The 143,842-nt window shown below is 42.6% G+C and overlaps 6 protein-coding genes across 12 annotated transcripts in view; 5 read left to right on the forward strand and 1 right to left on the reverse strand.

The window, feature by feature from the left end:
* The first annotated feature begins 13,226 nt into the window (after positions 1–13,226).
* On the forward strand, positions 13,227–59,801 carry ptprsb (protein tyrosine phosphatase receptor type Sb). 3 transcript variants are annotated; one of them, XM_076098146.1, is made up of 33 exons: positions 13,227–13,353; positions 14,373–14,514; positions 21,530–21,718; positions 29,163–29,273; positions 34,854–35,123; positions 35,741–36,120; positions 37,904–38,105; positions 39,359–39,495; positions 39,732–39,876; positions 41,931–42,248; positions 42,449–42,642; positions 42,784–42,810; positions 43,052–43,169; positions 43,396–44,058; positions 44,755–44,849; positions 45,414–45,667; positions 45,914–46,001; positions 46,182–46,400; positions 47,139–47,296; positions 48,182–48,193; positions 48,427–48,539; positions 50,170–50,267; positions 50,633–50,756; positions 51,245–51,420; positions 52,003–52,122; positions 52,828–52,982; positions 53,322–53,607; positions 54,123–54,301; positions 54,658–54,784; positions 54,894–55,019; positions 55,820–55,974; positions 56,107–56,242; positions 56,796–59,801. In XM_076098146.1, exons 3-33 carry the CDS (start codon positions 21,565–21,567, stop codon positions 56,862–56,864), a joined length of 5,409 nt encoding a protein of 1,802 aa, XP_075954261.1. In that variant the 5' UTR covers positions 13,227–13,353; positions 14,373–14,514; positions 21,530–21,564; the 3' UTR covers positions 56,865–59,801. The 3 variants fall into 3 exon arrangements, with proteins under 3 accessions (XP_075954261.1, XP_075954260.1, XP_075954262.1); XM_076098145.1 differs by lacking the exons at positions 42,784–42,810; positions 48,182–48,193 and having other exon boundaries at positions 48,424–48,539; positions 50,137–50,267; XM_076098147.1 differs by lacking the exons at positions 41,931–42,248; positions 42,449–42,642; positions 42,784–42,810; positions 43,052–43,169; positions 43,396–44,058 and having other exon boundaries at positions 13,228–13,353.
* A 2,323-nt stretch (positions 59,802–62,124) lies between these two features.
* LOC142956035 (uncharacterized) lies at positions 62,125–66,905 on the forward strand. Its single transcript, XM_076097331.1, has 12 exons — positions 62,125–62,165; positions 62,775–62,912; positions 63,017–63,074; positions 63,517–63,589; positions 63,807–63,910; positions 64,364–64,453; positions 64,905–64,976; positions 65,064–65,126; positions 65,266–65,365; positions 65,542–65,586; positions 65,702–65,801; positions 66,809–66,905. The coding sequence occupies exons 1-12, from the start codon at positions 62,125–62,127 to the stop codon at positions 66,903–66,905; spliced, it is 981 nt and encodes a 326-aa protein (XP_075953446.1).
* A 3,623-nt stretch (positions 66,906–70,528) lies between these two features.
* LOC142956474 (alpha/beta hydrolase domain-containing protein 17A-like) lies at positions 70,529–77,553 on the reverse strand. Its single transcript, XM_076098081.1, has 6 exons — positions 77,360–77,553; positions 76,530–76,615; positions 75,533–76,071; positions 75,117–75,311; positions 74,277–74,456; positions 70,529–73,745 (listed from the first exon to the last, which is right to left on the reverse strand). The coding sequence occupies exons 3-6, from the start codon at positions 76,066–76,068 to the stop codon at positions 73,520–73,522; spliced, it is 1,137 nt and encodes a 378-aa protein (XP_075954196.1). The 5' UTR covers positions 76,069–76,071; positions 76,530–76,615; positions 77,360–77,553; the 3' UTR covers positions 70,529–73,519.
* A 13,790-nt stretch (positions 77,554–91,343) lies between these two features.
* On the forward strand, positions 91,344–104,871 carry LOC142956445 (semaphorin-6B-like). The gene is made up of 16 exons (XM_076098049.1): positions 91,344–91,464; positions 92,364–92,475; positions 93,292–93,352; positions 93,464–93,526; positions 96,198–96,296; positions 96,385–96,475; positions 96,741–96,860; positions 97,441–97,529; positions 97,612–97,829; positions 97,918–98,049; positions 98,346–98,495; positions 98,561–98,737; positions 99,986–100,126; positions 101,010–101,087; positions 102,488–102,549; positions 103,886–104,871. Exons 1-16 carry the CDS (start codon positions 91,344–91,346, stop codon positions 104,869–104,871), a joined length of 2,700 nt encoding a protein of 899 aa, XP_075954164.1.
* Positions 104,872–121,762: 16,891 nt separating this feature from the next.
* On the forward strand, positions 121,763–137,073 carry LOC142956098 (nuclear receptor ROR-beta-like). The gene is made up of 10 exons (XM_076097419.1): positions 121,763–122,263; positions 129,249–129,334; positions 129,447–129,588; positions 129,957–130,478; positions 131,748–131,869; positions 132,214–132,346; positions 132,898–133,005; positions 133,679–133,789; positions 134,319–134,431; positions 134,536–137,073. The coding sequence occupies exons 1-10, from the start codon at positions 122,257–122,259 to the stop codon at positions 134,695–134,697; spliced, it is 1,506 nt and encodes a 501-aa protein (XP_075953534.1). The 5' UTR covers positions 121,763–122,256; the 3' UTR covers positions 134,698–137,073.
* Positions 137,074–137,651: 578 nt separating this feature from the next.
* The window catches only part of LOC142956099 (endophilin-A2-like), a 10,026-nt gene continuing 3,835 nt past the window's right edge, over positions 137,652–143,842 (forward strand). The window contains exons 1-7 of one of the 5 annotated variants that reach the window (XM_076097424.1): positions 137,652–137,848; positions 141,064–141,132; positions 141,307–141,523; positions 141,697–141,830; positions 142,063–142,221; positions 143,146–143,249; positions 143,525–143,669. In XM_076097424.1, the coding sequence (XP_075953539.1) occupies positions 137,804–137,848; positions 141,064–141,132; positions 141,307–141,523; positions 141,697–141,830; positions 142,063–142,221; positions 143,146–143,249; positions 143,525–143,669 (873 nt within the window). In that variant the 5' untranslated portion in view covers positions 137,652–137,803. Of the gene's footprint in view, positions 137,849–138,094; positions 140,546–141,063; positions 141,133–141,306; positions 141,524–141,696; positions 141,831–142,062; positions 142,222–143,145; positions 143,250–143,524; positions 143,670–143,842 lie in introns of those variants that run through there. The other 4 variants (XM_076097422.1, XM_076097423.1, XM_076097420.1 and 1 more) reach the window with 4 other exon arrangements.

Here is a 143,842-nt window from a genome sequence, read left to right on the forward strand (position 1 = left end):
AATGTGAGGAAATACAGTATATGTTGTTTGCACTTTGTTTGAAATTAAGTTAATTGTATTTACAAATTATTTTATATATTTTTTATTTTATATATATTTTATTATTGCTATTTTTTTTCCCAGTTAAACAAACTGAAGAATAAACTGTGAAGTGATATGTACTTATTTTAGAAAGAAATAAAAATATTTTATACAGTTCATGCATTATAATGCAATTCATTAAAAACCAAGAAAAATTTGGGGTCGGGTTGCGGGGGGGGGGGGGGGGGTCGTCCAATGTTCCTATATCATCAAAGGGGGTCTTGACAGAAAAAGTTTGGGAACCACTGGCCTATTGGATGGATTGCCATTCATTTTTTTAAAAGACATTAATTTCCTCCTCAGGATGAATCACTTTGCTGACACCTTAACTTTTCATCTAGCGCCATCATCAGCTAATTAGCACGTGTTAGCATGCATATGCACTCAACTAACATCCTACGTGCTTGACATCAGCATGTTAGCGTCGTCATTGTGAGCACGCTGATGTTAGCGTTTTTGCTCAGTACAGTCTTGGTCTTGGTCTTGTTTAAACATGTCTTACAATACAGTTTACATTTTCAAATATTCTAACAAATAGACCTGCTGCCTCTGCCTGCCTATCCGAATCCAAGTGCACCATATGTTGTCGTCAGCTCTGCAGAAGCAAGAAAAGAGAAGGTTTTGGCATGCCTCCATTTGCCGGTTAGTGAAAGAACATCTTTATTGCATCAGTGCAACAGTTCTGCTAAAGACCTTTACCAAGCAGGATGGAAAAGGGACAACGTCCAGGAAACTTACAGCTCTGTCCCATCACCACAGCTCACAGATAGAAAACTTAAAAGCTAGAAGATTAGCCTCTTTCATCCCTCAGTCTGTGACATGTTTGTGTGTGTGTGTATGTGGGGATAGTGGGGACTGGTTGACATGCAGCCTCACATTTGTTTGTGGCATTTCATGATTACTCTGTCTCCGCGGCGCTGAAGGATGCCAGGTTGGATGAAGTATTTCTTTGACGGAGGTGAGAGTAATGGCTAGTCATTGGTGGAGAGCATCCGTGCGCAAGTCTGTTACCGTTGACAAGCATTTCATCTCTTCACTTACCGAGACGCACTCTCCGTCTGATTGCTGGAATCAGACGGAGGACAAATGCAGTTTTTCTACCCCATTACTCCGGTTTTCAATGCTATTCACAACTTTATCGTCCCTCAAGGAGAAATTCATTTGGCGTCACAAATCTCATCTCCATCAGGAAGTCATGCAATGGCTGGTTAGTGACAGAGCGGCGAAGGCTGGTCTGTTTTGTAGCACCTAAATGGGATTTGTTCACCAGCACACACATGCAGCCTCAGAAATCATTTCTATTCAGCAGTGAATTCTTCAGCTTAATGATCATTTAAGTTGTCGGTAATCGACTTTTATTTTATTGGCTTTACTAAACACCATATACCAAACATTAAGTGGTGTGAGATGTGTGTTATGTCTATAGGTGATCTCAGTATTGTTGCAGAACAGTGTTGCAGTTGTGAGTTAATGAGCTCTCAGCTGACGACATATCATGTGACCAATCCAGACAGGTGATACCATGGCAGCACAAATACACAGGAGGAAATTGGATCATGGGCAAACACAGCAGTGTGTCTCCGGAAAATGAATAAGCACCTCCCAAAGGGGCTGGAGATATTTTACACAAACAAAGAATGAATAAAGCGTTACTCCAAGATTGATGCACGCGAGTGGGCAACAGTGAACGGGGCAGTAATGTGCCTGTCGTACGTTGGTATTTCAAATGTCTGTTGTGTGAATGCAAAAGGATGCTATTCATTTTATAAATCAATTAAAGGACGTATCCATTTTAAATCCATTTACAGAGCACTCAAGGCTCCCGTTATCACTCTCAAGACGAGCTTATCAACAAGCCCCGAAATCTGCTTTACACCGCCCATCTTTGTCTCCTGACTGATCTGTAGGTTTTGCTAAACAGCAGAAAAAGGGAGGGTAAACATGGCTGGCATGTCTCATTAAAGAAGCACAATTGAAATATGTTGATGGATAGGGATGATGTCAAAGACGTCCAGGAAGATGAAGGTATTCTCTGTTGTCATGGAGCCTTATCCTGCTCCAGGAGAAGCTCACTAATTGGCTGAGGTGTCTGTGGCTGACAAGACACACCGCTTTCCTGTGTGTGTGTGTGTGTGTGTGTGTGTGTGTGTGTGTGTGTGTGTGTGTGTGTGTGTGTGTGTGTGTGTGTGTGTGTGTGTGTGTGTGTGTGTGTGTGTGTGTGTGTGTGTGTGCGCGTGCGTGCGCGTGCGTGTGTGCACTGCTCCATGGAATTTTAATCATTCATTTTATTGAGAAATGATGGTGAAGCAGACAGACAGATAGATAGATAGATAGATAGATAGATAGACGGACAGACAGACATTAGATTCATGCAAAGACGCAAAGGTGGGGCTTACATTTGAATTGGGGAACGGCCCTGCAATCGTGTCCTTTACACAATGCCTCTTCTCTCATGTGTCAGAGCTGTGTAACAATTAGGGATGTACATGCAAGTGCATAACTATGTGGACATCAGTATGTAAATACAGTTCTCTCTCCCGCCAGGATAAGAGTCTGTGCCAGCCTTAGATATGCTAATTGGACAGTGAGTTGACAAGGACTCAACCATCAGCCTGCGTAATGAGTCGCTGCACAAGAGATCGGCTGCCTCCGAGGAGCAAGCAACAGGGAGAGAGAGGTTGCCGAAAAGAAATTACGAAATATGTTTGGGTGTTTGGGAGCTCTGAGTCGTTGTTTCAGTTGGTGTGAACGTTGCGTAGGTGTTTATATGTGGCGATGCCGCTGTTGTCAGGGGGAAACCTTCACCTGTCGGGTGAAACTGTATCTGCAAATTGTCGATTTGTTTTGTAAGAAAAAAAAAACAACCCAGCCATGTCTTTGCTGGATGACATTGCATTTTTGGCATTACCCCAAGGGAGTTTGAAAGAGGTTTATGAGCCTAAGGGGTTGAAAAATTGACTCAGCTCATGGAGGAGAAAGTAATCCTTCAACTTATTTCAAAGCATGAAAATTGTCGTAATAGAAGCTGTGAGGATTTCACCCAGCAGTGTGACGCATAGCTCCCGTTTGAACCAAATTTGGCACATGTTAAAGCATATAGATCGTGGGCACATCCACACTGACTGCTACATAACTTCGTACCTTTCTCACCTTTGTTAAAGAAATATAAATATTATAAACAACATTCAGCTGTTTTTGCCACTGAGTACCAGGCAGATTTAGCTTGTGTTTTCAAAGCAATCTCTTTAAGATTTGAAAGTATTTACAGCTATATATAATATGCTTTTCTTATCCCTTTTCAAAATTGTTTTTACATTTAGTTAAAATTTTTCCAAGGTAAGCAGAAGCAGTTGGTACGTGAACGTAATGCCTCAAAAAACAGGTGGCGTTACATTAGAGATTAATTAAAGGACCATTAGTTGTTGAAATAATGGTTAGAGAATAATGCACTGTAAATTAATGTAACTTAAGCCAACATTGTAGTACAATATGTTCGAATAATAATATGGCCATATTTAATGATATTACAATATCTAATTTAAAGGAAATATAAAGATTTACTGAAGCTGACTCTTCATCAACATTAACTGTGACTTTCACTTCACTTCACGCCTATAAACACTTTTACTAGATTCCCTCTGGTCTGATCCCCTTCGATAATCTGCCCTATATGTACTTTTACACCATTTGGGTAATACATTTCCTGCTTAGCGGGAGCCAGTCCATCTGTTGCTGGGCTCACACGAGGCCAATGCATCCATTACTGGATGCCTCTTGCTAGCTGCGTTGGTTTATTTGACCTTGGAGCCCCTTTAAGATGCGTGGGTGCACATTTGCAGCACTATTGTTGGGCTGCAGCAGCTTTGCGATGTCCTAGACATGCAGAGATTGAGGTCAACGAGAAACTTAGTTTGGTTATTTTTACACATTAGGATTGGGGAGGGGGACGATTTCAGTCACGCTTCTCTCACCAGCCGTCCCTTTGTTCCTCAATCACAAATCCATGTTTTCTTGGCTATGAAATGCGGTTGTGATTAACAAAAGCTGAAGCACATCCAGAAGGTTTTAGGGGCTTTGAGCGATCTAACCGCAGAAATGGTCAGAAATACTGATATTGCTGGTGTGTGATTCTATTGGTGTGCAGTGTGAAAGGCTGATAGCTCCTTCACTTCTTGGTAGGATTAGACAGAAGTGTCAGACAGCGAGGATGTTGCTGTAAATGTGGCCAAAATGAAGAAAATCAAAGCTTAGAGTTAAGAAAATTGTACACTCTTACATCAGCAGCAATGGGCCATTCTAGTGTCATATCCTTTATACCCTGTTAGCTGCAGGTGATCAGTTAATTAAATATTGACCTCAAGCAAAACTGCCAGAGAAAGCCAGAGAGAGGACGTGGGTGGATACAATTTTTCAATTCAGTTTTCACATTATTCCAGGAAAGCTATTTTCATCACTCGGATATCATTATTTCATGATAATAAGAAAATCATGCTGGTTGTCTGAAGATCACATAATAAAGTATGAAAGCAAACGTCCCACTGAAGACACAGGGGACATATGAGAGAGATTTGAAAGCTCTGAAACAGAGACACACACACTCCACGATACCTGAATATCTACATAGACTTTCATCAAAAAAGGGAAATGGAAAACGCACAGCTCTTTGAAGAAAAGGAATTTTAAAACCTTCATTTATACAAATAATCAACGCAAATAGTCTGTACTCTTACCTCATACTTACTTACCTCATACTTCGATCTATGACTGAAAGAAATAATGATACAAATAAATAAATGAATATGATTTCATCAAACCAATAAAGTATTCTCCCTCTATTTCAAACATGAAAATAAAAACATATTTCGTTCGATAAATAGATAAATCAAATATTCTTCTTCTTTATGTATTCATTTATTTAACCTTTAATTAACCAAGTAAGTCTCATTGAGGTTGGAAACCTGTTTTGCAAGAGAGACCTGGCCGAGACCGCAGCATTAAAATACAACGCAAAATCAACCAGCAGATTAAACAGTACTAAAAACCAATAACACAAGAGTCAGCTAAAAGCAAACACACCTAAGAACGGAATCATTTATTATTTCACAAGAAAATACACCTTGGTATGTCAACTTTATTATTCATTTTTGTAATCAACTAAGCTATTATTTTTTTGTGTTAGCTAATGATTTAGTGTGTAATTAGTCATTTTATTCATAATTTAGTTTAGTCATTAATAATGCAGTGAGGAGAATTGCAAATCTCAATTCACCACAGTTCAGAGTAATGTCTTAAAATGGCCTTTTTGACCAACAGTCAAACCCCCCAAATGATTACACTTAAAGTGACATGAACTGAAAAATAATCAAGTAATCAATTAGTCAAACTAAAGAATTACTGATAATGAGGATACATATACTTGAATGAATACATAGCTAGAATAATTGATGAATGAGAAATTGTGTTAGCGGCATACTGCTTGATCATGAAACGCATAATAATGAAATAGATGGGCTTTCCTTTCGTACCTGCAGGATTGCTGTGAGATTGCTGTTTAAGTCATATTTGCTCTCAGCAGTGTGAAGATCCAGCAGCAACCTTGATTATAGCTTCAGATCAGTGATGTTGCCTCTGCTTGGGAATCGTATTGCTATTTGTCGATGCTTCCCGTGATAACATTGTTTGGATGTTTACTGTATCGGGGAACCATAGTTTAATTTCAGCATCCTGCAGCATTATGACTGATAGAGATTTAGTTCAAGCGCCCAAGTCTCCTGATTCATTTATATTCAGGGCAAAGAATCGCAGTATTTGAGTGACAGGTGTGTTTTCTTGTTAGAGAGGAGCCTCAAATAGTTTATTTTCACTGCTAAAAATGTAACCGGGGCGGTGCAGCTCATGCCTGCAGTAAGCCGTGCTCCATCCTGTGCCTCTGATCCTCAACGTGTGTGTGTGTGTGTGTGTTCATGCGTGTGTGTGTGTCTGTATATTAGTGTGTCTCTGGGCTGTGTGTTTTAGAGAGTGAGAAGGGACGTGTGAGAGAGTGAGTGCCAATCTCCCCCATGATGCTTTGCCATCTGCCATGTTTGTGTTTGTGTGTGTGTGTGTGTGTGTGTGTGGGTGTGTGGGTGTGCATGCTTTTTGTGAGAGTAGTGTGCCTACAGGTTCCAGGGTCATAGGAAACGTGAGGTAATATCAGTCCCAGCCCTTCCTTGTGTCCTCTTGCAATCTACGGCCCCTACAACTAACTTTTTCCTCTCCAAGCTGGCTCACAAAGCCATACATAATTTAACACAAAAATATATATGTGTATGCTAGAAGTTCAGGATCATTGGTAAAAAGAGGACAAATCACAGTGGATGTAATTTTATTGGTCAAACCCTAAACATCTCTGTGGTGCACTGCACAGCCATAGGCTGGATTCAGTTTTTCCTCCCATTGTGTTTCCCTTAAATATAAATAAAAAAGCATGTTTTCTGAACTCTTTTTCTTCTGCCGGGTCCCCCAAGCACCATAACACACATTTGCTCACAGCACTGGATCAGCATTACAGCTTAAAGACATAAAAAGAACACAAGCCTCCTATCAGGTGTATTCTCTCACTGATAGCAGGAAACAGATCTGGTCTTTCCATCGTAACTCGTCGTCATGGAGACAGGCCCTGTGAGACCATCTCAACCCACTTGTGGTGAAAGGCATCGTGGGTAAAAGGGGGGAGGGGGGTTGGGTGAGGTGAGAAAAACAAAACATGTCATCTTCCAAGGGACCCAGCGGAGCAGGGGCAGGTTGGATGCCACCTAAACATTGTTATTTCATCAGCCTGATGGAGCACAATAACCGGTGTACATTTCACCACCTGAGCTATGGTGTCATTATCAGGCTCCCCGCAATAAATAGCACATGTACCCCCATCAATCTCTCTGTCTGGCTGACCATCTGTGTTGCCACGCTGAAAAGGCAATAAGACCAACGCCTGCTGCCTTCGGATGCTGAGCCAGATGATCGAGGAGAGCATGTTGTCATATCCGTGGGGGGGCTGTAGAGGCAGTAGGTAGGTCTGAGTCATGAGAATATTCATGCTCACAATGGTTACGCCTTTTAATTCTACTTCTGCGACAAGCAAGAGGGCATGGCCGTTGTCTATTTACATTTGCGGAGAGGTGGAGCGTGCCCGGAAAGCGTTAAATACCATTAGCACAAGCGCAGACGTACCCAGACCGGCCTGGTCTGCCGCTGCGTCTGTATCTCTTTTGGCTCGCTCCTTCAACATTCACAGCTGTGGGATGCTCGAAGCCCTTTTGTTGTGTCAATGGACCAACAACAGCTGGAGCAGCCGGCTATGGGGCAGCTGGGGGAAAGGAAGAGGATTTGGATACAAGCAGGGGTTAGAGTGTGTATAGAAAGAGAAGATGAATGACAAGGTGCCAGGGAGGAGATGGCATCCAGACAGAAGAGGTTACCAACGAGGGAGTCGAGGAGGAGAGTGGAGAGGAGAGGGGAGAGGGTAGGAAGCAGATGAAAGTAGATGGGAGAAGAGGAGATTTTAGGAATATGGCGACTAATGCGGGAGGGTAAGATTAAGGATTACGTATAGGGTGAGCATCTATGGTAGAGATAGAGTAGAGAGGGCTTTGTCAGCAGGTGATAGACAACGGGGAGGGGTGGATGAACTGAGAATGATAGGGTTAGACTGAGGTCACAGAGAGGTATGAAGGCCCCAGCAAATCCAGCACACAGGACAAAGGAAGCAGACACTGCAACATACGAGGAGTACCTAACGTTTCAGCGGCCGTGCGGCTCCACGCTGAGCAGTCCTCCTAGTTAGATTAAAAGCGGCAAATTGAGTTTCCGTAAGAGGAGAATTTACTTAACATGCTGCCAATGGTGCTTGAATGAGCCCTGATCAGATTTTTCTTATCACATTGTTCAATTGAAAAAGGGGACGCTGAAAGCTTTTCTATTCAACGTCTATTACGAGGCGCTTGATAAGACGAGGGCAAAGCGGTGCGAAAACGAGCCCCTATCAGATAGGCGGCCATGTTTTCTGATGAGCTATTTTTAGTGTAGGAGCCGGCAGACAGTAATGTGTTTGAGCAGGTCATTAGCTCAATAAGTGGCTGGAGGAGTCTTTGAATATGTATCTTACCAGATATGCCTCTTCCATTTAATAAAGGGTAGGTCGTAAAGGAAGGGTCGGCCCCATCGCCACTACTACTCCATTTCTGCCCCTGTATCGGGATGTCAGGGTGAAAGTGCGCTCACGGGTGTTTGCACATATTTATGCGCCGATCACAATGTGGCCTGTCACCTGTGAATACATATTGCGTCTCCCCCGAGAGCATATATGTTATCCTGTGCTGGTACTTGAGGGGAGATGTGAATTTGTGTAGATATTTGACAGGTTAACAAAGGCTCCCTTCTCATTTGGCTTCCCCACCTGCGTTCTGACACATCGGGCAGAGGGGTGGCGGTCGGCAGAGCTCGATAGGACTAAGGAGTTATTGAATCCCAGACAGGGAGCTTCTGCACAGCTTGTCTAAATCTCTGTACGCAGACAGAGCTGAATTATGTTCAGACTTCCAGATATGTGCGGCATTGTATGTGTTATGTGAGGAAAGAGAGCAAAATACTGACAGAGATCCCCCCCCCCCCCCCCCCCCCCCCCCCCCAAGGCTAGGGGCTTAACAAGAGGGGCAACATCTATTAAACCAGCACTTTATGATACATTTGGTTTTATTGGATTTTGCCGCATTCCTACCGTCCCCTCAATCCTCTCTGTTTAAGTGTTTTGCCTTCTTGGTCTGTAGATGTATTATTATTGCATTAACTCTTTTACATGCCATCAGAACAGTAAAATACTGAACGCTAAAAAAGGAATTAGGCCAAAGCTAAAGTTAAATGAAATTATTAGGACGTCGGAGGACAAAAAAAAAAACCTCTTAAAAATGTACCATTGCGGCTCATTTCACGGCTCACTAGAAAAAGGATTCTTATTAATACAGAGGCAGTACGCAGAGAACTATTTCGGTCTGTTTCTTGTCTTAGTTGTTGAGCAGTGGCTCCTTTGTTCTGGTATTAGTTCAGTCAGAGCTTGGCCTGCTTGAGCTGTTAATCCCAAATCAAGTGCTCTGGCTAAATCAAAAGACCTAATCCTGCATTAGCATGAATTTGTCTTTAATTTTCTTCATGAGGATGTTCTCTCTTCTTATTGTATGCTTTCCCTCTCCCCTCATGATGCGCTGACATTTCAGCTGCCGCTCCAAAGGCGGCACGATGAATCAGAGGTGGAGGAGACATGCCTTTCATTGGTTTCAGCTGACCTTCATGTTGTTGTTTTGTTTTTTTGTGTCTGCAGAGTGCCCACCCTTGTTGAGTGAAGCCCAACCTGTATCTCCGTCATCTCCAACCAACCCACGGTGGTGCCATGCCTCTGTCCGGGACGGGTGGAGTTCTAGTCCAGACCAGGAGGCCTAACCTGGGGCTCCGCATTTGCCCCTCTCCCCTGAGGGGTCTGCTGCTGTCCTTGATTATCCTGTTAACCAGCCCTTTGAGCAGTGTGTGTGGAGCACCAGGTATGACTAACTTGATCTATCTGTCTATCTATCTGTCTGTCTGTCTGTCTGTCTAGCTAGCTATGTCAGTATTTTGCAGTGATAACACATTGCTAGCTGTAGGCAACCTTTCTTTCTCTTTCATAGCTGAATGGCAGCTGGTATATTGTCAGCAGTAAATGCGGTGAACAAAAGGTGTGAAGACAAACGTGTGTGTAGGCACCTCCTGTGCGTGTGTCAAAGGAGTGAAACCAGGCCTGCCAGTCCATCAGCTCTGGACTGTGGCGTTGTTAATATGTTTTGATAACCCTGTAGGTCACATGAGCATGTTCCTCATCATCTCGTTGATTGCAACATTTCCACAGATTACCTGCCTCGGTAGTCCACACACATACACCCACACATACACACACATACACACATGCTCAGACACACCCAGCTGTCACTGCTCCGAAAATATAACCAAGCTAATTTATTTGTTTGGAAGAGGATGCAGGCTAAAGATGGGGAGAGCACTTCTCGCTGTTAGGAATGGGGATTGTCTATTTTTCATTTTCCATTCGTGTAAGCAATCGGAGGCCATGATCTTTTGAGAAGACCGACGTCATATCGGAAATATTTTTGTATTCAGTGAAGAGGTAGAATTACACAACAAATAACTCTCAGTTGAAGATCTCTGCCTTTGGACCACCTACAGACAGTGTGTCTCTGCAGAAGGGATAGTGCTGTAAAAAAGCACTCTCCCATATCTCCCTAGCGTTCTTTAATAAAGAAAAATTGAAATAAACATGTTTTTTTCTTCCATCAGCAATTCGTTTTGCAAATCTTCACCGTATTCTTTACTGTTTCTCCTGCAAAGTTTATCACATTTTTATGATTTTGCACACACACAGAACGGGAACATCCTAGTTCACGGGTGTACAATAAACTACGCTGTTAGGCTGTGTTGACTGTAAAGTCACACAGATATACGGAACAAAATGACCCAAAGGTATCACAACTTTTCTTATCTTTTCTGAATTATTGTTTCCACCCAATAGGGCCTCCTTAAGGAAAACAGACAGTAGTCCTAAAAGGTGAGATTTCTATCTCCTTAGACTAGATGGCTCAAATGAAATCTCTTTCACCTTTTTGAAAATGAATGAATTCATTACAGAAATGATACTGTTTGAATTCTATGCAAAACATGTCTATTATTTCCCCCACAAAAATGATCCATATTCAACTTTCAGACACAAACAATGTCAAAATCATGCAAATCTAGTTATGAATAATTCCTTTTAATTGTTTATCCTATGTGTACACATTTCCGTCATTCAACTTCACAGTCTACTCCAACCGTCCTCATCATCTTTGTATCACATAATTTGTTTTGTTGGACACATTTGGCTGTGAGATGCAAAACAGATTTGACAGCAAAGACACACAAACAGGAAGAGATGCGTTACTAAAAGAGGCTAAAAGGCTTGTCAGGCCACGGCTGGTTTGTCATTAATACTGTGTCTTTAAAGCACCAGTTAATGGAGCATTTTAACTGGAGTTACACTATTTTCTCCAAAATAACTTTTCCAAAATTGACAAGTTAAACCTGTACAAAATACATTTCTCTTTAAATGGCATGCTAACTACACTATTATACTATACCTGCTGGTGGTTTCAGTCACATCTGAGCACATCAGTACGTGAGTCAGGTTACAAAGGTGTTTCATTAAAAACAGACCAGTGGTAGATCAGTGGTAGACCTGCCTGGTGCGACAGAGTGAAACCTACTATTAAAGAGACAGAGGTCCTCATTAGTCCCTCGTTTTCCATTCAGCAGCTTTCTATAACCTGCAATTCATTACAAGTTTCTGTTCAGTGTGAATCCATCCACAGCCAGTGCCTTGTAGTGCTTTCCCCTGGCTTTGAGAAGAGGCTTAAGTGGTAACATTGCCACTGGGCTCCATTTTGCACGAGGATTGGTGGTGAAGCGCATTTAAGAGAACACAGTTTTGGACTCAATATAAAGCCACTGAAACCCATGTAGAAGTCGTAAGAAGAACATGAAATTCATTCATAATCCCACAGCCAGGAGAAGACAGTTTTCAGCCATGACATTTATTTGGGGACTTTTGATATTTCACATTCTCGCATTGTTGGCAGGGGGAAAAGGGCAATTTGCTCAACACTTAGTGTGCTTTTGTAAAGAGTCGAAGAAGCAGGAAATATCCCGCACTTGAGTTCTAAAATGGTGGGCATAAATTTGTTGTGATTGACTATACTGTGCCAGCTTTTTGCTTCTTCCTCTCGAGGATTATGGCAAACATAAAATGAAACCACTTTATTTCTGACATTCAGAGTTTGTCTTTCAGAGGCACACATTGCAGCATGCATGCACAGGAGAAGTCTTTTGACACAGTGTTATTCCACTTACTGTCAAGGCATTGCGGTGAAACTGGAAGGTAGTCTGAGTGGCTGTTAGCCAGTGAAGTGAGCCGAAGTGGGAAAATGTGCAAACTGGTGGCGATTGTTTGATAGGCAGTTTTCTGTTCCTGTTCTGTCTTGAGAGCAGAAGTGAATCAACACAGCAGGACCTCACCCACCCAGACACAGGGGGAGGAGAGATCCAGGTTGCTATGGTAAGGGTCATTCTGATGGATGGCAGTGATTCTGTAGCTGAGGTGGAGTTAAGCTGGGCACCATGGCAACAGGCCACAGATGGATAGCGCGCGCGGGGGGTGGTGGGGGGGGGGGGCATGAAGTTGTTTGATTGATCTGACTCAGCCACTGTGAAAAATATAGGTTCAGTACTGTTGGCTCAATATCGGACTTAGAAATTGCTATTTTCTTGCAAAAGGTAACAGCTGCACTTATATATCCCACATTAGATGCGTCATAGCAGAAGACAAATAGTTCCACCGCTGAGGCAGAGCTGGGAATCAAAACAATAAGTGTTGGTTCATTGTACTTGTTAAGATTATTAGAATTTGCAAAAGAAAAGTGCAAATCCCCTCATATTATTTAGAGAATGCAGGCACAACATGGCACCTCTGATATTTATACATTTAAACCACTTATATGCTGTGAATGTGCAGCTAACACTTTTTCTACCTGTGAAACACTCATGTGTCATGACAGCCTGTGCTGCATGCAGTACAAGGATAGCCTGCCCTGGAGGAGAGAGAGAGAGAGAGAGAGAGAGAGAGAGAGAGAGAGAGATGGACAGACAGAGAGAGAGAGAGAGATGGACAGACAGACAGAGAGAGAGAGAGAGATAGACAGACAGAGAGAGAGAGAGAGAGAGAGATGGACAGACAGAGAGATATTCCTCTGAAGCCCAACCCCATCTTTTATTTATGACCCACAGGAAGTCCTTCAGTGTGTCCTCTAGATGATACCCAGGAAGTAAGCACAACATGCAGCCATCAGAACACAAGTCAGCCTGACCGGTCACTGACTGAGTGAGATGGGGCGTGGTCAGCAGGGGGTCGTTGCCGGCTTTGGAGTCAGTTTGATGTACTCTGGATGTTAGGGTATCAATTTTCACACTAGTGTTTGTTTGTTTTCTCTTCCCCTCTTCCTCTCTCTCTGTCTCTCAGCTCCCCCAAAGTTCACCAAGATTCCCACAGACCAGATCGGAGTGTCAGGGGGTGTGGCATCATTTGTGTGCCAGGCCACCGGCAATCCCAAGCCTGTCGTCTACTGGAACAAGAAGGGCAAGAAGGTCAACTCCCAGCGTATCGAGGTGGTTGTCACAATGCACAATGGTCAACTCCTACTGCGGAAGCATCATGAATACAAAGCAGTATATGATAAAGACATGTGGATATATACTATTGGTTATCCAGTATATTTCGAGATAGATAGATCTTTCAATATTTATTCGTGCTAGATCAGATATTGCTCTTTAAGGCGTAGTTCAACATTTTTTTGTGAAATAGAGTTTGATGATAATATTGGCACCTCTCTTGTCTGTAAGCTGAATATGAAGCAAGATCCATGCGTTGACAAGTTTAGCATAGCATAGCGATCAGTAGCACCATGCTACTAGTTGACTAATCGACTCCTGTCGTTAGCTATAAAGTTAAAGCACAGACATGAGGGTGGTGCAGTTTTCTCAGCTAATTCTCGTCAAGTGAGTTCAAGCACATTCCCCAAAAATGATATTAAGAATATTAATTTGACTTCAAAACGACACAAATTGCAAATGTAATCATTGTAGACAAATGTATTGCAACATAATCACAGAGCATTTTTCAAAGGTGTCACATAAAAATGTGGATCAGATTGCATATTGAAATGCACATATTGTTGTCCCTAAGCTATATGCTGTCAGGCAGGCTATTCCACAGGGCCGTGCAATCACATTAGAGGACTGATTTTGTATTGATGAACTAATAAGACCCAATGTTTAGAGATAATGTATTTCAACCAGAGGACCCATATTTAAGCTCCCCATGTTGGTAAGTGTCTACCTCGCTGCAGTGTCTTTGTGCAAGGCTCTGAATCCCTGCCAGCTCCAGGAAGATACCTGAGCCTGACCTCGTGGAGGGGAGGGCAAGTAACAAAAAAAAAAAGAACAAGAAAATCCTTTTAGGAAATCAACGAAGTATCACAGTATGATTGTTATCACATTATTACGGTAAAACAAAACTATGCAAAGTTAATGATTTACAACATTGTAGTTTACTATTCTTATAGTTCTCCGTCTGTTTACTCTGCTGTGACTAATGTGTCTTCTCCTGTGGTTCTGTGGCCGTCCAGACTGTAGAGTTTGATGAAGGTTCAGGTGCTGTGCTGAGGATCCAACCGCTCAGAGCACCTCGAGATGAGAACATCTATGAGTGCGTGGCACGCAACAGTGAAGGAGAGGTGTCTGTCACTGCAAAGCTGGCCATTATCAGAGGTGAGACCCCCCCCCCCACCCTCCACGCACATTTCCACTTGCACACACCTGGTTGCAACCGTCGTCTCCGGTTCCCTGAGCTGTCACTTGTAGATGTGACAATAGAGCCATGCCACACCCTGCCTTCACAGCAGGCTGCAGTGCACTGTTCTTTTTATAGTCCCTCTGAGTGCGACAGAGCGTGATCTGGCCACAGAGAGCGCCAGCTAGCCTGCTAGCTAAAGGGTACTTCAGCATCCCAATAGCTGGCCAGAGTGAGGGTGGCAATCTAATGTGCACTGCCTCCTAGGAGGGAAACGTATCCAATGTGGTGCTCCAACATGCTATGAGCTAAAGTTTGTAGCATGTGGCTGCAAGCCTGGGATCTGAGCACTTGGCTTTCGCACAGCACAGCTGCAAAGGATGAGGAAATAGAGGGATGACCGATTGGGCTGGTACTACATAAAGAAAAGTCAGGGGATTAGGCCCCGGTTTGGCAGACAACTCATTTCTGCAAGGGGGAAATTGAGGAAGAGAAAGCAAGAGGGAGGAAGAGGTCGAGGAGAGGTGAGAAGGAGGATGAGGAGGTTGGAGGCGAGTTAAGTAACACTACAGGATGGTGTGAAACAATACAGATGAAATGGGATGTCGGAGGAGTGGTGGAGGGGATGTAGAAGTGCAGGAGATGGATGAGGACTGTGGAGTTGGCAGGGCTGTGTGGTAAGCAGAAGGCTGGTGGCCCAGGGAATAGACTGCTGTCCATCTGTTACCCAGCCCGTCATCTCTGCACACACAGCCCCAATCTAAAGCGCATTACCACATAAACTATACCTCGAGGGCAAGTCTCTCAGTGTGTGTGGCCGTGTGTGGCTCTTACTGTTTGTGTAAACTGTTCTCTTACTGAGATCTGTGTACCATGACATCCCCTGTCCCCTCTGTGACAACAGAATTTACTGTCTTTGATTCTTCCTCATCAGCTGATAAATACATGACATGACTGTGGTGAATTAAACAATATTTAAACCAATCTATCGAGCATTGAACGATGTTAGTAGCCATAGTTTGCTTTTTCAAACACCGTATACGGATGCACAGATGCTCTGCAGACAGTTATCAACAGAGGATATGGTTCTGGAAGTATTTCTTCCCTCTGTGTAGAGTGGGCGATACAATATATGCTGGTTAGAACATATAAATCTGTCAACCAACAGATTTTATTTTTGCCATATGGTGTTATCTCTGGGTGAATCTGGGTTATTGTGGGCAATGCTGCAAATCAAAAAGCAGGTTGTATGGCAGTATTGGATTTTAAATAGGTATTTTAGATATTTAATTTACTGGATTTGCCTAAAATACATTACTTTCTGGTTATTTTATCCATGAACAATTTCGAAAAAATTGCCAAGAGGCTCCTTGGGAGTCATAGTTGACTTTACTTTCCTTTTTGCATGTAAAAGCAAAAAGTGACTTTTTTTTTTATTAAAAAAGCAAATATTTTCTTCTTTTCTTCTTGTTGCTCAATGGAAAATGTACTTACATTTACATTTACTTACGTCCACTTCACAACTCTATTCCTTAAAAAATATAACTCAGTGCTTCCAACTATTTGACAGTTTGCTCCCGAAGCCATACACCTCTGCAATCAACTATAGTGATAAACTGATGTGCTGTTTGATAGAACAAGCCATCAAAGAATGCTGTTAGTGCACAAATGTCGTGTTCTTTTCGTAACACGGTTCAATGGAGAAAAGGTTCAGCAGCCACTGACGACGAAGAAAGGAGACTTTCCATTACTGACCAAGAAAAGTCTTTTCATCCCCTGATGTGTTTCATCGCATCATTTTGTATCGTGGTTGACCGACACTAATAGCAACGTTGTGCAATGTGAGGGGCCAGTGGTTGGCCACAGGATATGCGCTACTGCTCTGTAGGTTGCCTAATGGATGGAGATGTGGTAGGTTAGGGTCAGGGAGGCTTTTGTGCCTTCAACATCATCATCACACATCACCCATCCCGTCCCATTACCTTCTCGTCTTCCTCCTTTCTCTTTTCACTGAATATATCTTTCTGTCTTTGGCTAGCAGCCTCTTTTTTGGCCCACAGCGAAGTCCGTTTCTAATTTCATCTCTCTTGTTTTATTCATTCTTTCATTTTCTCTGCCATCTATTCTGCCTGACCCTCACTGTCTATCCGACTCTCTCCCCCCTTCTCCCTTTGCATTTTACAGGCTCTCTGCTGCACCTCCCCCCCCCAACCCGCCCCATCCCCTTTCCACCCGAACTGCTCTTTTCTATGGATACTGCAGTTGTGTTGTTCTGCCTTCAGGAGATGTGAATATCTGCAGTTCTGCATGTTTGAAAAACCTCTGGTGGGCGAGAGATTCTCATCATTGCAGCAGTGTATGTGTGTGCATGCTCATGGATTTCTTTGTTTATGTGTGTGTGCGTGCGCCTATCTGTGTGTTTGTGTGTGTGTGTGTGTGTGCGGCTGGTTTGTGCAGAGTAATCCTGATTATACTCACCTCTCAGTGTCCCATTTTAGGAGAAAGGCAGGCAAGGGATGGGGGAGGAAGAGGGTGAGAGAGAGAAGGGGGAGGAGAGATGTTCTGCCACCACGGCACACACCCTTCATATGAACAACAAAGTCAGATCAGTGATTCCCCCCAGGCGGCAGCTGCATTGGCAGGCCGGCGGCTCAAGCAGCATTTCGGTCTGGAAACAACTGAGAGTATCAACTCAGCCTGCAAGAGGATTACACTCCTTGAGTGGAGAACCGGCTCTTTCATCATATGCACCCTTTCGTCTGCACAGTTTTTATTCCCTCCCTCCTTCCTCTTATTCTTTTTTCCTGCAGTCTATTCTTCTAGTATGTTTGTATGAAACAGAGTGTTATGTGTGAGATCATCAGGTTTTATGTGTCTAGTCTCCGGCTGCTGGATCTGTGAGGAGGGCCAGAGTGGGGCTCAGGGTGGTGGGGCACATGTGGGTATTTGGTGGGGTTCATCTACGATGCTAAGTCCGATTCGGCATTGTATTGTGATCTATTATCATAAAGGTCCATTAGCATTTAAAGTGCTCCCCTTCAGCCCTTCTGCAGTCTATAGGAGTCAAAGCATTACAGCCTCTGAAGACTGCCAAGCACTGGCAGATTAATCCTGAATCAGGCTCCCTCAGATCGGCTTTTATTTGGGCTTCTTTCATCCACGTGGTCATTCCCCGCTGAAATGAACGGAAAGATGAATAGGCAACCGGTTTCCTTAACCAGGACAAATGATGATTTTCTGTGGGGAAGCTAGTGTGTGTGCGTGTGTGTATCTGTCTTTGGGTGACTGAGGGAAATACAAAGAGAGACAGGAAAAGAAAACCTGGCTTCATGTTTGTTTGTTTGCATCAAATGCATTATGTGTTTTGACTCCGTGTGTGTGTGGGTATCTGTGTGTCTGTTTTTCCTAGTATTTGTGTTTTTGTGTTGCTTGCACGCGCATGCATGAATCGCATATTTGCCCAGATTCGGTTGGCTCCAACGACTGTTTTCGGGCACCAGGCCTGATTGCCCTTCTGCAAACATAACCAGGCCAAAATGTGAGCTCTCAACCTCTTGATGCACACAAACACACACAAACACAAAGCTGCAGGGAACAATGTCCGTTGGTCATTGCCAATGTTCCCCCAAAAGCTGTTGACACACTCAGTGTTTATACACACATGGCGCATTTTTCCATAGGCCGTCTTATCAATTTAACTAGGAGATGGAACATGAGCGGTGCTTTTGTGCAGCTCTGTTTGTGTTTGATAAATGATTCATTTGGTGAAAAGTGTGATCAAGGCCATGCCCGCAGTATCTATTTCCAGCAGTCGCTGACTCATCTAGGAGCCTGGCTGAATACCTGTAGCCCCCTATTCTCCTCTCCAGTGAACTGTGCGTCAATGTCCAGTGCAACTATGTGTCTGCTGGGTTATCTCTATCTGCAGAACAGCAGAACAACTGCTGTGTGTTAGTTTACATTTTCTATCCATCCATCCATCTGTCCATATTCAAGTGTGGCTGTCAACCCCCAGAGCTTCACCATCATTTCTCATTTTTACATTCCATGGAATTTTCACCACACACAGTTGATTCTAAAATAATTATATTAATTGAAAACAAAACAGAATTGAACTATAAATTATTAACACGTTATATAGAATAATTTCATATATCTTTAGAATATATTTCTATTGTTTTTTTTTAATCAATATCTAAAAATAAATCCATCCATCTCTCTCCCTGTTTCTCTTACCTCTCTCTAATGTTTCAGTCAGAGGTCCACCTTCACTGTATTTGCAGCATTGATAAAGACCTGACTGGAATACTGAGCCCACCCACCCCCACACACACACATGCACACGCCCCGAGCCCGATGCAGTGGTGTGCTCTAATTATCAGCCAGGGAGTCCATGTAGAAGTAGCCGGAGGGGTGATAAAAAGACCATCTGAACCCTCTCATGAGAGGGCTGTGGTTGGGGAGGGGTGGGGGGGGGCAGAGGGGAGCAGATGTAGGTCTGGCATTTTTCTCGCCTCGGGGGAGCTCGCCTCCTGACCTCCCCATCGATCTACCCCCTTCTCCTTGCTTTCTCTTCCTGCGTGTTTCATCAATGGCCGTACCACTGGCCTCCATTCAGGAGGACCATTAGTATTGATCAGTCGGGGACGGTGAAGAGGGAATGCAGAGGTGTCCCCTCCTTCCACTTGGGTCTCCGTTGGCTGATATCAGAACGTTGCGTGCTGCAAGGCCTGATCTCCACCTAAGCTCTAACCACAGCATTCAGACTCATCACCAGACTCTCCTCTGAGCTTTGATTGCTCTCTTGCTTTTTGTGGCACTTCTCCTCTCCATCCTTCTCTCCGCAAGCGGCTTGACAATCCTATCTGGCAGGGTCGCTCCAAAGCTGATGACTGTAGAACGAGAGAAAGAGAGCGATAGATCCTATCGCCACTCAGCCTCTCATCCCCATCGCAGAGTGTTTGGAGACAGATGGTACATGTCTGTCATGTGGTTAGGTAGCAGGAGGCCCGGAGAAGGAGAGGAGCAGTTGATGCGGCCGCGGTCTGCGTCTCGGACTGTTTGGCTCCAGATTCGTCCAAGATGCCCGGCTTGAGCGAGCAAACTTTTAGGTTTTTTTGCTGTGCTTGACAATCAAGGGGCTCTTGTGAGTTTGATTTATTAGCCGAGCGAATTGCCATCTTCATAATTGCTTTGCAGCTGTAGGAAAGTGGAATATATAATTATAGTTCCAGGTATGGGGGAGGTGTCTGTGTGTGTGTGTGTGTGCGAGAGGGATAGAGTGGTTAAAAGGGTAAGGAGAGGAGGAAGCAGGAGTGGTGATGGATGCTTGATTACGTGGCTGGCCATCTGGACTGTTGTCACCGAGCCGCTTAATCCCATTCACCACAGAAAGTGTGTGCGAATGTGTTTGTGTGTATGTGAAATAAAAAGCAACTGCTTTTGTGCATGCACACACCTTGATTTTCCTGGATATGTGTGGATGTGTCTGTACATTTCTCTACCCGTATCGCACAAATCTGTGAAGATGCAAATGAGAACATAGCCATAGAAACAAATATGTACACACACAGAGACACAAGAAACACACACACACACACACACACACACACACACACACACACACACACACACTCTTATTCACTGCCCCACAACACAATCAGACATATCCAGACGCTATGCGGGCATATCCCAGACCGGCCTCTCTAATCGTTGGTACATTTTAACAATTACTGCTAACAAGTCCTTATTACCCCCAGTGCCCTGCCCCTCCTCTTGATCCCAGCTTCTAATTGCTGCTGCTGTTTCTGAGCAGCACTCTGCATAGTTATTAGACAGGAATCATTACCACCACATAACACAGGGCCACACCATGGGAAACTCACAGTTCACTGCCACCAAACACCTGTTTTTCTAGGTAAGGAGTGTACTGTATGCTTGTGTGTGTGTGTGTGTGTGTGTGTGTGTGTGTGTGTGTGTGTGTGTGTGTGTGTGTGTGTGTGTGTGTGTGTGTGTGTGTGTGTCTGGCTGTGTTTATATGTGTGTGCATGCAGCACTTAAGTAGCTCCTGCTGACTGGGCGGTATGTTTATACTCTTTAAGAAAAGGCCTGTCACACACACACACACACACACACACACAGTAAAACCTAGCTGTGGCTGTGCCGCCTACTGGTACAGTAGGTCATATGTCCTCGCCCCTATCTCCACTTTCAAGGGCCTGCAGGTGTTAAAGGCGGGGGGGGGGGGGGGGGGGGGGGGGGGGGGGTTGTTCAGTGGCTCTCACATCACTGTGCATGTGTGTGAGCAAGTCTTATGTTTCACCTTGGAAGAAGGAAAGTAAGGATTCAATGCATGGCAGGGTTTACTCTGTCTCTCTGTTTAAAAAAACTGCAGATCAATTGTCCCAAAGATTTATGAGTAAAGACATGTGTTTATTATTGTCCCAGTGGATTTGCTCCAAAATATGAGAAATCCTCACATTGTGTAAGCCGACCCACGACCACGAGCCTCTGTCTCTGCCTGTCTTTATCACTTGTCTTTTTGTCTTTATCACTAGCCGCGTGACTCTAGGCGTGGCATTGTCTGTCTGACAGTGACTCAGTCCAGCACTTTGCTCCAGACTGAATTTGAACTCTTGAACCTTTGCACAGGCATACATGGTCCCCAAATGATGCATCTGAATAATGTTGGTGATCACTTTTCCTTTAACCACCACCATGAGGATATCATTTTATGTTTTAAGTGAAATAAAAGAAACAACTACTGGATGAAATGTCATGAAATCTGGTACAAACGTTCCCATCAGGATAGGAAGTGTAATAACTTAAACATTTTCATTTCTCCAGTACTTTGGTTCATGACCAAATACCTGTAAAGCTAATGACATTTCCATCGACCTCATCTGTACTTCGTGTTCTGACTGCAATGAGTTTTGAATGCTGCCTTCGCCGGTCAATTCTGAATACTTTATTTCTTTCTGTTCATCCTTCCAGAGGACCTGTTGCCATTTGGCTTCCCCAGTATAGACATGGGTCCCCAGCTGAAGGTGGTGGAGAGAACGAGGACGGCCACCATGCTGTGCGCAGCCAGCGGCATCCCCGACCCAGAGATCTCCTGGTTCAAAGACTTCCTCCCTATCGACCCCATCGGCAGCCAGGGGCGCATCAAACAGCTCCGATCAGGTGAGATAGACGAGCAGTTATGGTCAGATTATTTCATTTGAAAATAAGTAAACAAACAGTGCTTCTAAAGCTTAGCATTGCTATCAGGTGAAATCCCTGTTGCTCTAAATTCAGTGATTATCATGTTTTAATTATGATTGAGGGATTACATGCTCCACTCTGAGTTTATCTACATCCTTTGGGGGTGTAAAACCTTTTTAAAGCCAATTTCATAAAAAGGCTAATTGTGCGGCCCTTAAGCCAAGAAAAAAAAAAATGCTGTTTTTATGAACATTTGGGAGAAAAGATTATAAAAAGATGACATTTTAAAGGCACAAATCTCTCTCCATTCTCCATTGTGAATCATAAATGTAAAAAAAAAAAAAATACATGGCAGCATGCAGTTGAGAAAAGCCAGGTCTCTACACTGTAAAGTTCGTAAACAATTATAAAGTAAATCATCTTTGAAATAAATGCTTAATAATATAATAATCAATGTACCAAAAAAAAAACAAGCATAATTCTCTTTTCTCAAAATCAATAGATGCAGCCATGATAATGTAACTGATGCTCCTCTTATCTCTTGACCCGCCCAGTGTGAAATGAGCTCAGTCTCCTAAAATCTGAATGTAAGATCCCTTAAATTGCCGGAGACAGTAACGGGCAAAAGAGGGAGGGAAGCGCTTTTGCTGCTACAAAAAAAAGGAGAAGACGAGTGTGTCTGTGCAGATAGATCGAGGAATAAAAACAGAAGAATCACATTTTGTGCTTACGACCGTTTGTTCAGCTTTGTTTACGCTCTTCTGTATAGATGATACAGTGTCTCCTAGAGTAGGCAGATATGTATTTTCTGAGCCATTCTCGCTCCGCCGTCCTCAGGGGGAATGAAAGTGATGGTGAGGCGAAACCATTTTGTTGTTGCTTCATCCATATTCTCCGTGCAGTGCTCCTCCGTCCTGCCAGCTCTGATATCTGCCTGCTGTCAGCCAATATCCTTCGCTGATCACTAGTGTCCTCTGTCAGCCTTGCGGCTGCATCTCAGTTTGCACAGTTTTGCCATTAAGCTGTTGAAACAAATTTAAGTCTCACACTTCCAAAATTGTGGTTACTGTTTGCTGCACCTGTCAAGCACAACGCATGCAGTTTACAATGACAGCGGTGTCAGATTGAACCACATGAATCATTAAAAACAAATCGAGAATCCCCTCATTTCTAGCTGGTGAGCGCAGATTTTGCCGGTTAAAGTGACAATGGTAACCGTCAGATTTTGGTCGAGTGTAACTACATTTGGTACATTTGTTCAAGTACAGCTTTTAATTATTTTTAGGTTCTTGTATTTACTATCAACTACATTTCAGAGGGAAATATTGTACTTTTTACTGCCCTACATTTATTTGATAACCTTAGTTATTTTACAGATTTAGATTATTAATATAAATTCATTTATAAATAACGTAATGTATTATTACCCAGCAGTATGAAGTAGCCCCAGCCTTTACCAGCTGCAGTAGTGATAAATACATTAATATCAATAATTATAATCCATTGATTTAATATATATGATTCTGAAATGGGCCATTCTGTATAATGATCCTTTTTACTTTTGGTACTTGAAGTGTACTTTGATGCTAAGACTTTTGTACTTTTACTAAAATAAGAGTTTGAATGCTGGACTTTTACTTGTAACTGAGTATTTGTTTTTTTACACTGCAGTTGTCACAGAGCAGGCAGCTAGCAGATACAGGCGAGGGAAACCTCCTTCCAGCACAAAATACAAACCAACAAAGGAACTGAGGGGGTATAAATAGTGACTGACTGAGATGAGGTGAGTGGAGGACTAACGAGGGACAGGTGAAACTGATCAGGACAGGGCAGACAATCCAAAAGGTGAGAAAACTCACAGAGACAGGAAGTAAAACCAAACATGAAACATGAGGAGTTAACTTCAAAATAAAGCAGGAAACAGGCTAAACAAAAACCCAAGACCATGACAGTAGTATGTACTTATTTTACTTTAGTAAAGGATCCGAGTACCTCTTCCATCACTGGCTATAGCTCTCTGAGTGAGTTTGAAACCCTGTATCTGGCTTACTCAAAGCTAGACACACATGAAAGAAGACATGGAAATAAAGGTTCAGCATTGGTTTGTATTGCAAGGTAGCACTATTAGACCGAAATATAAAAGTGTAAGATCAAATTATTTCGATGTTGGGCTTATAGACTTACTGTAGGCAGTCAGCTAGTTTACCGAACATGCCAATGTTCGCAGCCTTCTTTAGCAAACACACTGTTCAGTCCATTTTTTTACAATGTTGTTCTTGTGCTTTTGTTTTTAATGAAAAAAGAAACCAAAAGAGAGAATGGCTGTTACTACACCGCATCGACATGGGTAGAGATCCAAAGCATGGCACGCCTGCCGTGTCTATTTACGGTTGCTATGATAATGTATGCTGATATGATTGGGGGGAAGCGTTTAATGGACGGACAATTGTGTTTGCGAGTCGGCAGGTTTTCTGTGCCGAGACCAGTTTTAGCTCCTACACCCATTCCTCGTATATGATTTCCAGTCACCCACTGATGTGTACTAAAAATGGATACTCACCATCGTGATTTACAGGGTACCGAAAGTGGAATTGCTTCTGTGTAAAATGCTCTGCAGTGGGTGGGTGTGGAATATAGCCACCAGCCAGTCTTGCTACTGCATGGATGCAGGTGAGACAAACTTCTAAAGCTGCAGTGTGTCCAGTGGACACCTCATGCCAGAGGGAGCAGTGTAGTGATTCATAATTATGATAAACACTATGCAAATGTTTCTCCATTTTCTACTTATAATTTATGAGAAAGCGTTGGTGGCCTTGGAGCTAACAGAAAAGCTCTCCGTTTTCACTGTTTTCTCTCTTAGTAAGTGCAGTAATATCATTGGTATATAAGGTCTCTATCATAATAAGTTTCACCTGGTCTGCTCTGGGAGGGTGTCACACAGAGACATGACACTGATTCACCGGCACAGAACATGAGGCCACGGAGCAAGACAAATGGCACAGTTAGATTCACTTCAGGGCTTAATAGGATTTCAAATCACCTAAAGCATTGCAAAGCTGAACAACAAAATGCGCTGTATAATGAACCAAACAATGCAGCGCAATGATTTGGAGGAAATCAATTTCACCTGAGCAACACAAAGTAGCACCGAGATGTGTTATGGATGAAACGCTCCTTTAAAATCTGTTTAATGGGGGCACCTTCCAAACATCGCCTCTGATTTAGTGGACGGCTGCCAGCTCTTGTTGGACCGCAGCCAGGGATCTGTTTTGGGACACAATTATTGTTTTCTCGCTGTCTCTTTTCGTTTCTCTTTCTCTTGTTTGGTCCTGGAAATATGTTTATGGCCCATTTGGGTGAGGATGAAAAATGATATTGAGAATGACTGCACTCAAATCCCACAAAAGACGACTCCAAGCCATTTCACAGCCCATAAGTATCCATCACCTGGGGTGTCCTGCCAATGCAGGTAACTGTCCAAACGGTGGCCATCGACCCGCATGAAGCCTGCGCACACACACCATCCGGTTTCCTGAGGGTACAAAACATATGGCACAGTATAGAGCTGCACTTTTCCTGACATCTTTATACCTCAAACAAGGCATCCATCCATTTTTCCATGCCATCTGCTGCACCAGTTGAGATGCGCGTGAGGAGAACCACGACACGCTATCTGTCTATCTCTGACATTTGGGACTGAGATCTGGAGAGTTTACCTAAGCGCTCAACGGCCGTCGTAGAACAGATGGTGTGCAGTAAGGCCCCCGAGGTTGACTGCTGGGGTAATGGATGGACCTGTGTTTACCGAGAACTGTGATCTGATCAAAGGTTGTGGTTATGGTAACGGTTTAGGTCACTTTTACCTAAAGCAAAAAGGAAGTGATTAAAACAGAAAGACACCATTTAGTTTCTTTTAATTACAGTAAAACAGCGATATTTGGACTAACCACGAAAATACATTTGTTCAGGCACCCCTCAAAACTAGTCATGACTGTTGTTATTGAAGGCAGGCTCGCTTATCTCAAAGTGTTGCCTGTGCAACATTCGAGCTGCTGATTAACAGACAAACTGACATTTGATAGGAAATTAGGACACTGACCATGGAAACAAAGGATCAGTTGTTGGTGAAGATTCTGGATGTTTTAAAAAGGATTTCTTAAAATGGCGAGATTAAAAAAAGACAAATCCTTTCATAGATCATGTTTCTAGACTGACAGTGGAGTCATGCTGTGATTTGTTATACTTTCTTGTAAAATATAACTTAACTCAATGTCCGTTTGTGAAATAAATTAGGGCACAAATATATCTGCAAATAATCTATATAACAACTAATGATTATTTTCATTATAAATGAATCTGCTGATTATTTTTCATTAATCGATTATTGCTTAGGTCTGTGAACTGTAAGGAAATGATGAAGAATGCCGGTCACAATTTTCCCAGCCCGAAGTGCCATCCTCAAATTTCAGATTTGGTTTGATCATCAGTTCAAAACCTAAATATCTTCAATTTATTGTTATAGAAGACTAAAACACCAGCAAATAATCACTTTTGAAGAGTCAGAACTTTAAAAAAAAAAAAGACTTAAATAATTAACCGGCTAATCACAAAATTGTTTTCTGCCCTGAATGGACTAATTGTTTCGAGGTCAATATGAAATACACTCTATACTCATCAGCTAACTTGCTTTAAATATCTTGTCTTGTCTTCTGTTTGTGTTTACCTCCCAACGCTTTGCTTTTTCAACTGAGTTGCGACTGTGGCTAAGGGGATAGCCTTTCAATCAGAGGGTCGGTGGTTCAATCCCCGGCTCCGGCTCTGCTAGTCGCATGTCGATGTGTCCTTGAGCAAGACACTTAACCCCAAAATTGCTCCCGTAGTTGTGCCTGCGGTGTAGAAATGTAAGTCGCTTTGGATAATAGCGTCTACTAAATGACTGTAATGTTGTGTGGTAAAAACAGCATCCGTCTGTCTTGATTGTTGGTAAATGTCCCATCCAAGTTAAAGTTAGTGTCTCACCTCGTGGGAGACGGGACTCCAGGTGATCTGTTTGACCTAGATGTTCTGGCAGAGATATCGGGTTAGCCGTATCTGACCGGCTGAGTCTCAGCCCAGCGGACATTATACACATTCCGCAATTTCACATCTGAATTTACTGAAGTCACATCTCATTCTGGGTCCGTCAGCAGCTTCCAGACTTACTAACAAACTGCTCTCTCTTCTTCTCTGTTATCTTTCTGTTTCCCTTTTTACTGCTTTTTGTCCCGCTTTTCCACCCTGACTGTCTTTATGTTTGTCCACTGCCAGTTATCTGTCTACGCTCTTTGTTTATGTATAGATGTGGTGGCCTTTAAACGCGCATATATACTCAACGCCTGTCGTTTTTTCATGTATGGTAACAACATGTTTTGCATAAAAGAAGATTTCAATCGCCCATTTTCAAATTCGTGCTGATGTTTAGCCATACGAGCTGCTTCCAGCTGTCAGATGAGTTCTTGTTTGCAAAGCTCCACCTGTCCAGCTCCATCTCTCCTCCACTCTGTCTTTCCCTCGCTTCTCCTTCTCCACCTATTTCTGTAGAGGAGGCTCGGCTTGTAGAGCAGATAATTTATTCCTGTTTATCTCCCAACTCTGCCCCGTACCGCGGGGAAATGAGAGATGAAAAAATAGAGAGGAAGAGGAGGGCACGAGCTGTTTTCCTTTCATGTAGCTGCAGAAGACAGAAGCAAATGGATGACAGCTTCAGCTAGCAGGGCCTCAGCTCACTAAACACACTCAGGCACACAGTCGTGCCCTCGTTGTGTTTAACAAGTCAGACATTCTCTCCTCTGAGAATCCAAAAGCATGTTGTTTAGACTTCTGCATATACTGATCAGCTATTGTGTAAACTGTGGTAGACTGTGAACCGCACGCACGCACACGCACACACACACACACACACACACACACACAGTGTTTTTCCCTGTGGAACCTTTTCGTGCTTAACTGGACGGGTTTTTAAGATTTAATAATTAAAAGCTTTTTTCGCCATCAGGATATTAACACACCATGTATCTGCAGTGAACTAGTAAGTACATTAGCTTAAGTATTAGACTTCTGCTTTCCTTAAGGGCTGCAACTAGTTATTATTTATTATCTTATTTTGCCTGACCAAAACTAAGAAAGGCAACAAATCCTGTATCATAATAATTATTCATAATAAAGCACTTATATAATGTATGTAAAATAATCGTACATTCTGAAAAGGATTATTCATTCTCATTTAATGTACATTTTTCTTGTAATACGTCTGTACTTTCTTTAGAAAGCAGGACTTTTTGTAAGTGTTTGTAACTTCTTTCACCACCGTGTATCTGTGTGTGTATGTGAAAGGTCAGAGCATGCATCTTCTGTTTCCCTATATATCTCCATACATCTCTCACAAGCCAGTTCCCTTTTATCAGTCTCACAGACGATCTAATACAAAACACTGGGCTTTGTGTGTGTGCGTGCGTGCGTGCGTGCGTGTGTGCGTGTGCGTGTGTGTGTGTGTGTCGTGTGCGTTTTGAATTGTGTCTTTTTCATCTACTCCTGCAGCAGAGTGTAATCCATGGTTTTGTGCTTCCTCCTTAGGCTCCATGTCAAAGTCAGTTTCAGATGAGATGAATGTGACAGAGCAGGCTGAAAGAGCAAAAAAAAATCACTGCTGGTAATTCAAAAGGCCGTTAGCAAAAAAAAAAAAAGTAAGAATAGCACCCTGTGAAACAAAAGAATACCTGAGGAACAGTGTGTGTAATTATAGCGCGTTTAGGGAGACACTGTTTACCACGATGGGATCAGAATATAGGAGGATAAGAATTGAGCAAGTAAAAGAAACAAGTTGAGGAGATAAAGAGCGTTGTCGGTTTGTTGCCGTGGGTTAAAGCTTACCAAGATAGAAACTTCTTTCTTCATAGCAGCAAGTGAGCCTGCTGTAGGAGAGGAATCACGAGCTTGTGAAGCGGTGTGCAACAAAAGGTCCTTCAAGTGTCATCTAAGTTTTTAAAATGTCATTTTGAGACTTGCTTTTGACTTCCAAACTTTTTGGAAGGAATTTCAGTTGGGTTTTTTTTCTGTGTTGCCGAGCACGGAAAGAGAAAATACATGGTTCACTAAAAAATGCAACTGCTGGTCTATGAGAGCACGGCCCATTCAGACGCTGCCTCACAGATATAACATCAAAGCTGACTTTATTGGATGTTGAAGCAATAGAAGTGAGGATGCCCTAGGGTCCAAATATAACAGACAAACATCCCAGGGTGAAAGGGAGATGAAGCAAAGAAAGATAGCAGCGGAAACATTTTCTACAAACTCGACTGAACATCTTTATTCCTTTTTCTCTCTCTCTCTCTCTCTCTCTCTCTCTCTCTCTCTCTCTCTCTCTCTGTCACTTTTTGTCTTGCAGGAGCGCTACAGATTGAGAACAGCGAGGAAACGGACCAAGGGAAGTACGAGTGTGTGGCCACCAACTCTCAAGGCGTGCGCTACTCCTCCCCCGCCAACCTGTATGTGCGAGGTAGGACCTGAACCCAGAAACGCACGTGCACACGCACCCACACACGCACAGACAAACACACAGAAATCCCTATGATTAAGTCGCTCTTGGTATAAATAGAGTCTTCTTTTATTTCTGTGCTTTTAAATAAGTATTACTAACTCATCCATTGTCTACAATACATGTTGACCCTGTTGTTTTGGTATTTCTCACAATCACCCTTAACAAGTCTACCTTAAACCTCGGTGCGAGCCCCCACAGTGGCATCAAATTGAACATGAAGTTGGGAACACACCTTGGTTTAACTGCATGAAACGTCACTGATCTGTCTACTAAAACGGCTTCTGTACGAGAGGCAGATTAAGAGCGAAAATGTTTCACAAAAGATGCACAGATTTGATTGGCAGTTTGAATGGAATTGGAAACGATCAGGGTATAGTTTATTCTTAAGGATGTTTATATTAATGCCATAATTCTGCACATAATTGTGCTGATGTATCACCGGCTTATGGCTGAAAGACCACGACCAATGTTGAGATTTACAAGTTCTAGTCTCTCTGTTAAGTGGGATATCGTAGGAGTGTGTCTGCGATGTGTGCGTGTTGGTGAGTGTGTGTGATGCAGTGGAGTGAGTGGCTTTGCGCTGGCCGTTTTTATTCTCTCTGTGTTTCCCCGTTCTCTCTCTCCTCCCCCCCCCACCTCCCCTCACGTCATTGTGTTCTGCATCAACCCCCTCTCATCCCTCAGAGCTTCGAGAAGGTTGGTGTGCTCTTTCTTTTCTTTTGTTACTCCTTTGTTTCAGAAAGCTTCACTTATTGAAACAGAGAGAAACAAAAAAGGAAAAAAAAAAAAAAAAAAAAAAGCGTTTAAAGGACACCGGTGTAGATTTGAAGTTAAATGATATTGTCTCCACAAATGAAGAGAGTTGATTTCTCTAAAGCTGCTACGGTGATGAAGCGGTCTGCCTACGCAGCAGAGTGCATTGACTGCATTGTGAGGCCTTGTGTGCAGAAACCCTCGGTATTGCCTTCACTCCCCGATCAATGTTTTCTGCATGGTATGATCTTGTTGTCATGGAGACCCAAGAATTGGAAGATTAAAAAGAGGCGATGTTTGCATGGAAAGGAGTGAGAGAGAAAGAGAAAGGAGCACCGCTTGCATGTCTGTTGACTGACGGACTGACACAAGAGCATGGCTCAGTGTGTGTGTGTGTGTGTGTGTGTTCAGGCCTATTGATATGCTCGGATTGTATTATTGAACGTGCTGTCCTGCCATGTCTTGCTACTGTCTCTCTTTTGTTCTTCTTCTTTTGTCCGCTCATTTGTGTACGGTTGTGTCTCAGCTCTCATGTCCTCACATCTTCTCCGGTGCTGCACTTGTGTTGCATTTGGGTTGAAAATCTTGCACTCACAGTCACGCTTGCAGATGCCCTTCTGTGTTGATGCTTCATGTGATGTGCAGGTTTGTAGGAGGAAACATCAGTTATTTGGCCGGATTCATGCCATCAACTCAAGATGGAGAACCATCACATCACCTGGGTTTGGAAACGACGAAATAGATTTACTCAAGCACTGTACTTAAGAACAGATCTGAGATACTTGTGCTTTACTTGAGAATAATGCTTGTTGGAATACTTGGAAATATTGTGTTTTTTACTCCATTATATTTATTTATCAGCTATAGTTACAGGTTACTTCACTAATTTACATTTTACACACAAAGAATAGGATGACCTTGTAAATGATGATGCATTGTTATAGATTAGTCTACACAACGTTATTTAGATAGTTCAAATTAGCGCCACCTCATCCAATTACAACGGTGAAATTATACTTTTACGCGAATGCATCAGTAATTATTATACAATATTATAATTATTAACAATAGCCTCACTGGGTCCTTTTATTTGGCATTGGAGTGCTTTTACTTTAGATACTTTACAGCGATAACGTTTCGAAAGCAATGAAATAACAAATTCTTCTCTTTCAAATTTGAAGTTCAGCAATGAAATCAGCCCTTTCTCAATTAAAGTCTCTCTTTAATGCCACAGCGCTACCTTGTCCTGGTGTAACTAATGTCAGCTAGCTTTAGCACACATTAGCTAGATATTGCTATCTCACTGACATTACTGAGGCAGTGCTCAGCATTTTACTTTAGCCACTTCTGTCAAAAGTCAAAAATTTCAATTCAAGTATTTCTTTAAAATATTTACGTAGTTTTTAAGACATGCAGGACTTTTACCTATAATTGAGTATTTTTACAGTGTGGTATTTACTTAAGTAAAGGCTCTGAATACTGCACATCTTCTAGATTCATAGTAACACTATACTTTACGTGTTTAACTCCACTGTATTACAGCCTGTGCTGTATCTCCGGCTGTTGCTATCTTCCCCCAAACACTCCGATACGCCTCTATTGTTTGACATTTGAAATTAATCATATCCATTCACATTTTTAGATATGGAGGGGATATTAATGATTCCCTCTTATTACAGTGGATAATAAAAGCAGTGTCCTTGAGACTGACTGGATGGTGCAGCGTAAATGTCAGCTCAGTGACGGAGCTGAACGGGTATGAAGCAGTGCTGAGACGCCGCGGTAATCCTTATGGCTGTGCCAAGGTCCCCCCAGCCTGTAGCCTCCAGACTCCCTGCAGAGGACGGGACTAATGATATCCCCGCTAATAAAGATTGAAGCTCCTGGCTCTCACAAACTGTATATAAATGGAGGGCAGTCATGTGGCCCGGCTTGATTAACTTAAAGCTAGAGGGTCTGTGAGCATGTGAAGGATTAGCCCTTGTTATGAGCTCACTTTTTTGTAAAGTACTCGGCGATGTGTCTGCAGTGGATTCCTCTTAGAAATACTGCGGAGTCCATGTTTCAGATTACTAAACGAACATCTTGAGTCTCCACCTTCATCCTGTTGTTGCTCATATGACCAAACTAATCCATAAGCTAAATTGTCTTTTTAGTTGTTGTTTTATTTTGCCATATTGATAGGTATAAAATAACTGAAGGAATGAAAGTGATATAGTGTTGCGTGATGCTGCATTGCACCTGCTGTGTTTGTCTTGTGCATGGCGCTGTCATTGGTGCAGTCTGTCTGTCTCCAGCATGCTCAGATGAGGAGATGCCTGCCTAATCATGTCTGTTTTCTAACAGATCTACCTGTTTTTGTCTCTTTGTCTCTTTCTTGTCTTCAACTTCTGTATCCAATTCTGGGTATCTTCCAAGTATTCCAAATGCATTGCACTTTATCCTTATTTATGAAATGATAGTGACGTCACGGCAACTTTTCTTTTTTTTCAAATTTGTTGAAATCATGCAAAAATGTTAACTTCTATCCAATTGTCTCTAGATTCTTTGAGTAGGGGGGATGTGGCCCATGAAGATTCCAAGTAATGATGTTACACATTAAGGAGTGGAGGTTATGCAGAAAATTTACCCAAAGTTATTTATTTATCTTTATTTTATTTTTATATATATTACAATTACTGCTGGATTTCCAAGTCATCTAAAAAAAAAAAACTCATTGTTTTGCTGCTGTAACTTTTTATTTTATTATATTTTTATGTTAAGTCTTTTGGCACACTTTTAGAACATTTGCTGCTTCTCATGTTCATGTTTTATTATACATATGAGCTTCCTAGTGTTGAGTTTAGTTTTAGGACAATGTTTCTGCTCTCTGTCTGCCTTCCCTCTCATTCTCTCATGCAGAGATGTTTGTCCGTTACTCTCTGTCTCTTTCTGTTTCCTGTGTTGTGACCCTGGGGTATCCTCTTCTTCTTCTGTTCCTTCAACATCTGATCTCTACTAGTCTTTTATCTTACTTTGGAAGCACCTACTTTCTGAATGGGCCTGACTCTGGTATATAGTCGTGTTTTTAAATAGATCCATGTGTTTTCTTCTTCCTCGCTCCTCTCTTCTTCCCCCTTTTTCCCTCCTTCCCCTAAAACCCTCTTCTAATTCTCTCTTTATCCCCACTTCCCTGTCTTTTCCCCTCCTCTCCCTTCCCCTTTTTTTCTCTTCTTCTTCTGCATTCTGTCTGCCACCTGATGTGTAGGAGCGACAGACACATGTACATAAGTTTGTTAACTTATAAACATGCACATACTACCTCACATATCTCTCTTTTTGCTCGCACTCGTTCTTTCCCGTTCTGCCTCTTTCATGCTGTCTTGATGTTCTTTACTTAATGTGTCCAATGATCACTGTAATTTGCCACAACACCCTATTAGAACCCTCGATCCACTCCTGTCTGCATTTCCAATTCATTTGACTACACACTGTATCAGTTATGAATCCTATGTATTGTACAGTATCTTGTTGTACAATGTAGCTGTCCTTTGCTACATTGCCTGTCATTGTCTGGAAGAGAAGCAGAGCTGCCTTTTTCTGTCTCTCTCTCTCTCTCTTTCTGTCTGTCTGTTTGTCTCTCTCTATCTCTCTGTCCCTCTCTGTCTCTCTCTATCTCTCTCTCTCTCTGTCTCTCTTAACTTCCTCTCTCCCTCTGTCTATCTCTCTGTTTCTCTCTGTCTCTCTCTCTTTCTGTCCCTCTCTGTCTCTCTCTCTATCTCTCTCTGTCTCTCTTAACTTCCTCTCTCCCTCTGTCTATCTCTCCGGTGTTTCTGCTCTTGTCTCGCTTCTCTCTGTCTCCCTCTCTTCAGTTCTTCGTTCTCTTCTTTGTGTTTCTCCACCATTTTATCCCTCTTGAGTCGCCCAGGCATGCGAGTGACCTATGAGTTCAGTTTCTCGATGCATCTCTCCCTAATATATAGTCAACCAAGCGCCTACAGATCCAGTATTGGATATAACTTGCCACTTTACTTGTACTTCTTGTGGGGACACAAATAGCTGGCAGGGCCTATTGATCGGCCCCTATGATGCATACTAGCTCTAAAAAAGAGCCCAGCGAATGCAAAAGCACCTCAAGGCTCAGAAATCTCAATGAAGTAAAGTTTCTCACTGACGTTTCTGGTAAAGTTTAACATGATTAGTCAGTGCTTGGAGGGGGGAAATGTAATAATAATACAACTGTAATCAAAACGCCTGAATCAGAAAGTCTTATTTATCTGCTTAAATGAATGATAGCCAATAAGAAAAACATTAGTTTTTTTAATTAAGAAGAGAAACTGACTATAGGTGTCATGTCCTGGTTCAAATGATACTCAAGAGTTTGTCACTATATTATTTTGAGTAGGCAGCTCACTGAATGGTTGAGCTCAACACACGATTTGTGTCTTTCTGTTGGAATCATCAATACCATGAAGGAATTGGGACTAAACTTGAAATATCCCTTTGTAATTTTCTGTAAAAACCCTGAAGTTCATTCTCCCCCCTTCCTGTTACCTCTCCTCTCTTTTTCTTTCTTTTTTTATCTCTCTTGACCTCACTTTCTCTCCCAATCTCAATCTTGCTCTCTGCCTCGCTCTTCCACTCTTTCTTTCTCTCTGATTCTCTCTCCCTCACTCCTCCTCCCCCCTTCCTTCTTTTTCTCCGCCCTTTCTCCTCCTCAATCCCTTCCTGACTTTTCTCGACCCCCACCTTACTCCTCAACCCCCACCCCCCTTGCTTTCTTCCCCGACTCTCCTCCTTTCCCAGTGCGCCGTGTGCCCCCTCGTTTCTCCATCCTCCCTTCCAACCATGAGATCATGCCAGGAGGGAGCATCAACATCACCTGTGTGGCCGTGGGTTCGCCCATGCCCTACGTCAAGTGGATGCTGGGCAGCGAGGACCTGACCCCAGAGGATGATATGCCAATTGGACGGAACGTGCTGGAGCTCAACGGTGTCCGGGAGTCCGCAAACTACACCTGTGTGGCCATGAGCAGCCTGGGCATCATCGAGGCCACCGCTCAGGTCTTAGTAAAGAGTAAGAGATGCTCAAATTCCCAGATAGAGTAAACGGTGTGGAAGAGTACCTCAGTTGTTGCTTTATTGAAGGATGAATCCAGTTTGATTGTGTTTCCTCTACATTTATTAAAATATGTGCATTTCTAGGATGATAATGTTACATTTGACAGCTGTCAAGCTCATTGGTACCATACTTTAACAAAGAATTATACTTATTAAATATGATTAAGGCAGCCTCATTATTGTGCGTTTATCATTAGGCCATTGAATATAGCGTCATTGAACAGAAACAGCTACCAAATGAATGTACTGTCATGTAAATAGTGTATCCTCAAAATTATAATTCAATTAGATTCAACTTTATTGTCATTGCACACAGTGAGTACTTGTACAACATAGTGCAGTCTAGCATCTTAGTAGTGTAAACAGTACAGTGCAAAATGTACCTAGATGTTTACAAAGTATACAGAATAGAAGAGATGTCACTGTGATATGTACAAATAGATGCAACGATGTACAACATGTACAATATGAATGAATGTACTAGGACTACATGTACTGAATGGACAAAAAAACAATAAATTGTACATAGTAAGTAATGTGATTCTCTTCTTCTCCCCTCTCTCCAATCCCCAGCTTTGCCAAAGCCTCCCGGCACACCCATTGTAACAGAGACCACCGCCACCAGTGTGACCATCACCTGGGACTCCGGTAACCCAGACCCTATCTCCTACTACATCATCCAGTACAGAGCCAAAGGGCCGGACAGCAAGTACGAGACAGTGGACAGCATCACCACCACCCGCTACAGCATCGGGGGACTGTACCCCAACACAGAGTATGAAATCAGAGTGTCAGCCTTCAATAGCATCGGCCAGGGCCCCCCCTCTACACGCGTGGATGCCCGCACAGGGGAGCAGGCCCCGGCCAGCCCTCCCCGAAACGTCCAGGCCCACATTATATCTCAGAACACAGTGATGGTCCGCTGGGAGGAGCCGGAGGAACCCAATGGACAGGTGGGTCCGAATTTGTTGATTTGTTATCAATAGAAGAAAACATACGTTTTACTTTTACTTTTATGATTTTCCTGCCAAACAGCAAAACGTTCTAAATATATTGGGAAATGGCTGCTGCAAATGTTCAGGATAACAAAAGCAGAGTTTCTTAGTCTGTATTCCCAACGTCCAATCTTCATGCGTCCCACTGCATCTGCTTATGAAAACACGCCGGCAGTTAACTAATGTTTGGGAAGTTTATGCGCTTCACAGGCATCTATAGAGGAGCTACATCAATTACCACAGCGCCATTATCGAAGATAATTAAAAATACTAACTTTTCAAGAAATGTAAATTTAAATTTAAAAAAAATCGAATTTAAGACATCTTAAAAATCCGTGGTGACGCTGTTAAAACAGACAGGCGTATTGTTGTAACCTATTGCATGCTCGCAAAGACTGATGAATGGAAATGGAAATGTCAATCAAGATGTTGTAACAGCATGTTTCACATCCCAAACACTGCGTGAAGTAGAAACTGATGAGGTAATGCTGCTCATGGCTCACTGAGTGTGCCACCATGCTGTGATGTCAGGTTTGTTTATGTCAATGAGCTTGGACTAGATGGATCCTGCCCGAGTTTCCGACTCGGAATATCGACTTGAATGAGTATCCATTGCACTTTTCCCTGTTGGGTTGTTTTTTTTTTTGTTCGGGTACAATGGATGGCGACACTGATTCTCTGGTTTCTGGCTTTGAGAGAGAGAGAGAGAGTAGCTCATGTTCACAAATAGTGATTGAACGTTCTAGGCCATGGAAATAACAGATTGGAAAAGTTTCCCTTTAAGTCTGTTAGGAAACATGTAATATTCAGTGCATATATAAAAACCATTAATCCATTTCTACTAAACTCTTCATGTCCTTCTTGTGTTTTCTGTTTTACGCCATCAATTGCTGTTTGGGGACATATAACAAATGATTGATTAAAAGTAACATTCTAACTGAATCACTTGCTGCGGACTGGCAACGTTTCAAAATTACACAAAGGTCCACACGAGGTTAAAACGATCAGGCCTCAATAAAAGTCACCATTGGGAGCTGTTTGAGTGTGCTGGTTCATGTCCTTTGCAGGGATTGTGTCTTGCCAGAGATTTCCCTCCTGTAACTCCCTTGCCACCTTCCCCATTCTCTAAAGAAAGAAAATGTAATTGGACTGCCCGCTCTAAGTTAAGAGCAGTCCCTCTTGAGGCTTATTTCCTTTTCTAGCCTACCTAACTGTATAGTAGGTTCATAAAAATGCAAGACAGAATAGATTACGGGGATTATAGATATTAAAGAGTAATAACAGGAGAGGTGGTAGAGGTGGAGGGTGATGGCATAGCAGCAGGATTACATATACTCTGAACTACCCATAAACAAATCCCCCTGGAGGGTTAGGGGAGGTGATTAAATCGTATGCTCTACAATATGAGGGCTGGTCTAAAAACGGGTGTTAGAGTGAGATTTGTTTATCAGGGTCAACTGAACAACAGCTCCAGATGTGAGGACATCACCTTGTGAAAGTGACCACCGGTAAACACTGAACCAACAAATCCACGGGACCATCTGGACTAAAGTAGAAAATAATTCATAAATGATGACCTTAGCTGTAATAAATTGTGGTTGTGTACGGAAGGTTATGGTGTGTGTTGGGGGGGGGGGTCACCTAGTACAGCCCAGTACTGGTGACCTTACAATCCAGTCCCAATCCAGAAACCGTGCTCTTCATCTAGCAGCCTTCTTTTCTCTGTGCTCCTCTGTTGTAGGTGAAAGGCTACCGTGTGTACTACACCATGGACCCATCCCGGCCCATGAATGAGTGGCAGATCCACAACGTCCAGGACAGTGTGATCACCACCATTCAGAGCCTGGTGACCTCGAAGACCTACACCATCCAGGTCCTAGCCTTCACCTCTGTAGGGGACGGACCCTTCTCAGACCCCGTCCATGTTAAAGTCATGCCTGGAGGTCAGTGTGTGTGCGTGTGTGCGTGTGTGTGTGTGTGTGCATGCAAAACACAACAATCGGTAGAAGTTTGTGCATGCTGGTGTATCGATAACAGCTAAGTAGTGATCTTCATTTATTCATGTGCACGAGTAATGGTTGTTGTTCAGATGAGCACATGCAACAGAGCACAAATGACTCATTATTTGTGTGTGTGCAGGTATACAAAGTTAAGTAGCTTATTCCAGTGTCTTATCTAAAGTTTTTGAGGCAATCCACCACAGGCTATATACGCAAATAAGCTTGACCTCTCAGGAAATATGACTTCTTCAGAAGGAACAAATTCCACCTGCTGGGATTGAACTGCGGAGACTTCTGAAAAGGAAACAGGGATTAGCTCGGTGCTGCTCATGTCACTGTCACAGCTGCTGTGAAGTCGCAGGTTTTATGTGATGGGAGGGACAAAGAGATGATTACTCTGATGGTATTATTGGTTTAAATTTCTGCAGAGCCTGAGCTCCTGCTACGCCATCAGATGTCTCATGAAAGCCTCCCGGTTTTCCAGCACACAAAAGGAATGAGATATTATAAAAACTGCACAAAAATACAAGTGTTTTTGAGATTTATGGGAGTATGTTATGACATTGAGAGTTAGTACATCATTTTTTAATTCCACTAAGACTTCATATCACCTGAAAAATTATGTCAGGTTAGAATTGATTGATTTCCAGCTTGGTAATTTCTCTGTAACATTAAATAATTATGACTTAACAAGCAGTGATTACAGCTAAAGTTAGAAAAATTAATTTATATACAATTTTATATATAATGTAATATCATTTAACACTCAAAAACAAACGCTCCCAAACAGTCCTGTTTCATCAGATTTGATTGTGGCATTTCCACAAGATGCAAGATCATTTCAATTGTTATATAAATAGTATTGAAGAATAATTCTACGAGCATAATAAAACATGTTCAAAAAATAAATGTAATGAATTAAAAAGGAAAAACAATCACAAGGTGTAACGTAACTAAAATTGACGTAGTAAAAAGTGAGTTTTAAGAAGTGATTTAATAGATAATTGCTAAATATTTTACATATGTGAATAACCAGTATCATTCCAACTTTGTAAGATAATATAATGTTAATGTAGAATCCTTTCACAGTAAAATGCTGTGTAAGTAAAGAGGTTTTCAGGACCTTTAACTAAGAAAAATGCACAAGAATGTTTCGATATAAAGACTGACTGACATTTTGGTCTTGTCCCCTTCAGTCCCAGGCCAGCCAGGAAAGTTTAAAGTCGGAAAGGTGGCAGACACCAGCATTGAGCTGACCTGGGAACCTGCTTACACAAAGGAGGGCATTGTCAACTATGAGCTGCTCTACAAACCTGTCAAGTATGGCGGCTTGGTAAGACCTCTTACTCTTCCCTTACTCTCTTCTTATGAACCTGTCTGCTGGGTGGATTTCTTAACAAGACAGAGGGATGAGAGGACAGATAAAAGTAGGACGTTTAAAAGATTAACCCCAGTGTCCAGTGCCACTGTGTCTGCTAGTGGCAGTCTCATCTCTTTAATGATTTCTTTTTCACTCCCCTCACTTCACCTCTCGTCCTGTCCTCTGCTCTTCTTTCTTCTCTCTCGCAGGAGAAGCTGACCTTTGGCCCGAGGAATTCTTACACAGTTGAGCGTCTAAAAGCGAACACAGAGTACTCCTTCTCCCTGGCCGCCATCTCAAACAAAGGCATCGGAGCTTTCACCAACGAACTGGTGCAGAGGACGTCACAAGCCAGTATGTCTCAGTTCGACTGGGTTCACATTCTGCACCTGCAGGCACTCACAGACGCCGCAAATTTACATCGTATTGTGTTTCAGTCTTGTACCCAAATCTCATGCAAAAATGTGTTCTCTAAACACACACACACACACACACACACAGGTCAAAGTACATCAGCTCCTGAACCGGTAAAACCTGGGAACCATTTTCACATCTCTCCATCTATCTCATTTATCAACCCATCTGTCCAACCCCACCCCCCGTCCATCCATCTATGTTTGACTGTGCCTTTCTTCCTCCGCTCAGCCTCTCGCTTTCTTACACAACCACAACATCATGACAGATGGAGACGGAGCACCGATTAATGTTTCACTCTTCCTTTTCTTCACCCTCCTTTCACTTTTTCCACTCTATCAGTGTCTAATGTCTTTGAACAGGGGAAAATGCTCGCCACGTATTGGCTAGCAGCCAGTGGCGAGGAGCACTAAAGGATGGCGGTTGGCCTGCTGTGTTGACAGGTAAGTGCCAGTCTGTATTCTGTCCACGCTGAACTTTGATTCTCTTCCTTGTCTCCTTTTTCGCTATTTCATTTTCTGCGCAATCACTGATTGCCGACAACGGTCAATTAAGTTCTACTACTTTGCTCTGACACTATCGAGTCAACTCATATCTGCACACAAGACGAAAATGCAGATATAATGGAGAAAATGGTGCAAGGAAAAGAATCAATTAAGTAGTCGTGGTCGAGAAAAAAGCAAGTCCTTCAGTGAATGGCGCTCTACTGTAACGCTTCAACGGTAAGTTTTTGTCAAGTATTTATAATCTCTCAACAGACTCAACGATTCTTACTGTATATTCACAATCAGATCCTTTTCTAGGACCAAGTACAAAATGTGCTAAACACTTTTAGATGGTTTCCTTTCACTCTGTACCTCCAAAAACAAAGAGGGGGGGGGGGGGGGGGGGGTTCAGGAAGGGGAAGGTGCCAGATAAGCAGACTATTTCATGCAGCAGAATTCATTTCCCTGGGAGGTTATGTGCGCTTTGTTATCGCCAAGCTTTGGTGCACATCTAGATTGTCCCCCGAGGCCAACAGAACAGTGGCTGTACGGCTGAGTGGATAGATGCTTGAACCTGTCAGCTATGACTATTACACTCCCACACATACACACACATGCTATTCACTCACACACAAGCTCAGACGCCTCAGCCATGTTCCCAGCTGTGCGGTTGTGTTCACGCTCTTTTATATGAACATCTCATAGGGCGAGGGATACCGACAGTTCAGGGATCTATGGTGATGAAGGTGTGTGATTCTTGGCTGGTTTGTTACAGTACATATGCAAGCCATCCTTCTGATTAATTTGTTGTCTGCAATTCTTCATTCTAGCCTGACTTTCAACATCCATCTGAGTGCCTTTCTCTCCCGGGCTCCTTGTTCTTTTTTTTAAATTAATTTTTAACCTGCCTCCTAAATCCTTCCAGCACTGTGTGAGATCTGTAATAGTTTGTATTTTCCTCCCTTTGTGAAGCCCAGGACCTTCCCCTATTCAGCAGTAGAACGCTTCAGACCACTCTATTATCCCGACTCAAGGATTATGCCACCATGGGCGCTGGTGTTGTGAAATGTGTATATTTGTCTGTGCTCCTGTGTACTGAGCTGTGCATCCCTGCTTTAGAAAGAAAGACTTGTATCTGTTTTTCATTCATAAATCTGGATCCTTTTATGCCATTAGTACACGGCTAGAGGATAAGATATAATCATCGGGTATCGGATGCACATTCTCCTCGGGTGTAATTAAGTTGTCCACTCAGGGTCAATACTCTCGTCTCTGGTTTATTTCATTAGGCTAACATTATGCTTTTATATAATGTGGTTGCTCTCCTTTAGTGTCTCGCTCATGTTTGTCCTGGCGTTATCTCTTTCATTTGAGTTTAATTTCTTATTGTTTCCTTTTTTATCCTTATCTCCTATCCTCCCCCCCCCCCCCCTTTCTTGCTGTTTTCAACCCCAATGGGTGTCTCCTAAACTTTTTGCCAATTGCCCTCCTTGCCCCATGTCCAATCAGAGCCCTCAGCTGCCCCCGAGGGTGTGTCGTGCGAGCGTGCCAGCTCCACCTCGCTGAGAGTAAATTGGGAGCCGCCTCCAATGGAGGGTCAGAATGGCGAATTGGCAGGTTATGAGCTGAGGTACCAGAGAGTTTCTGGGGCTGAAGGTGGAGGGCAGGGCCAGGAGGTGAAGGGGCTTCCTATCCCCGCCCAGCAGGGGCAGACAGTGTTACAGGGGCTGGAGAAATGGAGCTGGTACAACATCACCGTGGCAGCCTTCACTGCAGAGGGGACCGGACCCAACAGCCCTGTTGTGATTTGCAGAACTGATGAGGACGGTAAGAGTGAGAGCCATCGATCAGACTTAAACAGAATTGATTGTTTAGTTGATTATTTACTGGCTAGACTGTTGGTCGCTTAATTAACTCTGTATTGTGTGTGTGTGTGTGTGTGTGTGTGTGTGTGTGTGTGTGTGTGTGTGTGTGTGTGTGTGTGTGTGTGTGTGTGTGTGTGTGTGTGTGTGTGTGTGCGCGATTAGTTCCCGGTGCAGCCCCTCGTCAGTCGGATGTCCAGCCGCTCAACTCCTCGGCACTTCGAGTCACTTGGCGGTCGGTGTTGCCGCGGTTACGGCAAGGCCAGGTTCGTGGGTACCAAGTGCGTTTCAGCCGCGCAGAGAGCGGTGAATCACGAAACCTTCCCCGGATCAAAGACCTGTTATTGGATGAGTCTCAGGTGATGTCATAACCAAATATTTGATCAAAAGATTTATTTTAGCATTAAACTTCCTCCCTCTCTCTCCTTTTTGTCCTTTGACTCAATCCTTGTGTCATCTGTCTCGGCTGCCTTCGGGGTGTGTCTCATCTCTGGGATAAGATGGAGGAGGGTGACTCAACTCAATATGTGAGTGCAGACTAGCCGTCCCAGCACAATGCATCCAATACATTACACAGAGACAGCTATGAGGTCCTTATCGAGTTTGACCACTTGAGATTTGCTTAGCCTCTTGTATGTAACTTTTTGATTATTCCTCACTGATGCATCACTCTAAAGAAAGGAAAGCAAGAGATCTGTGTAACATCTCACATTAAAAGGAATGAGTTAGCAGCATTTTTATGGTGCTGTTATGTGTTTTCCCCCACAGGAGCTGATTTTAGGAGGTCTGAAAGCAGAGACGTTGTACTCCATCTCAGTGGCAGCGTACACCACCAAAGGGGATGGAGCGCATAGCAAAGCCAAACTGGTGCAGACCCTGGGGATTGGTAAGCATATGCCAAGTATACAGTTCAGTGCACTGGATTTAGTAACTTACTCAAGAATTGATCTTACAGTAAGCTGCACCAGCCAGCAGTAAATAAACAGCCAAATCAATTCTAATTCTTAAGATTTACATGATATATGTTTGTATATATATATATATATATATATATATATATATATATATATATATTATGATTGATTTTCTGCTGCCTACACTGTTGTTTGCAGTGCCCGGCCCCCCCTCACTTTGGGTGCGTCCAGGATCTGGTCCATCAGTGGTGGTTCGGTGGGCTCCTCCGGTGGAGTGCTCTGAGTCAGGCTCTGATAGCCGAGGGGCCCCAGTGGTAATCCAGGGCTACCGCCTACAGTTTGGCCCGAAGAATACCTCTTTAGACGCCACAGTGGATTTCACAAATAAAGAGAAAAACTTCACTGTCAGAAACCTTTCCCAAGGTTCCTCTTACGTCTTCGTCCTCTCCGCAAAGAGCCGAGCGGGCTACGGAGACGTAGTGCAACAGGAGATAACAGTTCCCATCTTCCCACCCTCGGGATACCCCAAAATTCCTGACTTTGTTAATGCCACCTGCTGCTCCCTCCAGTTCTCCTGGCTGCCCCCTACCCCAGAGGAGTGCAACGGTGTCATCACAGAGTACACCATATCTTACAAAGAGGCTGCGGGCCCCAAACCCTCTAGCGACCCCGGCCCGTCAGCCGTACCAGCCCCCACTGCTCCCCCTTGGCTGATCACGTTACCAACGAGTGAGTCCAGCTACACCATCCTGGGCCTCAATCACAGCACGGCCTACGAGGTGCAGCTAAGAGCCCACAACAAGGCAGGGCCAGGCCCCTTCAGTCCACCTCTGATGGGCCGAACCCTGGCCTTTGAAACAGGTAGGGCTGGCCTCAGCACCTTCTAAGCACTGGTTCAGCTTCACATCTCCGCTCCCTTTACTGTGGATTTCACTCTAAACCACTAAACGATATGAAGTCTGGGCCAACTGCAGAGTCTAGGGGAACACGACTACTCCCCCCCAATCTCCTCCACTCTTTCACTTATACCTTCATCACCTACCCTTCACCACCAGTGGAAGCAGGCTGAATGTTAATGGATGTTTGCTTCAAGAGCACTGCTTATCACAAACCTTCAGGTAAAAGTCAATACAGGACTTGGATATACAGTATCTAATACGGCAGGTAAGTGTGCAGTCTGAATTCAAGGGAAAACCAGCGTCTGGGGCCGTATCTGCAGGTAAGCTCTTTTTGTCTGATAGACCTCCACTTCCACCTTTTCTGAAGCCTTTGCTGACATGCTGAATTCTGAGTCTAACAAACACACCCTTACACTCTGTGAATGTGGCATGTCAGATTCCTGCAGCCGGTCTGTCTGTTATCTGTACTTATTACTCTTGACATCCACTCTCCTCATCACCTGCCCATCCTCTCAACCATCATGTGTTCTTCCCCCAGTAAGAAATCTGACTGACGTTTGTTTTTTACCGGTTTGCAGAAGGGCAGCAGAGGAGCCGCTGATTTGAATGAAATAAGTCGCCATGTGTGACTCTGTTTTTCTGTTTGTTTGTTTCCCAGATGTGCCGAGGAATTTTTCAGTCAATCTGGCCACTAAGACCAGTGTTCTCCTGACCTGGGAGTTTCCAGAGAGCACCAACCCCTATCGCTTTACTGTATGTCAGATGCTTGATTATAATACCTGACATTATCATAAGTTTCTGTATTTTATATGCATGGTTATACTCCAACTGTTCCCAAGTGGGATGTGGGCTTTATGTAGGATTTCATGAAAACTTTTACTATAAATAACAAAATCAAAAAACCAGCTCAATAATTGACCCGTTTTTTTGGGTGGATGGATTAAACAAACAAGATACAATGTATTGATTAGTGAGCTAAGTTAGCCAGCTGCTGGTGGTAGCTTCATATGCACCGCACAGACATATGAGTGATATCAAGCTTCTCATCTAACTCTCATTCAAATATGGTGTAAAGTGGGGCAGTGGGACAGTGCAACATTGCAATTAACCATGGAAAACTTCAAAGAAGAAAATAATTAATTTCCAGGATCACATGATGATAAAAATTAGTTTTAATTTAGGCCGACTGCCCTCTAAAGGGGGCATGGTGTCAGCGCGTTAAAGTACAATAGGATATCATCAGCATGCAGTGTATAAATAAGCATATTTGCCTTTTACCTATTGTTCTAACTTCACTACCCGTCTCCCATCCTCCAGGTGGAATACAACCGACAGAAGTTGGAGGTGGACGCTCGTCTGAGAAAGGCAGTCATCCCAAACCTTCAGCCTGACACCAGCTACGACTTTAAGATCACCGCTCCAGAGGGAAACATGGGAGGCCTTCGCCACCGCATCTCCGCCAAGACCTCCCCGCCAATCACCATCCGCCGCCCTGAGATTGATCACACCCGTGACACTGAGACCACAGTCACCATAGTCCTGCCGTCGCTGGAGACTCGCTCTCCTGTCAAGTGAGATGGAGTTTTAGATGTTGTCACAGTTTCTGAAATCCTCGCCATGGTTTTCTTAGACTTGTTGTACTCGTCTCAGATGTTCTCTAAAGGTGTGTGGCATGATGATGACACTACCTGACTTACAAGATGTTAGTCTTCCTCTGTAGTGCAACAGGTTGGCAAGGAAAGGTGGAAACGGTTACATGTTTGCTGTTGTATCAGTGCAACCGGTGTTATGTTGTTTGTCCTCCTCTGCCCCCGCAGGAACGTGTATGTTGTTGTGGTTCCACTGCGGAGAGCCCGCGGCGTTATCAGACTCCTCAAGAGCCCAGATGAAATGGACCTTGAGGAGGTGAGAACCACAACAATGACAGCACCCACTGATGTTTGTGCCTTGAAGGAGGAAAGGACCTATAAACATACGCACAATCAAATTGCTAAGAACACCTTACTTTTTATAATTCCACATCGGTGTTTAAACATTAGTCATAGATATTGGAACGTCTCATTTTGTCCTCTCTCCATCTCTCAGCTGTTAAAAGACATCAGTCAAAAGCAGAAGGATTCTAGGCAGCAGAAGCAGGTGGACCTGCGGCGGGCTTACATCACCGCCCGTTTCACACCTGCCACCCTACCGGCATTCTTCACCCTGGGGGACCAGCTGGACTACGGAGGCTTTGAGAACCGAGCTCTAGAGGCGGGACAGGAGTACGTCTTCTTCATCCTGGCTGAGCTCAACTCCACAACCGGGGTACAAAAGCCACCGTGTCACTTCTCTTTTCTTTCTGTGTTCATAACCACTCCCTCGTTCCTCGCTGCCTGTGCTTCTCTGCTGCAGGCTGTCACTATACATTGTAATCAATATGGACTGGCTGCTAAAACAATAAAATGTACGTCAGTCAAAGTGGTGTAAGCAAAAGGCAATAACCTTTGCGTACTTCCATCACCACTGCTAATTAAGAGTGAGTGTACTACTGTGGCAGTGTGTGATATACGCTTTGTGCAGTGCACTGGATCGTATGCGCATTTGAATTGAATCAGACGTCAATAAATGACTTGAATTGGGATAGATTCATTTCTTTTTTTGATGGGTTTTATTAGGGACACTTAGATTAGAGGAGGCTCTTAAAAAGTCCTTTAGAACTAATAAAAAGGCAGTTTATTGTAATTATCCGGACATATAATGTCAGTAGGCTCAGGTACATTCTTCATGTGTTTTCTAAAATGCAAAGACAGATCATATATAATCTAATATACACAATTACAGAAACACCCTTTCAATCTAATGCAATCCAATGCTGCAGCATTTTGTTGACATGCGTTACACTTTATTGAGTCTTGGTAAAAGGGCCGTGGGATTCACTCTTTTGGACTGTTGTAAATAATTTCCGCTCTGATTTAGTCAGGTATCTCTAAAATAGACAAACAAACAGAAGAACACTTCCAGTGTCTTGTTTTCCTGACTGTGTGCCTGTGTGTTTGTTGACAGAAAATGTACGTGGCCAGCCCCTACACGGACCCCGTGATTGCCCCGGATTCAGATCCCCAGCCCCTCGACGCAGGTGATGGTCTGATATGGGTGGTTGGACCCGTCCTGGCTGTGGTCTTCATCATCTGCATCGTCATTGCTATCCTCCTTTACAAAAAGTGAGTGGGGCAGCTTTGAGTAGGACTCTTAAAGGATATTTGTCATGAAAAGACCAATAATTCTTCAGACTATCTCGCAATATGTTTGGACGTTGTTGTTTGTGAGTCAACCCAAGCCACTATTCATCCTACTAATGATATAAATCTTTAAAATGGGTCACAAACCATGTCATGTTTATAAAAAGGCTTAATAATTTACTAAAACAGATGGGAGGAAATAATGTATTTATTAGGGAATATTTTCAGCAACGGATTAATACACATTTGTTGCTCTATTGAGTATTTTTGGCACCGGTATGGCATAATGTGGGATTCACTCACAGTTAACTGCAGTGTCCATGTTCATGGCAATGAAGGAAAATCTATCCAATTGTGTAGCTTATTGATGTGTTTTTTTTAATATTTTTTGGACAACCATGCAGCTCTATTGACAGAGGAATAAGTTGTTTCAGGCTTCGGCTACACAGACAATACTTGTTAGTACTGTGGGATTAATTAATTGTTAGCTTTGAAAAATATTGAATTTTTCCAGCCTCATTCTTTTAAGATGCATTAAGATTATGTCTAGAATGCTCTTGTGCTCACATTCTGCCAGCAGCTCCCACTTATACTGTTTTTACCGGGATTGTTTAATGTTCCACTATCCTCCTACAAACTTTCAGCCTGATATTCATCAAATTTGTTCCAATTACGAAGTTTGTTCCCCCGTCCCCACAGCTATGAAACAGTCTGCCCCTGCTATATACGCCTGTGATATCTGCTGCAAGCCATCAACCTTTTGAATACTAATGCAAAATATTGATTTTCCTCTCTAACAATCTGTCCATTTCCTTCCTTTTCTTCCTCTAATTATTCCTTCCCTTGCTCTTGTTTCACTGGAAGCAGCAAACCTGACAGGTAAGATTAAACCAATGTCAAGCTCTTTGTTCGTTTTAACCCACAGCAATTACATGATACCAGATGCTGCCTAGAGAACATTGTACAAAGCTGTAAAACACCATATCTGTTAATGCACTATTTACTCCATTTAAGTAGCTATGCTAATGACACGTCACTACTGAGTTTTGTTTTTTTCTCCCTGGTTGTTTGCATGTGCTAATTGTTCTTTTGACTCACTGGTGTTTGAGCAGCAAGCGCAAGGACTCTGAACCCGGAACCAAGAGCCTTTTGAGCAACGCAGAAATGATGGCCCATCACCCAACCGACCCTGTGGAGATGAGACGCATCAACTTCCAGACTCCCGGTATGAAGCGTGGACCCACACAGGCACCCAAACACACTTTGTATTTGGATACTGGAGTGTACTTCCGATTGCTCATTATTTGATGATGAAATATTCATGCGACTAATTTTAATTTTGGTAAGATCATGCAGACAAGATTGTGAAAATGCGCCTCCGCACCACAACCAACCCGACAGCTGTCAGTCGTTTTTCTGAGATAAAAATGGCCTCTGCCCAGGTAGGACAGTCAGTGCTTAATCACGGCTGAGTCGAAACGGTGTGACAAAATGTAATCATCTCCGCTCGCCCACAATCCACATGCCAGGCTGCAGATAGCACATGAGAAAAGGCAGAAAGCTGTTCTGTGACTCTTGGCTGTTTCTGAGTTGGGTTTAATGGTCACATTGACATATCAAAAGGTGAGTTGTGGGTTGACTGATCATTTATAAAGGATTAATTCTGTCCTTGCCAGCTTAACCAACTAAAGCCCCACTGTGAAGTACGTACATGGATTTTGCCGTTCCCCACCCCCCACAGAGTGAGCTCTAACAACACAGCTGCTTTGGTTGTGGCACCAGGCCGAGGATGCTTTGCTTTCACTTCTTCCCTTAAATTGGCCGCATCTAAAAAACACACTGCCTGGAGGAATTGAATCACTGTTCTCACTATATTTCCATGGTTGCAGTTTACAGAGGTCTCACAGGGTCCTTGTTGAAAAGGTGGCAAGATGTGTCACCATGGAGAGGTGTTTAGTGCTTTATCTGCCAGAATATATAAAGTCAAACGATACCACTGGTTATTCCATAGTTGAAGGTCTGGGGTTTTGTTTTTCTACATGTTCGTGGGAGGCAAAATAAACCCACAGAACAAAGTACTTGAGCGCTTCTCTTCTATCGTATGAGTTTTTTACTCTCATATGGCTGCAAACCTGAAGCTCCCACCGCACCCACATCTTCTCTCCTGAGATTTGTGCTTTTGAGATGCTCCTCAAAGATGAAATTTGTTTCCAGCTACACCGGTTGATGCCAACTGAGGTCATTTTGGTCGTGACAGGAGCATTTTGTCGTGATTACTGTGGGTGCTGCAGTGCTGGGCTGAAGGAGAAAATAGCCGTTATGAGCCTGTTTTTGATAGCTGTCCCAGCAGAATGAGTTAAAGGCTCTCGCATCGAGATGCATTACAATTCTAGAAACGTCGAGAATGTATTCTGACTTAAATACTGACTTGTTTATTGCCTACAAAGCAATGTTTCTTTGATTAATTGTAGCTGCATGCCTTTTGAATGGGCAATAGATCGCTCCAGCTGTGAACAGGAACGACTGTACGAGGCATAGGTTGCTTCCTTTGTGTGTGTCTGTGCTCCTAATTAGTGTTCTGTCTGTGTTTGTTTTCTCTGAGTCGCTGCTCCTCTGGTCACAGAGAAAGCAATTTATCAAAGAAAAACAATTTACAAGCAAACGAGACTCTCCTCACTTTGTCCTTGCACATGGATCAAAATTGATTTTCTGCCTCGGCGTGTTCCTTAATGATATGTGATGTTCTCTGATTGTAGAACTATCTTCACGTCTTTGCATGTGAGTGATGCTGACCTGCAGTGATTTAGGTTACTCAGCTGAAGTCTGCGTCACCTCTGACCCTTGTTGTCACGCAGGAATGATGAGCCATCCTCCCATCCCCATCAGTGAGCTGGCTGAGCACATCGAGCTGCTGAAAGCCAACGACAACCTGCGACTCTCTCAGGAGTACGAGGTGAGATACTTCATTATTCCATATGAGCATCCTTATTGTTTAGAGATGTTAAGCCTGTTAAGACGTCGCTTCATGAGGCAAATCTTACTTAACATTTATATCTCTGTGTGCAGATTATATTTTCATGATTTATTCAGCACTGCAATTTGTTGTGGTAGCTCGTCGACATTACAGAGCACTCTCTTTCCATTATCCTCAAATGCACCACTAAATATGCCACCATGCACTGTTAATGTGTGTGTGTGTGTGTGTGTGTGTGTGTGTGTGTGTGTGTGTGTGTGTGTGTGTGTGTGTGTGTGTGTGTGTGTGTGTGTGTGTGTGTGTGTGTGTGTGTGCGTGTGTGCGTGTTTGCTTTTTCTTCCCAGTCAATCGACCCCAGTCAGCAGTTCACCTGGGAGCATTCAAACCTGGAGGTCAACAAGCCCAAAAACCGCTACGCTAACGTCATAGCCTACGACCACACGAGAGTCGTCCTGGCCCCCATAGAAGGTGAGGATGAACCGGAAGAGAACGGCAAGTTAAAGAAGATGTTTCGAGATCCTAATGGGAGAGAGAATGGGGGAGAGTCTGATCGTATTCGTGTTCAGGGGGGGGGGGGGGCACAAAGAGAGAGTGGAGAAGGAGAGGGAGAGCTGCATGATGGATGAAATCTGAAATTGCAAACAGTGCTCAAGACTGGCTGTGTGCAGTGGCATGAGACTGACAAACGGCGCGAGAGCATTCAAGTGCAGCCAGCACTCCTCCAGAACAAGAAGGGGGAGAATAGATTTGATCTGCAGCTCATGAATTTACACCGACAGAGTCTTGTTTGTTTGTTGTCGTCCACTAGTCATCCAGCAGTCGTCTGCTGGAAGCCGGCGGCTGCCAGATACGAACAGTTCGTCAGGCTGTTTGATGTCATACATGCAAGGTTAATTTATTGTGTCGCTTATGCAGATTGCAGTTTAGCAAGAGCCTCACAAGTGTCTTGTTTGCAGGTATCCTGGGGAGCGACTACATCAACGCCAACTACATTGATGGCTACAGGAAGCAGAATGCCTACATCGCTACGCAGGGGCCCCTGGCGGAGACGTTCGGGGACTTTTGGAGGATGGTGTGGGAGCAGCGGGCCGCCTCTGTGGTCATGATGACGCGCCTTGAGGAGAAGTCACGGGTAGATAAGCCAGTCACAATTAGAGATGCACCGATACCAATAATAATATCAGATATCTGTCCGATGCCGACTCAAATATATGGATCGGATATCGGTGACAATAGGCTGATCTGGTAATGGGATACCATTAATTTAATAAATACCAATCCAGTAGATTCATATCTATGCTTTTATTTGTTACATTTTGTTTTACAAACTTAGGAAAGCAATGTTTAAGTCAAGCCTGGTGTTGCCCTACACATAAAAGATTGATCCAATATGGGTTTACCATTTCTTTCATCATTTTTATAATGCCTATGTATTTATAGCTTTTATTTCACACGGAATGTGCAATATTTTACATCTTCTTTGTACGTGTTGTTTTAAGTTAATGCAGCTGTTTGTAGCACTATTGCCCAAGAAAAATCCCTGCTTGGGGATAATTAAGTATATCTTATCTTACTTTACCGGCAATCTATAGTTCTAGGAGCTGTTTGCTAAAAACAAATAATGATGAAACTGAAGAGCAATGTGGCTTTAGTTCAGTCTGAAAACTATGATGGTTTTAGTGATGACGATGATGTGTTTCCTTTATCCGTGTAGATAAAGTGTGACCAGTACTGGCCAAGTCGCGGCACAGAGACATACGGGATGATCCAGGTCACCCTTCTGGACACAATGGAGCTGGCCACATTCTGTGTCCGCACCCTTTCCCTGCATAAGGTCAATTATTTCACTCTTTTTTTCCGTACCCACCCCGCTGTGTCCTTTCCTCTAGTAATTACAGTCGTATCCAGTGAAAGCTGCTTTGATCTCTCAAGTTTACAGTTAGGAACCAGGAGCAACTGGAGTAATCTCAAATTTCCGTCTGTCACTGAACGGGACACACGGAGGAGGAGAGATTACTCTGAGCTTCATGGAGTGTTCAAACCAGGCCAGCCTCCCTGTGTCAGGCGCTAACATTTGATCACTGTTGGAAGCGGAGCACTTTCTTACAGCACACGGCTAATCTAAGACCGCCAGACTAGCCTGTCTCTGTGGCCTACTTACAAACACAGAAACTAGGCCAACTGTAGCTTCCGAGTGTAGCACCGCTACTCAAAATTTTTGTTGATATGTTGGGAAACGTCAAGATAGGAGATCTGTCATACAGTAGAGAACAATGCACATGAAATATTTCGCAATGTGTTATTCCTATCTTCTGTGTACAATATAGTTTGTGTACAATGTAGGAATATTTATGGTCTAAAATAAAAGTATTCCTTTAATATATACAGTATATATAGGAATTATTTTTTTGTACGAATGTTTTGTACGGTTTTATGTTGCAACCTTCAATAATGCAAAGAGATGGAGCTTACACATGCACATGTACAGATCATTTCAGTGATAGTAAAGCCATTTTTTATTTTTTTTTGCTGATATCAGAGTGGCAGCAGTGAACGGCGAGAGGTGCGCCAGTTCCAGTTTACAGCCTGGCCGGATCACGGAGTGCCAGAGTATCCAACCCCCTTCCTCAACTTCCTCCGCAGGGTCAAAGCCTGCAACCCTCCTGACGCCGGACCTATCATCGCACACTGCAGGTACAGCACACACACGCAAGTTCACCTCGAAGGAATTTATTAATATTTTGGGAAATACGCTTATTTGCTTTCTCACCAAAGTTAGAGGAGAAGATTGAGACTACTGTCTGTTCTTTCTGGATAACCATAACTTGTTGTCTTTACATACAAACAAGATTAAATGTGTTAATTAGTGTGCAGTTTTTTCATGCTAAACCAGCTGCTGGCTTTAGCTTCCTATTTGACAGACTAATAAGCCCATTTCCAAAAATGTTGAACTGTTCCTTTAAATCAAATATCAGAACTAAAATCCTCCCGATTAGTCGACTGATATCCCACCTATACCTCTCCCTCTATTAGTGCTGGTGTTGGTCGCACTGGCTGTTTTATTGTCATCGACGCCATGCTGGAGCGCATTCGACACGAGCGCACTGTGGACATCTACGGTCACGTGACCCTGATGCGCTCACAGAGGAACTACATGGTGCAGACGGAGGACCAATACAGCTTCATCCACGAGGCCCTGCTGGAGGCTGTGGCCTGCGGGAACACCGAGGTGGCCGCCAGGAGTCTGTTCTCCTACATGCAGAAGCTGTCCAAGGTGGAGCCGGGGGAGCACATCACCGGCATGGAGCTGGAGTTCAAGGTAAGGGAGAGGGCAGGGGGAAAGGTTGTGTACCAAATTACATTCTGATATTTTGTCTAAAAAGAGGAATAGAAAAGTGGTTCCAAATGTTTTTGTTTCGTGGCTCCTTAAAACTAAGCTATTTCTACTTATGATCTCTTGTTGCACGTTGCATAAGTCTATGAGAAGTTCAACATGAGATTGCTTTTCCGTTCTAAAATAGTTTGACTTGATTAATGTGACAAACACATGAAGAATAAAAATTTAAAATATAAAAATAAGTAATTAATTAATAACATTTTATGTAACAGAAAAAATACAAATACAACAATATTTTTCTTAACCCCTCAGATTTATTTTGCAACCCCCTGAATTGGGGAACCACTAGAGTGGCCTTGTACATTAGCTAACCAGGCAAATAATCCTGAATAATCCTGCAGTCTTGCATGTAAAATCAGTTTTGGTTAGTTATATACTTTTCTTTAGATTAGTTTATGAAACATCATCACACATTCACGTTTTCTCGCACCATCCAGCGGCTGGCTAACACCAAAGCCCACACGTCCCGGTTCGTCACAGCCAACCTGCCTTGCAACAAATTCAAGAACCGACTGGTCAACATCATGCCCTATGAAACCACCCGCGTCTGCCTCCAGCCAATCAGAGGCCTGGAGGGCTCCGACTACATCAACTCCAGTTACATAGACGGATACAGGTATATTTTCATCCCGAAAACACTAACATGACCTGATCCCCTTGTCCTCTTATGATGGCTTGATGAGGGAAAGGATTGGATAGGTTTTCACCACAGTGCTCCCACCTGTCACGTCCTGTCAGATCTGTCATTACTGTATACATGTTCCCACTATTTGTCTCGCTACACAGCACTCGCTTCGGTCGCAGTGCTTCTGATGATTCAGGCATTCAGAGTGGTTGTACTCACATGTTTTGACTGTTCCTCTTCTAGCCTGAAGCTGACCCCCTTTTCATTCTGATGCTTGACAGAGGGAAAACAGGAGGAATGAATGGAGGAGATGGCTTCTTAATGTATGTGTGTTTGTGTGTGTGTAGGCAGCAGAGAGGCTACATTGCCACCCAGGGCCCACTGGCTGAGACTACGGAGGATTTCTGGCGGATGCTGTGGGAACACAACTCCACTATCGTGGTCATGCTCACTAAACTGAGAGAAATGGGACGGGTAGGGGTAAATTAAGCATACATGCACACCCAAAGTGATACAAATAACAGCAAATGTCAGCCCTGTACACAATGTCACCAAACCTTTCTTTTCTGTCCTGCTCTCTCAGGAGAAGTGTCACCAGTACTGGCCCGCTGAGCGCTCCGCCAGGTACCAGTACTTCGTGGTGGACCCCATGGCTGAGTACAACATGCCTCAGTACATCCTCCGGGAGTTCAAAGTTACGGATGCCAGGGTGAGTTCATGGCGTCCGTGTGCTTAAAGACTTGTCCTCCCGTTGTATGTTTTATTCAAACAGCAGTGTAACATTACACTCCTTGACTTCTCCGCTCTGTACCCAATCCATCAGTGCTGCTGGAAGGCAGCGGTGCGAAGCGTGTCCTATCGACCTGTAGCGTGTGTTGCTTAGCGTGTGTTTTGTATGTGAATGTGTGTTACACAAGAGATTAGCGCTATCAGCAAGCAGCCCCTAGATTACTCATTCAACCATGCTGTCTCCAGATCACCTTGACAACATGTGTGTGTGTGTGTGTGTGTGTGTGTGTGTGTGTGTGTGTGTGTGTGTGTGTGTGTGTGTGTGACTGTGTGTGTACGTCCTCTCGCGCATATATCAGCCAGTCATAGATAACTCCAGTTAAGCCTGTCCTGCCCTGACGCCACATCGACAGATGCTCTATTGATCTCCATTAAAGGGGAGTCAGAAAGGCTGAGCAGAAGAGAAAAGATGTAATTGCCTACTGAGTGGCTGACAATAGCAGACGTACTGACGTTACAACTTGAAGTTAACCACAGCCACTGATCCAGCATCAGATAACAGTAATCATTAGAAGGGGAAAACAAGGATATTGCCGGGCAGTCTCACTCCTCAGTCAATACAGCAAGAGCTCTTAAAATAATCACCTCACATGAACAAAAACTACACCTTCCAAACATAAACATACCAGTTAAAAAGACATCAGATACATTCTCAGATCAACGAAACCCGCAGGTTTTTAATAAAATCGTTCTTCACTACTCATTTCCTCACTCCCTCAGGATGGCCAATCACGGACAGTGCGTCAGTTCCAGTTCACTGATTGGCCAGAGCAAGGTGTGCCCAAATCTGGGGAGGGCTTCATCGATTTCATTGGCCAAGTGCACAAAACCAAGGAGCAGTTTGGCCAGGATGGACCAATCAGCGTTCACTGCAGGTAAGCGGCTCATGATAAAACCCTTCATTGCTAGTTAAAAGTGCATTTAATTGCATATTAATAACTGCAGTAGGTTGGTCCGAATGTAGCACGTTGTAAACTATAGTCAAATGGTTTCTTTCATGGCGGCAGTGCTGGCGTGGGGCGGACAGGTGTCTTCATCACTCTGAGTATTGTCCTGGAGAGGATGCGTTACGAAGGGGCGGTGGACATCTTCCAGACTGTCAAAATGCTGCGCACACAGAGACCAGCCATGGTGCAGACTGAGGTAAACAGCGAGCAGCATGTGGGACTCACTGATTCATTAGGCAGGACAGACACGAGCAAGGAAAGCCCTGATACAGCACACTATCGGGACTCCTCAATGCGATATATTTATACAAATCCAGTAATATTTTATGAGGAAGGCTTGACTTTAAAAGCTCTACCTGTGTTGTTTTGATAATGATGATACTATTGAAGTAAAAATATCTCTCTGACAAACGTGCATAGTTGCACATCAGTCACCTGGTGACAAGATATAGAATATTTGTACCTTCTGTCTTCAAAAGAAACATATCATCCCTCATATACACTGATGAACATGCATTGTACCACCTAAAAAACTTCTAAAACATGTAGCTTTATCTATTTATCTATATCATATTTCAAAATGTGCTTCTTTTATTGTGCATTCTTAAATATCATTATTACTTTTTAATTTATTTTAATCTTCCCAGTTGAGTTTATAATCAGCGAATAGGAAAAAAGGTGTGTTTAAAGCAAAATACAAACGTACCTTTTTTTTTCAATGCCCTTCTCCCTCTCACTTTGTCACCCAGGATGAGTACCAGTTCTGCTACCAGGCTGCACTGGAGTACCTGGGTAGCTTTGACCACTATGCAACGTAAGTGAAGAGACAACCACCCATCCATCTTTCTGCTTCGAGGTCCACAAACAAACCGACAAGCGACAAACGAGAGAAAGACGGCTGAAAATAACTTGAACATTTGACCTTTTTCCGGGAGCAAGACTCAAAGATGAATTCTACACCAACAAGGACAAACAAGCAACAACAAAAAACAGCAACAAGAAATCTGTGTCTAACAACACCCACACCCATCAGGGGTTTCTCTGAGGAGCTGGTGGGTGTGGAGACTATCCATGTGTAATCCATATACTTACCTCAGTGTTCCAGTGTGAAGGACGTATAATACATGTGTGTTGTGGTCAGCTATCTCCAATATGAACAAGTGAAATACAAACAGCTTCTGAACAGGAATTATGATACTAAATGTGTATTAAAAAAAAAAAACACACAAAAAAAATAAACACAAAGAGCCTGGATATTTGCTGCACCCTAAATGGGCTTTTTATCCTCAACTTTGTATCTACTGGTTTGGTGTACTAAGGGGTTACAAAGTGCAAAGGTGAACATTTCTATGTGTCCGTGAGTCTGTTTCAAAGGTGTCTACTGCTACCACAGATGGCTCTGATCATATAGTTTAAAGCAGATGACAAGGTAAGGCCTCAGCAGAAGCCTAAAGTGGAGACTCAACACCCTGAGGACGGTTGGAGAAGCATGTGGATGCTCATTTACCCAACGCACAGTGCCAAGAGAACCCATCCAGCGTGAACGTGAACTGTGGCCTACGAGGAGAGGTGGCTTCCTCTTTTATCCAGCATAACATAAAGTCAGACTCCGCTCTTAACACACTGGCCAAGGATCAGTTCACGCTCCCTAATCGTGTGGTCGCTGTGTAACAGCTGGCCTCAGAACAGTGATCAGAGCCCGTCATATCCTCAGCTGGGCCGAGATTCGTCGTCCAGTGCATTCTTCATTAAACAAAGCTTGCTTGTTATTTGCCGTAGTCCTTGTTCATCCTCCAACTCATCTCCTCTTGAAGTCAGCCCCTTATTGTGTCAGCTCAGCAGTGGCTTAATGAAAGAAATGCTAACGACAGAATTGAGCTTCAATTATCTGTTAAAACAGTTCTCGTCCCATTTCTGCCGACATGATTTCTTTCTGTGTTTTTACTGTACGTCTTTGCCTTATGCTGACTTCTGTCTTGTGTTTAAACATGCTGCTTAATGTTCATGCATTGTGTGCTAAAGTTTTATTGTCATACAGTATCTTGAACTGAGGAGGAAAGTTTGTTTCTCAATCATCTTCCTCCTCTGAAGCTAACCTACTTGAATTGCAACACTTTGCAGTTAATTCAATCTGGTGTTTTGCTATTTAAGGATATTGGCAGTGAAAGACAATGAGAGAAATCCCTCAAAAAACATTGAGCGCATTTGGTGAATTGAACAGTCCTCTCCCGTCACCCAACTGTCCCACCTCCACATAAACTCCATTTAAAGTCTCTCTGTTGCTAAATCACGCTGTACAGAACATCCCAACTTAGCCAAATTATGTTTTCCTCTTTGACTCCTCCGTACAACTGCACAAGTCCGTGATATCGCTATATATATATATATATATATATATATGTGTGTGTATCTTTTATTAATTTGACATATAATCATAATTGGTCCCACGTGGTGATTGAAGAGCACAGCGATGTTCCAGATGTTCAGACATCCCGGGAGGTTTCACACATTTTGTACATACAGTCTATCATTGGAGTCCTATACAGTACAGTTACATACGTCTGAGCACAAGATATAACGTGGGATTGGATGTGATGTAGTTGTTATTGTCGCAAAAAAAAGCCTTATTGTTATTGTTCACTTTGTCATATTTATTTCATATGATTTTTTTAAAAGATATTTATTATTCTATTTTGTTACTTTTTACGTTTGTTTTTAACCTATTTATTTGGGATATCTAGCAACTATAACCAATAAGACGTTGTTTACTTGTTTCTTTGGCGAGCCAATGTTAAAGTATGATATTGTCACTGTTTGTTTTTTTATTTTTAATGGTCAGTTTTGGTGCTTTTTTATTTGCTTTATTATTATAAAGTATGCCCTCTGTGTAGGGTGCTATTTGATACTGATTACTGATGTCCGACTAGTTAGCTAGAGATGTACATTAGAGGCAGACCTAGTTTAAGTTTACAGTGATGCCCTCCTGATGCCCTCCCCCACTCAACCTCCATAGCAACAGCAGTGGTGTGATCACAGCGACAGGTACGCTCAGCCCCACTGTGATAGGTTTAAGGGCATCCGAGAAGATAGATGTATAGAGCAGACTTTCTGGTGAGAACCTCAGACAAGCTGTTGGTATTTAGTTTGCTGGAAAGCGAATGGTAGCAAGTGTATTTTTGACAGAGAGTAGGTTAACAATGGCCCAGCTACACACACCCTCAAACGTTATTGTTTGTATCTGAAAATATTCTGATATGAAATCGATGTGTGGTCCAGAAGTCTTGACAGTGTGCGACATATATGACATATGTTATTCCTTCGATTTCTAATGATTATTGTGTCGAGAGAAATATAAAAGCCACACACATGAAACATAAAATGAAATGTGTTGAGGGCAAGCTCTGATGATGCCATCCCCCTCACTTGTGTACCTGTTCTTTCCTTTCAAAACCATGGATGTAGATATTGTATCTTGACTTTGTATTAAAAGCAGGATGATTGGATATACAGCACAATGAGCTGCTTGATTTCACTGCGGTTTTTTTCTTTGTTATTCATTCTTCATCCACTAGATGGGACCAGCGTAAGTCTAAAGAGAAATGTGCTCCTGTCACTGCAGCAAGCTTTTACTAAATACACTTGACAAACAGCCACAAAATGAACTTGCACTCAGTTTTACTGTAACTTCAGCTGCAGCATCACAGTACAGGACAGAGGGATAACACCACATCCATGTCATAGATGGGATGGATTGAAGAGATGGGAAAGATTCCAAGGTAGTATGATAATTAAAATACTTAACGTTACTTTCAAAGTAAGATATTATATATTACAAACTTTCAGATGACATGAGCATTAAAATGTGCAATCTAGTGCACGAAACTTCATTCCTGACATTTGACACAGTAATTTGACCAAAACATAACAAACAGTGCTAGCCTCTGAACGCACGCACGCAGGTGCAGATAATCTGGTTGATTAGATCAGACCTCTTCTCAAGTGGCTTTGTTGCACCTGTTAGGGCGGGACAAATTATACCTTCATTATTCTAATTGGTAGATGAAGATTTGTGACCTAATGAATTCCCATCAAAGCTTCAGCACACCTTCAACCTGAGCAAGAGGTTTAATAAGCAAGAATAAGTGGAAACACCTGTATGTGTACAGACACTGTGACAGTTAGGTGGACACAGCAGGTAATGCTAGTTTTGCTCTGTCCAAAGGTAACAGAAACCCATGTCATTGTTACACTTTTTTTGTACAGATTAAACTAACACGATATAATGTGTTAATTAGACAGCTCTAGAGGTGTTTGGATTTTGCTACTTTTGGTTAAAGCTAGCTAGCTGCTTCCCCATTTCCAGTCTTTGTGCTAGGCTAAGCTAACCGGCTGCTAGCGCTAGCTTCATATACACACATGACAGTCAACTATCTAATTTATGACAAGAAAGCAAATGAGTCTGATCACACAGACAGTACAAAGAAAGACAGTGTGATTATGAATCCGACTACATTTCAAAGACTGCTTTTGTTTACCCTTTCTTTCAATAACATTCTTTAGACTACTTGCGTTATGTGTGTGATTGGGAGATGAAGAGGAATGTGCTCCTTGTACAGCATGTTTGCAGTGAATGCAGGCACACCCCCATGCATGAGGACATGTAATCTGTATTTCACTAAAAATGAAACTCACACTGGATATGTCAGATCTCAGTCAGAATAGCTCTACACGTGTTTCACTTTTAACTACCACATGCACGATATAAAAGCAGCATCCTCATTTGATCTGACTATGACCAAGATGGTCTGTTAAGAGTTGCTGAGTGTGATCAGCTGACCCTTTACCTGCTACAACCTTGAAATCTGTCAGACAGCCAACCTCATTTGTATTTAATGTTACGAAACGAATGTTATATAACGAAAAGGAAGAGGGTGTGGGGAATACATTGTTCGGTTCCATCACGGGAAAATGCATTCATGTTTGTTTGAGTGCTTTCATAACTCTTACCGGCAGTTGTTCCTTCTTGAGGTGCGTTGAGACAGGCACAAGGAAGTTGTTATGCAGATAGCTGTTTAGTTTTCTTTCAGCCTCACATGGTGACAATTCATATCACATCTTCAGACCATCACTGTCTGCAACACAGTTCATAAATCACTGACAAAAGCACAATCAAATTCTATTGATGGAAAATGTCTCTCTTCAAACATGACTTAAAAAAATTCTATCTGGGTAAAATACAAATAGAACAAAAGAGCATAACTCACTTCACCAAATGATATAGCCCACACAATCCTCCTCAGAGCTGTAAGGTGTGGAGGTTGAGGTATGGAGGTCAAGTCTCAACTTGTGACCTGTAGCCAAACCCAACTGTATTTTCTCAAAGCGCTGCATTTCTGTTATTGTACCTCTGTTTGGCAAATAGCGTAATGATCTTTTGCAACAAAGTCCTGTGTATGTACATGAGCCATGAGTGTAAAAAAAAAGCGTTTTAGTTCAAATGATATCATGCACAAAGCTTACATTTATTGTTGAATATGTTATATATTCTTAATGTCTTTGAGAAATGGAAGTACTGAATTTGTAATGTCATGTTTGGTAAAGGTTGGGTTTTTGTTGCATCTCTGTGTTGTAGGTTGTTAATCCTTCCTTGATCTCAATCTGTGCAGGCTGGGCAGTTCACATGACTGTGGCGATAGCTATCTCTGCATACCTGTGTCACGTCGTGTACTTTTGGTCCTGTCTGTGTGTCTGTATCAAAAGGTGAGGGTAGTACCACCCATAGCGACTCTTCCTGCCATCACTGATTGGTTTAGTTTTGAGTGAAAAGAACTCCCCCTCAGAGCTGATTGGTTGACTGAACATTAAGAAGCCAGTCCTAGAAGTAGGCTGCTGTAATGTTTTGTGTCTTACCTGCCTCTTACTTACTAACTTGCGTGAGGATTACTTCCAGGAAGCAAAGCCAACAAATCACTCAAAATTAGTTTGTAAACTTGAGAGAGCTAAAGACATTAAGTAGAGACTTTGTGTGAAAGTGTGTGAGTGTGCATGTATACGAGTTGAAAGTGTTTATTTTCCATCATGACTGTGAGATGTAGGAGATTGTCACTGGACAGCTCTATGTAAGTATAGATACATAATTGTTTCTGAACATGTTTCCTTTCTCTGCACTTTTCATATATTTCCTGATATATTGTTGAAATTAACTTCAATTTTTTAAGTATTGCATATTTTATATATTATCTTTTACAGTTGAAAAACAGTGTACATACGTCTCCCTCAATCTCCATAATCTTGTTATGTATCCAGTGTTTGTAGCTGCTGGTTTTTAAAATTGAAACCTCTGTCCAGACATCATTTGTGTTGCCTGGAAACAGCAGAGTAACCACAGGTCTAACAAGCTGACAGTCAGCCCAAGCAGAGTCAATACAGCTGGTATTCAGTTTGGAGCTTGTTTAACTTTTGCTTCCACGTAAAGGAACTTCTTAAACTGAGCTATTAGACTGGCCTCACAAACAAAGAAGAAAAGCGTATTCACATCTTTTACCAACCAGATATAATGAAATGTTTACCATCAGCACCTCCACACATTCACTCTGTGAACTAAATCCAACACATTTACTGACGTTCCCACCGGAGAGAAATCCATTTCTTTTTATATATATATATATATATATATATATTTTTTTTTTTAACTTTATGTTGTTGTTTACTTTATGTTCTTTGGACAGCTGTCTGGATGGAGTTGAAGTCCTTGGAGGAAGAAGAGGCAGCAGCATGTTTAGCAGTAAGAAATCCAGACAATGTGAAAGTCTGGACGATGCCCGACTAGAGATCGAGGAGCTACATCACAGCCTCAGCTCCAGCACGTCCCCCAGGTACACTCTACCTTCAACACTACACTTGGATTAAGAAAAACAATTAAATCTTGTATCCAGACAAAGTACTGATGTGGTATCTTTAGTCTCCTCAGGCAGCAGACCATAACAGAGGAGAACATTGAGCGTTCAGATGGGCTCGTCCATAAAAATGTAAGACTGCCACTTCCTGTTCCTTACAACATAAATGTTTTATCTTTGCAGCACAAGGAGAATTAAAGTGGCTATAATCTGTATTTTTAATAATAGCAATGCATCAAATGACAATGTGAAAACAATGTGACAGCATGAAGACCTCTCGTAAAGAGGGTGAATATTGGACTGACATTCATCAGGTGGACTGAAACATGAAATGAATAATAATGTTGCTAGATGACGTGTAAGTTAGCAATTGTTTGCACAAGTTCCCCAGATCAACTTCAAAGGGGATGATATGTCAGTATTGCGTTCACAACTTCTGCTGCCCCCAAGTGGCCAAAAAACATAATTTTAAAGTCAATTATTTCAGATAACGAACACCAAACCTGTTCCTTATCTAAGAAAAAAAATCCCAGATACATACTGAGTATTATTTTACACCATTTTCCCCCTACAGAGCTTCCTAAAGCACAGCAAAACCTTCCACAAACTGTTCCAAAAGATTCCCGTGGGGGAGAACCTCACACACAGTGAGTTAAGAGTCACTGTTACTTATTCCGTGATATTGATTATGGAAATGACATCACGTTGTGACCTTTTCTCACTTTGTCCCTGCTGTTTGATTAAGTGCTGCCTAATAATTTATATGTGTGTGTGTGTGTGTGTGTGTGTGTGTGTGTGTGTGTGTGTGTGTGTGTGTGTGTGTGTGTGTGTGTGTGTGTGTGTGTGTCTTTGTCTCTATTGTAGCATTTACCTGTGCCTTGCAGAAGGAGGTACTGTATCACGGAAAACTCTTTGTCTCAGAGAACTATGTGGGTTTCTACTCGTCAGTGCTGCTGAAAGAGACCAAGGTAACAAACTCAGGTACAATAAGGTGAAGCATTAGTCACACCGGTGAAATCATTTAACACTGAAATGTCACAGCAGTGGTGGCACTACTTGGGTTCTCTCACATGTCAGGCTAATTAAAACAATATGTTTAATTGTGTAGGTACAGTGCAATTTGGCAGAGCAGACTTTTAAGCATACACGTCCCAGAAGAGGTAAAAGGAGACGTTAACATTAGCTATCCTGGGAATTCACTTTCAACTCCAGTATTTGGGCTTTTTGTCCTAAAATCAAGGACTTCACAGAGGGAAATTATTTAAGGACCCCTTATAGAAAATAAAATAACAAGCTGGTGGTTCTTTACCTTGGTCATCCATGTTTCAGGTCACATCGAGGACAAGTGAAATATGACTGTAATGTCCTCTTTAAGGCGGTGGAGGCTACAAGAATCAAAGTATTTTGTTCACATATTCCAGGTGGTGATTCCTGCGTCCAGCATCATGGGGGTGAAGAAACATAACTCTACTTTATCCATGTTGTCCATTCAAACTGCTGATGGAGAGAAGGTCAGAAGACACACTTTAGAGATGTATTTATTTTATTATTTAAAGTTACAGTCTCTCTGATTTGTTCTCTTTTCTTTTGAGCTCTATAAACTATAACTATAACTGCTGTGGTTTGTGGCAGTGGGCAATACTATGTCCCTATTAAATCAAACATTAAATGTAGTAGCAGTAGTGTCTTTATTAATCAAGTTTATAAAGTAATTATTAATAATAATCAATTACAAATTAATTCAGCTCGACTCAAATGCGTCCAGTGGTTCTATTGTTAACTACCAATCAATACAAGGAAAGATGGAAACTGAATTTAAAAACCAGGGAAATTATTATTCAAAGTTTATGCAGCGAAACTGGCAGCTTGTGAAGCCAAGACGTCATCTTAACTTTAACATTGAGCGTACACATAGATTGTCTTGCCCTATAATTAACCCCTGCCTCTCTTTTCTCTTTTTAGCACACGTTTGTGTCTTTGAGGCACCGTGAGATGTGTCACAAACTCCTCCAAACTGTCTGTTCCCGTGTACAGGTATAGGCACTCCACTGATCTGCATGCACAAATACGCATCAGTTTAAACTCGTGTCTCACTCATGTTTCTATATTCGTCTGAAACAGGGGAAGAGCGTCAACAGCAGCCCTCATCTCTCCTCTGCAGAGAACGAAGCTGATCCCGACGTGGTACGTCTGCTGCTCATCTAACTCAACCAAACTGAGAATTTCAGGGATTCAAGGTTATAGTTGAGTTGAGTTGAATGTGAGTGCATGATGCACGACAGCAGAGTCTTTAACCTTCAGCGTCTCTGTCCTTGTCTGCCAGGCCTCCAGTTATTCGAGTTTGGAGGACTGCGCCAATCGTGATCTCAGCAGAGAGGACAGCATCAATCTTGACAACAGCTTTCCTCAGAAGTCCAGTGAAGGTGAGAAACAGATGGGACATACGGAGAGAAATGTGAATGGAGTAATCGTCATTGGTTAATCCTGTCTTCTTTGGCAATTTCAGCGTTTTAAATTTAAAATTACATTTGTCTATTTAGGATAATAATGTTGAAAAGGTTCTTTACTGAATGCAATATGTGTATTTATGCCTTTCCAGCTCCCACAAGACGCAATTCCACCGGTCAAAACGAAGACAACAGAGGTGTGTGTGAGAGGTCACAAATAGACATGCTAACTGTAATGCATAGTCAAGTTACCCATAAGGCTTAGAGGAAAGAGCCATTAAAGAATCACAAGCAGATTTTTCTTTTAACCAGCTGTGTCCTGGATTTGGAGGCTCACTGAGAGGGTCGCACCGCTCTTCGTTCTCAGAGAATTGAGGAGTGTCAGCGCTCTCGTCTACCTCTACATTATGCTGTGAGTATCATTGTTTCACACAGGGTTAGTACATGTACAGGGTTAGTACATGTACTCAAGTACTGTACATGAGTACAATTTTGACTTAATTATAATACAACACTAGCAAAGTGTCGCTTTTAATACTTCATCAATTTAGCTGATAATATTTCTGTACTTTGAAGGAAAACTTTGAATGCAGGACTTTTAGTTGTGATGAAGTACTTTTATGTTTTGACTTTGCAACTTTTACTGAAGTGAAGAATCTGAATACTTCTTCCACCACTCTGCCTCTCTCTGCTGCTGCGTGCACAATGTAATGGTAATTTGTTACATATATATTTCTACTTACTTACTATATATTTCTACTCAGTATATTGTATTCATGCATAAGTAACTTTGCTCTGAACTTTGTTGAACTTCACCGTGTCTCTGTTGTGCAAAAGAAGAATTCTCCCTTGCCTGCTCCTAAGATAACTGTCAGGCTGCTTGTTTTGGTTGCTGGCCGTTTGTTTTGATTGTTGTTCCTATCAGTCTGAGACCAAAATGTCTGTAACATTGGCCATCGGCCCCCACCTTTGCTCAGTCTGTGTAAAGAAAGTGCATTCAAGACCTGTTAATGGAAGAAGGTTGGAAGTTGACTGCGTAGGAATAAGAGACAGTTTTTTTTCCCCCTTGAGCTATGACTTTCAAAGACTACTAAAAACATCTCCTGCTTTGTGTAGAATACTTTGCAGATCCCACATACTGTGCACATTTTATGCAACTTTGCATATGAGCAGAGGCACATTTTGGTATGTTGACTTTCTGGATTGGCTGAAAGATATAGTTTTAGAAATGTTATCACACAATGGTCCCTCAGCCTCAGCACAGATACAATTTACTGGTATCTTATTGTCAGGAAGTTACCGTATGTACCCATCTTAGACCGTCTGCTCGGTTTTTGATTCACTCTGCACAAAGTGCATTGTAGTGAGGGACTGTAAAATCCAAGGCATTGTTGGTCATTGTACACTGTGTGCTTGCAGGATGGTGCTGCTCCTGTTGGTGTCCGGGTACATCGGGCTGAGGATCATAGCACTGGAGGAGCAGCTGACTGAGTTGTCTGTACAACACAAAGAGTGAGTAGACACAAGGACATAAATAGAAAGGAAGAAGAAAGAGAAATACCTGCACTCGTGGGGAAACAAATGAAATGGTTTAAACCAGTTTTGGGGGCGTTTAAAACCATTACTTTCAGATCAGATAAGACCTGAATAGAGTCGTTCAGCAGGTTTACGACAGCATTGTGAACAAGAGATAAGTGATGAATAGAGTCACAGCCACTAGGAAGAATGTGTTTAAATATTTACATGTAGACATTCTTTGCACCAGTTTTAACAACAGTGTGGAATAAAAACTCCACTTAAATCCTTAAAGATCAGTTTATAATCCATCAATAATGAATGTAGTCTGTGATTACTTTGAATAATGTGCTCCTTGCTCAATGTTGGAAAGTACATCTTAGGGTTTTGACTTTGTACAAGGTGTACTTTGCTCGAGCATCAACATTCCTGCTACTTACTTTTCAGAAGGAAATGTCAGAAGGAAATATTGTACTTTTTACTCCACTACATGTTTAAGAGCTGTAGTTGCTTTACAGATTCACATTCACATAGATTTCATGTGATTAGAACACAAAATATGATGTATTTTCTGGAGATTATATTACCCTGCAGTATGGAAAGTAGTATTCTGCTTGCATATGAATACATCTATACATCGAGCCATTTAGCACAATGAGTACCTTACCTCTAGTACATTCTGCTGATAATACTTTTGTTTTGTTATGCATTTTGACATTATGGTGCTATTTTTCCTTAATTGTCCTCATGCTGCTTCCTCTACTTTTGCAGGTACCAACAAATGTAGCCAGTGGGAGAAGACCGTGACAAACAAATCCTCCTAGGAACTAATGCGGTGCACCATTCCATTAAGATCCTGCTGTACATTGATCCCTGTCTAGACAGGCTTCCAAAAGCATCTTAGCTCTGAGACTCGGTCCATTTGACACACAGTAAATCTTCCAGTTAAATTTACAATATTGTGCACAAACAAGTTCTCTCACAGTAGAGATTGATCTCCTGTGTTAGTGCCCTCTCTGCGTAGGATGCAGGTCGGCAATAAGATGCTTTTTGGATGTCTGAACCAGGCGACACACGGTGAACTACACGGATGACTGACTGCTTTGGCAGAGAAGCACCGGGACAATATTTCTATACGGAGCAGATCCATTCTCTGCTGACAAATCAAATATTGCAGTGAGGAGCTCGTGCACTGAGCCATATGGAGGCAAGCCTGCTGAAGCCATGTTTATTTCCTGGCCGGTGAATAGCTGAGCTCAGCAAGCTGAGTTCGCTGGAGTCTTGGCCGTCGTTATCTTGGATCAACACAACCTGCAACAGTGAGAACACACACAGAGTGAAATAAGCTCTTTATTGTTGCCTGCTTTAAAATGATTTGTGCGTCATTAAATGAGGGTTCCCATTTTCTGCATAAACTGCTGGAATCTCGTAACATAAGTGACAATAATCAGCCAGCAGAGGGCAGACACTCCCATTAAACACTGTTCCCAAGGCAGGATTTCACTTGCACTTATTAAAACAATTCAGGCACTGAAACTTCTTGAATAATGTTTTTAAAATCTTTTACCACTGCCCTTTTTATCAAATGTTGTTTAATGTGTGGTGTCAAAAAACTGTAGTGATACATAAGGGACAGTACATCTGCCTTAATATTGTGTGAATTAAAAAATATATACACAGGCCATGTTTGAATCTGATATTCATTGAACTACATTAAACTATTTCCCAAAACCTTTTCAAGTCTGGAAAACAGTATTTTCACATTCCAGGATTTACTCTACATTATCTGCATCATTGCAGTCAATCTTGGAAGAAACTGAATGAGTCACTTTGGTGACGGAATGTATCTACTGAGGTCACTTTGGTGACGGAATGTATCTACTGAGGTCACTTTGGTAACGGAATGTATCTACTGAGGTCACTTTGGTGACAGAATGTAACTACTGAGGTCACTTTGGTGACGGAATGTAACTACTGAGGTCACTTTGGTGACGGAATGTATCTACTGAGGTCACTTTGGCAACAGAATGTGACTACTGAGGTCACTTTGGTGACAGAATGTAACTACTGAGGTCACTTTGGCGACAGAATGTGACTACTGAGGTCACTTTGGTGACAGAATGGATCTACTGAGGTCACTTTGGCGACAGAATGGATCTACTGAGGTCACTTTGGTGACAGAATGTAACTACTGAGGTCACTTTGGTGACAGAATGTAACTACTGAGGTCACTTTGGTGACGGAATGTATCTACTGAGGTCACTTTGGCAACAGAATGTGACTACTGAGGTCACTTTGGTGACAGAATGTAACTACTGAGGTCACTTTGGCGACAGAATGTGACTACTGAGGTCACTTTGGTGACAGAATGGATCTACTGAGGTCACTTTGGCGACAGAATGGATCTACTGAGGTCACTTTGGTGACAGAATGTAACTACTGAGGTCACTTTGGTGACAGAATGTAACTACTGAGGTCACTTTGGTGACGGAATGTATCTACTGAGGTCACTTTGGCAACAGAATGTGACTACTGAGGTCACTTTGGTGACAGAATGTAACTACTGAGGTCACTTTGGCGACAGAATGTGACTACTGAGGTCACTTTGGTGACAGAATGGATCTACTGAGGTCACTTTGGCGACAGAATGGATCTACTGAGGTCACTTTGGTGACAGAATGTAACTACTGAGGTCACTTTGGTGACAGAATGTAACTACTGAGGTCACTTTGGTGACGGAATGTATCTACTGAGGTCACTTTGGTGACAGAATGTAACTACTGAGGTCACTTTGATGACAGAATGTATCTACTGAGGTCACTTTGGTGACGGAATGTATCTACTGAGGTCACTTTGGCAACAGAATGTGACTACTGAGGTCACTTTGGTGACAGAATGGATCTACTGAGGTCACTTTGGTGACAGAATGTATCTACTGAGGTCACTTTGGTGACAGAATGTATCTACTGAGGTCACTTTGGTGACAGAATGTAACTACTGAGGTCACTTTGGTGACGGAATGTATCTACTGAGGTCACTTTGATGACAGAATGTATCTACTGAGGTCACTTTGGTGACGGAATGTATCTACTGAGGTCACTTTGGTGACAGAATGTATCTACTGAGGTCACTTTGGCGACAAAATGTATCTACTGAGGTCACTTTGGTGACAGAATGTAACTACTGAGGTCACTTTGGTGACAGAATGTAACTACTGAGGTCACTTTGGTGACAGAATGTATCTACTGAGGTCACTTTGGTGACAGAATGTAACTACTGAGGTCACTTTGGTGACAGAATGTATCTACTGAGGTCACTTTGGCAACAGAATGTGACTACTGAGGTCACTTTGGTGACAGAATATAACTACTGAGGTCACTTTGGTGACAGAATGGATCTACTGAGGTCACTTTGGTGACAGAATGCAACTACTGAGTCAGTCAATATATAAATTATATATTCTCCAAAAACCAACTTCACTGGTGAAGTCATGTCATCCGAATGGTAAATCATTATGTACATATAAATATTGCAATTGTTGTATCACTATCTTCCAGATCTCCATTCGTGTTAACTTGAGCAATGTACAAAACATACAACGGTTATTTTAAAAACAAGTCAGTGTCACATTTTTGTACATAAGTGATCTTTTTTTATTATTTTGTTGTCCATAAAAAGGTCAAGATTCAGTCCCATGAATAATTCATTACATCATATTCTCAGTTCAAAAAAGCAACATAAAATTACAACTCATAATACAAAGAATAGAATAGGTAAGTACAGTAACCATATAAACAGCCCACTAGTATAGTCTAGCCCCCCACCCACCCAACACTGCCCCGCTCAAACTCTAGCACAAAACTCATAACAATACATCAGTTAGTATCAGCATTTTAAAAAATTCAAATAAACGTCCCGTTTTTTTTGTTTTTCTTCAAAAGTGCTTCAATGTTCCAATGCCTTGAGTTCAGCTTTATCCTCACATAGAATACATAATAGAGATAACGTCCCACCCCATCACTTGCTTTGCAAAACACAATAGACATGCATACAGTTTTCACTGTTCAACCCCCCCCACCCCCATCAATACACATTCAGGGCCAGAGGATACAATATAAGTCAACCATAGTGGTGCATCAATAAAACGGCAAGTCTCCGCCCCGTTTCTTAAGCCCAATGAATGAAAGGTGGATCCAGTGGTTTCCCTGATAACACGACAAGTCCAGGAAAGAAAACTGAGGCCTACTTCTACTTCCACAGAGAGCTGATAACTCTCTCTAATTCTTCTATCAGCTCGGACCCCTGGTCCAAGACGGTAACAGCTTTCCATTACATAAATATCAGAGACACAAAGCACAGGATGAGAATGGAAAGACTCCGTTTTTAAGTGATGACAGGGTACCCACTTGTACTCCCACAATGGAGTAATCAGATCAGTGCTAGTTCAGTACATGTTCCCTTAAAAAAAAAAAAACGCAGCTACTATCACTGAAACTGACGGGTCTCTTATGCAGCAGGCGTCTTGTGTAGATCTGAAATGTGGTGCTAGCCTGCAACCATGAAATCAGTTCTTGGACTTGTTCAGGTCTACACACGGGGGCCTGTTGCTAGTTATTCAAATGTGATGTTAGTATCCTTAATGCTGGCCTGTGAAAGACAGTCAATAATAATGAAGACACACAAACTTACATTTTATACCCTTATTACACTTTGGATGCTTTGTACAATAGTGCTGAACTTAAGACCTGCTTTTGTCATGCTTGATCTGATATATATAAATGTGTCAATATACTGTATTCTACAGTACATATATTATGTGTGTTTGTAAGTGTGTGAGTATGTGTGTGTGTGTGGTGGAACCTGCACCACACCAACAGTGAGAGGCTCAAATATGGCTTGTGTCAGACATGAAGCGTGCTGCCACCCATAAGAGAGCTCCTGTACATTTAGGGCCACAGAGGTTAGAAACAGCTATAGTAGGCATGATGTCCCGTCCTGACACCCGATCTGATGGTCATGACATCGACACGCATGGCTCTGAAACGAACAACCCATGGCCCCCACACTACGACAAACACGTTTGGATTAATTACATCAAGACAAAAGAAAAAAAAAACGCTTAAAAAAAGAAATGTGCATATGAACAAGAGGCTGACTAACCCTTGTGATGAGAGCTACTGGAACAAGACTTGTAACACAAACTGTGCTGTCAGACTACAAGTTCATCAGCATAAAGCTTCTCATGTAACTCAGCAAAAAAGCGAATGAGCGTATTTGCCTAAATGTCAAACAACACCTTTGAATTGGATTTAATCCTGCCGTTACCAAGTCAGTGCAGTCTGCCCAACCTTTAAACGTTGCACGTCAGTAAATACTGAAGAGCAACAGCCTTCTGTTAGAGCCAACTGATCCAATGTGACATAAGAATTACTAAGTAATCCTGCACTTCTATAGCTATTCTTTTAATGCCAAAGAAATGTCCACATACACAAGAGATATACTCTGTGTCACTATCGAAGTTTCATTTCAAGCCCACCGTCATTCTTTATCACAAATATGTAGGACTGATTGGAGAAAAGCAATGAAGGGGGATCAAAATAATTGCCTGTAAGTTGCTGCTGCAATTCTGTGGCCAGGTAAAGGCTACAGCTACAGCACAGCCAGGAAATAAAGTGGAAGCTAGCCATTCTGCAATCTTTTCAGAGTCTAAAATGAGGGAGAGTATGAGACACCCAGCAGCCATACAAGCTATCACAATATTCCAGACTAGTCCTTATGTAACCACCAAAAAGGCAAGGAGATGGACCCCAAAACCACACAGATAAAGTAGGTTAGTGTTAGCTGGACAACAACTTGGGAAATGCCCTGGCAGTCAGAGGGATGTCCGTTAACAGGTAAACAGGAAGTAAAGGAGGAGTGGGCGGGCACATGCTCGACCAGCGTTTGTCCCCTGGAGAGAGAACTGGTCAAGCTGTGGAGGTATTCTTCATAAATACACTCTCAAAAAGAAAAAAAACATCAATGATAAGTTTCAATTAGCGTCCTCCACTTGCAGATGTCCAAGTCATCAGGATGTCCTTCATTTCTTTCAGCACTACCTCACACACACATGGGCACGCATGTTCATGGAGATATGAATATACACGCGACACTTTCATGCACGACCCATGCATTCACGAACACGCCATACTTAAAAAAAAAAAAATGACATCTGTGTGCTTTTTTTTGGATACTTCTTAAGTTATGTTAGTGACACATTTCAACGCTGCAGTTCATAAATATCCTCACGTTAAAAAACGGATTTGTGAAATTGTTTGATCTCAGCTTTTGTTTTTAGCGTTTTTCTCCACACTCCACCCTGCAGATGGACACAGCTACTGATATTAAAAACCATACAGGTGTGCTGCTTCAAAGACACACAGATGTGATTAAAAATAATCACAAATCGTTTTAGGTCAATCTCTCACACGTACTTTGCAAACATGCTGACGTTCTCGCTCAGTCGCGCGCACAAACACACCCACCCACACACACACACACACACACACACACACACACACACACACACACACACAGTGTCATTCATACAAACGCAGAGAGGCCGTTGTTTGTTTCTCAGGCATGCTGTGCAGCCAGGTCCTGGTTGATGAAGCGCCGTAGCCTCTCAAGGTACTGACTGTAAAGCTCAATGTCGTTGTGACCGGCTCCCTCCACCCAGAGGGGCTCCACGGCTTTGGGACAGCGCTCGAACAGGGCCAGGCCGTGAGAGAAGTCGATCACCTCGTCCTCCGTACCGTGGATGATGAGCACTGGAGATGGGATCTTTGACACTTTCTCTATGCTGCAAGAGAAAAAAACGATGGAGGCTGTTAACGCACTGACCAGGAAAATCTAGAAAACAGGGTACAGGGTCATTTTTCACTATTGACCAACAAGGACAAACTACATTAAATACATTAAAGTGTATTACAAAAAAACAATGGGAAAAAAAATAATTAAATGTTGTAGATCCATTAGTACCGTAACTCAGACATGCTCACTGATATGCACATTGCCCACAGTGGTCTGATACAACCAGAGATACTTAAGTGTGGCCTTCTATCGTCTCACAGTAGATCTTCATAATGCACAACTTCATTCATTGATCGGAGTTTGTCCAAAGTGACTTACAGTAAGTGCATTCAACCTCCATGGGCCATCATGCTTCCATGTTGCACTACAAATCCCCAACCACTATCAGAATTCCAATGGAAGCTGTGTATTTACAGCATCATATTTTGGCGTTGGAACGTCTTCTTTTTTTTTTTTCAAATATTATATTTAAAACGTTGATACTGCAGAAAATACAACTAACATAGATCAAGAGACTTACTTAGGGAAGGCATCAAAGCAGTACGTTTTCTTAGTGTCGGGGAAAGCCACTCTCATCCCAGAGGTGAGGGGAGAGTGGAGGACCACAGCAGCACACTCAAACCGGGATGCCAAGTCTACTGTGGGCACCGTGCCGATGCTCTGCCCGTACAGGATGATATTCTCAGGACTGATGCCATACCTGAGACAACACACACACACGCCAGAGTTTTAGTACAGAATACAAAAATAAGTCGCTTTTATTCTGCTAGTATGAAAAGTGCAGAAGGACTGGTGCACAGTGTTTAAGCGTTTACAATTCCATATGCTGATTAAGTGCAGTAAGCCTGTGTTTCATGTTGATTATCATCAACCACGTTTGACATCAGTACAGTCTATTACCAAACCTGTTGAAATACTAGCTTAAGCTCAGAACCGGGGACTGTGTGAGTAATTATAAGACACATTTTTGTTGTCGTATGTCTTAATGTTTTAAGTTGCTCTGTTAAGTTTCTGCTGACATTAGGCTCATTAACCATGCTGGCAGCTGATAAGCAAGAGGAACATTTTTCAGAAGTTTAGTTGCTGAGGCTTCATGCAAAGCACGGTATGCGACGGCCAATCATCCGTCTTTTAGATACAGAGCCATTGTTTATCTTTGATTTGACTGGCCGATGGTCAGAGAGAGGGTGCCGTGGTTGGCAGGGACAAAGTTTGCATATAACCGAGCCAACGAAATGTTATTTTCACAAGAAGTTACTGGCCAGTGATGCGAGTGGCCGCATTAACTGGCATTTGGTGCTTGTTGGCTGTTCATTTCGGATCCTGTGTGGACGGTGACGGGGAGTTTCTCCCTGCTTACCGGGAGCGCAGGGCGTGCCAGGCAGCATCAATGTCAGCATATAGGTTCTTCTCGGAGGGCTTGCCAGTGCTAACGCCGTAGCCTGAGTAATCATAGGAAAAGATGTTGCAGTTGATGCGCGTGCCTAAGCCGATGTAGAAGCTGCTCATCTGGCCCAGATCTACTGCATTGCCGTGGGAGAACAACACGGTGAACCTGAGGGACAGAGCAGGTAGAAGAAGAAAAAAAAGAACACTGCTGAACTGGGAAGCCTCCAGCTGATAGAACAACATGGGATATAATGAAAAATATATTTGAATTTGGTTCCTACAAAAAACAGTTAACCCGCCCTATTAAAAGTACACATAAAACACAGAGATACAGGGTCGTGATCTGTGTATCTTCAGTCTCAGGTGTTGGTGGTGTGTGTGTCTCACCTGGCATTGGGGGCACAGCGGATGTACATGCACCCCACCCTGTTCCCTCGGCTAGATCTGGTCAGGAATACATCAGTCAGATCCAGCTCTCTCTGTGAATACTGGAACTCCGCTCTCTCTGTAAGATGAAGCTTCCACTTGCCCTCACTCCAACCACTGCCGCTGCCACCTCCTCCACCTGCTGCTGCTGCTGCTGCTGGTGCTGGTGCTGGTGCTGGTGCTGCTGTTGCTGTTGCTCCTCCTCCTCCTCCACCACCTCCACCTCCTACACCTCCACCAGCCCCACCTCCAGCACCACCACCTCCTTTGTCAGCTCCACTACCAGTGCTCAGCCGGGAACGCAGTCCTGGTGCTCCAAGAGAAGGCTGAGCAGCCCCAGACCCAGAAGCAGTTCCAGCTCCAGCCGCTGGATCTGGGTCAGGGAGAAGGGAGTAGGTGGGCTCTGGAGGGAGGAACGCCAGTTTGGCTGCAATACGGCTGGGGCAAGGGGGGCAGCAGAACAGGCAGCATAGCTCTCTTATGGACAGACCGTTCATCTTCTGGTAGAAAAATAAACATGTTAGACAGAATAATTAGGTGGCAGAAAATGTAAAAAGGAAAGCACGTAAGAAGCAAAACCTTTCACCTCTGATTCAGAGCAGGGTTTCACTCAGTGTTTTACAATGGAGGCGCACTGCCTACACTGTTGTCATAAGAAAATGTTACATTTTGATGAAATATAATATCAGGATTATTAGCTTTAGGGAAAATGACAGTGGCACTATATAAACACAGCAAAGGTGACGTATTGAATTAATGAGGAGAATGTTGTCATCTAGTAGCTACAGTAAATTGATTTTGAGATGTGAAGCGCAAAAAGCTCAGCAGGTGATTTATTGATCGATCACATCCTATACTTGCTTCACAGGGGAGAATGTTGCAATGTCAGGTAGAGATAAAAATCCACAAACCTATTTATTGAGGGAAACCCTGCACATATTTACAGTTATGAACATACCTGGATTCAGAAATCCCTGGGCCTCTAAAAGAAGTGGCACACGCAGGTGCCAAGGTCTTCTGATCTAATCACTGTACCAGCAGGATCTTGATACAAAAGAAAGGATAACACATTGAAATGCAACAACTTACTATACATAATAGCATAAAGTCACAAAGTCATGCCCACTTAGTTAGCCTGGTCTTTAGAAGTAGATGTTGCGAGAGCTACTGTGTGCCATTATAAAGTAACAGATTATAAATATTAAAAAGCTCAAATCTATCATTTTTGCTTTATCAAATAAAGTACACAGGCACAGCTGTGAGGGAGATATTACTTTGATTTAAAGATGTTTAAAAAAAAAACTGGATTTATTATAACAGTTAAGGCGTCAGCTGTTGTCATTTCACAGCTCCTGTAACCAATTAGCATTTATTTGGGCAGAAGTTGCATGCATTCAGCCATTTGCTGATGCTGCTGACATCTCACTGCGAGATTAAAGTGATTCCGATGGCTTGATGTGATCGTGGACATTGGTGACTAATTACAACACCCCCTCAACACAGACACGGACAGGGAGCGACTGATATGCTAATAGTGGCTACATGGTTAAACAACGATATTAACCTCTAACGTTAGCCGGTGCTGTGGGCACACAGCGGGAGCAGAATGGTGACAAAGCACACGTAGAAGCGAAAATGAAGATAAGCGACACACTGCTGCTCTTATTTGACATTGCCCGCTGCACAGGTTACTGCCAGCTAACAGTCAACATATCATCACTTGTCGTTAGCAGGGCAACCAGCTAGCGGCAGCTCGCTACAGCGTTAGCCTCAAAGCTAGCTACTTACCGATTCACAGTCGGTTGGCAGGCAGGCCGGTGTACCCGTATATGTACACAGAAGCGGCACAACACTTCGACAATTCCTCTTGTGTCTTGACATGGATGGTTTTACTAAAGTGTAATGACAGTTGTCGGTGGCTAGCTAGCTGAAATTCATGGCAACCAGATTTTTTTTTTTTTACTACTGTCCGATTAAACTCGGAAGTGACGTAATGGCATAGTCCTTTTTCAAAACTTTATTACCTCGATATAATTTAGGATTATCACATTTATATCGCACATATAAACGGTATGATAGTGGAAACATCTCTCCGGGATTGAGAATGGATTCATTTAAACAATTTTAAGACCTCACAGCATTTCAGTTTGGTTGCATTATAGCGAATATCATAATAGTTATAGTAAAAAAAAGCTTTAATGGTGTCTTTATTTTTTATTTTTTTTGATTCAGTTGATATGATTCTGTCATAAAACATTATAAATATAACATAACTCACAAAACCGGGAACAAAATAAAAAAATAAAACAGTCAATCCAACATGGGAAACTCAAAGTTGACAATAAAATCAGCTCAGTGTTTCATATTCACTGCAGTGAGTCTAAATGTCTAAAAACCCTATCCAGAACCATTGCATATATTCAGATCCTTTACTCAAGTAAACATTGTAATATCACAGTGTAAACGTAATTATTTGCAATGACATATTATCTTCTAAATGTACTTGTATTCAAAGTAAAGGTCCTCATTATTTAGCGGGATTGCCCTTATTGATGTTATTATTTGAGAAATACGTTAAAGTATTTAATGTTATAGCTGGCCAAGTGGGATAATAATAATGCATCATATTTTAGTTTTTTTTTAAATCTAAAAAGTATAATATATAATAATATAGTACTATTTATAATAATATAATAATATAGCTAGAATTTATTTTTTTCACAAAATCATTGCCTATAAAGGTATTACTCCCCATGAAGCTTTTCGTGTTTTAGGCCCTTTAACATACTTTCCTGAACATTATTGAACACGTATTTCAATAATGGCGTGTGTGTGTGTGAGAGAGAGAGAGAGAGAGAGAGAGAGAGAGAGAGAGAGAGAGAGAGAGAGAGAGAGAGAGAGAGAGAGCTCCTCCATTCATCATTGATCCACTGCAGGACTCTGTTTCAGGGGGTGTGAATTATGGGCCCCTGCTGTCACTGTGACTGCTCTGCGTTGGACATTTCCCCTCGCCACTGTAAATTTAAACAGGGGATTACATTTTGCTGACTACTGATTTCAAAGCCGAAGCTTGCCCAAGTGTAGACTACAGCCCGGTCCCCCTGAAGAGTGGCCTTAATACAGTCCGCAATTGCAGGATTTGGGATTTTACAGGGGTCTGAACAAAGCTACCGGGAAAGAAAACGTATTCTGGATCACAGAAAACTCGCATAGGTTTCGTGTATTACGTATTAAGACAACGGACTTTTTTTTTTCTCCAGGGGCAAAAAAAAAAAAGAAAAACCTTTTGTAGTGGACTGGGCGTTTTGTACGCGCTCTGTAAACGGTGATGCTACGGCGGCGCGCAGGAACCGTAGAGGGAAGAGACAGGTGAGGTGCGGCTAAGGAGCTGCTGTTATTTCAGGGGCGCTTTAGATACCGAGAGTCGTGGTATCCATCACCCTTTTCTCCACAGAGAGGAAGAAGAGCGACCGGAGAGGGCGAGTTGGCGACTGGCACCTGCCACCTCCTCCCTACCTGGCCATCTGGTGCGGTGAGTGTGCCAAACGGTGAGATTGAGAGATGGATATGTATGAGGGAGATGGGGGGTTGGGGGTGGGGGCGGATGGGACGAACAGGTATACAGCATGTGAGCAATTTTGTTAGGCTACTGCCACTTAACGCGATGCTGCATTATTAGGCTTCTCCTCCGGGTTAGCCAATGTGTTGTGTTTGGCATCGCCTGGACCTCATTTGGACGTGAATTGCTCTTTGTGTTTGCTGCGAGTTTGATGTATGATTTGCATATTATGTATATATCTTTATTGCATATCCCTGCATGTCGTTGTTCTGTCACGTGTTGCATAGGATCTTAGGTTAGAAGTGATGCCTCAGCAAAAACAGCTCACAGTACTTACAGCACTGCATTGGAGCACAAAGCCTGAAATTGTTATTTAGATCAGGACCTGTGATCTGGCCGGATTATAGGCCGTGATAGGTGCCCAAATTATGTCTCTTCAGCATTTTAGGCTACTTTAGACAGATCCAAAGACGACTGAATACTCTAAAAACTCCTTTGTCCAAAATATGTCTTGCGCACTTACGACAACATGTCACCTAAATTGGCCATAACCACGCTGCACACTCACAACCACCCCGGCCCAAGTTAAATGCTCACTCACTGCCGTCTCAGCTCTTACTGAAGTGATTTAGTAGTTATATGTAATTCATTGTTTACAACGGCATCCCTCACACTAAAAGCTACCGAGCGCCACAGAATGACTGTAACAGCTCCCAGCTGCTGCTGTTTATGTTTGTGTTTCTGTGTGAGTTGAAAGGCAACAAGAGATGGTAGCAGACAAAAAAAGAAAATAGAAAGGAGCAGCGGGGAAGAGGAGGAGAGGGAGAGACAGAAACACAGACGGAGAGATCGAGGATGCAAAGGATAAAGTGTGGTAGATAGCAATCCGGCGTACAGGCTACAGGGGGATAGGCAGAGGACGTGAAAGACAGAAAAAGAAATGATGGAGCAGAAAGCTCAGAGCGAACGAGCGTTGAGGGAGAGGGGCTGCAGACAGCAGTGTGAGCGGGGTGTGAATGGTCTCCCTGTTATCCCTGCTGCCCACACAGACAGCCACACAGCAGCCGTGTGAGCAGGTGCTAACCCCAACACACAGCAACCGCAGGGAACAACAGGTGCAGCCACTGTTTCCTCCAGCCTCCCTTTGGAAGGCAGTCTAACAGCCGCCCATCCCAAACATCCAGCAATCCAAAAAGCCCTCTAACACCAAAACACCCACAGCCTATAGTGAAGGGAACCAAATGGATACTTCAATCTGCATTTAGGGAAATCGCATGCAAAGGCCAGGCTTGAGTAATTCAATTAGAAGATTAATTATGTCGCAAACAAAGTTGGAGCCACTTGAAGCAACAAGGCAGAGCAGGCTGCAGGTAAAAGCAATCTAAGAGAGCCTCCGGGTGAGACAACTGCCCACAGGGACATTTAATGAGCTCTATTGATCACATAGGGCCCTATTTAATCACACATGCTAAGCCGCAAACAGGACATCTCAAGCATAGAAAAAATAGATTGGATTGCAGCATAATACAGCCTTCCCACAAAGGGAGCAATTTGCCAGCAGATTAGTATGTTGGGGTTGCTAAGGAGCACGTTTCAAGAAATGTGTAGAATGACAGTCAGACATCTTGTGTGTGTGTGTGTGTGTGTGTGTGTGTGTGTGTGTGTGTGTGTGTGTGTGTCTTTGTGCGTGGTAAACAGAGTGAGAGAGATGTTGCCTAACAGCTTCTCTCTACGCTTCGCCAAGAGAATACGCGGAGCAATTGGCGACAGATTTCCTGTCTTTACCTCCGGTACACAGAGAGGAACATTGAATGACTGAAACACTGTGGGGGCTCTAAGCTGCCAGTAAACCTGTAGTTTTCTATTCCTACTTCATATCAGACAGTGGGATTGATTTAGTTTCTTTTTGCCAAACCTGAGCCACCCAGGACACTGTTTTAAAACTACTGTGACTCGCTTTAACCTCTACACGGTGTAAATGTCTCTGTTTTCACACAGTCTGGAGATACCTCCCTCCCTCATACTGTATATGAGGGAATGTGGACGTATGCTCCTATAGTGTTTAGATGAACTTAAAGTAACTTTCAAATCTGCCCTGAAGCAACCACTCCTCTCTGCGTCAGAACAGAGGCAGGATTATTCACTAATCTGATCATAAAATAAAGCAAAGTTGTGACTAGTGTCAAGAGATTTGAAGGAATGCAGATTTTTTTTCAAAAGCAGCCAGCTACAGCATCTTTTGAAGCTCTGGTTTCACACAGAGCGCTGTGTTTAAGATTTGGTGGGATTCTTTGGTACAAAATCAACACTTGAAAAGCGTGTTGACGTCTGCAGACCCCGGTGCAGTGAGATCAGAGGGACCTAGCTGGGCAGGCATCTGCTGGGTGACCTATTCCTGCAGAGTGCCCCAGGTGTGGACCTCAGTGCTTCATTGTGCACGATTAAGAAGGTCAGAGGGTCAGGTGTCACGCAGGCATACTTACTTTACTTGTCAGAAAGTAGCTTTTATCCTCAGACAGGTACATTCAAAATAAACTCCCTCATGCAAAACATTCTGTGTTGATGTGAGAGGCTTTCAGGAGCCTAACTGGGCCTTTCTGACAACTCTTTCCAGATGCTTGAAAAGGAAAGGAGCAAGATAATAGGCACCACACAAGCTGAGGAGCTTTAGCAAACGCTGAATTGTCCATGGTTCTATAATTTGAACGCCACCAGATGCATGAGATGGCTAAGGTGTCTGCAATATGTGGATTTGGTTGCCGTATCAGCCACATGTGCCGTATATCAATGCCTTGCAGTTGGTTTCAATGTAAAAATCCTTTGTATACTTTACAGTGGCCATGCATCTTCAGCTTTATGACTCTCTGTCTTCACTGATTCCTCCCCCGAGGAGCAGCCTCTCTTATGCTTCTCTCTGCGCATTGTGTGGGCTATAACAGGCTAACATGTGTGATCATTGTGCAGTGTATTCTCCCGTCCACAGTATCACCTTAACGACACCTCTGGCGCTCCCTCATCCTCATCAGGGTCGGGCCAGATGATATGACACGCACGGCCTGTGTGGCGGTTTAAGGCACACATACATGCATATTTTATGAGCGTATTTGTTGTAGTGTATGTGAGGGGTCACAAGAAGTATGAGATAGTTTGTGTCTCCAATACATCATTTTGGATGCAGCTGGTTCTCCCATTTAAGTGCCTGGCAAATTGGTTGTGAGTGATATCACAGCTGTTTCAACTTTTGAAAGATAAAGGTAGTCTAATCTCCTACCTTCTGTGTTCTCATTTACATCACAAAATTGCAGAGTGAGAAAATGACCATCCTCTTCATGCTTGCACTGAGGCACTCACACACATCTGCACACACACACACACACACAAACAAAACAAAATAAGCATATAAGAAAGTAACCTTTTCTCAAATGCCACCGCTGAGGCACTTGACCTGTTACTTCTTTGCACAAAATGAATGCAGGTATACGTATTTCTCGGGTGGTTGGTCTATCCTCTCATATTTCGCTGCGTTTGTTGTCCAACAAATTCAGCCAGCACCTAAGCCAATGGCAGGCTTTCATTATGGCAGCTTAGCTAGAGGGATTTGGAGGACTTTTTTATTGGGCGATAAAGGCACATCCGAGTCCTTTGTCTCCCAGCTACGCAAGATGGTTTTGTTGCCTGATGAAGCTTTGTTGTGGTTAATCTTTTTCCCTCCTTCATCCTGTCCTCTCCCACACCCATCCCTTCCTCGCAACAAACACAACTTTTCTCTTTTAATTATGGCTTTTCATCTGCGGCCCAGTCACAACTGAGGGGAGAGGAACAAAGTGTAGCCGAAACACAATTATACCTGCGAGGAGGAGAGAAAGCTCCCAGGGGAGGTGTCGTCTCTGCGTACGGGTGTGTATGCTGTAAGCGTGTGTGCATGCACACGTCAATCCACGAGCAGGTTCTCTGGCATTTTGATTGTTCTGTGTAGACCACCTTTTGTGAGCTGTGATCCTCTTAGCAGGCTTCTGCCAAAATAGCTATATTTACCCTTACTGGTGATCACAGCACACAAAGAACAACATGACGAAAATATGAGCTATCTTTCAGCTTCAGCCTCCTTCTACGCCAGCATAAGAGAAGCCACAAACAGGGTATGAGATATATGGTAATGGCTGCCACGTTGAGACATTAGCTCAGCCTATTTAGCATAGTCTTTGTTGAGGTAGAAAAATGGCAAGCAGGAAGATGTTGGGCAGTGGTCAGTAAAACATAGAAAGCAAAAATGTAATAATAAATAGATATTTTCGCCCGAAATTACAACTTATTTATATGAAAACACCAATTCTCATGCCGTAAGATGATTCTGATCTGTGTTACCTGAAGACACAGTTAAGCAGATGCAAAGATGCTCACTAGAGACAGATATCATGGACTACCTTGTACAGTACGAAGCGCAGCCTTAACACTGTGTGACAAAACCCAATAGCAGCAAGTCAAATCCACAGATTGAAAGCCCTCATCACTGTTGTGTAATTTAAACTGCATCTCCATTGCCATCGTACGCACTGGAGTGTGCGTGTGTTCAACTCTGTGCTCGTAGTGTGTGTCTGAGTGCGTGCACTGCATACTCATGTGCTCGCCTCTAGCTCAGAGCTGTGCAGTGAATGTATATGTGCTTACTGCAGTCAAACTCTGGTTAGTAACGTTTGCCCTTGCTGCAGCTTTGTACAGCACCATAAACGTGTGTGTGTGTGTGCGTGCGCACGTGCGTGTAGGTGTGTAGGTGTGTGTGTGTGCGTTGTCTTCATGTGCATTTCTGTCTCAGTGCAGCACCACAACATTACCTGTTTTGTAGCCCAAAGTCATTTGCGAGTGTTTGATTGCTTTGCACCTGCATTTCCGAGCAGTGTGTTTGCGTTCGTACATGTCCATTAACCATAAGCTGATAACTCTCTGCATCCATAGGCTTCTGTGTGCCTGTCACAAGCAGCAATTTGGCTTTAGGCGGAAGGCCTGATTGGGGAAGAAGTCTGAGGGGAGATGGAGCTCTCTCTGGCTAGACTCCAGCTCTGTCCATCCTATTTTAATTACCTATGGCACTCACCCAGGGGAATAGCTCCCTTCTTCTCTGTATCTGTATCTTCTCTCCTCTCCTCCTTCATCTCCCTGCTCTCCCTGCGCTACCATCTCCCTCTTTCGTTCATTCGCTCTCACTATCTCTCCCTTCTTTCTATCTTATTTTCCCCTCTTTCATACACGCACACATAACCTAACAGCTGCGTCACAAAGGCCTATGCAGAGGTAACCTTTGCATTAGCATATAAATGACCCTGTAGATTGAATAGTATTTTAGGATATTTAACAGCAACAGACATATTCCCTTAACTCTGATTAGACCTGCTCTGGGGAGACAGGCAGCCACTTGAGGGAATATCGCCTCCACCTCGATAAGATAAAGACTTGACTCTTCTGCTGAAGAGAGCATGATTGCGTGTGTGTGGGTGTGTGTGTGTGTGTGTGCATGCATATTTGTTCTTCCCTGTGTTTGTATATGAGTGCATGTGAACAGGTCTGGCTATCTGAATATATATTGATGTATTTATTTCGTCTCATTTTGATATGATTGCTTTGACAGCATGTGTTTCTACCTGTCTTGCCACCTGATATGGAAGGTTTTTAATACCACTTGTAATTATTCCCACAGCAACCATTCTGAACCAATTACCTCACAGTTACCTCTACAACATTTAACAACTGAGCTTGTAATCTTTAAAAAAAAGTACTTAGACATAGTGAAATTAAAGGAATGGTTTGATATTGTTGGAAATATGCTCTGATATCACTCTCATATGGGAAAACAATTCACAAAATGTTGCATTATTCCTTATACAAGGAAGTTAAACATTAGAGTTACACAACTTCTGTCTTCTACAAAGTCAGCACAATTGCATTCTTTCAAATTTTACTTTTTAAACTTTATGTCTTTGTGGTGAATTAAAGAAAATAGATGTACGACACCAAAGAGCAATCCTTAATCCAAGCTCCAAAACGTCCTTCTTAACAGCTTTTGTCCTGAAGATTGAGGTTGGGCTCCCGAAACATCTGTTAAATGAACATAATGCACCTACATGGTGTTGTTGATGGACAAGCTATGACAGAGGTATGTTGTGGAGTCAAACAATGTTTGTCTGAACTTTTACTATATTAATGCTGTACTGGAATCATCACTGTACCGTGTGAAAACAAACTATTCAAAAATCTGTCACGGTTACATTTTGTTCACGCCCCGTCCATTTTCAGTGGAGATCCGTTTTAAGTCATTAAGTAATGAAGCTGTAGTGCTCGCAGGGTGGAGTCTTGAAGTGTGAAGGTGACCCACTTCTCCCAGTTTAGCCCATGTCTGTGTTTCTACCCTCGGGCCATCTTTGTTTTATTCCAGGCTTTAACCTGCATACCGTCTTCAAGGAGCAAGCGTGTTACAAATGAGGAGATGTGAAGGATTCGTGTGGATACATCTTATCTTGTGTTACAGTTTATGTTTCACTTTCTTAATGCATCTGTTTCAATATTACAAATCAACCTGTCATAATAATCGAGGAAAGGAGGTCTGCTTCCTTTGACAGCGAGCATTGGTTAGAAAGAGGGATTCATCTTCACACAATCTTTTTTGTTAAAAAAAAAATCAAGTTTCACCTCAGCTCCAGTCAAGTTGTTCTTTTTAATGAGTCTGAAAGGTTTTACATGAACACAGAACAATCATCCAGCTATAGCTCATAGAGGTTCAGCTGAGATCTCACATTGTTGAAGAGGAAACACCACGAAAAGAAGGGCTCAGCAGTAACAAAAAACCTTCTTTGCGAATGTTGTAATAAATGCATTGTTGAGTTTCCAATGAATATATTCCATTGTTGTCATATTGATTTCAAATGAGCTATACTGTCTTGCCAGAGTGTGGATAATGTGGAGACAAAATGCTTGCAGCTCCCCCATCCCCCTCCTTGCTGAGAAAAAAAAGGGGGGGGGGGGGGGGGTCCCCCAGCACCCGGCATCTGTGTCCACGTATGTGTTCATGCACACGCCTATGAATGTACATTTGGGATTTGGGTTTAAAGCTCAAGCGTATGCATCAGTGTGTGCATTCTCACACAAATGTATACGCCCGTACGTGTTCAAAGGGCGAACCCACCCTCCCAGCGTTCACATCTACTGCAATACAACATCTCTGCCTAGCTTTGCTATTGGTTGCTACGGTAACAAAGGCACGGAGTGGAGTGGCTGCAGCAGCTAGCGAGAGACAGAGGGAGAGACAGAGGGGGAGACACAGAGGAAGAGAGAGAGAGAGAGAGACAGAGGGAGAGACAGAGAGAGAGACAGAGGGAGAGACAGAGGGAGAGACAGAGGGAGAGACAGATGGAGAGACAGAGAGAGAGACAGAGGGAGAGACAGAGGGAGAGACAGATGGAGAGACAGAGAGAGAGACAGAGAGAGAGACAGAGAGAGAGAGACAGAGGGAGAGACAGAGGGAGACAGAGGGACAGACAGAGAGAGAGACAGAGAGAGAGACAGAGAGACAGAGGGAGAGACAGAGGGAGAGACAGAGAGAGACAGAGGGACAGACAGAGAGAGAGACAGAGAGAGAGACAGAGAGAGAGAGACAGAGGGAGAGACAGAGGGAGACAGAGGGACAGACAGAGAGAGAGACAGAGAGAGAGACAGAGAGACAGAGGGAGAGACAGAGGGAGAGACAGAGAGAGACAGAGGGACAGACAGAGAGAGAGACAGAGAGAGAGACAGAGGGAGAGACAGAGGGAGAGACAGAGGGAGAGACAGAGAGAGAGACAGAGGGAGAGACAGAGAGAGACAGAGGGACAGACAGAGAGAGACAGAGGGAGAGACAGAGAGAGAGAGAGACAGAGGGAGAGAGACATTTTTTTGCCTGTAGACCTAATAACAATGACAGATTTAACGCAGAAAAAAACATAGTTCAGATACAGAGGCTAGAAAAATGTCAACACCAATGAACAGAAGTGCTTCGATTTTACTTGTCCAATTTCTATCACACACACACACACACACACATCAAATGATTAATTTATTGCTGTACCGTAGTTGGTTGCAGCAAGTCATGACTCAAGCATTTCGACAACACCAACGCTGGGCTTGGTTTTAGCTGTGCATCTGTGCCTTCAGACGGACCGCTGAGGCTTTTTGTATTTATGTCTCAATGCTTCCCCGTGGTCAGTAAATGCTGCTCGGTGCGGATAGGGATGTTGCTTTTTACTTGGTCTCTGTTTAGCAGGATGAGACTGTATTGATTTTGCTCAGTAGCTTTAATAGTTGAGATGCCTTGTGTAAACATGAGCATGTCCCATATGCACTAAAGGCCACTGAGGCATTTTAGGAGGGAATCATGGATGAACATTGAAAGGATATATTTCATATAGTTTATTGAGTGGGGCTGTGTAGAATTTCCCAGCATGCTGCTTGACCCCTATATCCTTCCCGTCGGATCAGCCATGTGGCAGCTGAACAAGAGCACACTGGAGAAAAAAGACTTCATCAAAAGGAGCTCAGTCGCAGCTGATGAGGACGAAACATATGGACAAACTGATAACAGGCGAAAGCAGGTGATTATGCTTCTTCAGATGACCTGCTGATTGGTTAATGATGTGAGTGTTAGCAGGTGATTTTCTAATGGGTTATTGCCTGATGAGGGTAGATTGCACTGCGCGGCTGTCGCCGTCATTACATGCGTCCCATGATAACCGTGTCAGTGTCACACCATTTAATCCTATCACGCCAACAAGATCTGACACAAATACATAACACCCTTTCTTCTCTCCACTCGCCTGTCTCTCTTACCTTGATTTCATGATACTCATTCTGTCAACAGGAGTCTGTTTTTTTTTTTTTTAATAGCTTGATGAGCTGCAAGTCTGTCGCAGGCGGTGTCTCTCTTCCTCTTTTTATGTCTGTTACTCAAACCACGTCTGTCTTTTATCTTTCATCTGTCTGTCCTGTCTCTCGGCGCTGCAGGGAGAACTCAGAACCCTTGATAACCATGCGTCAAAGCGCTGCCCCAAACCTCTTTTTATAGCCCAGAGCATTAAAAATACTGCCTTCGTCATGGCACTGTCCGGCAGCAGAGTTCTAATACGCTGGCCTTGGCCCAGATCTGATGGTTGATCTTATAGATCGATAGCTTTAATCAATACACATTCTAATGAGGAGGCTACATCAATGATAGGCCGCTGGCTGTTGGTATGTAGCATGTGAAGGCGGTTTTGCAAGTGTGTTTGTGTGTGAGAGAAAAAGGAACAGAGTGAGGAAGGAAAGAGGGATGCCCAGCTTCTCTCTTTACATGCAGGCTTTTAGCAGAGTCACTGCATGTATATATTAACACATTTCTGTTAGTTTTTTGTCTGTATGTATCTGTATATGAATGGATAGAGAAGAGTCTTTGTTGTTGATGGGACAGTTTGGTTGTATTTGAACGTAATTGTGTGTGGGTTGCAGCCTTAGTAATGTACATTTGTGTCTTACTACATCTGCCACAGCATTTACTCAGTCTATATTTTTTTACATTTCTGCAAATTTGCACCATTAAATGTCTGGCAAATCATTTATTAGCAGTTCCTGTCTGCAATGTACCCATTAATGTATAGACAGTGATGTGATGTGATGATTTTGTTCTGAGTTATCAGGAGCATCTTTTTTCTACAATATCTAATGAAATGTATGGACGTTTATTATGTGACGGATGGAGATAATGATACTCTCAGAAACGCTGAATCCAACCTCACGCTGAATCTAAAAATATGTTTACCTCGGCTTGTGTTCAGATTTGACTGCGTTATGACTCTGAGAAGAGGCACTGGGATTTTATGATGCAAACCACAAACATATGATGCTTAAGCTCTCTGGAACGCACGCTTAATTTAATTCCATTCATCCTTTTAGTCCATACAAGACAACATCATTTTATTGCAGCTTTAAGCATCAAATTTGGTTTATTTCATGAAATGGCCATAATGAAATGGGGCTGACCCCCTGCACCTGACTCAATCAGCTCTAGTTCAGGGAATCCCAATGGAGATTAAGATGAAACAAGCTCCCCCCCCCCTCAGGGCTGTACCAGTGCTTCTGATGAGGAGAGGGCTCAGACATGTCAAACCTGCAATCTCAGGGCTAGAATTTTTATTTGAAGTGGCCCCATGTGTATAGTCTGCAGAGCCACATCGACTCACTGCTGTCGTCAAACAGCTTGTCACTCAAACGCATGCGCAGTCTGAGGTGCTGGCAACACATGTGAATATGCTTATTTATATGTAAGCATGCCTATTACATCTGTGCATCTGTGTGCTTCAAATAGCAGTTGTCATCGCCTTAGCAACTAGCCCATCACCTACCTCTCTACCTGGTGTTCTGTCTTTGAAAACAGGGTTTTCTTTTTCTGGAACACACAAGCTGAGAGGTATAAAGGAAGAGAAATGAAGGGAGGAGGTGGGGGACGGAGGGACAGTGATGGAGGATGAAAGGAAATAAGCTGGGGTTGGGGGAAACTTGGAACACGGCATTCAGGTTGAATTTGCTGATGACATTCATATTGCTCACGTCTTTTTCTTCAATTTCAAACCTTTCTTTTCACTCGTGTTTTCATCAAACATTGTCGAGGACTTTAGCGGCACTCTTAAGAACCTTAGTACTCCGCCCTTTTTGTTCTCCTCATTTGTCTTGTCTTTTCTTTCCTTCTCTTTTTATATCCTCTCCTTTGTCAAAGTATTCTCACGTCAAAGACGGTGCAGCTCAGCCACAGGCATTTTTAATAAATTCATAGAAAAGCTTATAGATCTACAAAGTGTTTGATGGCGTGGCGGCTACAATTTATAACTGGTTGTAACTTATGTGCTGCAGTGTTATTTCACTGTCTTGGGTTTATAGGTGAATGATATGTTGATGTACAGCACGGGGGCTTGTTTTTGACAGTTTGACCCCTCTACAATGGTTTTTGGTCAGTTTGGTCTGTTGTCAGTCCACCGCTTTTGTCTCGATTGAAATGTCTCAATATTAGATGGATTGCCATTACATCTTGTACAGATATTCATGGTTCCCAGATGATGAATTATACAGACTTAAGTGATCCCCTGACTTTTCACCACCACAAGATATTCTATATATTTCTATTTGTCCAGCAGTTTGGTTAATAAACAAAAGTATTGAAATTTCTTTAAGCCACAGCTGTAACATTTCTTTGTGTTGAATGCTAATTAGCAAATTGTAACATGCTAACTAAAATGGTGAACATGGTTAACATTAAACCTGCTTAACGCTTATGTTAGCATTTAACTCAAATCAAATCAACTTATATTGTCACACATGTACACAGCACAGCACAGCACACAGAGATATTAATCCTCTGCATTTATCCCATCCTAATATTAGGAACTGTGGGCAGCTACTATACAGCTTATACAGCAGTTTGGGGGTCTGGTGCCTTGCCCAACAGCTAGCATGGCTGTCGACTCTTGTTTTGTACATGTGTTTGTGTGTGTGTGTGTGTGTGTGTGTGTGTGTGTGTGTGTGTGTGTGTGCGCGGACCTTGCACAGTGTGACCTTTTGTGGCCTCTTAACCTTTTAAAGACCAAAGTTATTTTCCTCCTCTTTTCCTTGCTTGTGATTTAGAGCATTCTTGACTTTTGACCTTTCGAAAGACATTGTCCAGCTTCCCCGAGTCACTCCCTTCATCTTTTCTTTTTTTACTCCCTCTAAAGACCAGCTATTCTTTTTTTGTCGCAAGTTGCCAGTAATATATCCTCCATATGTCCGTACAGAAACACAATCAACGAAAGGAGCATTATCACCCAAAGTGGCTTTGTAATCCTGTGACTGTTTTGTCTCTCGGTGTGTTATATGACTGTGAGAATCCCATTCGATTCAAACTGTTTGACAATGGAGTGACAGTTCTGACAATAGAGCCCTATTACACCAGTGAGCAGACAATAGAAACACATCAGCTCCTTGCTGAAGGCAGGCTGGTGGCTGCAGTCACCCTGCTGCACTTCTGACCCTTTCTTCTTGCACACACACACACACACACATACACACACACAGAGAGACCTGTTGATTATGTCATAATGTCAGTCACAATCTCATGCACATGCACACCCAGAGGAACATGTATTGTGCACAACAATGATATTCTTCTCTCCCGTCTCTCTTCAGTGCATGTGTGTTGCTGCCATGGCGACCGTGGCTCCACCCCTCACATTTCTTCTCCTGCTGCTTCAACTGGCGGATGGCTCATTCCCAGAGGAACCCAGTCCTCTCAGCTATGTCCCTGTAGAGGGTACGTTTCCTTCCTGCTGTGTGTGTGTGTGTGTGTGTGTGTGTGACTTGATGATGAATGGCCTCATGGTGGAGGTGGAAATCGGGGTCAAGGGTCAGAGCTTGTGTGTGTGGACCCAGGCATACAGATAGATAAAAATACTTCACTCGGCCTCTCAATGGCTGTATGGTAGACTGATAAATATGAGCGAGAGAGAAAGATGTAAAGACAGAATGAAAGGGAGCAAGAGAAATGATTGTTATGGATTTTGAGAGGCCCGGGAAGATGAAAAAGCGTGAGACAATTGGATCGGAGGGGGTGATACAGATGACAAGAGAGAAGGCTGAGGGAAGAGAGAAGGGGTGGAGACAGGTGGAGATGGATTGCAACGTCCTCCTTTCTCCCTCCCCTGCAGTCAAGGACAATGAGACGTTCTCCCAATCTGTCTCCTGATGATGAGGGCTCCCTGTGGAGACCGTCGTCCTCCACTTTGAAACTTTCTCATACTCTGATACCGCCACTTTCTCTCTCCGCCTCATCTGTACTCTCCCACTTATCTGAAATGTAGAGAGGAAAAGGAGGTAATTTCTTCTTTTTATGATAAAATTACAGTAATGGTTGCACACAGTTTTTGTCATTTTGGAGCTGCATGCATCAACAAAAGCAAAACAGAACGAGGATAAAAGTGTTTTAGTGTACTTATGCTGCACCCATCATCTCTTCACATCTTTGTTTTTCTAAAGAAAGGCATCAAGAATGTGCGAAGATACAATTAAAGTGAAGGTTAGAGAAGTCTTTAGGGTAAATGTAGATTGACTCGCTCTGTTATCAAAGTATCCTTGAGCAATGCACTTCATTTCCAGATTCTTTTTAGTAAGCGTTTCACTCTATTCGACTGTGTGTGTGTGTGTCCATGTCAGTTGTGCGGAGGTATCCAGTGTTCTTGGGCAGAGCTCATCGTTCGGCTCAGAGGCAGGATCTGCTCATCCAGACGGTCCTCCAAGTCAACCGCACGCTCTACATAGGAGCCAGGTAACCAACGGCAACCACCTCCAACTGTGCATTACTGACGTGTTCGCATTAATATCCGTTTGCTCTTCATTTGATGCCTCGGCTTCCATCTGCTGTCACTCTGCAGAGGACATTTTCAGTTTGTTGTAGCGAGTAAGCAATCAATCTTGTTGTTAAATGTCAAGTGAAAGCTGTTTGTTCACATTACTCTAATACATGATGTACGGAGAATAGTGAACTGTAGTAGCAAATAGTGGTCCCCTGGGCAAAAAAAATCGAATTTAGCCAATGAAAAACACAAATACATTGTTAGTCAACCTCATTTAAATTAAATGAAACACAATTCAAACTTAGTTTTAATTCCACTGCTTTAGCAGATTTGTGTCATCAAAAACACAAACAGGTGGCAGTCTAACAGAAATGGTGTGGTGATGAAATTTGTTCTAAGGCAACAACAACAGCAGAACTTTCATTCAACTATAAACGAGTCACGCTACTGTTATGAGCACCACAGATCATACATTCACATACTCTCATTTTCTGCCAAATGAATATTAACATATGAACTGCTGTCACTCTGTTAGCCCTCACGTACTAATGGGGGAAATTACATCTGATGTTTGATAAAATCAGAGAACAAGATTAGACATAGTAAGATTCTGACATGAATTAAAGAAATAAACACATAAGTCATGTTGAAAACTGGTTTAAAAAGGCCCTCACGAAACAATGCTGAAAAAACTGTCTAATTGCTGACCCCTTCCCTCAGCATTGTTTACATTATATATCAGACACCTGTAGTATTAAATTGGCACTGATTTGTTGTGTGTTTTGTAGAGATGACTTGTACAGGGTGGAGCTGGATAACATGTCAGGTGATGAGATGTTCTACAGCAAGGTAAGACTAATTTTCTTTCACACACGCTAAATCAAACGCGCACTAACAACTGATAATGTACACAGACACACGGAACAAAGTTATTCAGACTGTGGTTTGCTCCTTTGGCAGAAACGAACATGGGAATCCAATAAGAACGACATTCGAGTGTGCCGGATGAAGGGCAAACATGAGGTACGGTGCTTGTACACAGCACCCTGAGATCCACTCTTACATGCATCAACACCATCTATATACTCTATCACACGCATGGACGGACACTGCAGCTGTTAGAGAAACCTTATTTCCTTCGGGCGCGCCTGCATACGGTATTTACACAAAATCACGTTAGCTCAGTGAAACGTTGCCCAGGCCGAAAGATATCCACGAAGCTTGAAAGCCATTGTCTTGCACACCTGCATTGTGCCAATCTTCTTCATATATCTCATCCATAGCCTGCGGGGAAGTGGGGCAATTATGTGTGGATATGAAGTGATAGATGACAATGTTCTGAGATATTAAAGGTATGTGATCAAATCTACAAAAGAGAAAGATTTGATGGGATGGTAGCTCGCTTGACAGGGTGTGACCTAAAATATAAGATATATTGTATAAATGTAGCATTGCCATCCGCAAAATCCAATCTGGGCGGATCTCATGGAAAAAGAGAAAGAGGCAAGAGGAAGCATTATAAAGCAAACTGAGCAGAGAGAGTGACACAGCCTCGGGGAGGAAACGGTAATTGAAATCAGTTGAGGAAGAGGAAGGGGTGGGATGTGTGTAGGTGGAGGAAAAGTGGGGAAGAAACACATAAGGAGGATAGGGCAGCCACCGGGTACAAGAAAGAGCCAGAGAGACAACAAAAGGAAAAGATGTGTTGCTTCAGAGAAAGAAGAAAATATGTATGAGCAAAAACAAGCTGTGATAAAAGACAGGAGGAGAAAGACTTGCCCAAGGTGCAGAGAGCATAACAGGGAGAAGACAAAAGACAGAAGGTTGAAGCTTAAGCCCACTAACTCACATGAAGAGATCAAATTATAAGGCGCAGGGTAAATGATGCAGCTGTGAATCATCTGACATATAGAACAGACATAATGCTTTTCGGTCTTATAGCATCCATTAGGTAAGTGTGCATATGAAGTCATGACAGTCCAAAAATAGACATTTTTCACAGCAGACACTTAGAAATGTGTTTGCCATAGTGCGGAAAGCACAGGTGGAACTATTAACATTAACGATGGCAGCAATACTTCGGAACTGAACTGAAATGCATCCATTACTCACCATTACTCAAACTTTGTAAAGGGAATAGTTTTGGAAAATTCACTCATGTGCTTTCTTGCCGAGAGATAGATGAGAAGATTGATACCACTTTCTGGGTCAGGTCTGTACTGTAACGGTGTAGCAAGAACCAGAAGCTGGTTGGTTCAGCTTACCTTATTAAAAAATGGAAACAGGTATATTTGCACTTTATTTTATTGTTTGCCAAATGCCAACCAAAAAGTGCTCTTGGCATTGAGTTATACATGCTCATAAATGTATAGTACTACTCTGTGTTTGAACTGGAAAGGCCAATTGTTGTTGGTTGGTGTTATTTTATTTGAAACGAGACTGAGCTAGCAAAACAGTTATTTCAAATGTGGAATTTTCCTCCTGAAAATATACTGTCAATAATGTTCTTTTGTGATACTATGAGAGTTATTTTTGTAGACGTTTTTCATAGTGGGAATAATCTCTATAGAGGCAACTGGACAAGATTTTGGTAACTGAAGCGTTCTGGTTTCCATTTGAAGTCTTGACCAATCACGTTTGAGCAGGCTTTGATTTAATGCAGTTAAACAGTCTGTGTGGAGAGAAAAAGAGGCCGAAATGAAATCTCTTAATCCACCGGCTATCGTCTGACGATGATCTAGCTTTTTAATGTTTTAAAAAACAGCTTGTAAACTGTCTCAAGTTGCTAATCGGACTTTAATTATCGAAAAGTGAAGTCTTGATCCGGATATACGCTGGTTACAACGGAACCCCAGCAATGTCCAAATTAAGCCACTTGGCCCCAGAGGCCCATATGAGACCGATAGGTATGGGTCCCGAGATTGTAGGCTGTAGCAGGAAAAGCTCAGGTGTTGCTGCCAGCGGCTGGTTAGCTTAGCTTAGCACACAGGCTGGTAACAGGGGAAAACGGCTCACGTTTAGCCTGGCTCTTTTCAAAGCTATATCAAAATCTGCCAATTAGCACCTGTAATGCTCACTGATTAACACTTTATATGTCATTTGTTTAATTCATACAGCGGAGACTCCGGGAGGCATAACCAGCATTGATACGATAATGTGTTCATTGGTGCATTTTATAAGCGCTGGTATGCAGAGCGAGGCTGCTTTTATGCAAAACTACTTTCTGCCTCACTCTCAGTAGTTAGCTACCAAATATCCTCCAATAAAATATAGCTCTGTCACACAACTGTAAGCTGGTAACACTTGCTAGCATCATTAAATACCAATTTAGCTACTGATGAACAGGTTTATTCAAGTTCCATCGCTTATTTTTTCATCAGACACTGTTGTCGTATCACAAAGGAACCGAGGAGCTGACCAGTGTCACCAAGTTTCAGATTCAGTAGCAGCAGCTCAATCAGCAACCTCCACTTTGAAGACAGCTTTCAAAGTCTCTATCCTGTTGTTTCTCCAGATGGAGTGTGGTTATGGGTGTTACGGATAGTTTTATACTGCACTTTTCCTACTTCACAGTTGCAGCCTTCTTGCTCTGACTGGTAGTTTTGAGTTTAACTTTTTGTTCAAAACTGTTGCCCCGTACCTTGTGATTTTCTTCTCCTCTTTAATCGTGTCCTTTGTGCTTTTCTCTCTGTAGGGAGAGTGCCGTAATTTCATCAAGGTTTTGCTCAGCCAGCATGGTGGCCTGTTTGTATGTGGAACAAACGCCTTCAACCCGCTGTGTGCCAACTACACTGTGAGTAACCATCTATCTGTCAGCTGGCCACTCTCTGTGTGCTTGCCAGTTTGTTCATCTATACATATATTTTTTTTCTTTTTTGCAGAAAGACACTCTAGAAATGGTGGGAGAGCCTGTCAGTGGGATGGCACGGTGCCCATATGATCCACGACATGCCAACGTGGCTCTATTTGCAGGTATACTATCTTCAGTTTGCACACTAAAGTGTGAAGAATTCAGGGTTTCTAGCAGACATCAGACTCAGTTTTAAGCTCCAGACACTGAAACGTCTGTGCCCTTGTTTACCTTTACCAATGATTTATAGTCAGACCTCTCGCTGCATTGCTTGTTTGGTTTTAATCTTCCTGACCTTGTGCTATCTCTCCAATCTGTATGTTCCCCTTCTTCTTCTTCTTCTTAATCTCCTCCTTTCCTCCCTCTGTGCTCCCCTCTCGCTCTCAGATGGAAGTCTCTTTACTGGTACTGTGACGGACTTCCTGGCCATCGACGCGGTGATCTATCGTAGTCTCGGCAACAGCCCCGCCCTCCGCACAGTCAAACACGACTCCAAATGGTTCAGAGGTACTTTTAGAAACAGTCACATTTAAATGACTCTCCTGCGTCAGACACCTTCAATTGATATTCTAGAAACAAATTTCAGAAACCATCACCATTATATATAATAGTTTAGTAAAAACTGAAATTGGTTCGGCTGTCTTTTCATGGAGCCAAATAAAAAGCTACATTCAATGAAACCAAACATAGGTTTCTTTTAAGTGAAACACGCTCAGACAGAGCGATGTATTTAGGTTAGTTTGACTCTACAGATTCACGGTTTTAACAAGCCGTAGATTGAACGGTGGAGTTTGTTTTTCATGGAGAGAAAAACAAGCTGGGGTAGGTCAAAGCTGGAACAGTGCTGGATGAATAAATGGTAAATAATGTGTATCGTCTTGTCCAAGATGATGAATTAAACAGGACATGAATATTTGATGAGCGAGGCCCGTGGACAGCAGCGGCCCATGTAGATGTGATTGTTATTACAGCTCCATGTCACGGACTGTGGAGCGTTACCTTTGGCCCCTGGCACTGCGTCGCTACTGTTCTGTGTGTGTATATATGTGTGTGTTTGTCTAACTGTGTTTTTCTCATTATTTTTCAGAGCCCTTCTTTGTGAGCTCCATGGAGTGGGGGCCTCATATTTATTTCTTCTTCAGAGAGATGGCCATGGAGTTTCATCATCTAGAGAAGGTGCTTTCTTTCTCTTCCTTTCTTCTTCTTATTGCTTTCCACTGTCCCTCTATTTCACTAGACTGTGCTTGATTTATTCCAGGTGATGGTGTCTCGTGTAGCCCGTGTGTGCAAAGCAGACCTGGGTGGCTCTCAGCGGGTCCTCGAGAAACAGTGGACCACATTTCTGAAGGCGCGGCTCAACTGCTCCGTGCCGGGAGATTCGCACTTTTACTTCAACCTCTTGCACGCCACAAGCAACATCATCCGCATGCAGGGGCGAGACGTCATCCTGGGTCTCTTCTCCACGCCACCAAACAGGTAAAGAGAGGGAAACAATGTGCACACACAAACAAGCACAAACGCTATTCTTCTCATCACTTGTCTTATTTTTGCTTTCCGTCGGTAGCATCCCCGGCTCTGCGGTGTGTGTGTTTGACATGCAGCAGCTCGCTCACGTCTTTGAGGGCCGGTTTAAAGAGCAGAAATCCCCCGAGTCTATTTGGACGCCTGTGCCGGACGAAGCGGTGCCTAAACCGAGGTATTGTTATGCAAAGTGCATGTGAGCCGTTCTTGGGCAAAATACTGCAGTGCTGCTTTACTGAGCATCTGTCTACATATATAGTCTCGTTACTCCCCTGCTATAAGCTCCAACTGTCAATCACACAGCAACTTCCCTACTATTCAGCAAATCTTCTAACACAGCCTCGAGCAGCCGCAAAAAGAACCCCTCTGGCTCTTTTCTTCTTGCTCTCTCTGGACTTCTATCGCTCTCTCTCTCCTCTTCCTATCTGTCTATTCCTCAACTCTCACTTTTCTGTGTCTTTCTGTCTGCAGACCAGGAGGATGTGCAGTGCAGGGATCCAGATTCAGCTCCTCCACCACGCTGCCGGATGAAGTGCTGAACTTTGTGAAGACCCACCCACTGATGGACGAGACCGTTCCACTCCTGGGCCACAGACCTTGGGTGGTCAAGACCATGGGACGGTACGCATACTGACTCAGAACTTCATTTTATTGATTGAACGTGGTTTCACTATTGATGTCTTTAGGTACCAGCTGACATCCATGGTGGCGGACACTGAAGCCGGTCCCCATAAGAACCGTACCGTCTTGTTCCTGGGCTCTACCCGAGGAACCATCCTGAAGTTTCTAATGATTTCCAGCGGAGATTCTGTCTCCCACGGCAGTGTGTTTCTGGAGGAGGTGGAAGCATTCAACCCAGAGAAGTGAGTAGGAGTCAGGACATTTTGTCCTTGATCTTCATTAAGTTATTGAAACGTTGTTGCAGGTAGATACGGTCACATGCTGCCTGCTTCTATTTGAGAACTTGAGAGCAGCAGCAACAGTTCACACGACAACTGTCTGCAATTACACTTATTTTGAAAATTTCACTTTAACATTTTTGAAGTGCAGCTAAGAATAAAACTCAGTTATTTATTTGACTGTATCTGTTACAGTTGTATTCACATATATAGTAAAAGAGTTGCATCCATAGACTAAATTATTTTTCATGAACTGAAAACACACTGAAAGGGTTACAGTTCTAAGACAAAAACACTGATGACTCACAGACCAGACAACGCCTTTGTAGCGACCTGTCAGTCACAAAGGTAGTCACGCCCTAAAGCATACCTGCTTTATTGTAAATGGCACCATCATTTACTTAATGAACATCATGTGGTATTGAAGAAGACTTGAAAGTAGCGATTGAGACCATAAACTCATGTTTACAGTGTTTACTGAGGTAATAAATCAAGTGAGAAGTAGGGTCATTTTCTGATAGACTTCTATACAACCAGAGGAGTCGCCCCCTGATGGCCATGGAAAGTTTTTTTGTTTTTTATTATTAATTGAATAGAAATTAATAATAACAAATGTCAAAAAATACTACAAAATGTCATACATTATTATGTCCATGGTTATTATTTAAATTGTGTTTTTCAAACAGTCCAAAACCAAAAGATACAAAGAAAAGCATAGAGCGTGCACTACAGGGTAGAACAGAGAATATGTGGAGTTTAAGCTTGAGTAGTGATCGAAAACATCATTTAAATAGTTTCTTGTCAACTGACTTGTTGAAACGTTTCAGCTCTGTTAAATGTATCATAATATATACAAACTATTCCTGTTTTAATGTTTTCCAACCTTTCGTAGCAGCAGAAAAACATAACATAGATTTAGTGTGAAGGACTTTGGCTTCATCCACTGTCAGCTTTCACAAAAGAGAGTTTCTTTCTTCATACCACGCAGCTCTGGCTCTGTGCTGTATCTGAGCAGGCCTAGATAAAACAGTGCTGATGTTGTGACCCTTTAAGGGTTAGGTCATGAGTCTGTCTGACTTGAGGTACCAACAGATGAGGCCTTTGACCCCGTCACAACTTGATTTGAGGCCAAAGGGTGTACATTGTCCTCCGTCTGCTGGCTCCTTAACCTCTGATTCCAGTCTTCACACATCTGTGTCTTGCTGTCTGCAGATGTGGTGAGGACTCTCCTCAGGCTCGTCAGCTCTTGTCTCTGTCGTTGGACCGGACCAGTCACTCTCTGCTGCTGGCCTTCCCCTCCTGTCTGGTCCGAGTGCCCACCTCTCGCTGCCACCTGCACTCGCGTTGCATGAAGTAAGTGACACACTGTCACCTGGTTTTGCCTCGGAGAGTATTCTTCTTCTCCTCAATGTTTCTTTGTATGATAATTCGGTTACTTTAAATGTAGCCATGGCCATTAGCCAAGGTAAGACTTAGTGGCCAACTTTGGTTTGGTCACTGAGCTCTCTCTCTCATTAATAGTACAGTTGTCCATAAACAAATGTAATGCAATTCTTCTGATGTTTCAATCAGCAAGGGATAGATTGTGTGTGTGTTTGTCAAACTACAGCTAACTTGTTTATTTTGGGAGAATTTTTATCCCTGGGATATAATATTTAACTTGACACGAGAGGCTTCAACATCGTCTTGATGTTAGTTTGTAATAAAATAGATGATGTAATATTATTACCAAGAAGGATTTTTTTTGTTACTGCACATATGGGGAAGATCTTTTGAAGTAGAACCCCACACTGTGAACCTGATTCCCACAGCGGTCATATATCACAGCTGAATACAGGAAACTATGAACATGTAGAAACATGATACAGTACGTGTGACTGCAGTGATGAATACCAGATGAGGATTTATCATTTGACCAGTGATCCACATATAACATTTGAAAACAAATAACAAAATAACAAATAACTATCATGGTACCCATCCATAGGGACTTATAGTTTTTTACATTTTAGGATTTCAATGGCCCACTATACCTAACTAGTTACCTGTTAGCCAGATAGACAATAAGCAAGCTAACTCACTGCAAATTCATAGCTGTTAAACTTGTTCCCAGGTTTGATTTTTTTCTAAATTTCCCAGGGAGAGTTTCCTGCTAAGAATGCTAAAAATGGCCACTTTGAAAATCAGGTCAGTACTCTTCTGTCTTTCTAAACTTTGTATTTCCATTGGTGTGTAGGAGTTGTTTAGCCTCCAGGGACCCATACTGTGGCTGGACCAGAGGCAGCACCTGCTCCTTCCTGAGACCAGGCACACGGTGAGAACAACATACACACACTCTCTCTCACACACACACGTACACACACACGTACACACACCAGCCTGTGCACAGTTTCTTTCCTCTGCAGCAGACCTGCTGCCTGCAGACTCAGGACAAGTTATTATATGTGGAGAGTTTTATTGGCAAAGTTACAACATTCCTCTATTTTGTTCATGAAAAGGTCTGGCAAGTAAGCTAGTGTTGAATGTGGACTTTATCACGTAATATAAGGAGAATAAATGCTAAACGATGACAGTGTTCAAGCTCCCGTGACTGCAAGCAAGGCTTTCGATTTTTGTCTATTCCACAATGTTCCCTCAAGGAGAATTATGGACATAGTTACACATGTAAGAAAACAAAAGAAACAGAAATAACAGACAAATGGTGGACAACGACACTTGTTACTCAACTGGGGGCAAATACAATAAAGAAGAAAATGATCAATAAATAAGTAAAGAAATGGCCAAACAAACACACTCAATATTCTATAGTTACATATAAGAACACACTAAAGTGGTATATGTATAAGGTCCAGACATATTAACCAATATAAATCAGTTAAGTGTAAAAGGTTTCTTTTTTTACGTATTCATTTATTTGAGGCTGTCATAGTAATTTAATGCAATTCTGGTGTATTTGCTGGTTACGCAAGAAACCACTGAATTACAGCACACATCCCATTTCAGTCAGGAAGTTTAAATACAGCTGCACACTAATGGTAAAATGTTGTAGTAGATTAAAATAAATGTTATGAATTTGTAAAAATTAATATTATTTCAATTTAGTATTTATTTCAGTTTGTAAGCTAACTAAACCAGTAAAGATGTGTGGGTGTATAGTATTTGATTCAGCATGATTTACAGTATTAAATACCAATCTTTATCAAAACAATAATAGTTAAAAAAATGATTACTATCATTATCCTTTATAAATTCATGTTCCCATAAACAATGTGAAGGATTATTGGTGTCAAGTCAAACATTGTAAGCAGTATCGCAATCCGTACTCGCTGTGGCTGACCCTGACCTCTGACCTCCCTGAGGGATGATGGCAAGCATAAGGAGGAAATCAATAGTGTATCCTATTACACTGGATGGATCAATATGTACCATATCCATTTCATTGATAACTATCAACAAATGTCCCCATTAATGTGCAGTTTGCATGCTAATGTGAACATGTGCATACAAAAAGTAAACAGTTCACATTCATGAGTTATTTTTAATGACATTTGTTTCTGTTCTGTTCGACTGTAAACATTCGTCCATGAGCGATTACATACCGTAACTGTATATATTGAATTAAGGGCACTATAATAACACGTTTCCTACTGGATGGTGTTTGTATATGAAGAGAAATATTGAAGTCTCTGATGTGCTGATCTCCGTGTGTTGCAGGCTGCCTTTTCAACAAGATGTGGAATATGGAAACGCCACCTCCCATCTAGGAGACTGTGATGGTAGGTTGCAGCACTATGACATTTATGTTTCGGGCTGTGTACAGCGGATTGAGGGCAGACGCCGCCTAGTGGCTAAATCTCTCATTACACCTGTCTGCTTGTCATTGAACATTTTGTTCTGATACTGTACTTCCATGAGAGAGAATATTTTTGGCGATTTCTGTAATTGAGCACATTTTAATTTAATTATAGGTATAATGGGTTTTCCTCCCCCCCAGCTCAGCAAGATCCACTCAACCATTACATTAGCAACTGGGTGTTTTGGTGTCTTTTTTCAGGTGGGAGTCGAACTGGGATTTTGGTTTCAACCTCACTGCCTACAGGTCAAAACGCTCCCAGTGTGAGACAGTTTAATTAGGGATGATGTGAGAGGTGTAACTGCTGGTGGACGATACTACTGCGGGACGGGAGGTGCGACATCCTCCTGGTCACCAGGCTTTGTTCTCTCAAAGCTGAGCATCTGAGAGAGGATTGGCCGAGGGTAACCTGTGAGCTGGAAAAAGCTTAGCGTGAAATACTGATGTCACCTCTGTTGCGAGGCTCAAACGTCACTGCAGCAGTGCCAGAGATGGTCTCTTTGAACCTCGCTCTGAAACAGTAAAGAAAAAAAATAAAAGTAATTTCCTCTCCTTTCCTCTTTAGGCCAGTTTCAAAGTCGTGAAATCCACGTAGGTAGATCCGAATTTCCAAACAGAAAAAAAAAGCACATAGCACATTCCAAGCCTTCATCAAACTCATTTGTTTCAAACAAATGGGCTTCACATTTTTTACCTGCACTTAGAAACCGATAGTAGAAGTCAGTGATGCCCGGCTGCAGACCTGACAGCCTCTAATCCGAGTGGTGAATGTGCAAGCAGAGGCCGAGCCGGGGACAGGCATGTGCTGCTGTGTCTGCAGATGGGAGTGATTAGAGCTGGGTGGAAACACTGAGGTAATAGTGTGCTGCGAGGAGAGACTCACTGACCGGGCTGCAGGATGGAAAGTGTGAGGTGGAGAGGAGAGAGGAGAAAAGGAGCGTCAGCTGCTGTGGTCTGAGCTGTGCTGATCACAAGTGCAGGCCTCTCTGAACCTGGAGCCTGTGGAGCCCCAAGGCCAGACTGGAGTGAAGCTCCTTTTAAAAGACAATCATTGTATAATGCTGAACCCCAATTATGAGTGCTATTTCGGTTATTGATTTAATAATTATTATATCTTGTGAGGGGAGAAACACTCAGTAGAAGTAGCAGCGCTTGTAGTAATGATCATTTACAACTGCGCCCTCTGGACAGACATTGAGAGAGAATGTCCATCCGTTCCACTAAATGTCATCTTTGTAATTGTGTGTCTTAATCTTTAGGAATTCTGCAGCAGAGTTTGCTGATTGAACCGGAGAGCTTGGTCTCCCTCAACCTGCTTGTGGCGTCTGCTGTGTCCGCGTTCACCATCGGGGCGGCGCTCTCCGGCCTCGCCGTCTGCTGGATCATGGCCCACAAACCTGCCAACCGCCGCCACGGCAACACCTCCCAGTCCTCTATCCAGCGGCGTGAAAGAGGCCTGCTGACTAACGGCGGTGGGATGGGAGGCTCCGTGCTCAGTGTGACGCGGCAGGGAGGCGGGGAGCGCCCCTGCACTCAGGGCGGGGAAACCCTGTTTGTCATGCCCAACGGCTGGGTGAAGTCGGGAGAGCTCGACCCGGGTTTCCTGCCAACCCCGGAGCACACGCCCCAGCAGAAACGCAGAGGCCTACGACTGTCTGACTCCAACTCTGGAGGGTGGGACACCAGCCAGACGTACCTGGGGGGAGGCTCTGTTGGTCTGGGCTCTCCCTGCCGCATCCCCTCCTCCGTCTACCTGACCACCAGACTCTTCCAGCAGGGGGGAGGCGGGAGACACATCGGTGAGAGCCGTGGAATTGACGCGCCACGCCAGCACTACGTCTGCCTGAGCAAGCAAGAAAAAGGAGTGAAGGGCACGCCCAGGGCTCCTCTCCGGAAGTCTGCAGGAGAATACGTATACCCCATGACCCCCCAGGACTCGCCCGAGCGTCGGCGGGTGGTTTCAGCACCCAGTGCCCCAATGGAGTATGGCGAGCCGCTGCCTTTGCGCTGGCCAGCCCCGGAAGGATACATCCTAAGCAGCCACGGCATGGTCCCCGTCCCCCTGCCTCCACCCTCCATGCCCGCTCCCAGTGGCCAGGCCTACATGTCCCAGCAACACCCCCCCGGGCTGACCAGGGCTCTGCTGAGAGGAGCCCTGGAGCGAGGGGAACTGGGCGAGCTGGTGGACCTCAGCCAGCTGATGAGTAAGAAGAACTGCAGTGATAGGACTCACACTGGCCAGTGACTCTTGAGGAAATGAAGTGGATGGGAGTGTTTCCATGTCTGGAGCTCTCTTTTTTTATTTACATAGATCTCTCTTCTCTCCTCATTCTGTCCATTCCCCTCTCCCTTCACTTCTCTTCTACCTACATCTTTATTTGTCATTCAACCCCTCTGAGCTCCTCTGTCAGTCTTTCAGGCCCCCCTTCCGCCCCATGATGAGCCTCTCTTTATGACTGGCTGCTGGGTCTGCCACTCATACCCTCACACTAATTGGTCAGATGGATCGAGGTTGTTGCTGTGTCTGCATTGCAGAGTTGCCTCTCTCTCCGGCTACTCAGCGGCAGCAGGATGAGGGAGGAGAGAGGAGAGAGCATGTAGGAGAAAGAAATAAAGAAAGGAAAGAAAGGATAACAGCAGAAAAGGGGGGCAGAGACAACGGAGACAAAGTTGGACATGGGACTTAGAGGCTACCTTCTCTGTGCAGATTAACTGAGACTGCAGAGCCAGTAAGATGCTGCTGTAGAAGCGGGATTCCTTTTCCCTCTTGGATAACATTAACAAGACTGCCACCCATCTGTTCTCCGCTATATTACCTGTTGGTCCGATTGCCAACTAGGTACTTGAAGGGAAACTGCGAAATCTTAGCGTCGTAGAAGCTGCAGGTGACTCATCAGACAAAAAACTGATTGTGAACACAAATTTAATGGAGGATGAGGAAGCGCAAAATCCTTCTCTCTGTTTCTATTTCTCTCTCTGTCCTCTTTGCGTCACGCATACAGTAGATGCATACATGTTTTTGCACAGGTGACGGAGGGTATGTAGTATTCAATGTGTACGAGAAGCACGACTTGTGTGTGCCAAATGCCTCTAACCTGTCTCACAGGGATATGGGACCATAACTCACGTCTTTGGAGAGCAGAGTGCAGGACTGGAACGTCAGCACTATTTCTGCCAACCGCATGCTCTCTGTAATGACGGCATCTCAGCCGTCCATCACTCTATTCGTTTGCCTCCTTACGCGCCATGTACTCTTGAATTACCAATTATTTCACGAGGACGTCTGGAGAGATTGCCCACCATCACTGGACTGACTTGCGTTGGAGCTGGACAGAAAGGAAGAAAGAGAGTGTTTTATAGGATTTAAAGTAAATCCACTGTAATATATGAACACGTTGTCCTTCACTGTCACCTTAGGTTTTTTATCCACAAACACACACACACACACACACACATTCATTAACGCTAAATTAGAGAACGCAGTCCGGTTTTATTGGGCAAAATTTTCCCCTGAGCCCACAGGGGGTCAAGGTCCCACAGACGTGATACAGAACAAAGTGACAGTTACAGCGGTGATGATTGAAACCTTTGGCCTCACTCAAAGCCAATAGGGGTAATGGAAATGTTCCCAGCAGGCAAATGGGACAATATATTCAGCCCGTCAAAGTGTCCTGTGCCGCAAAATGGTCGGCGTTTAGATCAACAGGACATGGTGTGAGTGTGTTAGCGAGGAGATGGAAGTCATAAAAAAAAGAGATGAGATAAAGAAGCAAAAAGCAATTAACACCTGATGAAAACGGCTGTGGAAAATAGTGAGAATTTGTTGATTTTCACGCTCACTCCCAGTCAGTCATGAGCAAATTAATGCTGGTTTGTACTGGTGAGCAGCAATATATGGTTTATCTGTACATAGTAAACTTTGATTTAGATTAAACTGATTATGTAAGATAAACAGTAACTCCAAAAAAAAAAATGATATCAGGCACTAGCTTGCAAACAGAAATAAACATGTATCATGTCATTGTAGCTATATATGTCTGAAAATCTGAAAGTTTCATATCAACCCGCTTCAAGATTGAAATCACAAAGATACTATTTTTTTTTTTTTTTTTACATATGCGCGCAAAAAACATGAATGATTTACTGATGCCTGATTACTAAAGCAAAAAAATAAAACTGAGAGAAACTTGTTTTGAAGTGCCATGAAGACCATTTCAGTCAGCAGTGCACCTCGTGTACTGTGGTCCCGGAGAACTCACTTGTTGCAGAATACTTGTGATACGTATGCCTTTGACCTTTACACGCTGAATGTTATTTTTTTATTTAGATGTCGGCTTGTACTGTTGAAATCATTTGTTTCAGCTCCCCCTGTCCGTCTGGATGCTACTGACACAGAGCGCTGCCAGCAGTGTTTGAGGGTCTGTTTATGAACTACTTTCATGTCACACTTGTGTCCTGTAAATATGTAAGAATGAATGCAGACTCTTTTGTCATGCCCTTAATGATTATACTGTAATGCCTTCACTGATGCCATGACATTAGCCATGTTTATTCCGATATGTAATAATAACGATTTATAAGTAGTTCGTAAGCAAACCTTCAAATGGACTGAAAAATGCTGTGAGGGAACTCTGTGTATCTCATTTTGTGTCATATCTGTCCTGATCCTGGGCTTTTTTGGTCGTGTTCTGTAGTCTAGTGATTGTCTGTCCGTCAACTGCTATACAGGAGGATCTTGATAATACCTGTCAGCATTGTGAGTGAATGGATGTAGTCATCCTTTTTCTGTTTATAGTCATTATACTGTGCAGTACTGAGGAAAAGCACAAGAACGTTTCTGTTTGTTTTGCATTTTGAAAAGGAGCTGTTCTGTATCATTTGTGAATAGTGTAAATAATCATCTGTAGGTATAGTGTTTCAGTTTTTTTTTTTTGGGGGGGGGGGGGGGGGGGGGGGGGGGTCCTTCATGCTCTTCTGAGACAGGACTGTGTTTGAAGTGTGAGGTTTTGTTTAGTTCTTTTGGGGTTTTTTCAGTGACAATGCTGTGAATAAGATGTATGTACAGTATTTACGTGACTCTGGCTGACTGCTGAGTTCAGCTTTTTTCCTGTTATTAGAATAGAGTCGCAGGTCTGACCTCAGCCAGAACTGAGCCTTCTCATTTGACTGATGCCTGCCTGAGTTTTTTGCAGTTGCTAAGATACTGCTGTTATAATAACCATCAATCTTTGGAGTACTGCTATTAAATGGCATTATATAATTGACTGCTAATGTTGTCGAGTGTGGTTCCGAATGCACTCATAGAAATAAATGCATATCATTACCTGCGTATTCGCGCATATACACACATTTACAAATGCAATACTATTACTTCACACTCTCAAGTAATGCGTACGTCATTAGTGCAGTTTATTTTCTATAAATTAGACATATGTCATCAGATTGACTGTTTCAAACTTCTCAACAGCCGAGAGGCAGTTCTCAGTCCTCTCAGCTCTAGAGCAGAGAGGCAGGGGGAAATCTTTCTTGCATTTCCTTTCCTCGCCACAAGAGGGAGCTGGACACTGGCCTTCATTCAGCTGGCCTCTGTGAGAGGGTGAGAGGCTTGAACTCCCATGGGAGTTGCCTGTGCATTGACTGGCTATCGTTTGGCTGTGCTGCAGAGCAAGACACCGACTAGTTTTGTTGAGAGGTCTGGTGCAGAGATGAGAATAGCCCTTGTTCTCTGCTTTCAACATCCCACGGAGAGCGTAAGGTCAGCAGAAGGTTGAGTGAGTTATGGAACAGGTATTTATATCCCAAAATCACACACATGAACCCCATGATCATCCCTGCAGCAGCTGAAGAGTTCATGCAGCAACTTGATGATTAAGGCGAAATCAGATTCAGAAGTGAATAGCTATATTAACAAATCAACTGTGCAATGAACCAATTAGGAACCGAGGAATCACATGGAACAAGCTGAGAAGTTTATTTTTCCATAGCTTACACATTTCATGAAAAATGGTCAAATAATAGACGTTGCAATCAGTCAGACAGTTTTGCAAATTGAAAGGGGTACTCACACGTTTTGGTAATGCGCATTCAAAAAGTTTTAGGGCTCTCAAGAGACATAATAAAATTAAAGAATTGTCAAAAACCAAGCAGCAGTGGGTCGAAATATCTCTACATTTAGGCCCTAGAATGTATCAAGCTCCATCCTACAATTCCCATAATGCAATTCAAAAGCTTGTTTGATTTTAATCTCACTGCCTTCTAGGGGGCCGTTTACGTCCCGTTCTTTGCGCCGTCAAATTCATTGTTGTCAATGTAGACGCGCAGAGGACAGCGAGAGCAACACTGTTGCAGTGCGCAAGCGTTCCCAAGCGCCTATTTTTCGCGCTTATATCTTTGTTTTGACTTTGTTTGGTTTAGTCAGTGAGGCTTAATGCTAACTTACCGCAACTTCATCATCGTCGTCATTGCAGCACTCAGGTTAGTAACCCCCCCCCCCCCGGCACGACTGGTATTTCCATGCGTCATGCAACACTTAAACCCCTTAATGTCCACTTCTTTCAAACCCCACACCTCCAATTTGTAATGCATGTTTATGTCAAAAATGTTAAGCCAAGATACTAGTTATAGTTATTTTCCCTCCAGAGGTACATTATACAGGCTAAATATTACTTTTCATGACCAGTAAACTGAACTTGATGTGTGAGATCAGTGAAGTACCCCTTAAAAAATATCATTTATTTTAGGCCTTCATTGTGCAGTCTAAAACGCTTGTACTCCCATGTACTTATGAATAAAAGTGTTTCAATAGAAAATAATAGCTGATGGAATCAAAACAGCAGTTTGTGGAAGCAATCCATTCAGACACAAGTAAATACACGTGTGCAGGTAAGTATCCAGTATTCCAGTCTTCTGGTAATTTGTTGTAGTAGTTGACAACAAAGCCAACATGGATCGGTGTGTAGCAGACAATGAAAACGATCATGTTGGCTGTGACTATGCCAATGGTGCTTTGCTTTTCCTCTGACCTGTCATTCACCTTTAACAGAATACGGATGATGCAACTGGAACAGAAAACAACAATAAACAGTGGAACGATGTAGCCTAGAAACACCAGAATGACCATAAACTTTGGATTAAGTGGCAGATTTTTACATCTTTCATAACAGGTCCAGAGTTTTTCCGGGTAATTGTCCTTTCGGAATATCATGCATAATGTCCCAAGAAGTCCCCAAAAGAGCAAACACACAGCAAAAGCTATCTCTTTCTTCTTCCTCCATGATCTGGCCTGCAGTGGGAACCTTATAACCAGGTAGCGCTGGACACTGATGGCCGTGGTTGTCAGCATGCTGGCATACATGTTGATGAAATGTAAGAACATAAGGAAAGTACACAAGCAAGTCTTGGGCAGGCAGAAGAAGGCATCGTAGATCCTGAAGGGAAGGAAGAGGATGAGGGCAGTATCAGCTACAACCAGGTTGATCATGTAGATGTGGGTGTCTGTCCAGGAGGCCCGTTTGGCAATGAAGGCACGCAGAGCAGCAGCATTGACAAGGAAACCCAGAAGAAACACTGAACTGTAAGCCAAACCCTGAAGGGTATCCACTTTGCAACTAGCGATGGTAAAGTTGGTGGTGGTGTTGCACATACTTGCCTGTGAGAAATGTCCATGTGCCAGAGGGAAAAAAAATGTGTATGTTAGTTAGGAGAAGGAGTAAATACTGAGATGCAACTCCAAAGAAGCACATAAACAAACAGTTAATGGTTATTCAATACAGTTTACAGGATCTTACTTTATTAAAGGATAGGTTCTCAAGTCTTAAAACAATACTCGCATGCCCATATGTAGGCCTACATTTAAAAAAGCTTGCTGTAATCGTTCTTCCAAGAGAGTATACTCTACTGATTTAGTATTACACTCCATTAACATTGTCGGTCTCACGGTGGAAAAAAAAGATCAAAACCAATGCAGCTTGGAAACCTCCTCTGAAAAGTGACGCCAGTGCGAAAGTGCCTTAAGCTTCAACATTCTTTCAGCAAGAGGCGACTCCTCTGGTTGCAAAAAGAAGTCTGATTGTATCGAAGACTATGAGAAAATAACCCTACCTCTCACTTGCTTATTACCTCATTGTAAACATTAGTTTATGGTCTCAATCACGAGTTTCAAGTCCTCCTGAATACAGCGTGGTGTTCATTTAGTAAGTCACTGTCCCATTTAGAGTAAATCGACGATCAAGCAGGTCAGCTTTAAGGGTGTAGCTATCTTGGGATTGACAGGTCACTAATACAGCGTTGTCTGTTCTGGGACTTGTCCATGTTTTCGTCTTTGAACTTTAACCCTTTCACAGTGTTTTTTCAGTTCACAAATATCAATTGTAACCTTTTCGGTCGCCTATAAATGTCTGATGCTGCATTCGGTTGTACTCAGCTCCACCCTCTCTTGTCACGTCTTACTGCAAAAAAAGCCAATATGGCGACGGCCGATTTGTCAAACTCTGTGGTTCTATTAGATATGCAAGTGTGTTTTGCTAGTAGCTGCTAGCCTCAAGCAGAGATTAAGGAGCTAAAGAGATCTGGTAAACTCACTTCCTGCCCTACACCCCTAGAACGTTTCATTTTCAAACGTGTAGTCTTCAGATTCTCTCAACACTGGAATCCTGTTAAGAAATGATCCCTTCATGTATGCCAGTACGGACAAGATGAATGATTAGAGCAAGCAAAAATGGTTTAAATGTCTAATGAGCATGTGAGTCTTGAAAAAATGTGACGCTATCCCCTAATTGTAAATGTTGCACCCTTAAAATGTCCAAAATCACGTCCGTCTTCGTTTTGCAACTTTTATTAACAAATCCCACGGTTAAGCAGAAGCACATTTTTCTATTCAGCATATATCACGTTCTCGGAAAAAACTCTCTGAAAGCGACGGCGCTCTCTTCTAAAGTGTCAGCACAACAACTTTCTTCCCTTCACAGTTCACAGAAACAGCAATGAAAAACATACTAAAGTATACAGTCAAATAAATGGAAGACAAAAATAAACACATCAGCTTTGTGTTGCTGGTCACAATGATCCAATGAAAAACAAAACTTACCATATTAAACATAAACCTTATTGAATTGACTTAAGGCAGCTGCACCAGTACATCTGTGTTCTTGAAACGAGCGGGTCCGTGTGAGACTCATTTATATAATTTCCTCTCTTTTTGATGCATGTGTCAGTCTCTGTAGTTAAAAGTGTAACATAGACCAGTTAACTTCAGCAGACCACAGACACAGTTCCCCGTGGTGTTTCACAGTGACGCTTTTCTGCTCCACCATCATGCGTCAGAGATGAATATATATAGATATGCATATGTACTTTTAGTCAGTGCTATTGAATCTGCAACCCAAGTGGTAATTTCCAGCATCAGTGTTGCAGAGAAAAAAACAAGGTCACACTGTGAGATGGAAGTGAAAGGTGGCGGTTAAGAGCTACACTGACAATGCCAGACTGAAAAACAAATGTTTTACTTGCGCAATTGGCACGATTTAGAGCACAGCCTCTCCACTCTTCAACAGCTGGAATGTAAAGAGAAGTGAATCCGTGCTTTTGTTCTGTTGGCGCTAAAGAGGAGACAACAAATTCAAGCAAGAACTTACACAACCCCCAGAAATGACACTTGACAACAAAACCTTGAAGGTAATGGGTCTTCTGCTTGGATAATGTGTCAGCCCTGATTGGCAACCTTTTTGTCTCGTGCATTATTTTCCGTTGTCATTGTCAAGCTAAAATCGCCTTTTCATTTCTGCCAAGCTTGTCAACAACTGACAGTCACAATCAAACAGCCACAGGCCTCTGGCGTAAAACCTCTGTTTATGAAATAACCTTTTTTAATTGAGTTTCTGGATTCAATTGAACACAGTTAATTGAAACAGCCTGAGAAACCATCAAGACATCTGCAGGCCTCTCTCTGCCGTCATGTAGCTCTGGCAAACCTGCTCCGCATTCGTGAGTTATTTTGTCAACATGTCCTCATCAAAGTGTTTCTATTCAATCAGGCAGACGCGGCGGGGGGGGGGGGGGGGGGGGGGGTTGTGCAATGATGGCTACCTTAATGGGCATTTAATAGAAATGGCGCCACGCAGTGTTTGTGTGTCCGCATCGTGTGGCTGGTATTGTATTCACCTTGTGAGTGTGCGTGTCATCATGGCAGAAAATGTGGTCCAGGAGACGCCTATTGTAGCGGGAACAACCACAGAAGCGGGTTCTGGGTGCATATGTCTGTGGACAGATATTGTCAACTCAATAGCGTTGCAACTGCACAATATACAGAAACTTTACAGGTGTGCCGTTGAGATCAAAATGAAGGCAAATTTCGAAGACGGGTGTGATCTGAGCAAGGGCGCAGGAAGTAGGGGGGTAGTGAGTGTGGAAGGGGCCCTTGGCACCTACTCTTGGTTTGATTTGGCATCAAGGCTGGTGTGATCCCATCAAGATGGTCTCTGGTGTTTTGCTTTGTTTTTGCTTACAGTAACTATGTCTTCCAGCAGCTTTGTGCTTGTTTGTCTTCTGGGGTGATTCACTTGTTTGTGGCAGAGCGGTGTATTCACCAGAGTGACTGAGCTGCCGACCCGAGAGTCTCATCACACAGATCCTGGACATTGATTGAACATGTCAGAATTAGTCCGTTGTAATATTTACTTTGCATCTGGAGAAAAGAAATTGGATAATGGAACATTGACTGAAATTGCTTGACCTCAATAATCTTGAAGCCGGACCAGATTTTAACGAGATTACACAGACGAATCATTGTCTGCATCACAATCTTTTACACAGCATGGGTCTAACACTGTGCTCATGTTCGAGTGCTCAAGTGCAGATAATGATGGAAAGGAGGCCTTCGGCTTGTGTAGATGAGGTCATGGCTGCGAGGAGAGAAAAAGAGTTGTTGAGTTAATGAAAAGGACATTTAAAGTAGTATTGCTGATTGTGGCTCCTGCAACATTGCATAGAATGGTTGTCTCTATATTGTGGCCTTAGATGTTTAGTACAGAAGGACTGCTTTGTTAGAGAGGCAAAGACTAAAAAGAGGGCTGTTTTGGTGAGTGAGGAAAAGATTCATATTAGAGGTTTAGAGTGTATCCTTTCTTTGTATGGTTCTTTAGTAATCATTAAAAGAGGAATAAAAGTGGCGTAACAAAGCATCAAGTGCTGTTCAACGAGTCCAGATGGCCCCAAATTAATTCAGGGTTTAGTCAATTGTTTTTGCAGACTCTAACGACGCCACTCCAGTGATTTTGAGAGGTAAGAAGAATATCAGCCTCTGTCTTCTTTGTCGCTAAGACGAAGACTTCAGCATCGAAATGCAGAAATGCAGAGCTGAAAGTTCATTCAAAAAGGGATTGATGGAAAGAAACTAAGAGTGAACCACTGAAATGGGGGAATGGAAATTTAAAAATGTGGCCTGGAAAAAAAAATTTTGGATGGGATGAACGGAACAGTTGAGAATACACAGCACTAAAACAGATGACGGAGCAGAAAGGTTTGGAGTATGAAGCTGCGCTTTAACTTGTTGTTAGAGTCAAATCTATTTTTAGATGATACAGTTTGGTTTCAGGAAGGTTTTAGTGTGCCCTCTTGAGCCAAAATACTCAGCTTGTTCCATTAGACTGCAACCTCTGAACTGAAATGTAGACTTCGTGAAGCCAGACGGGGAAACAATCATCCATTAGAGAAAAGCCTGAAGGTCAGGTGTAGCTGTGTAAATGAGCATGGGCCATGCGTGGGAAAGTTACCTGGAGAAGCAGCGGCTTTATTAAGCGAAATATTCATAATTAATGCATTTGATTGCCTGTTAAACCTAGAAACACTTTCTCTTACATTGTAATGGCCTTGACAATTCCGATTTCTACAACAATACCCCTGAAAAGCACAGGGAATGTTATATTGCATCCTGTTTATTAGAAATTACTGCAGTTATTGCCTTCTTAGCGATGCTCTGATTTTATTAAAAGCTGCATTATTCTTCAAAGAGGTTATTGCCTGAAAATAAAGGCAGAAATCTAATATTAGGCAGGATATGAAGGGATTCCATATTGCTGATGTGGCCTGTTGTTATCATTCATTTGTTTTAAATCCCTTTAGGCTTATCCTGTTTTCACAGAGATATTTCCCACATCTACCCGGATCTGGTATATCATTGTGGATATATTTGTCTGCTGGTCTCGGTCAATCTCCTTTTTTTCTCGTCTTCCGTCTGCCTGTCTGTTGGTCTGCCCCCTGCCTGTCTGCATTTAAACGCTCGGCTTTCTCCTTTTTCCCGACTCCCTGCATTCATTCCTGTCTGTCTGGTACTGTTTGAAAGTGCCCTTTACACGTCAGTGGTAGTGAGGGAGGGGGGTTTCCAACGCTCTAACTAGGTCAGTGAAGACGCACCCCTCTCTCCCCTCACCGTGCCCCTGCTCTCCCCCTCCTGTCTCCTCTCTCTCCTTTCTTCCTCGGCTCCCTGCTGTGACGCAATGCAGACTTTCAGGGTCATGTTTCGGTCTTATCATCTGGAAAAACACCACACGGCCTTCCACTTCAGTGATGACAGTGATGCATCCTCCCAAATCAGCATCCAGCAAAACACACAAATCGGCTGAACAAAGACAGCTTGCACTTTTTTACAAGTTCGACGAATCAGCTGCACCATACGGATGGGCTCATCAGCCAGTTTCAATGATCTGGTCCATCTTTTTGCTGTGGTGACCGATTACATAATGCTCCAGCATTGCATAATGTTTGTGGGGGTTTTCCATCTGTTATCGGCCACTTGCATATTTGGAGGGGCAGTCAAGTGCACCTTTCAGAAAGCACGTCACTGTTACTGTGCTTTTGTTTCGGCGGCAAGTGTGCTGATGCGTGTGTCAGCGCTGGTAGGCAACAGTTCGGCTATTGCATTCATCTGCTGTTTTTGAAACCCCATAAAATGCTTAACTTGTAACTTACCATGTGTGCGTGCACGCTAAACAGCAAACTCCAAGTATTACATAAGCCCAGCCTCTTATACCACATTTTTGCACTAGGTGTCTCTGTTTCAGCTGGCTGTCCTGCTATGAGTCATCTGGGCAGTTATATATGAACCGAATAACCAGACCTCACCCATGCCTGATTTTAAAATGCAGGGTGTTTATTTCAGTAAACAACGATCTGAGGTGAGATCTATGTGGATGCACTTTGTATTGCATGTGTTGATGGTGTTGAAGCAAGAGGCCAGAAATCGGGTTGGTGAATATGATAAACCTGTTTGGTAACCTGTCAAGAGCTGCATAAAAATTGACAAATATACATATTTTCCAGTGATTTTTAGCTGATGTATCATGTATGAAATAAATCTCTAAACACAAGAGGATTATTCAGTAATTCCATTCTTCCCTGATTGCATAGTTAGAGGATTACACATAAGAATGAGCTCTGGTCTTGAAAATGAAAGGAAATAGAGGATCCGAGGGAGTGTGTGAGTACAAAGGTAAATGGTAGGCTGAAGATGAGGGGTCAATGAGTGTCTAGCAGTGCCTTGCGGATGGCACACAAGAGATGTAGGTCATCAGGCCAAAGATGGAGGAAGCAAGGGGGGTACAAGGCGGAAGCGAGAGCGGTCACAGAGAAGGTGCAGGATTCTGGAAAAACTTTTTCCACCTCGCTGATCTTATTTGCTGTTGATGGAAATATCACATGTTGATCCATGTGGGATTGCGTGTACGTTCGGCGCGTGTATTTGTTGTGCACTTGCACTCACTCGGGTGTAACTGGGTCATGCTCACATGGCCAAGCACATTGATCCCCACTGGAGGTAAACACAGCCAAGTTGCCGTGGAAACTTCCTTTTTACTCTCGCCACATTTTTACGTGGCACATATTTGTCTTTGCATCAGATATCTACGTGAATGTTGACACAGGCATTCATGATCATGACCGGGATCGCACTTTGATCAGTCATGACTGTCTTTTGTTTCCATAATCTATTTCCTAAATTAGTGGTTCAGTCGTGTGAACTTGTCAACACCTCAGAGTCCTCCCTTTGTTCAAGTGTCTGTGGGTGTGGATGTTCAACCTGCTTTGCAAGAAACGAAGCAAAAGAGACGTAGACAGGTTGGGGGGGAACAATGGGGAGACCGTGAGTGACAAAGAGAGGGATTTGCTGCTGATTGTTTGTCATGACAAGTCCGGACCTTCTATAGAAATTTAAACATAGGTGTAACTCAAACAGCCACGAAGAACATGTTGTGTCCTAGGTGTAGACATGCTAGTGTGTTGTGGAGGTTTAGAGAAGTAGGCTCCTGATTAGAGGGCTGCTAGTTTGAATCATGTGACCTTTTGCACAGGGGAAATAGAGAAGAACTATACAGTACTTCCCCTGTTCAGTAGAGTACCCTCGAACAGGAATGCTCAGGTCATAGTAAAATGCTGTGGTCTGACTGTGCAGATCGGATTGTGTTTGCAGAAAGAAGGCGTTTGCTAACACATATACTGTATGATTAACACTTTAACTAAGAGGAGAGACCCCAGGTAAATAGGGAAACATTTTAAACTAATATTTACCACCATTTTGTTGACATGATAGAGTCGAAGGTTTTTACATGGATACCTCTCTTTATCACTCAATAAACCAGAAGTAACATTTCCGCCATGTTTGTTGGAAAAACATGTTCAGGCTATGAATAATATATGAACAAACCCCTCTGTGAATGTAAGTGCTACTGAAGATTTCTGGCTCGAGAAAACCGCCTTTAAAGATATGTATTGTAAAATGTCCATGTATTTTGCAAGACACTACAGGGGAATAGGGTGAAACATACACATCACCATGAAACTTCCCCGAGTAATAACTTACATTAAGACAATTACATGGTACACGTTTTCTGAAATTGTATGTTTAAATATGCAAATGAGGTATTATCTAATGCTACAGACACAAATAGAAAAAGAAGTAAAATAAACACCTAAATGTTATGGAAGCAAAACAGCCCGAAATCTCAAAATTGATCAGTGCATGAGAAACTATGTTTTTGCCTGAGGTGTCTCTAAGATGGTCTGTAAACATTTCTAACTCTATTTGAGTTCATGCAGATAGAATAGATTTTTTTATTTAGAGTCAAACTTGAATTTAAAGCCAAATCTTAAGTATATTTATTTAACAATAAAAAAGCATGACCGAATAAGGTATATTTATGTGTTATTTATAAAGAGTTAAACCATCCCAAACTCTGCTAATCTCCTTTATCTGCGTAGGTGTGTGTGTGTGTGATAACGTTTGACTGTCATCCAGTCCTAATTCAAATGCTGCTGAATCCTGATTGGTCCACGGAAGTATTAGCATAAAAGGCAGCCCACCTCAAACCAGTGAGAAGAACAGAAATGCAGAAAATTCTTATGTGAAATAACCAAACTATTCTTTATTCGGCAGAAAGGTACATGTCCATGTAGGACCCAATCAATCACCTAAGAACCTGATTGAGAAAATATGTTTTTCGTACCCTTTTATCCCCAGAAAACCCTCATTTAATTGCGGTGTAGTGGTCAGGGCTTCTGTTCAGTTTAAAAATAGACATGAAAAAACAATGTTATTAACATATTATTTGCATTTTTAGTCACTGGTCAGGTTCTGACTCCCTCTTCCTCTATAAGATGAATTCTGGTTTTACTTGGTTGTGCTCGGCCTACAAAACAGCTGCTGATGATTTTTTATATGTAAATCTTTTTTTGTAATTATGTTATGAATATTATAAGACTTCACAAAAACTAATTTACAGTAATGTAAGGTAGGCCAAGGACACTCATAATATGTTTGTGTAACACATGTGGGTTGGAGGAGTGTGAGTGCTCAGTGAGATAAATCTGAACCTAATGACCTGAAATTGAACTCATATTCTATTTATTCTGCAGGCTTTATCAAACGTGTACAGTGTATGAAAAATGAAACTGATAAAGAGAAACGGAGAGCGAAAAAAAAAGAAACAGATGTGCTACAGTGTCGAGTGGTAACAGGAGCTGGGAAGATTAAAAAAAAGAACGGGGAATGAGAAATAGAAAAGAGATAGAACGAGGATGTAAAGTGGAGTCGAGAGGAGGAGGATGAGCACATTGTGACAGGAGGGAACGGTGTTTGTGCTCCATCTGACACACTGACCTAGTGATGCAGCAAAGCTCCCAGCTCCAGATTACAGAGCCGTGGCTTCAGGGAAGGGGGGAGAGAGAGAAGGGATTAATGGTGCCTCCAGAGAGGAGAAAACAAGGAGATTAATCGAGTGGGGGATTGCAGCTCTGGATGGCAGGAGCCTGAAATAATCCCAACAAATTGACTGGCACAGTCCAGTAGATGCATGCATGTGTGTGTGTGTGTGTGTGTGTGTGTGTGTGTGTGTGTGTGTGTGTGTGTGTGTGTGTGTGTGTGTATGTGTGTGTGTCTTTGCCTTTTTGTGGGTGTGATGTACAAATTAGAACAGATTATGAAATAAAAGACTGAATTTCATGTATGATAGATCTTAAATTACCCCTCTTGACATAATGTGAACATTTTCCAATGTGCTGCATGAGAAGATGGACTGGAATGTAAGCGGTTGACGCTGCTGAGCGATTGGCCCCACCGAAACCATGTGCGCCCAATCAGTTACAGTTGGTCCCTCATCCCTACAAAGACTCTTTGATGTGAGCGAGGCCTTTAAAATTCAACCCCGGGGAGTCACAAGGCTACACTGGCTTTGATGTGAGTCAGGAGAAACCTTATGCCAGTCCTAACAGGAAGGACCTTCTGCACAACAACCAAATGCCTGCTTGCCTGACATTCAGAAAGAAGGCGACGAGCACGGATTCATGGGTGGCTGCTGAAGTGTGCTAAACACAAACGTATGCTGTACATGTATGTAACTGGTCGTCCATGTGTCTGCACAATGTAGCGGGTCATGATAACAGCAAAAAGTGTCACTGTTAACCTGCTGTAGCTGTACCTCGCTGCATCTCCTTTTTTATTATGCACTGTGATCAAAGAGAGTCCACTAGGTTGCATCTCTCTCGCAGTGCATTTTATCTCGCAGCAGGTGTGAACTGGAAATATCTCATAATGTTTCGCTGCAGAAAGCAATTCTGTCTTTCGCCGGCTCCACGGGGCTGCCAGTTTAAACCACAGCGTTGCTTTTCTGTTCTTGAAAAGACTCGAGGCAAAGTGGGCTATTTGGCCTCTTTGTGTTCGCTGCAGCTCTGTTTGTTGTTACACAGTCTATGATGTAAATATCCCTCCATTTATATATCATTTCTCCCCCCACCCCAATCTTCTCCCTCATCCTGTTATGCTGCTGCTGCTGGCAACCTTCCAAAATCCTTCTCCAGCTCAAAGCTCTTCTTCTTCCTTGCCTCTTCTTTCACCTCTTACTTAATAATCATCGGGCAACAAAATGTCTGCCACATACTAGCCATGCCGAAGCCCTCCTCCTGCTCCCTCTCTCTCTCTCTCTCGCTCTCTCCCCCCCTCCTCTGCTGTCTAACCGAGCTGCACAGCAGTTACGTAAGACCTAAGGTCAAAGTGTCACTGCCGTTGTCAAGGGAGACATAGAACAGAGGGGCTTTAGAGGAGATGTGCATGGGGCGAGAGAAAGGGAAAACAGCAGACACCAAGCGGCTGAGAGGAAAAGGCGTGCAGAGAAGGCTAGAGAAATAAGGATTTGAACATGTGGGCATGATTAAAAATATCAGAGTTGTCACAATATAAGATTCTGGTAAGCAATTACGACAAACAAGGAAGAAGCAGAGAAAAGGGGTTTGGAGAGGGGGGAAAACAAAGGCGTTTGAGTGCCTGTGTCTTTCTGTGTGGCTGAATGTGTGTGAAACAGAAATATGATCTGTGACTGTAGGTGCTCTGAGCTCGGCTGCTCCACTAACCTAGTTTGAGTAATCTCTGCCTTCATGCTGTTTCATAACACTGCTGCTAGCATTGCATCATAAGCCCCCCCCCCCCTCAGCACCCACTGTCACCCACTGTCCCAGGCATACATTTACATCAGAATCATTTTTATTCATAGTTTGAAGGTGGGAAGATAAGCTGTAAATTAGTTGGGTGTTCTTTACAAAATGTGCAAAGAAAGAGGTGATTCATGCGAGTTGAATCAATGTTTTTGGATAGCAAAATACTGAGATACAAATAAGTAGCAGTGGTCCTGTGATATGTTCCTGCACATCCAGTACAGACATATGAATATGAAACAGGACCCAGACTGCCGTGGATCCACCTTTGCAAGATAAATTCTGAAGCTGCTCCATATATATATATATATATATATATATATATATATATATATATATATATATAAACACATTCAATTTAAATTCACTTGTCTTTATTCTCATGTCTTTCAAAAATAGCACAAGTAGGCCTACTGTTAAAAGTGGCAGGTAGGAAACGCATCAGTATTTGGAGACATAGTGTACACTTTCATTAGTGTTCAGGGGTGTTGCGGTGACCATTTTTATATTTATTTTCTTGGTCTACATCTACAAAATGCCAGCGAAAAATGCTGATCACAAGCTGAAGGTGAAATTTAGATGTCATATTTATCTGACAAACAGTCTAAAAGTAAAAGAAAAAAAAGTGTACTATTATGTAAGGCAATAAAAAAAACAGCATTTGAGAAGCTGGAACCAGTTCGATTTTTTTTCCTTAATTTTTGCTTCAAAAAAACACGATTGTGGTTCTGTAAGTGTTCTGCAAGAACACTACCACGTTCATGTTTGGAAGCTTAGTCAGGACTTAAATGTTTAAATAAAGTAATTCTGTTCAACTCCATTAATGCAATACAGCAAATACTCAGTGGACGAACTGTCAGCTCCCTAAAAAAACAAAGCTTGCAGCTTGTTTTCAACTTGAGCCACACTTAATTAGATCTCAATGATTTATAGGCAACATGCTACACCGTTGTTGACACAGTGACTGCTGTAAATGATATGCAGCCGGGGAAGTTCGGTAAACAGCGCGCATGAATGTCTGTTGAAATGCAGAACTGGTTCTGCTTCCAATTGCCTTCCTATTGTTTGCTGGAACGATCGTCTTATTTTCTCACGACAAAACTGAGCACCAGTCAATCATTTACCCAGCCACCTTAACACTCGCTCCTGACTGCGCGTTCCCGCGAGAGCTGCGAAAGGAGCTGTCGGCGGTGAGATCATGGGAGAGTCCACGCTTGGAGAAAGTAGGTTAGCAGGGTAGACTGAGAGGAAAGCAGGCGGAGAGTCACATCGCAGAGGGGGGGTCCGATCACCGGTCGTCCACCCTGGGACTATTCTGTCAAAAAAAAAAAAAGTTGAGCAAAATCGAATCGCCAGTGCGCCGAGACGGTTACGATGCTATCCACAGAGACTTTATTCACTCTTTTATTTCGGTCTGACTTGACCGAGCGATAGAGGAGCGGAGTTTCAGCTAGTTTTTTTTCTCCTTTCTTTTTTTTTTTTTTGGTCGTGCTTCACGAGATCTGTCTGCAGCCGGAACAAAGTTCATATTTCCAGAGCCAGTTGACTGTGGCGGCTCCGGCGGTGTATTCTCCTCCATCCTGTCACCTACATTAACCACATGTAGCCCAGTTTCTTTTTTTTTTTTTATCGTTCAGCCAAGAGAAAGATAACATCAAAAATGAGAGGTAAGTTGATTTTATTTGGCAATAAATCTCTGCATGTCCAGTTGAACTTGAATGGTGAGGTTTTTATACGGGTTTGAACGACCTCATGCATGCGCACGGGGATTTGAGTGCGCCTGTTTTTTCTCCACCCCCCCCGTGCGCATTAATCCCTACAGCTGCACAGAGCCCGAGGCGGCATGCTCAACGCTGAAGTTCAGCATGCACTGTAACAGCTGGAGGCATGTAGTGTGCGCATGAGAATGTATTCAACAAGATAGTTTTATATCATCTCTCGTGTCTGTTGATGGTGAAATCAGTCCAACACACGCATGTGTAATGTTGCTTTATGATTCATGGCGGTGCCAAATGCGATTGTTTTTGAAGAAATGTGAGTCGTATCTCACCTGGGAGTCCATCTGTAAATTGTGCCATGGGATCCATGTTAGAGTTATGCAATAGGGAGAGGGCGGGGCATCAGAGGAGGTTGTTGTTGTTAACACAAACTGCAATTATGTAATCGAGATGTAACGCGAGTTTAGCAGGGTTCTGATCAGGTGAATTAAACAACCTAACAGTGAACATTTTGCACACATTCGCTAACAATAATAATGTGTAACGCTATTTTGATATTCAATCGTCTCGTTTAGTGATGTTTTATATTTTTGGAAAATAAAACATTTATTAAGATGTTTGCAAACGTTTCCGTCTTTTTTTCTTTTTTTTTTGCGTTGATTTTTCAAGAGACATCTGTGTTGGTGCAGTCGTGTGGTGTTGTTGTGTGACGGCTGTGCCAGCATGGCCTACTGTGTGAGTGCACAGAGGGAGTGGGATCTGGCTGTTCCACTGACCTAGTTATGTCACCCAACATTATACAGCATACGCAGCGGCGGGAGTAGGAGAGGCTCTAAGAAGCGCCGTGCCGCCGCCGTGCAGTGCCATGTGCGGTTACTGGCGCGCGCTGACGGTCGGCCTTCAATGTGTCACTTCAATGCCAGGCCGAGTTTGAACTTGGGCAGAGGGCAGCAGAAAATTGTTATTAACATGGACGTTTGTTTCCCCGTCTGTTTTATTATGTGGAACATCCGAATATCATGTAATTGAAATAGCCCTATAATATAAAATAAACCTTCAAAATAGGCATATACATATACAGAAGACAGTTAAAATCACCAAAACCTAATGCACCAGTACAGATCATAGTTGAAATAATTTGTGTCTTAATATTTACTAATGCGTGGTTGTGTTAACAATCTAGTTTTTCCTTCCAATGTTTTTTTGTGCAGGACAGGAGATAAGCTGCACAGAGTTTTGGTTTTTTTGACAGGGGAGGAAAGAGATGGATTTTCTGGGGAGGGATGGAGGGAGGGGAGGAAGAAGCAGAGGGGGCCTCTGGTGGAGGGAGGCTCCATTTCTGGCAGGATATCCAAATGTAAACAAACCACAGCCGTTTCTTAGCTCATTGCACTAAAAATGTGGGTTAGTTACTCAACCTGTCGTTCCAGTTTTGTACCAGTTTGAACATGCACACACACATATGCATTCACAATTGGTCTAAATTATGGAGTCATTCCAACAGCTTTGGCATGCTGACAGACTTTTAGAGGCTTGTTGTGATGTCTGAACACCCGACACATAACCTGTGTTTTATTGTACTGGATAGCAGCGTTTACTTCTGCAGAATGTATTTATATTTATTTAATTAAGACATAGTAAAAGATCAGAGGATACACACAGTGACACCCGGTAAGAGGCCTATGTAATTCTTAGCTCTGTTCAAATCCCCCCTCTTTGGGCCTCGGCGTGGCCTCCACTGGTATTTGCATATTTTAAAATAGAGCCCCTTGATTAGGATGCACCAGCAGCCAGACAGCCAGAATGTATATACGCGTTTTGAGTATGTGAGTGAAGTGTCATAAGTTTTGTTTTTTCAAGTTGTACCATCCTTTGAGAGTAAAATTAAATTATTTTTGTGGGAGCTGTGTGGTACAAGGTGTCAAGCCTTATCAGTAAGACGGTTCATGGATTTAAGTTGAGAGTGTGAAATCCATGTGGGTTTTGTTTTCATCATGCCTGAGAATATATTTGCTCTCCTCTGGCTCATCTCCGCAGGCCTCGAGGCTTTGCAAACACCTCGAAATAGAATAATCAGGAAATAATTCCCGTACGCCGTAATAAATCCCGTATGACTTCAAAAGATGAAAAGGCAACAAGGGCAACCGCGGTGGATTGTTGTGATGCAGCTCTGTGCTGCACTAAAAGCCGAGGCATGACACAACAAGTGCTTCGGCATTGCTAATATGTATCGGGGGCCAAGCAGAGGGCCCTTCACCTCCTACTGAGTGTCTCTTCTTAAGCCGTCAGTTATTCTTATACCGAGGTAATGAAAAAAAATTTGAAGAATTTGATTGAGCCTTGCGTCAATCTGATGCTCAAGGGCAGTTAGCTTGAGTCTGCATGGTATTGTAATTTGCATAATAAGAAAACCGCTTGTGAGGTTATGAGAATATGAAAAATAGAGAAGTGATGTGTGTGTGTGTGTGTGTGTGCATATATGTGGTGGTGAACATGTATATCTTTTCTTTTAAGATATATTGGCACACTGACATACTGACTGTATTACTCACAGGCCAGGAGGGGCCCCTGCTGGAGGATTATTGGCTGCTTGTTTCACATTAGATACCAAGAAGTGAGCAGTTGGAAGCAAAACGTCAGTGATTTGTCTCTCACTGCCCCACCCCCTACTGAATTAGCCTTTTTGCAGAGATAACACGGTTCCACATTTAGCTGGCTGATAAACGCACTGGGGCCGACGTATTTGAGAACAGACACTCTAACAGTACACTACCGTTTGTTTGTGTTGAAAGGTTTGGGTTTGCCTCACAAAGTAGCCCTCCTACTGCTCAAACACTGGCCATACCCCATACTCAAACACCATTCTTTGTTTGCCATTTCGCGTAATTTCATTTCACGGCGCTAATGAGTTAGTGGGTGAGAAATGTAAAGAACTGCATGCAGCGAAAAGCAGGTTTGGTATTGATCTTCTTGGAATGCAGACTCTCTCTGGAGACCTAAAGGTCAGATGCCTGAGAGTACATCCACACTACTCCGTTTCTCTTTGGAAACGGAGTTTTCAAATAGAAACGATCTCCGTCCACACGGGCGTTTCAGCATCGTTTTCGAATTGATCTGCATCCACACGGCAACCTTCGAAAACGTATATACAGTGCTGCGGGTCTTTCTCTATCTCTCTCTCTCTCACATATCAAATTTACTTTAAAATCAACACTTACACGTAAACGTTTACTAGATTATGGGTCCATAAATGTGGTCAACACACGTCTCTCACTCGTTCCCTCGTTGTTGTCTGTTCTCACTCGTAGCTCTGCTGGTGGCTTAGCTATCTGTCCTACTGAATAGCATTTACTGCTAACCGTGACTTCAGACGTCCGCTCCGTAGGGCTGATAACGCCGCTGGTCACGCGGGTCGGTCACTGATCGCTCCAATAACAGCTGCTTCCTCCAGAGAAATGCAGACTTTAACTGAACAACAGCTGCTGGTAAAGACAACAAGGTCAGCAATGCCTGCAATCAGTTGTCCATGTTAAATTAACCTGGTAGTCGATCGGTAATCAATGTTGTTGTTGTTTGTGAGCTTCCGGGTAAGGATCACGTGGTAGGCATGTGACGAATCAGGGAAGGACACAGGAATCAAGTAACGCGGGTGTGGGCGTCATCGTCGTCAGACTGGTGTTTTATCACAGGTCAGAAATGATATTCAGGGTTAAAGGTAAATGTTGCTGTAACATCAGTGTGGCTACTGCTCCTGTGTCTCTATCAGCATTGTTAGACACTTCAATTTGTAACATTTGTTAAGCGAGCTCATTTTCTCTTGGTGCTTATCTCATAAAAGTAGTGTTTTCTGTAGATATGAAATGGTTATTCAACTAATCGATTAGTAGAAAGCAATAATGCAGAAGATACACATGTTGCAGATTCTCAACTGTGCATAAATGGTGGTTTTCTTCCTCTTATACGTACTGTTGGGTTTTGGACAGTTGATCCAGTGTTTTAGCCTTTTTTTCACAATTTTCTGAAGTTTTTACAGTAAATGATTGATGATGGGACGAATGGATAAGAGTAATCAATTATTAAAATAATTGTTAGCTGCAGCCCTAGTTTTGTTTCTCTATTGGTACAGCACTGCAAGTCTTCAAGACGTCGATGTTCATTTTCTGTACTTATTGAATCATCGTATGAAGGTAATTGGTTGAACAAGAAAGTTTCATTTTCATCTACCATCTACATCAAGGATGCAAATATTTTACCCGTCTTTGGGTTGTGCCTGGATATCTGCGGCGTGTCAGAGAAGAGGATTTAGAAAGCATCCATGTGTGGTTGTGGCAAAAGTGGTGGGCGGCTGGGCATCTGTGTAATTCTGGCTCACAGCACGGGACAAGAATAGATTGGGTTGAAGAAGAGGCTCAATGTCAAAGACTGGGGAGTAGGGAGGGGGCCGAAGAGCTGACGTTCAAGTTCAGACTTTGTCTGCTTTGAGTGGACTGTTGCCAGGTATAGTATGAGCTATTGCAGTCAATGAAATGTGATTTCTCATTAATTAAACAGTCCGTACAGAAATAGTCCTAGGGGAAATCAGTGTAGATCCGTGTTTGTATTAGCCCAACTGTTAAGTGTCGTTTTTCAAGGCTTATTATCACTGCCTTGCTTGGTTCATTTTATTGTTCTGTAACGGTTTTCTGATTTAAATCTACGAGCCTCCAGGGACATGTTTTATGGGAAAGTCTGAGCATTGTTCAGCTCCACCTTGAAGCTGGCCTGTGGAGAGTCGGGGCCGTGCATGCCGCCCTCCTCCCTCTCCCCCTGCAGTGGGAAAGTGTGTCAGTGGGACAGAATGTCCACATGGGCTGAGAGGCTACAGCGCCCGAGTGACGGGCGACTCCGCCAATACCAAGGAGGCGGCTCAGCCAGTGGTAAAGAGAGAGTCTGAGGGGGGGGCGGGGTGTCGCTGTTGCTAGAGTGAGCCTGCTGAATGAGTATTGTGAGGAATGCTCACAGACAAGAGTTATATAATCGTGAGATGAGGGAGGGGTGGAGGGGAACCTGAGAGGAAGGGAGATATTTTTCCATCGCTTGCCTGCAGCTGCCCTGATCAGTTGGGAGTATTTTAGTCAACAGTTTGAGAGAAGAGACGGCCGACTGTGTCATTAAAGGGGAAAAGAAATGGAAAGTTGTGTTTTCCAATACCTAAGAGTGCAACGATTCTCCCTCAATCACATAAACCTCTTTGGTTTTCCATACATCATTCGAGATTTGTAGAAGAGCTGAACCACAAGCATCTTATGCTGTAGCTGCTGTGGTTGTTTTTCTCCCTTGGTCAATAAGGAAGGAGTCTTTGTGTGTGTGTGTGTGTGTGTGTGTGTGTGTGTGCAAGTGTCATGTGATTCCCTATCTGTTTGTGTACTCTGTTCCCTGGGGGCCACATGAAGGGTGCAGTCAAACAAAGTTCCTTGCAAGTTATCTTACTGCATGTGCTTATTGTGGGCCAGTTTGTCTGCTGGGTATTTGCCATCAGCAGAAAAAGGAATAACGAATATGTGCCTTCATTGAGGCTAGATTGTCGATCACTCTCTGGACTCATCACACGATGTGTTTTTGTCCAAGTCATTTCCTAATAACAATGATGAAAATCATGAATCACATTTTTACAAAACAATCTCAAATGTCTCCACATGAAAGTTAGTACTGGTTTGTTTTTGCTAGCATACAGATGTGGAGTTTCAAAGACAATGTCACTCCGGCTAATGAGTCATGTTTGAACCAGAAGGACTGACCTCTGGATCTCAGAATGTACTCAGACTCAAAGGGGACTGGCATGAAATGTATCTGTGTGTCATAAGCCTTCTTACGTTCTCCCTAAAATCTTCAAAAACTAATTCTGAAACTCACGGGCTACCAGAGAAGGGAGGCAAGGATAGGTGTAACATAACAACTTGGTGAAATAGAGAGTGTTAAACTCCTTGCAGCTGCATTTGTATAAACTGGAGGTGCCTCAGAGTGGGTGACCTTTTCAAGGTCTACAGAAGATAAAAAAGGAGCTAGTTTTGGCCACGGTTTATAGCTGGAGAAAACATGATAGCAAAACATGAACGACCAGCGAAAGAGAGAGACAAAAACCGTGCCTGGAATATGTCTTATATTATATTATATTACAGTCATGGAGAAGCTGCCAATAATTAAAATAAAAGGATCTAATCTTTCTTGTCATTAAGCAGGAGGAAGTCAACACTTCAATTCATGAACACAGGATAATTTGGTCATTTTCTCAGGTTTAAGTGGGACCAACTGTACGGCTGTATCATTAGCATACCATTGGAAATGGATCATTTTTTTGGCAATGTGCCCAAAGGGCTACAAATATATTAGGGTTTTAAGAGTTATGTGTCTCTTGAAAAGAGTAACTGACTACTTGGGAACACCAGAGAGAGATGGCGACCAAAGAGAAAGAGGCCCTTTCAAATACAACACAAACAAAACGTTTAACCGGTAAAGTGAGAAGGACCAGTTAAAACCTGAGCTCACACCAAGGAGGATAAGAAGCAAACAAACACCACAATCAGCAGTGATGAATAAATCATTATTCATTTTGATAAGAACAGTTGTTGGGCCGTGAAGATTACAGAAGTCTGACATCTGACTGGAGTTTCTCAAAAAGATAATTCATAAAGAAATCAGACAGAATCTTGGATAAAGTCAGGCGCTCAAAGTGAATTATGGGCTTTCTGTGGAAGTGTGAGTCTGAATGAATAGATCATGTTACCCAATGTTGTATTAATATTTGGAAATTAATGTTTTTGGCAACAGTCCAGAGTATGACAGTAGTGTTGATCTGCTGCACTTCGCTGAGCAAATATTAACTGCTTGTTGAATCTCCACTTCACTTTGTATGTGGCTCTGATCTCTGTTGTCTGTGTTGTTTTTGGTCCTGAAGCCCAGATCGAGGTCATCCCCTGTAAGATCTGTGGGGACAAGTCCTCAGGAATCCACTATGGAGTCATCACCTGCGAAGGCTGCAAGGTGAGGAGGAAACACAGCGCGTAAACAAGGCTATCAAACTCAACCTCAGCCGACCTGTTCTATCTCAAATGTGCCCGTGATTTACAGCGATGCTATGTGTGTGTTTGTCCAGGGTTTCTTCCGTCGCAGCCAGCAGAACAACGCCATGTACTCCTGTTCTCGCCAGAGGAACTGCCTGATCGACCGGACTAACCGTAACCGCTGCCAGCACTGCCGCCTTCAGAAGTGTCTGGCTTTGGGCATGAGCAGAGACGGTAAAGACACACACAAAAACGCACTTTAGCCTCTTTTTACACTTAAGTATGTGTTTCCCTGGCAAACCCCAGTACGCGTGTTCCTTCAATTTAAAAGCTGATACCAGGAGAATTTGAAGCCCTCTAATGTTTCACATCAGCTGGCAACAGACGGCACGCTGCAGTGCTAAAGTTTGCAGAGAGAAAAACCAATACATTACACAGACTGAAGGAGGGATGGGGTGTCATCATGCAAATATGATATAGGCACTGGAACATACAATATGATGGATGAGATGGAAGAAGTATGTGAGCCAGAAATAGCTGATGAAATAGCTTATGAATTGTTTTGTTTGTCTGCTATAATGAAATGTGTTTTCTCTCTGCAGCGGTCAAATTTGGTCGTATGTCCAAGAAGCAGCGTGACAGCCTCTACGCTGAAGTGCAAAAGCACCAAAAGTCCCAGGAGTGTGCGGGCTCCGCAGGCGGGGGCGCCACTGCTCTGTCCATACCCAAGGAGGACGGCGTCTGTGGCGGTGGAGCGGAGGATAGTGAAGAGGGTCTGAGCCGGTCCTACAGCAGCGGGGGCTCCAGCTCCACCCTCAGCGACCTGGATGACATCGCGGCGCTGCCTGACCTGTTTGAACTGCCGCTGACGCCCGAGGAGTCCAGCAAGTACTGCAGCCTGGAGCTGATCGGCGGCGGAGCCAGCACCGGGAACACCTCCAACTCATCTTCCGCCTCTTCATCATCTTTGTCCAATCAGAATTCCCCGCAGCAGACGATGCTGGACGGGGCAGACACCACCGGGATCCACCTCTTGCATACACGCTCTCTCACGCATCCGCTGCTGAAACACACACATGCACTGCTGGATCAGCTGCCGGATGACTGCTCAATAACAGACCTTGGTGAGTACTGACAATGATAATTAACAAATCATTTCTTCTTTTATTCACGTATTACTATAAGTGTATGAGTATACCTAAAACTCTCAAATAGTGGTCGAGGCTTTTATGCACTTTAATGAAGAGAGAACCAGGCATTTACTTGAGACAAATATTATAAGAATAAAATATTATAAAAGACCCTTTTTATGCTTTGTCCTATTGCTCCTATTTTTCTGGGAATTGCCTGCTGCATGCTCTTGACCCAGACTCAACAAGAGTTTCACATTAAGTCACTTTCTGAACAGACGTTCACGCAGCATTATTCCTTTCCTTGTGAAGCCATACGTTTTGACTTTCAGTAGCATCAATTTACATTACGACAGCAAGGCAAATCAAAGCTATCATAATTAATAAATCCAGGAGTAATACAAGTAAAGTAAAAAAGAAAATGCCATGAGCATGTTGTACAGTTGGATATATAATTCTATGAAAATGTGGTAAAGTTAGTGTTGTGGTCATTTAGTTTTTTTTCCCTTCGTTATTATCTTCTTGTGCAGCAAATCATGAATGAAATAATACTAAATGCAATAACAGGAAATCTAATTTTAAAAAAACAATGTTGATTCAATAAAAAACAAAGATGAAGCCATCTGAAGGACATCTCTTATAAACAGGCTCGCAAAAAAAGAGAAGAACCAGAGTGACAGATAAAACCGCAAAATAGGACAAGGACAAGATTTAATGGGCAAAACAAGCAGGAGACAAACAATATGAAACAGGCATAAGACATAAAGCTGTATAAGATCAAAAACAGGGACGGATAAAGGGAGCATAGTTTAGTGGTATTTATAGAGGTACGGATGCAAAGGCATTTTTTAGAGAGGCGTCTCTGAAGGCCTTGAGGAAGAATACATTTGTATTTTATTTTACATCTTTATGGTTGCTGGCTACAACAAACTGCAAGGAGGCTTTGAATATGGCTCTGGGGACTTTTAAAGGAAGCAATGAGTAAATATTATGACTGCTGGGTGTTACACGTGCAGGAGGTGGAAAAGCTGCAGCTGCAGAGATGAAATGAGTAGATAAGCCGTTATCACTTAATCTTCCCCGGGTGCATCAGCGGCGTACGTAACAGCAGCGCGGTGCAAAGCATCGAGTTATTCAAGGTTGCAGATCTGTGGATATGTAAATAACACACACTGTTACACTCAAACCTGCTGCCACCACAAACAACTAGAGTGAGACAACCTAATCTGTGTATGTATGTGTGCGTGTGTGTTTTTTTCACAGAGCGCATCACTCAGTGTATTCTCAAGTCTCACTTGGAGACGTGTCAGTACAGCGCTGAGGACATGAAGAGATTCACCTGGGCACAATACACACCTGAGGAAACGCGTGCTTTTCAAAACAAGGTACACGATGCTCACGTTGAATTCCATGTGTGGTTTGTCAAGTCTCAAGATATATATATATATATATATATATATATATATATATATATATATATATATATATATATATATATATATATATATATATATATATATATATATATATATATATATATATATATATATATATATATATATATATATATATATATATATATATATAATATCCTAATTAGCTAGGCTACTATCAGTGCAAGTACTGAATTTGATCTGATGTTGAACAACTACTAAGAAGATATTTATGCTGATGTGACGTCAATGGATTTGTAACACTCGCATCTCTTTTTTTGTGTCACTTTCTTCAGTCAGCTGAGTGGATGTGGCAGCAGTGTGCACACCACATCACCAATGCCATTCAGTATGTGGTGGAGTTTGCCAAACGCATTGCTGGCTTCATGGACCTGTGCCAGAATGATCAGATTATATTGCTGAAAGCAGGTCAGTGCACAGCCTAAAAATGCTCTCATCTCAAATACTTGATTTATAGAGTTAGCTCTTGCAAAGTAAACAAAGTCTGAAACTTGCTAACTTTAGTTCCTTCCTGTTTTTTTTCCTTCCATTTTTGTCTCCAACCCTCGACCTTTGCCTTTTATGCCATCCATTTCCTGTGTTGTAATAAATTACACATACTTGGTTCAAACACTGGGGGAAAAAACATTCTTGAAACCAAATTCTTTATCATATTCTTTATCTCACACACACACACACACACATATAAATATTTATATATCTGTGACATAAAATGCATATATTTGACAATGCGCTTACTCTACGTAAATGCTTTGAACTTTTTTCCAAAAACTCTTTGTGGATATCCATGTTGTCCTTTTGATTTTTAAATGGTTCACAAATGTCATTGCATATGCTGGGCACCAAAATGATTTATTTTTTGTTGTTTTGTGCATGTTGGAGCATCTGGGCCCCTCTCTGTCCCTCCCTCCCCCCTTCTTTATTCCATGTCTTTGCCTCTATCTGTGGCTACCCTTCAGGCTGTCTCGAGGTCCTGCTGATACGCATGTGCCGAGCGTTCAACGTCAACAACGGCACCATTTTCTTCAATGGAAAGTTTGCCCTGGCTCAGTTCTTCAAAGCACTCGGTGAGGATCAGATGTAGTTGCGTAAGCTCTAAAGGTTGACACAGGAAAGCCTCTTACATTTCTCACTCTCTATGTAAGTTACAAAGTCTTTTTAACATGCAGTGTGGTCATCATCATTCATGCCTAAAAAAATGCCTCTGACTGAAGTAATTCATTATTTTGAATGATCTAACTGTGGTAATTGTTCTTAAACTCTATAAGACCATCAGCTTCACTCTTATCAACACCAGAACTGTCTTTGAAGAGACGTACTTGAAAGCCTCCAGCTGGACATTGGTTTCCAATTTCTGAAAAACTGTCTTGCCTCTTTAGTACCACCAGAACTCCTAAACAATGCACCCAAACACCATCATACACAGCAGTAAACCATGTGATAAACTCATTTCAGGGGACAATTACTCAAGTTGTGACATTTTAAACGATAAATTATGTCGGTCAATACAGCAGTGTATCTCTGTTTGCTTTTGAAAACACTTGGATCCTAATTTGATAATTGAATTTTCACACTTCACATCTTGGCCAATAAGTCCGAAATTAGCAAACGGGGGTAAAAAAACGTATTCCCCACTCACCCCAAATATCTGCTGTGTCACTTAATCAAATTAAGCAGGACTAGGAGTATTCGAGCTGTTATTGTTCATAATTAAAGTATTCATTTCCTGTGTTTATGCAGGTTGTGATGACCTGGTCAGTGCCGTGTTTGACCTGGGAAAAGGACTCTGCCGTCTACAGCTGTGTGATGAAGAGATGGCCCTGTTTAGCGCTGTCGTTCTTCTATCTCCAGGTGATTATTTCCTCCTTGATCTCTTTCTCGCTCTCGTATACAATACATACATAGAAGTGCACATAATACTGCTTAATCACAGTAGTCTATTACAGACTATGCAATGCTCTTCTGTCCTTGGAATGCAACATATTTAAGTGTGACTGTAGGATGTCCATTCTCAACATACACATTCAACACAATTCATATATTTCACTTAGCTGTGACGGTTTTTCATTAAACTGGTTAATTTTCCCCCGTGTCATCATCTCTTAATTAATGCTTAACATCTTTAAAAGCAGCAGCCCGCCGATCCTTTCATCCTGTGTAGCCATACACTGGACTCACAGAACTCAATTGTAAACATTAATGGAGTTTCCAAACATATCGAAAATGTCAGGCTGAATTTTGACGTAATGTGTAAAAAATGATGCGCAAGACTTGATTGAATGGTATGTCGAATGTATACTGTCGGACAATGTGCATTGAAGTTACTTAAAAAGAGAAACACCAAACTGTATGTGAACATGAAATATTTTCTTCCCTGTAGATCGGCACTGGCTAACAGAAGGCCAAAAGGTTCAAAAACTCCAGGAGAAGGTCTACCTGGCTCTGCAGCACAGTCTACACAAGAGTGGAGCTTCAGACGAGAAACTGGACAAGGTGAAGACAAGCAGTCACAACTCCTCCCAAACACATACAAAAGTACACACATAAAGAAACACGTACATGAACTTACCTTTGTGTATATCTTCTTCCCCCCGCAGATGATGTCCAAGCTGCCCATGATGAAGTCGATCTGTAACCTCCACACAGATAAACTTCAGTTTTTCCGTTTGGTCCACCCAGACACCGCCTACAGTTTCCCACCACTGTACCGGGAAGTGTTTGGCAGCGAGCTGTCTCTGCAGGACTCCACCAACCGCTAGACAGACCGATAGACAAGCAAAGACAGATGGAGAGTGTGTTAAGAAGTAAGGAAGCAACAAGGAAAGACAGAGAAGGATAGAGATGTTGAAGCTCAACAACCAGCAGTTAAGAGACAATCCAGGACTTTAAGTACTCCGTCTCCCATGATCCCAAAGAAGTCCTCCACTTTCCTAGCAGGCAAAGCACCTTACACTACAGACCACACATGCTCATGGTCCTCTGCGTATTGTAGCATTAACAACAAGCGGATGGGCACAATATGGGTAATAATAACAACAGCCCACTAGACGTGAGACAGCTCCAGGCTCCAACACTTGTTTAACATCAGATCCACTGTGGGTCACCCAACCAGTTATGAATGTACCTCATGGAAAAGCACCAGTGCATAAGCCAGAACCCAACAATGGTGAATGTACAAACATGCCACTCTCAGACAGAGTTTTACACAAAGTATTAGAATGAAGTTGTGTTGATCCACAGGTCTCACTATTAATATAGTTCTGTCAACATTTCTGTCTATATTAATACATCTCAGTGTGGTATGCCTGCGTATTCATACAGACAATATCCTTGTACTGACCATCACTTAGGGACCAAGATCTTGAGTCATTTTCTCTGACATGAAACACACAGATATGACATGACTCACGGCGAAGGCCAACCTCTTTAATCAGCTGAGAACCAGTTTCACACACAATTAGACAGTGTTCGGTGCTGCCTTTTTGTAGGCTCTTGTAATGCAATGAGAAACCTCAGTCCCACGCACCCCTTTCCTTGTAAATGCCACTTAGAGACAGGACAAGATGAAATTATCTTTAATTTATACACACATTTATAAACAAATATTTTAAATAAGAATGTAAATAGATGACTATATAAGTATATGGAGAGAGTTGGTATGTGTGAGTTCAGTTCAGAGAGAGAGAGAGAGGGAGAGAGAAAAGTGCGTAGTAAGATGTAGAGAAATGGATATTTCAGGAAAGCTGATATCTGGACTCGAGTTGTTTTCTGGACTACTTCCCCTCCTGGCAGTTCTCTCAGGTTCCCATGGCAACAATCCCCTCTTGCACTGACGGCAAAACCCAGCTGGGTTATGGGAGGTCATCACGTAAGCGACGGGATGGATGCTTGTTGCAGATGCGACACCGCGCGGGGGGGGGGGGGGGCAGTGTAGCCAAACAAAGACGGAAAAAAACATTGCGTTTAAATTAGTTTTCAGTCTGCGCTGTTGCTCCCTGCCTAAAGAGACAAGACACAAGGACACTAATGAGAAGAGAAAGAAAAAGATGACTTCATGAACTGTATAATAAAATTGGATACACAGGGTCTCCCCCGCCTGCTTCTAACCAGCAGTCAGTACAGTACGGTGTAGTGTAATTGTCTTTCACTCACAACGTTTCAGGTGGTTAAAGGCCAGAACGAAGATGATCCATAATATGTATCATAAACCCTCCTTGCTGGTTGAAAAATCTGTATTATTTTGTACATTTGCTGTTCCTCTCTCCTTTAGTCCCTAACCCAACACTTGTCCAAACACCAAGCACTTACACTTTCCTCTTCCTCACTGGACACTAGTCTAATGGCAGACAGAGCTACCAGCTGCCCCCCTGAGTTGGCCATCAATGCCAGTAAGACTTTAAAGTCAATCTGTTTCATTATTTTTGTTTTTTATTCCATATCCGACACAAAAGGTCACCCATAACTGTTTACATTTTTCATATACATAAATAACACACTCTCTGAAGGTTGTTACATTGAGATGATGATGATGATGTCTTACTCGGGGTGCTGTGAAGTTCTTGAGCAGAGTCTGAGGACCTTCTGCCTACCGCTCAGGGAGATGGCTGTGGTCTCTTGTCCCTTTTATTACCAGTGTCGTCCTTTAGCCTTGTGCTCCTCACACCTTTGCACCTAAGATAAAACCCATAACCATAATCACTGTGGACGTAAATTATATTTTTGTGAATGTCACTCATAAAGTGTCAAAGCCCTTCCCAATTGTCCTAATATTGTGAAATCAAATTGACAAGACATAGGAATTAAAAAAAAATAAAAAATCAGTTAGCATTAAAGATGAATTCATTATAAGGGTTTAATGTTTCTTTTTGCTGTGATTTTCATTTATTTGTCAGTCCTTTATCAACCTTTTTCTTTGTGTCTCCACTTTTGTCTCGTAAAGTCAGTGATCTATTTTTTTTAACAAACAAAAAAGAATAGTTTGTCTCCCTTCTCTTTCCCTGTATGACAAAATGTACAAGAGGTATATTACTAGTCCAAGAGTAACCGAGTTACACAGCTCTATATATATTGTTGTCCAATGGGATACATTATATGTGGTTTTAAGAATGTAATAAATGGTTTCTTTTTCTTTTGAATTGTTTCATTGAGTCTTATTTGAGCTGAATTTGGCTTTCATGTTGACGTGTAAGATAGGTCTTTGCATATTTGTGACTGATCAGAGGTCTAATCAGTCTCTGAAATCACCAATCTGATATTATAACCCTGCACGTGTAAATGCACTCGGCCACTCTTACGTTTGAATCACAGACTAGCATTTGTGTTGTGTGCATACCGTATTTGCTCCATCCCATTATCTTAGAAGTCCAACGAGAAGTAAATTGATCAATTGACCAAAAAATAATCTGCCACAATACTGATAAATGTTAAAACATTACAGTGTTTTATCAATCTAACAATTCTCTGGTTGCAGCTTCTTTGAGGATGTTCTGCCTTTTAAATTGACTAACAAACTTCCTACAGAGACTCAATAGTAGTGTTACTATTGGTTTACTAAACCAAAAGTATACATCAGCAATATACAGAAAAGTGATATTTTATGGGGGTTAAGCGATGTCTGTCTCAGTTTAAATCAAAGTGTATGTGTTTGTGTTGTTTTGACCCACTTAATCCACTAGGACGGGGCCTCCCACAAATGAATATGGAGCCAGGAAATTGTGGTTGCCTAGCAAGTTTTACATCCACGGTGCAACGTTAGAAGACGTGCTGCTCGGCTGCTGCTTGTGCTCAAAACTTCAAACTAAAAGCAACTATTTTAAAAAGACAATTTCCCCTTCGAGGTCCAGGTTGCAACACTGACGGTGCAAGATGTCCGTCGCAGGATTTAAGAAGCAATTCTACAAAGCCAGTCAGGTAAAAGCGCGACTTAAAATAAACATTAACGTTAGCCGATAGCTTAGCTAAGGCTAGCTAACTAGCTGTACTTTTCTTGTTAGTCTACGTTAGCTTCAAGCTAACTTTAGCTGGTTAACCAAAGTGGAAAACGGGTAACGTTAACTAGTTAACGACGTCTCGGCTAAACATTGACGTTAGCTAACGTTATACGGCACGTTTTAACTTAAAAAGTATACGACTAGCTGTATTGTCGTTAAACTCTTAAGTAACTGTCAAATGAGTTGTGGCTCACAGGTAACGTAAACGTTAACCCTTAACGTTAGCTTTACGTTAACTTAGCTAACGCTAATAGTTTGTTAACTTTAACGTTACCCTAACTGACTCTAACGTCAAACTTGTTTTTTGCCGTAAACTTCCATAGTAGGTTTTCTTCATTATGTTGAAGCGCTTCCACTAACGTGGGGTACATTAAGTTAGTCGACTGTAGGTTAGGCTAACGTTAATTAAGTGTGCAGAAAAGTTCTTGTCGAACTAAATTACGTATATTGTATTCCCCAACTATCACAAAATTGACGTTTAAGTAGAAGTGTAACTCTAATTTGTTGAAGTTTATGACTGACACAGAAGTAGGGCATTGAGAGGATGAGCTTCTGGATGGTTGGTGCTTTCTTTCGTCGTGTTTTGATGTGATGTTAAACAGCAGGTAGATGCATTACTCGTATAATGTTAATACCCTAAAGTGATGTTCGTGTTTGTTATTTCTAACGTGCTGGATTACAGAATGTTTTCAAAACACTTGTCTCAAGACAAATTGGCCAAAATGTTGTGGTGATACTACAGTTCAAATCACACACCTCATGTTAGTCATCCCTCAGCTGGATGTGTCTCTTATGTTTCCAACAATAGAACTGAGCCAGCCTGTGAATCATGGATTATATCATCCCATAAATATTCAAGATGTATTTATGTAAATGAGGACATTACCACATCGCCATATTCTAACGTTATGAAATAACAGCCCTGCTGATATGAATTCAATTAATTATCTCTAACATGTAAAAAATCTACAATATCATACCGGCACTGACATTATTAACTATCATATAAACTATTAACTCCAGGCTCATGTTTTTATCTTTGGCGTTACTGTTTCCATTGCTGAACGTCATCTCATTTTGGAAAAGTATAACATTGCATGAATATGAAACTAAAAGCACAAGTTACCACTGATGCCAGATGGATATGGAAGCTTAGAGAAGCAAGTCAAATGTTTACACAAATAGAAGTGACTGCCATATTGTGACATTTCCAGTATCGTATATAATTTATGAAGTCAGGTTTGTCCTGTGCTTCCGCTTTTCCAATGGCAGTCATTCCACGCCAAAATAAATGTAACTATTGGCTCTTGAGACAGCTAAAAGGTAAATTCGCCATCCACAAACATGAAGCTCAACAAGACGTGGGCTGTGAAACCGGTGGCCTGTGTTTTGATGACAACTGCCTTGCAAACAGGCCTTTGCTTTGACCTAACATTGTGTGACATGCAAGTGTGTGTGTATTGGAATCCAAGTTATGTGACTACTCTGCCCAAACTAGTTTCCAGTTCTTAAATAATCCAGCCGATTGAGTCTATACATTGACAATACAGCAATAATTACAGTGAGTGCACAGAAAGCAGCAGTGCTGTTGGGTTGATAACAGCACAGTACAGTGGTGCTGGCCAACTCCCAATGCCAAGTCCTCAACTCTTTGGCTGTAGTGTAGCTGGTAATCTACGGGGCCTATACTGAACACCCTGCCCTCTGGTAGCACAGGCTAGGCCAACAAGCTCTTCGGGTTATTACAATAAATAAAACTGGGTGGAGGAGTGTAATCAGTTCTCTAAGTTAGTTGCCTAATAAGCACCACGTCGTACCGCCATAAAAATATGCTTTATTCAATCAATGATTTAACCAAAATGTCAGCTACGGCGCTGAGCAAACATATATAGCTGATATTGTGCCCACTGTGTTTTTAATTGTGCACCTGCTCTTTCATTTGATTCCACTTCATATTATGTATCTTGCTTTTGTCATTGACCAACAAGACTAAACCCACATGCTCTCTACAAATGTGCTCATGACCCTGTCTTTTTAAGCCGCATATTTATTTTTTGCTTTTTGAAAATCTAAGTAACAAAATGCACCAGAACTATTTCGAAGCTAAATGTCATGTAACTGCTGCTAAAAATCAAGTTTTTCAGGATCGATTACATACTCCTGGATGAGCAGGTTTATTAATCACGGAGAACAAAAACCCGAGTGCTAGAATGAAGCCAGATGGGCTGCTCAAAGTGCGTCTGTGTTTGGATTTCACACATCTACGTGACACAACAACTTCACATCTGGTACAGAGAGATTAATTAATTGCAATTAAAATGCTGTTTATTAGACTAAATAATTGGGGAACATTTGGTGCTGAATTATATCCCATGACTCAATTGGCAATCGGTGCTTAGGGTATTTTCACAGCCACTGAATGTTTCATACAAAACTACTTTACCAAGGCTGTATATTGTACAAACTACAGAGATTGATTGATCCATCTGGTCATAGAGTTTTATCTGCAGTGTGGAGCCGAAAGCTGCACCGAGTTGAACCAAACGAGGAAACGCACGCACACACACGCACAATGAGTCTCTGTTTGGCCTGCCAGCCAACTGCACTGGATTTCAAAGTTAGTAGCTCTGGATGAGAAATGCAGAACGTATGTGCCATGTGTGAGTCGGGATATGAATTGAGAGCAGGAGGAGGTAAGTGTGTGTGTGTGTGTGTGTGTGTGTGTTTAGTAAAAGTATCCATGGATGTGGTTGTAGTGTAGGAAACTGAAATGTGTGTGCTGACCTGATGGGGAAAAAAAGGGAAACCTTTTAGCAGAATTCTTTAAGGAACGGAGGCTCTCACTAGAGAGGAAAGTCCAGTTTTCAGCATTCATTCCCTCGTGCAGTCTTGAGGTTCCTCCACTGACGGAAAACATGGGTATGTCTCAGAAGCTGAGAGTTGTCAACTAGGCCCGGAAAAAATATTGGAAATAGTTAAATGTCCATTTCAAGTTTGGAAGTAGACAGCAGTGTGGTTGTGACGGTCTGGCTTGAGCCCCTTTTGACAACAGGTTGTTACCCAGCTGAAGTTTCCTACCTGTGGCGTATTCATCCATCAGTCAGCTTTATTGCTGTGATCGCTCTGTGTTCACAGCTGGTGAGTGAGAAGGTTGGCGGTGCAGAGGGAACCAAACTGGATGAAGACTTCAAGGACCTCGAGAGGGTAACATACATACATTTTAAGAAAATATCTGTAATAAACATGAAGCACAACATGTTCTGTTTTACTGAAAGTGAAATGATGTTTCCCTCACTCATTTAAACACTCCTAAAGGCATAACACTCGGCATATGCACACACGCCTAAATGATTCTCTCTCTTTAACCTGGACCGCCAGAGAGCAGATATTACCAGCAAAGCAGTGGTGGAAGTCCTCAATAAGACATCAGAGTACCTCCAGCCCAACCCGGCAACAAGAGCTAAGCTTTCCATGCTCAACACAGTGTCCAAAATGCGCGGGCAGGTCAAGAATCCTGGCTACCCCCAGCCCGAGGGCCTCCTGGGGGAGTGCATGACCAAGTATGGAAGGGATATGGGCGAGGAAACCAACTTTGGTAAGCACAGTGGAAGCATTTTGAGGATGAGATATCAGGTGAAAGAGAGATGAACATTATGGGTTATGGGGGTCCATGAATCTACTTAGTATAAAACCAATGATTATTATTATTATTATTACCATGCCTCACAATGTCCCACACTAATGCTGGTATTGTGTTGTGTACTGCAGGTGGGGCTCTAACTGACATTGGAGAGTCAATGAAAAGGATGGCTGAGGTCAAGGACTCTCTGGATATTGATGTGAAGCAGAACTTTATTGATCCACTGCAGGCAGTCGCTGAGAAGGATATCAAAGACATTCAGGTAGAATCAAAGAAGTAGTATGCTTCTGCACGTACAGGCCGGGCATTGACTAATGAGCTCCGCAGTCAGTGGGTCGGAAGTCAAAAAGTATTTACTGTCCTGGTGCATATTTTTTAAATTACTTGAAAATGGTTAAATCACACAATTTTATTTCTCAAAACCATCATAAACAAGTGAAAACACTGTTCTGCGTAACCCCAACCTCTCAATCCCAACTCTTTCACCCCCTCAGCACCACCTGAAGAAGCTGGAGGGCCGTCGTCTCGACTATGATTATAAAAAGAAACGTCAAGGTAAAATCCCAGATGAAGAGATCAGGCAAGCCCTGGAGAAGTTCCACGAGTCCAAAGAGATGGCTGAAGGCTCCATGTACAACCTGCTGGAAACAGATGTGAGTAACCTCTAGTCTACTCTTGCATACTTTGCATTGCAAATGACACATTGAAACCTGCTGGACTTGTTTATACAACACTGGAAAAACTGTAATGACTCTTATTTTCACTACGGGTGTCTTTTAAAGAAAAAATAATCCTGTTGCCAATGAAGTAGGCAAAGTGATGCCAACATGTCCTAAGTCAGGAAACATTGTTCTTAACAAAATCATCATCCATAGTAGGCTTAAAATGCGTGCTTTGATAGATTAGTAGAGTGAACCCAAGGCCAAAGTTGTATAGTACTGTCAAGTTTTTGTGAACGTTATTTAATATAGTGACACGAGTAATACATCTAATGACATCTTGATACAATTATTATAATATGAATAAAAGCATTTATGACTGAAGCAGATGGAGTTGAATTGGCATATTCTATAACAGTGCATTAACGTGGTGAATTTATTTCAGGCCCATAAGTTAGACAAACTCAAAATAGAAGGGAGGAATAAGAAGATGACGCTAGATGATCACCATTAGAACTGTATGAAACATGATAGCCAAACAAACTAAAATGTGTCATTCTTGTTAATATTCCTATAGAGTACCTGATAATATTTATTCTGGTGTTAAATCTGTTTCAACTGCTCACAGCTTCTCAGCTAGCGAGACACCTGACGCATACTGTCATTGGAGAAGTAACATGTGGCTTGTTTGGTTTGTTCCACAATGACTTGCAGTAGTGAGAGCTTGTCAGACCTGTTTTCATACCTGCCATTGTGAGATATTTCAGAGGGAAGTTATTGTGATAAAGAGGTGTGACGTAACGATGGAATGATGCGCGACCAGAATACAAACGATTAACCAGTAAAGAATGCTCTGAAGCACCTCTGCTGTTTCCGTGTTTGGTCCTGAAATATATTTTGTTTTTTTTGTGCGTGTAGGTGGAGCAGGTGAGTCAGCTGTCTTCTCTTGTTGAGTCTCTGCTGCAGTACCACAGACAGGCTGCGGAGGTCATGGAGGAGCTTTCTGCCAAACTGACAGAAAGGTCAGTGCCGTGGAAGATGACACACCTTTTGTATGTTGAGGCTGTGTCCTCTGGCTCGTGACAAGGGATGAGTCAGCTGTGCCGTGTTCTCTTCTGCCCATCTGATTACAACTCATTCATGTAATTTAGTGGCAGCTGATGCTTCACAATGTACTTGCAGTTGTAGTGATTGGATTACAGCCCACAAGAAAATGAATGAACATCTCTTTGTTTAACCAGCCTGTATCTGTATTGGTGCTCATGGAGGTGATTTCTTTTATTCCGATTGTGTGCAGGGTGACTGACGCGCAGTCTCGTCCAAGACGTGAATTCACACCCAGACCCAAACCAGTGTATGACTATGGAGAGGTAGAAAACTCTAATGGAGGATACGCACCAGCTGCAACAACCCCTCCAGCTTACTCTTCCGGTAAACATACTATACATACGTATACTTACTGTATATTTTGTTCAGGCGGCAACCTCTGTGTCTGAAGAGTGAAGCCAATGCGGAAGTGTTAAACTTGTATTCTCTCTACTGACCAGCAGGGGGCGACTCCTAGTTCAATCGCTAGTTTCAAGTCTTCTTCAATACAACATGATGTTCATTTGTA

The sequence above is a fragment of the Anarhichas minor genome, unplaced genomic scaffold (assembly GCF_050575085.1).
Source record: "Anarhichas minor isolate MPS153535 unplaced genomic scaffold, ASM5057508v1 ptg000024l, whole genome shotgun sequence".
NCBI classification, from domain to species: domain Eukaryota; kingdom Metazoa; phylum Chordata; class Actinopteri; order Perciformes; family Anarhichadidae; genus Anarhichas; species Anarhichas minor.

Bases quoted from the DNA above. Each gene is read 5' to 3' on its own strand.
- LOC142956035 (XM_076097331.1), top strand. From the start codon at position 62,125: ATGACTGTGAGATGTAGGAGATTGTCACTGGACAGCTCTAT. The intron at 64,977-65,063 runs GTATAGGCACTC...CGTCTGAAACAG, and splicing joins CTGTCTGTTCCCGTGTACAG to GGGAAGAGCGTCAACAGCAG. The intron at 65,587-65,701 runs GTGTGTGTGAGA...TCTTTTAACCAG, and splicing joins TCAAAACGAAGACAACAGAG to CTGTGTCCTGGATTTGGAGG.
- LOC142956098 (XM_076097419.1), top strand. The intron at 129,335-129,446 runs GTGAGGAGGAAA...GTGTTTGTCCAG, and splicing joins TCACCTGCGAAGGCTGCAAG to GGTTTCTTCCGTCGCAGCCA. The intron at 133,006-133,678 runs GTGAGGATCAGA...GTGTTTATGCAG, and splicing joins TCAGTTCTTCAAAGCACTCG to GTTGTGATGACCTGGTCAGT.
- ptprsb (XM_076098146.1), top strand. From the start codon at position 21,565: ATGGGTCCCCAGCTGAAGGTGGTGGAGAGAACGAGGACGGCCACCATG. The intron at 42,643-42,783 runs GTGATGTCATAA...CTCTGGGATAAG, and splicing joins TGTTATTGGATGAGTCTCAG to ATGGAGGAGGGTGACTCAAC. The intron at 54,785-54,893 runs GTAGGGGTAAAT...CTGCTCTCTCAG, and splicing joins AACTGAGAGAAATGGGACGG to GAGAAGTGTCACCAGTACTG.
- LOC142956474 (XM_076098081.1), bottom strand. From the start codon at position 76,068: ATGAACGGTCTGTCCATAAGAGAGCTATGCTGCCTGTTCTGCTGCCCC. The intron at 74,457-75,116 runs GTAAGCAGGGAG...GTGTTGTCTCAG, and splicing joins TGGCACGCCCTGCGCTCCCG to GTATGGCATCAGTCCTGAGA. The intron at 73,746-74,276 runs GTAAGTCTCTTG...TTTCTCTTGCAG, and splicing joins TGCTTTGATGCCTTCCCTAA to CATAGAGAAAGTGTCAAAGA.
- LOC142956445 (XM_076098049.1), top strand. From the start codon at position 91,344: ATGTGTGTTGCTGCCATGGCGACCGTGGCTCCACCCCTCACATTTCTT. The intron at 96,861-97,440 runs GTACTTTTAGAA...ATTATTTTTCAG, and splicing joins CGACTCCAAATGGTTCAGAG to AGCCCTTCTTTGTGAGCTCC. The intron at 98,738-99,985 runs GTGAGTAGGAGT...TGCTGTCTGCAG, and splicing joins GAAGCATTCAACCCAGAGAA to ATGTGGTGAGGACTCTCCTC.